At 40.6% G+C, this 124005-nt stretch overlaps 2 protein-coding genes across 2 annotated transcripts; both read left to right on the top strand.

Annotated features, from left to right (window-relative positions):
* Positions 1-7323: 7323 nt before the first annotated feature.
* SYTL2 (synaptotagmin like 2) lies at positions 7324-107284 on the top strand. The gene is given in 20 exon segments (XM_081790340.1): positions 7324-7703; positions 42168-42670; positions 56056-56207; positions 58556-58688; positions 69643-69724; positions 70645-70759; positions 72152-72955; positions 77521-81414; positions 84526-84627; positions 86610-86663; positions 87909-87956; positions 91145-91239; positions 94348-94467; positions 95759-95928; positions 97039-97141; positions 99470-99640; positions 101543-101621; positions 103862-103961; positions 105879-106084; positions 106903-107284. Coding segments are annotated over 19 exon segments (6687 nt in total). The 5' UTR covers positions 7324-7703; positions 42168-42557; the 3' UTR covers positions 107049-107284.
* Positions 107285-111162: 3878 nt separating this feature from the next.
* On the top strand, positions 111163-113499 carry CCDC89 (coiled-coil domain containing 89). Its single transcript, XM_060605458.3, has one exon. It carries the CDS (start codon positions 112223-112225, stop codon positions 113333-113335), a length of 1113 nt encoding a protein of 370 aa, XP_060461441.1. The 5' UTR covers positions 111163-112222; the 3' UTR covers positions 113336-113499.
* Positions 113500-124005: the final 10506 nt, after the last annotated feature.

Genomic DNA, 124005 nt, shown 5'->3' with positions numbered 1-124005 from the left:
GACCTGATCTGAAATCAAGAGTCAGAAGCTCAATTGACTGAGCCACCCAGGTGCCCTGCTTGACAAACCTTCTGACCATACAAGATAATACTTGAAAATGAACTTGTTGCATGATATTCAGGAAATTTTATTGCCTAGAAATAGCAATAATTAAGTTTAAGTATTACAGGAAATATCTGGGGGTGAGACTTAAAAAATGAGGAGTCAGCAACTTAATGCCTCATTTCAGTATCAAGACAGTACTGTAATATAGTAACTGAAGTGTTGTGTCTTAGGAAGTAAAGTTGTAGCTCTGGTTACATTAGGTAAGTCACATCATTTATCATCTTTTGCTTAGAATGCCAAATTCTATCTTTCTTTTCCGTTCCTTTTAGGGATGTTATGAATAATAACAGGAATATGGTGATAAAAAAGAATGCCTACTATCTATTGAGTACATACTATGTGTCAGTCCCTTGCTAGGTCATTGCTCCTCTAATTGGAAGGACAACTCTGAACTACATGATAATTACCCATTTTACTGATGAGGAAATGGAAGCACAAAGAAGTTAAGTACATTGCCCAAGGTCAACAACAGTGAATGGCAAAACAAACATTCGAACTCAGGTTGCTTACCTTGACTTAAAAGCCTGTGCTCTGTCCCCTAGCCAGTACTGAGTCTTTCTGGGGCTTCTCTAGAAGAATCATAGTATATCCACATTTACTGAATCCTTTGTTGAAACATATTTCTTGGCTTGAGGCTCATAACAGATTATTATATTTGAAACTGGGATTGTTCTAGAAAACCTGGAACATTTATGTTACCATAGAAATAGTAATGATGGTATGTGGATCTTGAGAAACTTAACAGAAGACCATAGGGGATGGGAAGGGGAAAAAAAAGTTACAGAGAGGGAGGGAGGCAAACCATAAGAGACCCTTAAATACAGAGAACAAACTGAGGGTTGATAAGAGGTGAGGGAGAGGGGAAAATGGATGATGGGTATTGAGGAGGGCACTTGTTGGGATGAACACTGGGTGTTGTATGGAAGATAATTTGACAATAAATTATACTAAAAAAAAAAGAAATAGTAATTATGGACTTGATATAAGCCTTACAGGAGAAAAATCTGGTTTTCCCAGCACACCACAGCCTAAGGAGTCAGGTACTTACTTGGTATCTAAGAAGCAGGATGACCTGGAATCAGAGTAGCTGAAATATGATCTAGAGAGCTGGCAAGTAATTGTTTCCTTATGCTTAATTTCTGGAAGATCCCAATACTTTTTATTTTGGGGTGTCACTTGAGAAATTAGAAAGAATATATGAAGAATTTGAGTAGAACAAAGTTGGTCTTCATATTGTACATGTTGTAGAGGTTTATTAAAGAATTCTTTGTACCAGTTACCCTACTCACACCACTTAAATATGACACATTTTTACTCTGATGGCATACACACTCAAGCGTTTTTGAAATAACATCATACCACCTTTATGCAAATACAGTCACTGTGTTCTTGCTAGAATCCTGGGGATACTTTGCTATCTGATGGTTAGTAACAGATGGTTGTGAGGTGCAGTCATAGGTGGAAAGTCACAAGTCAGAATTTTGTGAAGCACAGCGGCTGGCAAGGTGATAAGGGGGGGCTATAGTAAGGAAGGTGTTTCTGGATTGTGTCCATGGACAGGTGTGGGTCTGGAAGCCCATGTTCCCTGTAGAGGAATAAACTTGGCTTTGGAGTCTGACAATATTGAGTTTATACCTTGGATCCATTTATTAATTGTGTAATTGAACAAGTAACCAACCTCTGGATCTCAACTTTCTTTTCTGGAAAAAACTGCATTCATCTTCCATCTCACACAAAGTGGCTCTAAGGAATAAATAACATAATGAATATATTAAAGTGCCCAACATTGTGTCTTGCAGAGTCACTGTTCAGTGTCCGTTTCCTTGCCCCTCTCTTCTCTTCCTCCTTTCCTCTTGGATTCCTCTGTTGGTTCTTGAGAGTTCCCATTGTACAAGATTTGCCATTACTCAGCTCTACTCTTATCAAATCACTTAATTTCACTGATGCTTCAGTTTCCACCTATAGAAAACAGGGGTTGATGATCTCTGCCCCACTATTTTATGGGGTTTTTATCTAATCATTAAGTTGATAATTGGATTCTAAGGATTAAAAAAAGGACAAGAAAATGCCCATAATAGGGGCAACCATGGTAAAGAGTACTTACAATTCACTGTAAATGTTCTGGTGGAAATACATACAGCTTATTGTGAGACTGCGGAGCGCACTGCCTGGGAAATTTGAAAGGTGAAAAATGAGGTGGAACCATAGCCCAGTAGGAGTTTGCTAGATTGAGAAGGGAATGGGATAGAGAGAACAGGTTCAAGGATTTTCATGTTCAGTGGCATAGAGGCAGGAAGGGCATGGGATACCAAAGGAGAGATCATGGTGTTGTCATATAGGGTAGATAAGTTGTGGCTGGAGGTGCTAATGTGGTGGGCTGAAGCCCAATGGCGAAACCAGGCTAAAAAGTTGCCCTTTACTGGGGTGCCTGGGTGGCTCAGTCAGTTGAACATCTGACTTTGGCTCAGGTCATGATCTCACAGCTTGCGGTTTCAAGCCCCACACCAAAACTTGCCATTTACCTTGGAGGCTACAAGGAACTAATGGAAGTTTCTCAATATTGTGAGCGAAATAGCTGGGTTTCTCTTTAGGACAAACAGCCTAAATTATGGAAGTTGTTAACGCTGCTCAAGTTATGGAATATGGATTTGTTTGAAGACATACTTCTTAGGACTTACGGGTAACATAAAATAGTATGTTTTGAAACTTTTTTGTAAAAAGTACTTGGAGAGATGGTGCTGCTATCAAACTCAAGACTTCTACGTGAAGGTACATGTGTATAGGAAAATGGAGACTTCATATACTAATTTGTGGACTGGACCACGTGGAGCCATATTGTTCCAAAAAGATGAATATGCCCTGCTTTGGAGCTAAGCATATTTACCATTTTTCAGTAAAGGACAAGGTATGCTTTTGGCAAATCATTGAGGCTTAGATCCAGAAAGATGTTAAGATGTTATACATATATATCTCCAGCACTGAGTTTAAGATCCTGGGAGTAGTTGACACCCAATGTGTGCAGAATTTGGGTGGTGATTTGTTGAATTTCTTGTGCTCGGCATGTGCTGCTGTGGTTAGCAGTCCCTGAATTTCCTCAGAGGAGGATCAGGGAGGCCTGGGCCACAAAACTATCATTTATGGGCAAATTGCAAGAAACTGGGTGACGTTTTTCCTTAAGTAGTCAGAGTCAAACACAAGTACACTCACATGTGTTTTTGTGTTTCTAGGTCTGTGTTTATGTTTTCCTGAGTGCTGTCTGCTTTATCCAGACCAGGGGGAAAACTAGATACATATCCAGAGTTCCTCAGGGAAAGCCTCCAGAGAGATTTGCCTTGGTTACTAGAGGTACCTAGATGTAAAGAAGACACTTGCTTTCTCACGTGAACTGGGTGGTGGCTGGGAACTGAAGGTGTGAGGAGATGTGGTTCCACTTACGAGATTCTGCTGGGGACAACTGAGCACCAGTGTTTGCTTGGCGTGTGAGGAAGTGAAGGTAGAGTGGATGCTTTCTCCTTCTCTGATAGCCTTTCCCCAGGATCACTCTCTGAGTATTCGGGAACTGAAATCAAGTCTTGGGCTGACATGTGGTGTGCAGGGAGGATTATGTACACCTAAAACTCCTAAAGGCTTCTCATCTTGGAGGTTTAGAGTATGAGATCTTTGAACCTGTCTTTCTCTATGTGCTGAGCTCCAGTTCCTTCTCACTGGGTTAATCAAACCTGGGCTGAGTCCTTTGATAGATCTAGCTTTGGTCTCTTGAGACCAAAGGCACAAGGGCTGATGAACTGTGGGTGGGAGTGGTCGGGTCTCTGAAGGGTGTATGTGTGTGTTTCACTATTTTGAGTTACAGTGACCAAGTGTTTTAAGTTTAGTTTAATATTTAAATACACTCTGATTGGTTGATTTTTATTTTTCCTTTTTTTAAAACTGTTATTAAATAGTGAACATATGTTGATAAAAGGGGAAGTTCATTCAATAAACACTTACCGTGTGTTTATTATGTGCCAGAAACTGTTTTGGCTCAGAATTCAGTGGAGAAGGGGTGTCTGGTTGGCTTAGTTGGTTAAGCAGCTGAATCTTGATTTCTGGCTCAGGTCATGATTCCAGACTTGTGGGATCAAGCCCCATGTTGGGGCTTGGAGCATGGAGCCTGCTTAAGATTCTCTCTCCCTCTGCCCCTCCCTTGCTTTCTTTCTCTCTCTCTATCTCTCTCTCAAATTAAAAAAAAAAAAGAATTCAGTGAGAAAAGCAGACCTCTGTGATCACTGTGCAGTATGATGTTAAGAGTAAGATGTGAGCACAGGGGAAGGAAGTCGGGTAGTGAGGGGAAGGGGGATCAAGTGCCAAGGGCTTTCTGGAAGAGGGAGCTCTTGAGAAGAGACTGAGGGATGAATAGGGAAATTGCTCATCACACAATTTCATGTTCAAAGCAGGACTGGCAGGATCTGGGGCCAGAGAGAGGTAGGCAGTGGGCCAATCATGGAGAACTCTGTGTATCCGAGACTGGACTTTTTAAAGATCCTGCCTTGTGTCCTGTTCTGTGTGATGATTGGTCAAGTATTTCCTCTCTGGGCCTCAGTTTCCTTATTAGTAATAATGGAGATGATAATGATTACCTGGCTTTACCTCTTGGAATAATACTGAGACTCAAATAAGAGAATAGTGAAAAATTATTGAACACTTACACAGATTAGCTCACTTAACCCTTACTACAACTTTATTAGGTAGATACTATTATTTTTTTTAAACCTAAACTTGAAATGGTTTATTATTTTTTAAAATATATTTTATTGTCAAATTGGCTAACAAATTGGTGTAAAGTGTGCTCTTGGTTTTTGGGGTAGATTCCCATGGTTCATTGCTTGCATACAACACTCAGTGCTCATCCCGACAAGTGCCCTCCTCAATCCCCATCACCCATTTTCCCCTCTCCCCCACCCCCCCACGCAACCTCAGTTTGTTCTCTGTATTTAAGAGTCTCTTATGGTTTGCCCCTCTCCCTCTCTGTTTGTAACTATTTTTTTCCCCTTCCCTCCCCCCATGGTCTTTTGTTAAATTTACGTTTATCAAGTTCCACATATGAGTGAAAACATATGATGTCTGTCCTCTGGATAACTTATTTCACTCAGCAAAATACCTTCCAGTTCCATCCACATTGCTGCAGATGGCATGATTTCATTCTTTCTCATTGCCAAGTAGTATTCCACTGTGTATATAAGCCACATCTTCTTTATCCATTCTATTATTAAGGCCATTTCACAGATGAGAAAACACAGAGATTAAGTGATGTCTCAGATCATAAAGCTAATAAGTGGTGGAGTTAGGATTTGAACTGAAGTAGTCTGTCTAAAGATAACTTCTCCGTGTGTGTGTATGTATGTGTTTATAGTGCTAACTCTGTGGCAAGCTCAAGAGCCAAGTTCTGTAGGCTGAAGGCAAAGGAATGCATAGCTGTGCACTTGCCATGTATAGTATTTGGCTTTTCCAAAATGCCTGTTACAGTGGGTCTGTGTGTCTGGGGAAAAAATATTGTGCTTGTTGGTGGACACCTGGCTGGTAAGCTTCTAAGAGTGGGAGGATCACTTTCCCTCAAGTGTCCTGCAAATAGTTAATTCTGGAGGGAATCGAACCATTTGCCTCTGACAGGTTCTTCTGTTCACACATCTGTTACTGAAAATGGGGACTCCACTATTTTCAAACCAGTGTTCCATTGGAAGGACCTTCGTTTCCTCCTTCATTCTGCCATTATCCACCATGGCTGGCTGAGGAAGCCGGCTGTTTTGCACAATCATCACTATCCTTTTGGAATGTGAAGAACACCTTTGATTGTCCCTGAGCTTCTCCCCATTTCTGTCCCCTGAAAGAGAAGGAGCAGGCTGCCATTCCTAGCACCTCAGTCAGTGTCATTGTTGTCCAGACACCATGTCTCTACAACCATCTCTCCTTTTGGGAGACCCATTAAAGGATGGGTCCCCTCTTTATACTACTTTCTTTATCTTTTATACTACTCTCCCTAGCCTCTAGAACTTCATCTCACCTTTTTTTCCCCATAGTGACAAGAGGCCTTGGCTCACACAGTTTCCTGTGGATGGTTTTCTGTCCCACCCTGTCTTTGATTGGCAAAGGTCATAAGTGACATATCAGTTACCAAGCCTATTCCCCTTTTCTCTGCACCACTCTGCCTCAACTCCTTGCAGTAGCTAACTAGGTTGACAGCTCCCTCTTTCCTAAAATTCTTTCCCTAGCTTTGTGACACCCTGCTGTTTTGTTTTTCCAACGTGACTGGTCTTTATCTTTTCACTTGACAAGTACAATGTCATCTGCTTTTTTCTCTCTGATTTTTCACTGCATTCTTTCCCTTGCTGAGTTCAGCAATCAGTTGAGTCTCTAAGTTGGTAACTGCCATGTTTATAGTTCCAACCATGGCCTCTCTCCTGAGCACTTGTTCCTCATCTCCATCAGAGTTCTAGACATGTCTACTGAATTTTCTACCATGCTATCAGTTTTTACCTTTAACCTGCCTGCCTTCCTAGGCATTCTTGGTTTGGTGCATGAATCCCCCAATTAACTCTGTTTAAGAACTTTGAGTCTTGTTAGATTCATGCATTTCCTGAGGAACATTGTTACTCCTTCCTTTCCAATGTTCTTCCCAAATGATACTTATATTTCACCTCCTCTGCTACTGCCAGCCTTCTTTGGCTCTTGTGAAGTTGACTGAGAAAGTCCTGGCCATTTGGCTTATGGTCACTCCTCTCCTTCATTCATGCTAAAGTAGCATGCTCTAAAAAGTAAACACACACACACACACACACACACACACACACACGCTTCCCATCACCCACTGCATAAAGGACAATCTCAGTCTGACATTTGAGACTTTCACTGATGTGATACTAGCCTCTGTTTTTAATTCTTATCTTCTATTACCTCCTTCCCTGAACCCTGTCTTCTATTCAAATCATATTCTCCTTTCCTTGTATCAGGCTCTGTGCTTTGTTCATGTAGCTTCCTGTGCCTGGAGTGATAGTTTTATTCCCCTCCTTGAGCTCTTCTTGGCCGGTCACTTACTCTCAAATCCTACCTGTCCTTAAAACTGCAGCTCTGGTGATTCTCACCAGAATCTTCCTGGTTCATCAGAGCAGGAAGTTTGCTCCCCTTTCTCTACCTGGGCCAATTTATACCTATTTTATGGCCAGCATTGCATACCAACTTGTATTATCTCTCTTTATGTACTCTTCTTATCTTCCGTATTGGTCTGAAAGTTCTTAAAGGGCAGGGACTAAGGGTCTTGTTATTTCCTTAATGCCACAGCACAGCAGGCTGACACAGTACAAATGTGCTGAATGAATATATTTTGAAGCACTGAATTATATTCACTGTGTTTTTTAAGAAATTATTTTTAATGTTTGTTTATTTTTGAGAGAGAGAAAGAGAGACAGTGAGTGGAGGAGGGGCAGAGAGAGAAAGAGAATCCAAAGCAGGCTTCATGCCGTCAGAGCAAAGCCTGACATGGGGCTCGAACCCATTAACTGTGAGATCATGACCTGAGCTGAAGTTGGATGCTCAACTGACTGAGCCACCCAGGTGCCCCGACTAAGGTTTGTTTGTTTGTTTTCTTTGTTTTAGAATTTTAATACATCAATTGGCTCTGAAAATTTAGTGGTCAGTGGGCAGGTATTAATTAGATTTTTGGGTATTTGTTCTGTTGTGTACAGGAAAGAATTCATAAAGCAAGGCTGAGACTGCTTATCCCTAGAAAGCCCTGCTTGCAAAGCTGGTCCTTTACTGGTGTCTGGGAACTTGGATTTCAGAAGGATTGGCAGCACTCTAAATTGAGAGCAGCTCACGGTACCTAAATAGTTTGCGCAAATAGCACTGTGTATGCTGAGCACCTGCTTTCCATCCAGGAGTCTGGAATTTGGTTCCATGCTAGGCAGGGGGTGTCTACCCGACCAGTCTCTAATAAAAATCCTGGGCATCGAATCTCTAATGAACTTCCCTGGTTGGTAACATTTCACACATGTTGTCAGAACTTGTGTGTCTTGGGTAACTCTTCGGGAGAGGACTCTTTGAAGCTTATGCTTGGTTTTTCCCAGACTTCATTCCACCTACCTTTTTTCTTTGCTGGTTATGCCTTGTATCCTTTCAGAGTAATAAATCATAGCTGTGAGTATGACCACAGCCTTATGAGTCCTCCTAGTAAAATATCAAAACCTAGGGCTGGTCTTGGGGATCCCCCAACTCTATGAAATGCCACAAATGCAGAGCCAATCCTTTTTTTTTTTTAAACCAAGACTTCAGAGACATGAAAGACTCAGAGAGATTATTGGTTTTTACATAGGAGGAGGAGCCCAATTCTTAAGACTATATGTACAGGGCCTTGTGAATGTATATGGTGCTCTGCAGAATAAAGCTGAAGTCTTCTTGATTGCCAACTATAAAATTTGGGTGAGAAAGAGCTATTGGGGAAGATTTGGTTGGATTTTTTTTTATAGCATCTCATGTACTGTCAAGAGTTCTAAAAATACCAGTTATCAGGGCTAGGCTCTTAGAAAAATTAAGGACAATATTTGCCTGGGATCCATTGTCATTATTCTTCCATATCAAGAGTTGAGTTCCTTGGGCCATTTTTCCTGCCTGAAAATAAAAAGTGGACAGAGCATCCATCATGCTGAGTTTCCATTGTGTCAGACATCAGCTAGGTGTGTGGTATGAATCATTTCCTTTAATCCTCACAAAGACCCTCAAAGGCAGGAATTTTAGGCCATATAATATAGATAAGGAAATGAAACAGAGAAGTTAATATTTTCCCAGAGTCACAGAGCTGAGAAGTGGTAACCCTGGAGTTCAAGCCCAGGTCTTACTCCCAAAGCAGTGCTTTTTGTTTTGTTTACCTCTGTCCTGCCTGAACACATATCAGCTCTTTCACAAGTGACTAAATCTTATCTAAATCTTACCTCCGTAAATGTTAAGTTTTGAGAAGTGTTAGTTAGCTTCCCGACTGGAAGTTTTAGAGAAGATTTCTTTGGTGAGGGTAGCTTTCGTGTGCATGCTCTGTATGTCAGTGCACCTTTCCCAGTCCTGGTGGGTCTCCATGCATGGCAGTTAGTGGCCTTTCTGATTCTTTTCACGTGCCTTCCCCGGGAAAGAGGGGATGGTCTGCTCTGTTGTTTTGCCAATTTCAAAGCAAGTTTGCCTGACTTTTCCCTTCTTAACAGATTTTGGGCCAAAACTTATCTGAGAACAGTTTGCTTTATTAAATCTGAAATAAGTGGAGGGTTGTTGTTGTTGTTGTTGTTGTTGTTGTTCTTCTTCTTCTTCTTCTTCTTCTTCTTCTTCTTCTTCTTCCTCTTTTTTTAATAAAACTATAGGGAGGAAAATAGAAATGGACAGTTGGGGTACTCTCTTGTATTCTTGTTAATTTCATCCTGGGAAATGCTTTCATATAACATTTCTTTCAGATGACCAGCACACTTCAGTAAGGAAACAAGGACTTGGGTTCCAGAGTCTGCCATGGAAAGTACTGACCATGAGCAAATAAATTCAGCACCTGGTACAATGCTCTGCATACACTAGGTACATGGTTGGTTAACATTTGCTGGATGAAAGCAATTGGACATAAGTATCTTAACTCTTTTGTTGCCCAAAGAACACAGTAACTTGGACCCTAATTCCCATTAGTGTGTTCTGGATGAGGAAGAGAATATTCAATTACTTTTAGATCAGGTGCTGAACCTGGGGCCAAGCCATCCATCATCTTTCAGAGAATGAAATGCAAATTGTTTCTTCTTGGATGGGTAAAATTTTATTTGGATTATGGAGAATAGATTGAGTGGTGGTGATAGTAATAACAACTAATACGTAGGGTTTACTGTGCTAGACTAAGTGCTTTACCCATGGAAAATCATCTAATCCTCACATCACATTTTTAAGTAGATGTTTTACCAAAGAAGAAGCTGAAATACAGAAAGGCTAAGTCATTTGCCCAAGATCACATAGTAAGTGGTAATTCTGGAACTTAAATGTGAGTAAGAAACAGGCCACTTAACCTGTCCTTAGGGGTAATATAAGGAAATAGGAACCCAGGCATTTCCTGCATTTTTTAAATTTTGGTAAAATACACATAAAATTTATCATTGTAACCTTTCGTAAGTGTACAGTGGCATCACATTCACAGGGTTGTGCAACCATCACCGTCATCCATTTCCAGACACCAGCTCTCCCCAGGTCACCAGCTAGACCCCAAGACCTGACCTTTACTGCCCACCTGTTTGTACTCACTAACCTTTGTCTTACATCCTCCCCCACCCCCTTGCTCCCAACCCCAAGCTCTTCTTTCCAGCTTACCTTTATCTTAGGCTAATGATCCTGGACACCACCCCTCAGGTGATGGCGACTGTCCTGACAAGACCTCTGCCCAGACCACACAGACCTTTTGAGTTTAACCCCTGACTCCTGAGGCATGACCCCTAGAATGGCAGGCAATTACCTGTACCTCATTATAATACTAAAATCTCTGCCCACAAAGGAGCCTCAGTCTCATTTATATAACATACAATATGTGTATAGACAGGTTTTCCTTAAGGCACATGTACCATCATTTGCCTGCCTCTACATACAATGACAAGGCTTCCCTATCTAAATATTCATCCTAACCCATTCTTTCTCTCTTACTCTCTCTCTCTCTCTCTGAGTCACAGTTAGCTGCAAACCAAGTTTTTTTCTTTGTGTTAATACCTGACCTGGTGTGGTTTCTGTGACTTACCAAGGAGTGAACCCACCTTTGTTCAGTTACATTTTCACTGAAACTCTATATCCAGTAAATAATAATTTCCTATTCTCTCCTATCCCTAGCCCCTGGCAACCACTATTCTGCTTTCTGGCTCTATGATTTGACTAAGTATGTAATGTAAGTGGAATCATAAAGTATTTCTCTTCTTGTGACTGACTTTTTTCACTTAGCATAATATCCTTAAGTTCATCTATGTTGTAACATAGACCAGCATTTTCTTCCTTTTTAAGGTTCAGCAATATTCAGTTGTATGGATATACCACATTCTGCTTGTTCATTCATCCATCAGTGGACACTTGGGTAGTTTTCATGTGTTAGCTATCGTGAATAATGTTATGAGTGTGGGTACAAATATATCTTTGACACCCTCCTTTCAGTTCTTTTGGATATATACTTAGAAATGGGACTACTGGATCATGGGGTAATTCAGTTTTTAATTTTCTGAGGAATGGCTGTACTGTGCTTCTCAGCACCTCTACCCTTTTAGTTTCCCACCAATGGTAAACAAGGATTTCAGTTTCTCTACATCCTTATCAACCAATACTTTGTTATTTCTTGGCGGTTTTTTTGTTTGTTTTTTTTTTTTTTTTGATAGTAGCCAGTTAAATGGATGTGAGGTGGTGTCTTGTAGTTTTAATTTAAACTTTCTCAAGTGATTAGTGATGTTGTGTATCTTTTCATGTGCTTATTGGCCATTTGTATGTCTTCTTTGGAGAAATGTCTTTTCAAGTCCTTTGCCCACTTTGAACTGGAGTTTGTTGTTTTTGAATTTTAGGAGTTATCTACATATCCTGGATATTGATTCCTTCTCAGATATATGATTTTCAATATTTTCTCCCATTCTGTGGGTTGCCTTTTTACTCTGTTGATAGTGTCTTTTGATGTACAAAATTTTTATTTTTATGAAGTCCAGTCTATTTTTTTCTTTTGTTGCCTGTTCTTTCGTGTCATGGCCAAGAGATCATTGCTAAATCCAATGTTATGAAGCTTTTTTCTCTGAATTTTCTTCTAAGAGTTTTTTAGTTTTAGATCTTACATTTAGACCTTTGATTCATTTTGAGTTAATTTTTTATATGGTGTTAGGTAAGGGCCCAACTTTATTCTTTTGCATGTGGATATGTTGTTTTCCTAGGGCCAATTTTTGAAAAGACTGTCCTTTTCCCATGGAATGATCTTGGCACTCTTGTCAAAAATCATTAGAGGGAAACTAGGCCTTTTTAAAGGCATTTTATTTCTTGGTATCTCTTGGTTTTATTTACTGAAAGGAAAGTACAGGTGAAGGGCTCCATTTTCCATGAGTTCCTGGAGCAGTTTCTGGAAATTCTGCTTTTCTTTTACTTCTATGTAAATCTTAAAAAATTGTTTACATTTTTATCAGAAAGAAATGAGAATTCATGTTTGAGTCTTGTACCCCCCCTGCCATAATATAATGATTTTTTCTTTCCTCTAATATCAGGCAAATAGTAGAAATCAAGTCCATGTAATCAGAGAAGACTTCTTAAACTCAAGGTCCCTCAATAGGGAACCAGTTCAAGGAGATACATGATGCCTAGTTGGGAATTTGGATTCTTGTGAGTTTTGGGCTATGACAGTCTATTCTGTGACCTTGAGAAAGTAGGAGGTTTTACTGCTTGTTCTATTGCCCTTTAGAGTTTAAATCTGTACTTTTGAGTCATTGGACCATGGGGATTGAGGAATTGTGAGCCCTTTTCTCTAATGAATTATATGGCATCGTCAATTAAAGATGGCAGAGCATTAAGTTCTCATTTTGACATGCTTCCAGTTGTGCTGGACTTGTTTTTTAGACGACATAGTTATTTTTAATTAAATATTTTGCAGGGTTTATATTTGCATTGAGGGAGCATACTGACTAAAACAATGTGAAAATACAATTGTTGGCTTCCAGCGACAGACTCTCCAGCCTTTTTTTGGTACTAGGATTTTTCATTTATGCAGAACTAAGTAATGTGACAGCTGTGAGGCCTTAACCATGGAAATGCCTATTTATTTGCCTGTTGGAACAATTTCCATGACAGAAAGTGTTGAGAACATTCCCTTTTTAAGGACAAGTTTATAAAACACTAGTTAGGGATAAATCAGTTTACATTTCAGGGATGTTACCAAAATTTGAGGTGGCTGAAACTTTTTTCCATGTCTGTCTATTGGAGATTTTTAATTCAGTCTCAAAAGAAAATGGCTCATCTCCAAAACATAGACATTGATTAATAACAATTCTCACATTACCTCCTTCCTTATAAGTATTTATATTTTATAATGAAGAGGAGAGGTAATAAAACTCTGAAACTAAGAATCTGAGTGGTGGTGGGGATGCAGTTTAGCAACAAACAATTTGCTTTTATGATAACTTTTCTTGTGAAATCATTTTGACTCTTTGGTTTATTGTTTCTAAAAAATATTTAAAGAGGAAAAAAATTCCTCTGGGGACTTTAAGGTACTTAAAGTGACACATTTCAAAGTAGCCCCATTTAAAGATGGTCTGCACTAAATGGACTAGAAAGTTAAGCAGCAGGTTAAGAGAAATGAACAGCCCTGACTTGGAATAGAATACAGAAAGGCAAAGGTCAGCTGGCTGTCAGCTGCCTGCACCGCTCTGTGAGACAGTTGATTCTGAACTATTCCAGAAGAGTGGGTTTGAGGGCTATATTGGTAGTGCCCAGGGTCACCCCTAATTTGAAAACCACTCCCCACTAAAGGCTGGGTTGGTATCATGGTTTCCCTGGTAAGTTATATCTTTTTCAGTGATTCGAAGAGTTCAATCTACAGAACAATAGGCTTTCCCTGAAGCAGACTATATCCCTCATCTGACCTTGTTCATCTGGCTTCCTTTTTGTCTTACTGGGTATACACCTAAATATATCACATAATAGTAATCTGTCCTATAGACAGTTCACTGTTACATACTGTGTGAACAGTCGATCTTAGCTAGACTGTCAGCATGCCAATGTTATTAATCCCCTTCTTTTGCAGCTTTTGTATTCCTATAACAGGTGGTAGAACTCCCAGGGAATGAGGTTGAGAGTTATGGGTCTTTTTCAGTTGCAAGAAGTTGAGAAAGCAAACAGCTATTAGCTGCATGTATTCTCTTCCTTATGAGCTTTAAGTTCCGGCACATGACCCAACATGAGTTAGGTTCAGTATCTTGCTAGCCCCACTTCATTCAGAACTTTGATTTAGGCCAGAGGAGAGGAAATGAAGTGGGCACTCATGAGAGTATTCAAGTATGTATTTGAAGACCTATTGTAGGCGTGGTGGAAAACAGTTGTTTTCTGTGTCCACAGTGGACAGTGCAAAAGGAACAGATGGCAGATTGGATGGTAAAAACATAGATAAAGGGCTGGTCAACCTTTAGAATAGGAAAGATGTGTCAAGGTCATTTATCCTAGTCTTTATTCTACAGATGAGGAAACTGAGGCAGAGGAGCACAGCCAGGTATTGAATCAGTCTTCAGGCTTGCAGTGGGTGTTTCCTGTAACCCTTTACTCCCAATCCTCAGTCATTGCAAAGGTTGGGACTAGGTGCTTATTAAGTGCCCTATGCAGCAAAGCTGGATAGCTCTACCAACAGAACTCCCTCAAACCCACTCTTCTGGAATAGTTCAGAATCAGCTAGCTCACAGAGCAGTGGAGGCAGTTGACAGCCTTTCTGGAGTTTTTTGTTTGTTTGTTTTTGTCTTAATCAAAAGTGTGTGTTTCTGACTTCTTGAAGAGGGGCAAGTGAAGTCCAGAAAGGAGTGGAATATTTTTCTGGAAATCACTGTGAGCCAGAATATTTACTGAGAGTTCTTTGCCTTGGAAGATACACATTTGTTCCCATGTCCCATTTCTTCTTCCACACTATACCTCATCTCTTTATCCTAGTGATTTTTGGGTCCCTTGGTTTTCTCGTCCATGGTGGAATTGTGTTGGGGCAGGAGCTACCAGCACCATAGGGCACACCCCAGTTCGCCTAACTAGCAGACTAGCGAGGATCTTCAAGCTGTTCTTTCTCTCTAACATGTGGGACCCAGGGATCAGAGGAAGTTGCTGGGAGGCTGTCCTGGCAATGCAAGTGAATTTAGAAAGAAAGAGAAAGCACACTATTAGACAGATAATAGTCACTTAATGAAGAATTGTCGGACGAATGAATTACTGTGCTTCCCCCCCTTCTTCCCTTGTAATTATAGAGCTGAAAGAAACTAAAGACACATTCAGTTCAACCTCTTCATTTTATGTGGTCAAGCAAGTGAAGACTACAAATGTTAAATGATTTGTCCAAAGTCCTGTTAGGGGCTATGCTGGGGATAGGCATATGTCATTCTGTGTCTTCATATTACATTGGGTTGAACCGAGTGAAATTGCCATTTCCATGGTTCAAAATATTTGCTTATGGATAGTTTGTGAGGTGCAACCTAAATATGTTTGAAGGAGCAATCCTGTATACTTTCTTAGTTCAATAATAGCAATAATAACCTTGGCCTTCTCTCTAAAACAAGCAAGCATATAATAGGTAGCTTATTGTGGTGATCAAGAATAGTGGTTCTGAATCAGATGATTCTGGTTTGATATCCTTGGTCTTTGTAAGCTCAAGTTTCCTCATCTGCAAAATAGGAAAAATGTCAGGTATATCATTTTTTATTCTAAAGGTTAAATGAGATGATTCTTTGAAGGGCTTAGTATCGTGTCTGGTAGATAATAATTATGTAGGAAGGGTATTATTCATTGTATACATAAATAAAATAATAAAACTTATAAAGCTTTAAAACCTTATAATCCCTCTGAATGGTGCAGTCATCTTTTCTGAAATCTGTGGGATATGTCATACTTCATTGTTTAAGATGGGCATACTTTTATATATATATTTTTATATTCTTTGTATATTATGTTTCTGTTAGTTACAGAGAATATGCTTGGAATGATGTTCTATTTTTAAGATTTTTGTGTTGATAAAATGTGCTATTGTCTCACACAAATCATTATGGTATAAGTAAAGCAAACATGGGTGAATATGCAGAATTAGATATGAGTTCCATAAAGGAAAATCACCTTTTCTGTCACAGTCATGCATGATTCTACTCAGCTTCTACCAGAGACCAGGTGTGTATAGTCAAGGCTCAAAATGCTGTTGACTGACAAACTGAGTTAGTAAATTCTTTTAAAACCTGGACCCTGGAACCATATCCAGTGTTTGTCCATCTCTGCCTCATGTATCAGCAAATATCTCTACTGCCTGGTCATGGAGACACCCATGTGTGAAGTATTTCTCAGAGAACTCCTCATGACCCAGTGACACATCCATAGCAAATATGTTTTCAGACAGCTGCATACTTAGGGGAAGAGTTATCACCCTCAGTGTAAGAATGGACTAAGGCACTCCCAGCCCTGAGAAGGAAGCATTAGACTTACCCTAAAAACAAATACTTCTGTAGCAGAGAAGATAAACATAGGTCCTCCCATAGGGTCCTGCTTCCCTTCAGGACGACCAGCCTACCATTCTTGGGGTCAGTAGACATTGTGGGTGTCTTTCCCTACTGCCTATGCTGCCTTTGGGCAGGACCACTGCAAGGAACTATGGGGGAGGGGAGCCAGCCCAAAACAAGCCTTCTGTCGTGATTTACCAGAAAAGGTACTGGGAATACACTGTCCTAACAGCTACCCATATATACCCTGATCATCTTCCGCTCAAACTGGCCTCTTCCCATTTACTCCATCCTCTATCTCCACTTACTTTGTCCATATTACTTTTGCCATTGTAAATGGAAGCAAAGTCTGATCTTTAGAGGAAAGGTGCTACATGAAGGAAACACTGCTTATTTGTTTAAAAAGGCATAAATTTACTAAGAATTGGCTACCATTTTGAACTATGAAATTAACACCAGTGTCTGGAAGTATCTGTGGAAGGATATAAACATTTCTTGAGCTTCTACATAGGTGGCATTGAGCTGGGGTATTTATGTACACCATGTCTCATTTACAAAGCTGCATGCAAAAATATGTATTATTCTTCATTTTGCTAATGGGAAAACTGAGGTTCAGAGAAATTAACTACCACAAGATCATACAGCAAATGATCAGTGTAGCTGTCTGACTGAATCTCTGTATGTGCTTGCTGCTACTGTAGGCTCAGCTGCAGATGACCTTTAATTTTGCAGTAGGCCTGTAAGGCAGTGGGCACAGCTGTTGCTGACCTCTGAAGTTCTGAAAATTGGAGCAAAAGCATTGTGAATTTCTGGTTTATCCAGCCCTGCTGTGGGCGGTAGAAAATGCATACATTCTTTTATTCACTTATTTATTTACTTTTTAAATTTTTCTTAACGTTTATTTATTTTTGAGAGACAGAGAGAGACAGAGCATGAGGAGGGGAGGGAGACATAGAATCCGAAGCAGGCTCCAGGCTCCCAGCCGTCAGCACAGAGCCCGACACAGGGCTTGAACTCACAAACTGCGAGATCAGGCCCGAGCTGAAGTTGGACACCCAACCGACTGAGCCACCCAGGTGCCCTGATTCACTTATTTGTTTATTAAGACCACTTTTATTCAGGGGTGCTTGGGCGGCTGAGTAGGTTAAGCATCCAACTTTTGATCTCAGCTCAGGTCTTGATCTCAGGGTTGTGAGTTCAAGCTCTGTGTTGGGCTCCATGCTGAGCATGGAGCCTACTTTAAAATAAATAAGTAAATTAATTAATTAATTGAAAACACTTTATTCAGTCTATACTCTAGGCTCAGCATTGTGCTAGGCACTGAGAGAGTATTAAAAAAGTTTAAGAAATGGGCTCTATCTCAGGTGCTTTTACCCTAGGTGAAGAGAGAAGAGTCCTAAAATAGTTGTCCTTAATGTAAGAACAGGAATTTGATTGTATGATTAAATCAATTGGTGCATTGTGAGTTCATTTTCTTTTTTAAGTTTATTTATTTTGAGAGAGAGGGAGGGAGGGAGCATGAGTTGGGGAGGGGCAAAGAGAGAGGGACAGAGAGAATCCTAAGCAGGCTCCATACTGTTAGTGCAGAGACCGATGTGGGTCTTGAACTCAAACTGTGAGATCATTACCTGAGCTGAAATCAAGACTTGATGTTTAACTGACTGAGCCACCCAGGTGCCCTGGTACATTGTGAGTTTAGAAGTGGGAGAGATCTATGTAGGTGGTTAGGAAAGGTTTAATGTGTTAACTACACACACACACACACACACACACACACACACACACACACACAGTCTCAAATTAGTGGTGCTGATGGTGGCAGAGGAGAGATTGATTCAAGGTAATTTTTTAAAATTAAACTTTTTAGGGGCGCCTGGGCGGCTTGGTCGGTTAAGCGTCCGACTTCGGCTCAGGTCATGATCTCATGGTCCGTGAGTTTGAGCCCCGCGTCGGGCTCTGTGCTAACTGCTCAGAACCTGCAGCCTGTTTCAGATTCTGTGTCTCCCCCTCTTTCTGCCCCTCCCCTGTTCATGCTCTGTCTCTCTCTGTCTCAAAAATAAATAAACGTTAAAAAAGAAAAAAAATTAAAAAACAAATTAAACTTTTTAGTTTGAGATAATCGTAGAATCTCATGCTATTATAAGAGATAATATAGAGAGGTCTGTGTACCCTTAACCCAGTTGCCCTCAATGGTAGTAACATCATGTATAACTATAGTACAGTAATCACCACTACGATATTGACGTCAATATCATGTGTGTTCGTGTGCCCGCGTATGTAATTAAATTCTATGCAATTTTATCACAGGTAGCCAACACTATCACCTAGAGACTTCTCAGTTCCATCCCCATAGGGATTGCTCCCATTCTTCTTTTATAACCATATAACCTCCCCTATCCTCATCCCTAACCCCTGGCCACCACTAATCTGTTCGCCATTTCTAATATTTTTAACAATATTTTTTATGTTTTTTATTTATTTTGAGAGAGAGAGAGCATGCAAGAAGGGCAGAGAGAGGAAAAGAGAGACAGAATCCCAAGCAGGCTTCACAGTGCCAATGTGGAGTCTAATGCAGGGCTTGAACTCGCAAATCGTGAGATGGTGACCTAAGCTGAAAACAAGAGTTGGGTGCTTTACCAACTGAGCTGTCCAGGTGCTCCTGTTCTCCATTTCTATAATTTTGCCATTTCAAGAACAGATGGAACAATACAGTGTATAATCTTTGGGGATTGGCTTAATTTCCTTGAGATTCACCCAAGTTGTTGTATGTAGCTGTAATTTGTTCCTTTTAACCACTTAGTGGTATCCCATAATATGGATATACCACAGTTTAACTATTCACCTGTTTAAGGGCATCAGGGTTATTTCTGATTTCTGGCTATTACAAACCAAGCTGATATGAACAGGATTTTTTTCTTGCTATTTATGTAGTTTAGTTGGGTACAATGGTAGGCCTTATTTGGGGCTATTTTATTTCTTCATTTAGCACTTATTCAACAGCTATTTTTTGAGCTAGGCATTGTACTACTTATTTTCTTCTAAGAAATAGATAAATGAAAATTACCTTTGGCTTTTGGACTTCAGTGGCCTACAGCTCTTAGTATATGACCTCTTTGGAGAAAAACTAGAAGTCTGGACCTCATTTAAGCCTCTGATAGACCTCACAAATTAAAATTTAAACATCGTACTCTCTTTAATTCTCCTGAACCAATTCAGACTTTTTGTAACTTTTCATAATGATGAAAAATCTCATTTAAAATCTTAAAAATCATTCTTTTGTATTGTTTTGGAAACAGAAGAATAAAAGAAGTTTTTGCAAAAATAGTTTAAAGATCTGCTTTTCCTTTTATAAAAAGACAAGGGAGTCACCTGGGTGGTTCAGTCAGTTAAGCGTCCAACACTATTTTAAACCATTTTTTAAAAGTTTATTTATTTATTGTGTGTGTGTGTGTGTGTGTGAGAGAGAGAGAGAGAGAGAGAGAGAGAGAGAGAGAGAGAGCGCGTGCGCACAGGGGAGGAGCAGAAAGAGAGAATCCCAAGCAGGCTCCATGCTGACAGTGCAGAGCCCTACTCTGGGCTTGAACTCATGATCTGAACCAAAATCAAGAGTCAGATGCTAAACAGACACCCCCAGCCAAGCACCCCCAGCTTCCAACTCTTGATTTGGGCTCAGGTCATGCCCAGGGTCATGGGATCAAGTCCTGTGTCATGCTCTGTGCTGAGCATGGAGCCTGCTGGAGATTCTCTCTCTCCCTCTGTCCCTCTCCCCTGCTCACACACATTTTTACTCCTAGGAAGATATTCAACATTTGCCAGATAATGCCTAGGGAAGAAATGAAATCCCACTTTTCCTTCTGTTTTCCATCCTCAAAGAAGGTTTTTATTTCTAGTTGCTCTCAAATAGGCTGTGTTGTTTGCTTGAGCTCATACTGAAACTCTATTCTGTCGACTCTTACATTTAGTAAATGTATTTTGTTTTCTTTCATTTTGTTTAGAATTACAAGAAACCTCTATCCTCAGGTGAAACTGAGTCCCACAGAGTAGACCTGCTTGATGTTTTGTCTTCCAGCTTTCAGGGGCACTTGTGCTTTCCACTGTGTCAGGGGACTAGACAGTGACTTCATTGTGGCGTGGGTGTGGGATTTCTCTTGGCCTAAATGGCCCTTTTTTCACCTCCCGCTTCTTCCCAATGTACCTTGACTTCTGACTGATTGGTTCAAATAAGTAGTAACAAGCAAATAAGAAGGTACTACGTTAAATACATGCAAATGTTGCATGTTGCAGCTGGCAGGAGGCTGTGGTGGGAATAACTTGTCATTCCCAGGGCTGATGGAAACTAGTTTATAAATCTAGGGATGGAAACATTGTCTTCCTTACCTGCTCTGTGGGATTGTAAAAATAAATTAAAACTAAGAGTTAAGATGATGTTTTTTTTTTTTTTTTTGGTATAATTCTTTTTTTTTTAAATGAATGTTGAAGTCTGATAATTTTGTAGGCTTCTGATATGCATAAATTTAATAAAATTAACATGCAATAGAGTTAAGTCCCATGATGATATCATTTGTTTCACTTGTAGATAACAATGGCATTTGAAAGCCATTATTTTGGAAGAATAATGTAATTATGGGCCCAGAATTAGAAGTGAAAATCATCGCAGGCTGATTAGTTTTTCTTCCACTTTTTTCCCTCTTCTCTTGTATGTAAGATGAAAAAAGAATTAGCAAGGCAGAGAATATCATATTTTTAGAGAAGATTCTTTCTTCACATTTCTTCATAAGTTGATTTACTTATTCCTTTTTTCAATACTTTCGTGAGGTTCACCACACTCTTTTTCCTCTTAGTGGCTTTGGCCTTCCTAATGGAAGAATAAGGCATAAGGAATCTCAAGTTCAGTGGTTAAGCAGCTCATAAAAGCCCAAGCTCTATTTTCAGACCATTGTGTTGCACCATCTATGCCATTAAACTTTTACAAAAGCTTAAACTCAATTTATCTGAGTCCACCAAATGCTTTTCTTGGGGAAATGTTTCTTTTCTCCTCTGGCTGGGTCAGAGTTCTCCCTGGGCTTAAGAAAGATGAATTTCAGTTACTCTGTGAGGGTTGGTTGTAGGACATTGTCTCAGGCCATACTAAGAAGTTTGCCCAGGGACACATGTCTCTTTTGGCTGAATAGCACCCATCAGGAGGCTGGAAGCTCCTGGGGCCTCATCAACTTGGGCTGTTTGTTCTGAAGAAATCTGTGGGCTGAATCTGCCAGATATTAGAAAATGGGCCAAGCCAGAGAGTCTGGGAGGGTTAGAGAAAAAGAAGTAGGAAGAGCCAGAGACTTAAAAAGCTAACATTGAGGCCATGTGGAGAATGACTCTGTGCTTTGTGACACCACTGTCCAAGAGAGGCAGGGTGGTGTGGAAGTCCAGAGTGTGGACCCTCGAGTTGGATGTCTTTGTAGAGTTCTGCACTGCCACTTATTAATTACTTCATTTCTCCTAAGCCTATTTCCTTAGCTATAAAATGCTTGTCATGTTGTTTTGAGAAATCACTGAGTTAATGATATAAAGCACTTAGAACAGTGCTTAGCATATATAATAAGTGCTATGTAAACCTTTGATATTGCTGTGATTAATAATAAATAATTACTCCAAGTTTGCTGTTTACTGTCAGGAATGAGGGATACTTAATTTGGTTGTAAAATATCACACGATTTAGAGGAGCGTGAGCACTACTGAAGGAGGGACTATGTTAACTTGGTCCAGCAAGGTTGGGATGGAATTATCCAGGCTTTGAGGTGAAATGAAAGTAGCACTCATGAATTACAGGGCCATTCCCTGTAGCCAAATGGACATGGTCCACTGTAACCAAATTTTGCTGTGGCCTGAATTTTTCTCTTTCACCAATATGAATATAAGTGTTTTATTGCTGGCAGGGGTCCTTAAGGAGAACAAAGCTCTTGAAGGTCAAGTGATTTGCCCAACATCACATAGCTAGGGAGAAACTGAACTGGGAGTAAAATTGACCTTGCCTGAGTCCCAGGATGTTTTTTTTCCCCAACACAGGTTTTCCATGATCACAGCCCCTCTCTGCAGTGTGATGCGCCGCCTGGTGAATCTCTCTCACATGGCATGTTTTAGGTGGTTTTTACTAGTCAACCTTTGTTGATTAAAAATTCATGAGTCTTTATCTTCTTCTGAAATCAAAGTTATGGATAAAGTGTTTTACCTAAATATTTTCAGTTTTCTATTATAGCTTGACTATTTAAGATTTACCTCTGCTAGGGCAAAAAAAAAAAAAAAAGGAAAGAATAATGAGATTGCACAAATATTACCTGACCCATCTGTTTTTAATTTTTGAAATGAAAACTTCAAATTCTGTTATCTCAGTTTGTAATTGATATCTTTAGTATACACATATACACAAATATGACATAGTATTTAAGACAGACAGGGTAAAGTTACTCCACTTCTCTGAGCCCAGTTCATCTTCTGTACAGTAAGGAGTGATAGTTGCACCTTCCTTACAGTGTGGGACTGAGGATTTGGTGTGATGGTTCTGGAAGCCTTCCAGCATGGTGAATCTGAATAGAAACAACAGCAATAGCAGTGACTTTGCATCTAATCCTGCTACCTCCTTCCAATAAACAGCTATATCTGAACAAAAACCAGCCTTATTAGGACATCTTTGAGGGGGGAGGGTGCCTGATTTTGCCCATTACTTGGGCACCAGAATTCTGGTTTTGTAGTCAGTTAGCAACCACCCTGCTTAGCTTTCTCTATGTAACAGTAGAGTGAAAAGTTCTCAGGATTTCATAAATTGGTTGCAAATGACTGGGAACTAAGAATTTACATATATTACATATATCCCTGCATGTATATGTGTATACATCTATCTTCTGTACTTTAGACAGATAGAGTGCATGAGTGTCTATCTTGTTCTGCTTCACTTCGTCATTGTTAGGCACTTGCTTAAGGACAAGTCTTCAAATCTCCATCAGTGGATGTCTATGGAAGGCTTTGTTGCCTTCTGATGAGCCCCTCAAGATGCCAGAAAAGCTGGAAATATGCTGGAAAAGGTTCTTCTCTCTAACTTGGTAGCTCATTTTGGCCATTGTATTTATTCTGCAAATAGTACTGGGTTCTGATGTGATGGATGAGAAGGTTTAAATTCCCTGTGGTGGAAAAAGTCACCTACAGCTTTGAGTCTAGCTTCCAAAACCACTTCCTGGGTACTGTCATCAGATAGTCCCTGCTTTCACCTCATCCCTAATGCTTGTCAGTTACTTGGGGCTGGGGGTGAGACAAGATTGATAAATCTCATTATACCCTGTACCCTGTGAATTTCATCTCAGAACCCTTGATGAAATTGGTATTGTTTGAAATGTAACCTGATTAGGAAAAAAAAATGGAACCAGAATTCTGGAGGCTGACTGAAGTCTCACTAGCAAGACCTGGAATTCTGCTAGAATAAACCTTAGGACTCCTGTCACCTGAATTCCCCACCTACAGGTCTGTAGTTTAACTTGAATCTCATCCTTCATTGTGCCAAAGGCCTCCTCCTGTCTCTCAAGCACCTTCAGCCTGATTCCAAAGTCTCCCCAGTTCTGCTTTTTTGGCTTACATCTCCTTCTGCATGATGTACAGAGCCTGGGCCTGCTTTATTAAGCACTTCTGTAATTTTGAGACTCTATCATCACCTTGAAATCTTTCCCAGACATTTTCTTTCTTCCCTTCCCACATAGGAATGGGTCCAGGTTGATCATTAATTACATTCTTGAGCCTTGGGAGCAATGAATGCAGGGAAGGCAGGCTTGCTGTACAACCATGTGATTAGTCACACCCACAGAGAAGAATACTTGACTGAGAAGGCCAGTTAGCTCAGGTAGCTACAGTAAGGATCAAGAGTGCCAAGGTCAGGAATTTTCACCCTAGCTCAGTGGGTACAGATCACATATCCCTAACATCATGTGACCCTCTCCCTGATACCCACTGTGAGTGCCAAAGGAAAAGGCTCAGAGCCACACATTTCTGCTGCTGGGGAAAATACTCAGAGCACACACATGCTGATTACTGATGACGGCTAAAGAATGACCACTTCTTAAATGAAAGACAGTGTGCTTCTGTGTGTGTTTAAGTATAGACATCCTTAGGTTTTTCTGCACTCCACCCTCTAAAGTAGTACTGTGCTGTCTTCTGCATTGAATTCAGTGTGTGTAGGGTGTGAATTGTCTAAATCTTACTTCATGTTCAAAGGTCATCTCAAGTCTCACTTCTTCCCAGTCCTTGTTCTGATCTCTTCACCTCCCCACTTCTCACATAATTGATGCTGAAGTATGCCCCCTTTGTCTGTAGTCATTTTCCCCTTTTGCAAATGTATTCTCTTCCAAGGTCTGTCACTTAGCAGCTATGTGACATTGGACAAACCACTTGACCTTGCTGAACCTCAGTTTTCACATCAATAAAAGGAGGATTATGATGATGCTTACTCCCACCTGCCCTCCCTCACTGCCAAGGTTGTTGTGAAGAGTGTGTATGCCAGAGTATAGTGTAAACTCCCAATATGGTACAAATGGGAGCTGTTGTTATTGCTGTGAGCCAAAATCTTCTTGACAGCACGAACCAGGTCTTAACTACCTAACAGTTGTGTTGGTGGTACCTAGCCTAGTCCCAAGCAGGGGACACTTTCAGTGAGAAAGGAAGGAAAGAGGGAGGGACAGGAAGAAGTGATGGAGGACTTCTGTCAGTTTTTGTATCTTATTTTCCTAATTAACATCCTCTCCCTCAGTATAGCTCTATCTTATTTTTAAATGTTTAGTTTCTTTAAAAAAATTTTTTGTTAATGTTTGTTTATTTTTGAGAGAGATAGAGCATGAGCAGGGGAGGAGCAGAGAGAGAGGGAGACACAGAATCAGAAGCAGGCTGCAGGTTCCAAGCTATCAGCACAGAGCCTGATGTGGGGCTTGAACTCATGAACTGCAAGATCATGACCTGAGCCAAAGTCAGACCCTTAGCCAACTGAGCCACCCAGGTGGCCCGAAAATGTTTAGTTTTTAAAAGGCATTTGCACTGGGCAGCAGAATCACTTTTTTTCCTCCAGTCAGTTTCCTCTGCATCTCCTTCTCCTTCAGCTAGCTTGGTAGTGGTGTTGAAATTCCTTCTGGCTGTTTGCTTTTATGCCCATGAGGAAAAAAATTATACAATTGGAAGATATCTGAGTGATCAGAGAGCACATGCCTCATTTTACAGGTGAGGGCCCTCAGAGAGGTGAGAGACACCAAAGGGTTTCAGTCATTTGTGGCAGAACAGGGACCAGAACCCTTGTCTTTGGCTGCTCCTCCAGGCAGGACACAGGCTGACCTCAGTTAACAAAGTGTATCATCTTTTGTCTTTGGCTAATACTGTAAAGCTCTTTCCCTGATCAGTACAAAACTTTGCGTTGTTCATGAGGCTTTAGGAAAATAGATTTGCTGGTGCTGCCACATCACACTCCCTGCCTGCTCTCTATATGTGCTGCTAAATTGGGATCACATAAAGAATAAAAAGTCCCTTTGTAACTGGTTGCTTTACACAACAAGGTTAACAGCATTGTGTACTGCAAAGCTCAGTGCTTTGTGTGTACCGGGGTTTGAGGGAAACCTCAGCTCTTCTTTGCATCCTTGGGCTCCTTCTCAGGGCCCTTGCCCTTCCTTTCTTCACCTTTACCAGAGCTCTTCCTGTGTGTTGGACATAACTCAAACTTGGCAGACCTGGGTTCAAATCCCTGTGTGGCTTACAGGCAATATGGGTACAGGCAGATCCCTTAACCTCCATGAAATTCACTTTCCTCGTCTGGAAAACACAGGTAAAGTCGCCTACTTTGCTGGTTTCCTTATGCTGTACATATCATGTGTATAAAGATGGAAGGAGGTATTGAAGGAAGATAAAATGTCTATTTCTTCTACTCTTCCATCAAGCCCAACTCCTACCTCTTAATAGTATTAACTTAGTTTTTAAATCTTCTATAATACAGGCACATATGCATGCCTTTTAATGTTATTAGTAGTTAATAAGACATTTTACTTTTCTATACAAGATCACATTCTTTCTTGCTGCTTTTCATCTGATTTTCCAGGGTTTGGCTGAGAATTTTCGGAAAGATTAGTATATAATATATCCCTTTTGGAAATTTTCCTTCCTCTTGGTACAAAAAAAAAAAAAAAAAAAAAAAAAAAAAAAAAAAAAAAACCACCAAAACCAAAACCCACCAAGTTGCACATCATTTCTAAATTTGAATCTCCTTTAAAAAAAATGTGGTTCAGCTGGTTAAAAGAGAGGTTTCTCAGGGAAAATGTAATGTATATTTTTAAGCTCTGCAAAGATTATGTTACAATTCCAAACAGCTGTATATATTTTTTCCTAATAAGGCAAAGGTTTGGTAATAGTTTATTTTCTTGCTTTTTGAATAGAGAAAACAATACTTTAAAAAACCCAGTTTCTGAAAATAAGATAGAGGAGGAGGCAAACCATAAGAAACTCTTAAATATAGAGAACAAACTTAGGGTTTGGAGGGGTGTTGGGTGGGGGGATGGGCTAAATGGGTGATGGGCATTAAGGAGGGCATTTGTTGGGATGAGCACTGGGTGTTCTATGTAAGTGATGAAATACTAAATTCTACTCCTGAAATCATTATTAAATTATATGTTAACTATCTTGGATTTAAATAAAATAAAAATAGAATGTGATACAGTAAAAAGAAAAAAAACACAATTTCTGGTCTTTTGGAATAACACTGTAAAACCATGTGGTACTTTGGTGGAATTTGGTACAGAATCCACAAACATCGAATGGCTGGCACAGGGTTGGATAGTGGGAATATGGAGGAGATGGACATAGAATGTCTATTTTCCAGAGGCACTTAGTCTTATAAGGGAGCTAGATAAATAAACAGACAATTGCTATATCATGCAGAGTTCAGCAAGACCACAGAGGCCAAGATACTAACCCAGCTTCTGAAGAAGGAGCTAGACTCACTTTCCCCCAGAAGCTGACACTGGACTCTGACTTGAAAGATGAGTAGGAGTTTATGAAGCTGGGAAAGAGCATTATTGTCTGAAGACATGGAAGCATCAGAGGTAAATTTAAGGAACATCAAGGCATGGGGTAGGGGAAAATGGAGAGGAAGTAGGGGGCAGATCTGTAGGGGCCCATGTAACACTGAAGGGGCCCAGGTCTTATGCTAGGAGAAGACCTTAGAGATCAGTCTACCATTTGATTTCACAAAATAGGAAACTGATGCCAAGGAAGGGGGAGTGTCTTACTCATGGCCACAGAGGTAGTTAGTGGCTGATAGTGTTCATCTTTAAACAGACTCAGTGGTGCCTGGGGAGTAGGGCAGAGGGAGCCTTCGCAATGAAATTTCAATGTTGACCTTGTGAAGCAGATTCTCATAGGAACGTTTGGCCAAGGATTTATCATGGGGACTGCATGGTTTGGGCTAATGACCCCAGCATGCCTTTTTGCATATTATGTCCTTTAAAGGAAAGGCCATCACTAGCTAGAAATGCTCTTTGGCTATTTTTAGGCTGTGTGGTAGGGGGAATTAGTGGAATTCCTAAGGTCAGCTCCAGCTGTTTTTCTCCAAAAGACCAGCTGAATTTTTCATGAGATTTGCTCATTAGAGCTTTTACCCTTTTGTGAGGCATTGTACTGGGTCTGAGTAGGCTGTCCTGGAAAATAAATAAAGGGACTAGGGTTGGGGAAAACTAAACTGGGATTAGGATAGTTGCTGTCGTTTTTAATGTTAAGTGCTGTCTTAGATGAGGTTGGTCGTCTCACACACATTGTCAATCACAGCTAAGGTCCTTTGGGATTACAGCAAGTACCTTGAAGGATTGTTGGATTTTGAAGATTTAGGGATGTCATATATGTAAAGAGTCTGGCATGATGCCTGGGCAGAGGTGGTGCTAATTACATGATAGTTACACTAAATAGCACCTTTCATTCAGTAATATCACCTCCAAACACTTCATAGATGTCAAGACAGATGTTCCTTAAGATTCCTGTGAGGGGGGGCGCCTGGGTGGCGCAGTCGGTTAAGCGTCCGACTTCAGCCAGGTCACGATCTCACGGTCCGTGAGTTCGAGCCCCGCGTCAGGCTCTGGGCTGATGGCTCAGAGCCTGGAGCCTGTTTCCGATTCTGTGTCTCCCTCTTTCTCTGTCCCTCCCCCGTTCATGCTCTGTCTCTCTCTGTCCCAAAAATAAATAAAAAAACGTTGGAAAAAAAAAAAAAAAAAGATTCCTGTGAGGGGAGCTTGCCTGCGGTTATTTGACATCTACAGTTAAAATGCTACTGTCTGGGCAGGTGAAGTGTCTATATGAAAGCATTCTTCATTTCTTCTAGAATGTACTATGCATCTTTCCTCTTATCTAGTCTCCTGGGTATCTGGTAGAGTTCATGCTGTGTTAGACAGTGAATGGATAAATATGATCGTATAGCATTTTGCAGTTGATAAAATGTCTTTCCATATATGGTATCATTGGCCCCCTGTAGTGATTCAGTGAGGGAGATGGGCAGTGGTTATTCTCAATTTTAGAGACAGGAAACTCAGACTCAGGTAAGTGCTATGTTCATGGTCACCGAGCTATTAAGCAGGTAACTAGATTTCAAATCAGATATTAAATGACTTTAAATCTCATGTTCTTTCCCCTTCATGATGCTGCCAACTAGGCTGAGAAATAAAGGGCCAAGTTTCCCCTCCACAAAAGTGGTTTAAGGAATACCTTTAAAGGAACGTGATTCTGTTACATACCTAACTGAGGAATGAAGGAGAATCTCCAGCTTGAGATACCTAAACATGATGGAGTAAAAGTGAACACTGTCCCACTAGCTCTGGAACAACAGTTGTTTTCTGAGCTAGAATTCAAGGACATTAGAATAACAATATATAACTTATGCTAGTGAAAACAATGCTCATTGAGTATTGTTAGTTGGGGGTGAATAGTGGTTTAGAGGCATTAACTAAAGAGAGTGGGTCTTGCAAAGTTGCCAAAGTTGCTGTCTTAAAAGGCTAACACTGATGACCAGAAAGAGAACCAGTGTACTGGTTTCCTTTAAAATGGAGAAAAAATGAGGCCATCCTTAGTATCTATGGAACAGGAAGACTGCAGAGATGCTCCTAACACTTTGTTGACTTACTCAGTATTTAAGTTTTTTCACTGCTACATGCAAGATACTATGTGGCTACGAAAATGAAGTGGACATACATCCTTCCATTAAAGAGTCTAGAAGTAGGGGGACACCTGGGTGGCTCAGTCGGTTGAATGCCCAACTTCAGCTCAGGTCATGATCTTGCAGTTTGTGAGTTCGAGCCCGACGTTGGGCTCTGTGCTGACAGCTTGGAGCCTGGAGACTGCTTCAGATTCTGTGTCTCCCTCTATCTCTGCTCCTCCCCTTCTGACCTTTCCTTCTGACCCCTGTTCATGCTCTGTCTGTCTCTCTCTTTCAAAAATAAAAACATTAAAACATTTTAAAAAGAATCTAGAAGTAGGAATTTGACATGTGTATAAATTACTATAATGTTGATGTAATTATTGCATACTTATTGTTCTGGGCACCTAAATATGAATTTTAATCTTCCCAATGACCCAGTGAGATAGATATGATGTCCATTTTACAGATGAGAAACCTGAGGTTCAGAGAAATTAAGTACCTTGCACAAGAGGGTCACATTGTACCTAGGTCTATCTGACTCTAGAGCCTATGCTCTTTCCAACTTCAGAGAGAGATGTACACGTAAGTGCCATGAGGGCTCAGTGAAAGAAGTACCTTATCACCAGCTTGTGGAAGGGGTATTTGTGAGGTGGAAGGGAGCTGCAGAAGCAGCTTCATGGAGGAGGTGTCTGTCATTGAGGGTGGGACTTGGATGAGGGGTAAGGTTTGCATGTGTGCAGATAGAAGGGAATGACATTCTGGGTGGAGAGAACAGCAGAAACAGAGGTCTGATGATGATGGTGTCATGGTGCTATTGAGAAGTGCTTTGGCTGGAATTCATGAGGTAGGAAAAGCTCCATGTGAAATTAGGTTGATAGGGAGCTGGGAATGAGAAGGAATGTTGACTTACTCTGCCATCAGGGAAGAGCTGAGGAAAGTTTTTAAATCGAGGTATGGCATGCTTAGAGTGGGGCTCTGGACTATGAATCTAGCTAGATTGTGTATGATAGACGGAAGTGAGGGAGAACCAGGAAGGAGAGGAGCCATGTTCAAGAGACCATGACAGCCTTCTCAGTGAGTGGTAGAGAAGGAGAGAAAGGGTTGATCCAGAGGGAGATTGCGTAGGTTCAGTCACCTGTACCTGGCAGTTGGTTGGCTGGAGGGCCTGGGGAGGAAAGTGTCGCCAGAGTGTTGTTTATGATGATGAACACAGTCAACAGAGTCTCAGGCAACAAACTGGGGATTCAGAGATGAATAAGGACACCATCTGTCCTCACACTATGTGTCAGTTCTCTGTTACCGCTGTAACAAATCACCACAAATTTAGTGGATTGAAACAACACAAATTTATTGTATTATAGTCAATAAGACAGACTGGAGGTCAGAAGTCTGAAATGGGTCTTCCAGGGCAAAAATCAAGGAGTTGGCAGAGTGGAGTTCCTGCTGGAGGCTCTAGGGGAGACTCTGTTTCCTTGCCTTTTCTGGCTCTCAGAGGCTGCTTTTTTGTTTCTTGGCTCATGGCCCCTTCCTCCACTCTCAAAGTATATCACTCCAACCTGTCTTCATTCTCACAGCTGCTCTCTTTCCTTCTGACCATCCTGCTTCCTCCTCACAAGGACCTTGTAATTTCTCTGGGCCTACTTAGATAATTCAGGATAATCTCCCTACCATAAGATCCTTCACTTAAACCATCCATGAAGTCTCTTTTCCATGTACCATATTCATAAGTTCCAGGAAGTAGGATGTGAACATCTTTGGAGGACCATGATTTTGCCAACCACAGAGAGTTAATAAATACATTCATGGAAGATAACTTGTCACAGTTTTTCTGCCCCACTCTTGTGACTTTTCTAGGCTTTTTCACTATGCTGCTGTCTTGATTTTTCCTTCTAATCCCTTTTTTTTCTTTCCTTTATTCAATAAATGAGGCACCTGTTGTGTGCCAGGCACCATGCTAGGTGCTGAGGCCCAAGGATGCCTAAGCGCCTCTTTGCCCACCATCAGAGGAAGCAGAATTAGATGAGGGATGTTGGTGTAGACCCAGAGACCAAGATATCAGACTCCTGACTTTTGATTTTTCAAAGCTGAAGTCCAGGCCTAAGATGAGAAGATTTAGAAGAATTTTTGGTAATTTGAAAATGAGATCCTCCCACCTTCTTTCTCTATTGCCAAACCCCCATACCAAATTTAGAAGATTTTTTTTATCTACTCAAAGTCCAGGGGGGTATGGCTTGTGGAAACCAAGAATTTGACTCCTTAAAATGGGGTGGGAGGTTAGAAGATGGGCGACAGTCTAATGAGGAAAAGAGAAAAACAGCAGCGATAACACTCTGACCTCAAGGTAGCATGGAAAGGTGATTGAGTTGGTCAAATGTGGAGATTTATTGCCAACAGGTATTTATGGATCACTTACTGTGTCCCAGACCACTTAACTTACAGTCTAATGACATCCTCACAGTGACCCTGGAAGGTTCGTCTTGCTGCCCGCATGGTATGGGTCGAACAATATACAGAATCCTCAGGGAGCTTCCAAGGAATGAATAAAGATCAATACCCTTCCAGTCATTTTTTGATGCACAAACCAGTGTTTTCCATTCCATCACAACACCCTAGTAAATGGATGTGGTAGGCATTATTCAACTGTATCAGTTTTTAAATGAGTGTCTCTATAGAGATGGAAAGGAGCAAGGAAGACTTTGCACATAGTGGGACCTTTATGTATCTTTGATGGGATAATTAATGGCCTGAGCAGAGGGATTTGGACAGATTCTGGGACTGGGGTGAGGGAGATGAGGCCCCCAGGGCACAGAATCTATGGACACAAGGTTATATAAGTACTGACACTGGATTTGTGGCACCCTGAGTGAAAATGAGGGTCTTCTTACATTTTGTGCCCTAGGTGCCTCACTGATAAGGAGGCCTCACTGTTGGGGGGCTTCAGGGGCAGAGTGCTGTGCTCACACAACCTTGCCTCCTTGAATTTTGTGCCTTGGGCATCTTGCTTGCCTCACCCTGAGGTCTTAGATTTGAGCAGGGGCCAGAGAGAAAAGAGGACCAGTTAGTTCAAGGGTCTCATCACTGGCTGCACATTACAATCACCTGGGCAGCCAGGGTCTGACCCCGGACAAGTTACATCAGTGTTACGGAGGTTGGAGGAGGAAGAGACCTGGACATGGCTAATATTTTTTTTAAAGCTTTTCAGGTCGATGCTGATGTGCAGCCAGGTTTGGAAACCCCTGAGTAGTATGGTTGGAAAGGGTCCCTCATTCCCAAGGAGGAATGTACATGATTGTACACAAGTGGGGCTTTATGTAGTCTTTTTAAAGTCTGAGTTGGTGATTTGCTACAGTTCAGTTAACTTTAGGATCCTGGTTTAATTCCAGCTGGTTAATAAATCACCTGGTTGCTGCACTCCCTTCCTCTGAATTTGAAACCTAGAAAAGAATTAAATCTAGAACTCACCTGTAATGCCTGCTGTTGTCAATGTGCTGGCTTCAGGGGTGTTCTGAAATGCAGTTCAATCCACGTAGTAGTTCATTTGGAAATTCTTATTTAGGTTGAAGATGCACATGTCCTGGAAGATAAAGAAGGCCTCTTCTGGGCAACCCAGCTCTCACAGTAGGGAGCTGTGTGTCCTTAGGCAATTGTTCTAGGTGACCTTAGTCAGTTGCATCTCAGCTTCCTCATCTGCACAAAAAACTAGTTATGACTATGATTCCGCTATTACTCCCTTTGTTGGACTTGCTTTTGTTACAGCTGGAAAACAATTGATGTACATATGAACATGTTTAACTTTGACTAATCGCTTTGCTCTTTAACCAGTCACCATCTGTTTCTAATCCATCGGGAATCCTTCATAGCTGTGATTCCCAGACCTGGCCAAACATCTGGCATCATGTGGAAACATTTTAGAAAATGCAGATTCCTGGGCCCCAGCCCTGAAAATTTTGATTCAGTAGGTCTTGAGCAAAGTCTGGGAATCTGCTACTCAGCAGCCACATTTAGATACAAGCAATGATGGGGCGCCTGGGTGGCTCAGTTGGTTGAGCGTCTGACTTCGGCTCAGGTCATGATCTCGTGGTGTGTGGGTTTGAGCCCTGTGTCGGGCTCTGTGCTGACAGCTCAGAGCCTGGGGCCTGCTTTGGATTCTGTGTCTCCCTCTCTCTCTGCCCTTCCCCTGCTCATGCTCTGTCTCTCTCTGTCAAAAATAAATAAACATTAAAAAAATTTTAGATATAAGCAATGATGAATTTAATTAAAATGATAGAACTCCCAATTTAGTTGTGACTATAGAGCTTAAAGTTGACAGAGATTGTATTTCTTCCTTAATAAGTGCCCTGGTTAAGAGTTTTAAAGCATCCTGCTCTTCTGCTTTGTAGGAATTCTTGGACTTGTTCAACATCTGTCCTCCTTTCCAGAATATAAACTCTCAGAGGGCAGGGACTGAGTGTACTATAGAACTTTTGGAACATACAGATTCCTCTTCCTAAACTGTTATCTGGCCTGTGGTGGATACTGCCATTACAAAGGGAAAGGAAGTTTCTCTCTGGCATTTTGAACTTAGACAAGGGTCCTGGTGCTTTCCAAGCTGGGTAGTCAACAAAAACCCATGGTCTGTGCAATGTCAAGTGAAACTTGTTCTACTGTGTCTTAAAGCTCCTTGTTGATACATTGTCAATGGCAAATCATCCCTTTTGTTGATTGTCATCCTTTTTTTTTAATATTTCAGTTTTTGGCCCAAGTATAAAATTTAAAATGAATTTCAGCTCCCCATTTCCCCAGCTCCTTTCTTTCTTCACTGTTTTCATCTTTTGGAATCCTGATATGCCAAGAAAATACAGATTAAAAGAGTGGTTCTGGCACATTTATCAAGACTGGAAAATGTGAAAAATTCAGTTTCAAATTTCCCTTCTTTGGCATTTCAGGCCCTGTGTGGTCTGACCCTGGGTACTGTTTCCCCATTCGTACCCTATACTCTGGTTACCAGCCTTCTTTTTGAATCCCTTCATGGTTTCACAGCTCAGTACACTGGCCCAGAATTCCTGTTCCCATCTCTAATTCAGCCTTCAAGGTTCACCTCATGTTATTTGCTTCCTAAATCCCTGGGACCCCCATACTTGGTTTGTGCCTCCTTTATTCATTCTTCACATAGTACTTGCCTGAAGGTTAGTTGTGTGTGATATTGCCTTCCTCACATAGCCCAGGATCTTGTCCTCAATTGGGGCTGGATGAAAATATTTTGTTCCTATGGGTACCATAAGTCCAAACTTGCCTAGGAATGGCACATTATCATTAGGTCTGAACGTGAGATTAAAGGGTAGGGGGGAATGTCACATATAAGAAGTCTTTCCTTCTATCTCCTTCATTCTTTTTTTAAAAAATTTTTTTAAATGTTTATTTATTTTAGAAAGAGGACAGAGCATGAGTGAGGGGTGGGGGCAGAGAGAGAGGGAAACACAGGATCCAAAGCAGGCTCCAGGCTCTGAGCTGTCAGCACAGAGCCCGATGGTGGGCTCAAACTCATGAACCACAAGATTATAACCTGAGCCGAAGTCAGGTGCTTAACCGACTGAGCCACCCAGGCGCCCCTATCTCCTTCATTCTTAATTTGAGGTCACCACATTAGTCATGGGAAATATGAGCTGTCAGTCACATGAGCCTGGGACTGGAGGAGGAGAATGGAGTAGCAAAATGGCTTCTACCTTTGGAATAATCCTCATGAAGGTGAAAGTTTTGTGTCTTGAAGGTGCTTGTTAGTTTTAATTTTTCAGTTGTTCCTCTAAGAAAAAATAAACCTATGATTAGATAACAAACTAACATATTCTTTCTTATTCCATCTTTATCCTTTTTTTGTTCACTTATTTATAGGGTCATGTCATTTATTAATTTTATTTATTCATTCAACTCATATTTTTAAAAAGTGTTCATTTTTGAGAAAGAGAGAAAGCTCACATGTGTGTAAGTAGGGGAGGAGGAGCGAGAGAGAGACAGAGAGAGAATAAATATCCCAAGCAGGCTTCACGCTCAGTATGGAGTCTGGCTTGGGTCTCGATCCCACCACCATGAGATCGTGACCTGAGCTGAAATCAAGAGTCAGACACTCAACCAACTGAGCCACCCAGGTGCCCCTCAAACAGCAACTTAAAAGGAAAACATGTTTCTCCCTGAGTCTCCTTTGTTGAGGGGAAGATGAGCTTCCTTCCTTCTCGACTGTTCCTCACATGATGTTGTCTAAGCTTTTCATGATCTTGCTTTACCTACATGATCCCACTGGATCTCTCTGCCCACCTAGCAAGGCAGGTATTTTCTGCATTGTGCAGATAACATTTTGCTCAAGGAGTTAAATAATTTGTCTATAGTCACTTAACCAGAAGGTGATTTGAACCCAGGCCTGGAAGATTCTAAAGCCACTGTTTTTCATCTTTCTCTATGTCACCACCCCCTTATTTTCAGAGATATCACATAGCTAGTCAGGGACAAAGCTGAAACTAGACCCCAGGTTTCCTGATTCCCAGTCCCATTTGGTTTTACTATGCGTTCCTCCTTCTGTACATTCTGTTTCCTTCTTTGTCCCTATGAGCAATGTGCATTGACCCTCAAAGCAGGACATGTTCCTCTATGCACAACTCATAGGAATAGGAAAATGATTGGGCCCTTTGGATCTGTTTTATGGACAGACATGGAAAGGAGCACAAGCACAGGGTAGAGGGAAAAAGGCACCTGTGTCAACAGGTAGTGTTTATAACATGGCCATGAGCCTCTTAGGATGGTGGAGATCCCAGGAACCAGAAACTTACTAAAAGAACCTACCTTTATGTGTTTAAACTCAATCAGAATGTTTTGTTATAGACTTACATAGAGATGTGTTTATATAAAAAGCAAATTTTGTCCACAGCACTGTCCAGAAACAATGCTACATGAATATTTTCTTGTTTCTGCGTGGTCAGGGCTTTTATCACTCTATTGAAAAGACGCAAATTACTCAACTTAATATGTTGCCTAAATTTGACTTCTTGAGGGGAAAGCATAATTCAATGTCTTATGACTGGTTCAAGGTTACTACTCAAAAAATTTGAGTTGAAGTGTGCCTGAGTGGCTCAGTCGGTTAGGCATCCGACTTTTGCTCAAGTGATGATCTCACAGTTCCTGAGTTCGAGCCTCGTGTCAGGCTCTGTGCCTGCTTGGGATTCTCTCTCCCTTTCTCTCTCTCTCTCTCTCTCTCCCTCCCTCCCTCCCTCCCTCCCTCCCTCCCTCTCTCCCTCCCTCTCTCCCTCTCTACCTCTATCCCTCCCCTGCTTACCTGCTCCCTTTCTCTCTCTCAAAATAAATAAATAAACTTAAAAATATATAAATTGCTGTGTGAAAGGGAGAGTGAGCTGAGGGGGCCAGGGGAAATTGGAGGCAAAGGGTAAAAATTAGGGGCAAGTTCAACTATAGTTCAAACTAAGCCTGAAAAGTGGAGCAACCCCGTAGGGGAATTAGGGCTTTGGGCATGCGTGGTGCCCTGGTGGGGTGGCCTGCAGGTCTGATGACACCAGTTTGGTATGCAGGGGGGAGATTGTTGCAGTGGGTGGGAGGTGATCAAGTGTTCTCTAATTGTCCCACTTCACTTGTTCATTCCTAGGCATCTTCTGAACCATCTGTGGATTATTCCATTTATTCCTTGATGCCACTATGATCTAGGAAGTTTACAAAACATTTGGTTTTATGTATAATGGTTTGTCACTGCTGGGGGTGAGTCCCTTAATTGATCAGGGCTGTCCAGCGCTATTTTTCCTAACCCCACCGTATTGATTCCTACTCTCCTTCTGCCTCCCAAATTTTTCTTTCAAGTCTTCATTCTTGATGTCACAGGACTGTCAGAACAATTTGCTTCTCATCTGAAAACCTCATCATGTGAGAGTCACTACTTACTTGAGGTTTCCTCCCCTTCCTTGGGGTCTGCAGGCTTTGGTGCAACAACAGTCATCTGGGGAAGGAAGAGATGGTGTATGTGTCTGCCTTTGCAGCAGAGTGCGGTTGGAGAACAAATGCCGTTGATAATCAGGCTTTAACCTGGGTTTGGTCAGGCAGAATGATTGGGATTAGGGCTATAAGTCTAACTCTTCTTCTTGCTGTGATTACCAGCAAGAACCAACTGTTTGGGGTCTTGGTTTCCCTCTCTAGCTTAACTTTGGACACTTGACAAGGAGTAGTGGCTTTTGTAGATGTGGCATAACAGGGCTGACACATGAAAAACTTGAATTAAGCCCAGTCTGCATTTAGAGCCTGTAAATTTCCCTTTCATGTTGCTGCTCTTTTTTTTTTTTCTTTTAATGTTTATATATTTATTTATTTTTTTTTGCTGCTGCTCTTACTCTTGCTCACTCCTTATTTGTTCTCAATGGTGTCCTGCATTTTTATGAGAGCTTCACAGTAATCTCCATAAGAAAGGGAAAGTAAGAATAAATATGCCCATCACATAGATGAGAAAACTGAGACCTGGGGAAGTCATGTAATTTATTTAAACCACACAGTCATGTGAAAGACCTAGAGCTTGAAAGCTGTGAATAATATGGACTGGTTTTTCAATATGGCCCTAGAGCCAGCTTCATGTCAAGGAAGAAGGGGGCAACTCAGTCCTCTTCCATTTGTATTCATGTGTTGAGTATGTGAGTGCCTTGTGGATGCAAGGAACAGTGGCAGGTGCTAGGGACACAAAGCACTCAGATGCCCAGGCCTTGCTCATAAACTAGTGGAGGAAAAACATGAGCGGATAGGGATTCCAGATGGTGTGATAGATATCCTGACTCAGGAAGTCAGGTGCTATTGTAGCCCACAAGAGGGATGCCTAACCTGGCCTTGAGAGGTTAGGGAAGGCTTCTGTGCAATAAGTGACATCTAACTTGAGACGCAAATGTATTAGCTCAGGAAAGGTATTCCAGGAGGAAGGAACAGCATATTCAAAGGGGGCAAAAGTTGTGTGGCAATAGCCTAAGGAAGAAAGCTGGTGCTAGTTCATGTGGGGCCCACAGGCCACAGTGGGGAGTTTGAGCATTAGCCCAGGGGCAATGGGAAGTTGTAAAGGGTTTTAAACCTGGCCATATGGCTTAGTCACATGTGACTTAGAAAAGTCACTCGGCAGAATGACGAGGGTGGGTGGGAGGGAGGCCGAAGCTAAGGAAGACTTTATGCCTCACCCTGGGAGCTACTATGTGTGAACACATAGGGAATCCCTGTTGTTGGATTTCATCCCTCCCAATTTGCCCCCATTGCACTGAAGTTGCCCCCATTGCTGACTGCCAGCTGAGGGCCAGTGATTTTTTTTATGCTTAAGCAGAGAATGAGAGTCCACATTCAGACAGAAGAGTTTTGTTCTGCTTCCCAGTTTGAAGAATCTGTGGCTGGGAGAATTAAGGGAGAGTTCAGTATCGGGGCAGCTTAATCTGATAAAGCTGTTGACAGCTACCAGCCCCACCACACACAGGCTTGGTGGCCAACACCTCTCTGAGCCTTACTCTCCTCATCTAAACACACAGATCCCAAACCACCAGCCTCAGATCTTTGTGGGGATCCAATGAGATGATATATGTCAAGTGCCAGGTGTTTACGGGTACCCCGTAAATACTTGCTTCTCCTTCTTTCTGCCTTTCCTCAGTGCTGCTCCATCTCAGAGTGAAAGCCAGAAGTCATACAGTGCTAATGCAAAGCCGAATACAGTCCGATATGTTTCCTTTCTGACCTTCCCCATCCTGTCCTCCTCTTGGCACACTCTGGTGTCCTGGCACCAGCTTCCTTGTTCTCTGAACACTCCAGACACACTCCCACCTCAGGAGCCTCTGCTACCAGCGTGGCTTGTTTCCTCGCCTCTGTCAAGTTTTTGTTCAGATGCCATCTTCTCAGCAAGACCAACCTTAATCACTGTCTTTAAAACTCCAGCTCCCCCCTTCCCTTCTCTGCTATCACCTTGTTACATAATTTAATTATCTAGGCCTTTTTCGTTTTATCGTTGTCTCCTCTAAGTGCCATGTAAGTCCATGGGACACGAAGTTTTTGTCTCTTTTGTTTATTGCTCTATTTAGTGCCAGACACATAATAGGCTCTCAATAAGTGTTTGTTGAATGAATGAATTAAATGCTTGATTAGCTCCCATGGTAGAGACCATCCAGAATACTGGGAATTGAGAAAGCACCTGGCATTGAAGAGTCTTGATTGCCATCCAAGAGCTTTAATGCCGTCTTACCCAGTTAGGAGTCGAAGGTTCCAGCCCTTCACTCCTTTGTCTGTGAAATGAAGACTTTGCTCTTTGTCTCACTAACAGCCCATTCTTAGGAAAAACCTTTAACCCTTAGAAGCTCTTACATAGAAGCACTGGTTAGCTTGTACATGAAGGTGTGGAAACCAGCATTTCCTCCTTTAGCAACGCTGCCAATTACCACTGCTGGACAACCTGAGTTGTTTTTCTCCTTTGTCCTCTTCCTGTCCCCCACTTATTGATTTAAAAACAGTCTCTCATCGAACCATATGGCAGTGTTCATGGTTCTCAGAATGTGGCCTAAATTCATTTCCTTGCTAGCCTGTGAGATCTAAGGAAGTTCCTATGCATGAAAGAAGCTATTCTGCGTGAAAGGATAGCCATCCCATGGCAAACTTGTATTTTTTGGATTAGGTTCATTCATTTACTTATTCACATTCAGAGACTCACAGTCAAATGGGAACGACTGAAGGAAGACACATAGTTACAACAGTGAAAGTGTATATATGGAGAAGAAAGTTTTGTATTAGTTAGGCTCCTGCTACAGAAGTGTTCTAGAACAACGCCACACTTGAGTGGCTTCCAACAACAAATATTTATTTCTTCCCATATCGCCAGGTCAGCTGGGGTGGCCTTACTTCAGGTGGGTCAGGTTCTAGTTTGTCCCAATACCTCCTTTTCTGGGACCCAGACTGAAAGGGCAGTAGCTTACCTGTGGCAGCTCTTCTTGTAGCCCATGGCAGGACTGTAAGAAGCCAAGCCAAACCACATGAGCATCTACAGTCAGGCTTGTATGTCATTTGTAACATTCCATGGACCAAAGTCACAGGTCAAGCCCAACAATAGGAAGGTAGGGATGAATACTCTGCTTACTCTAATGGCAACATGGTTGCATGGCTATTTCAGGGAGGGAGTGAAGAGTTAGGAGCCATAAGTGAGTCTACTTTTAACTCTAGCTATGGAAATTAGGGAAGGCTTCCTGGAACTGGTAACTTTCACCCTGAAGGATGAGTAGTCTCCAAGATGAACAAGTAGGCTCTAACCTGTACAAATGAGTGCAAATTTTAAAAAGAGAGAAGAAAGTAGTGTCTTAATGTTTATTTTTGAGTAGTCACTGTGGGCAATATGAAGAGAGCTACAGGAATTTAAAACAAAGGTCATCAGAGTATGTGTCCATGAAGTCCACACCTCATGGGGAAGTTGGGAAGGAAACATAATACAAAAGAGAAAAGGAAACTATATAATCAAGGACACTCTTATTCAGAGGGATAGAACAAAAGTGTGAACTCAGAAAGGAAGCTAGAATGTATTTTCAGTAGCTATTTTTGGTAGAGGATGCAAGATATGTGCTGTTTTCTGTTCACGTTTCACTTAGTCTTTACAACCTCTGAGGGCTGTCCTATGGGCAAGTCAGCGCAGATGAGAAGAAATCTGAGTCGCCGAGTGAGAGCTCGCTTGCTAAAGTGGCAGAAGGGGCGCTTCTCAGCAGTTCTATTTTGCCAAAGCAAAGAACTTACTCATAAAAAGTACTCAGCCGTGTACACACTGTATTTTATTCTTCAGTGAGACTGCTTTAAAACTTACTGAACACCTGGTTTTCAGTGTCTACCGTATGTATAGCACGGTGTTTGTTAAAGGGCCCCAATCCTGAAGTAGGTGGCTTCTGAAATCCCAGACAGCTATGGAATTCTTCGTGTCACCTTCCCATTGCACATGGGTTTGAATTGCCTCAAAGAAAATAGGATTCTTACCCAGAGTCCTACTTAAAATTCTCATTTTGGATGGGGGGGTGGAGGTTGAAATTCTGCATCTCCCTTTCCCCAGTTTATGTACACACACATCACATGTACTTTCTCCTCAGAAATGAAGAGAGACAAGCTTGGTGAGTTGCTCTAGACTCAGCAAAGTTAGAGGTGGAACTGGGTGAAGAATAACAATTTCCACTCTTGCGCGAAGTATCTTAACCTGATACTAGCTCACTACCTGTCAGTACAGAGCACAGATATATTCTGGTGCAACATTCCTACTCATGAAGATGTGAGCATTTGTGAATTTTTACGTCTAGTTTCTTATCCATAATCACTTGACAGTTGATCACGTCTTCCTGGTCTTATGGACCTTGAGCGTGACTTTTTAGCCTAGCATCCCATGAGTTTGTAGAGAGAGAACCAGCTCCTTTTGGCAACCATTCCTTTGCTCAGTCAGTTGTCAAATGTCGATCGGCATTTTGTGTGCTCTCCATCTTGGCAGTCTGGAATTGAGTTGAAGCATGTTTCATGACCCATTTGCTCAGGAAGCTGGCAGAACTGGTTTCCCTGATCTCAGAGACCATCTCACATGGTCATTTTCTTTCCCCAGGCATGTTTTAAATCTTGTAATAATGAGCAATGCTTGTAGGAACTGCCTCTCACTGTCTGGTGTTTACTGTCTCATGATTCCCCAGGTAGGTGATGCTCGGATCTTGCTGCCTCTCCTCAAGTCGATGATCTGGACGGAAGGAGAATCAGTTGTGTCTAAAACTGGTCCAGAGTGTGAGTGTGAGTAGGAATGCCACCGTAGGAACAAGTGACCTGTCTGGCAAGGAATTCATCATCCTTCTGAGAGCCTCTTCTCCACCTTGTCCCACAGGCCACCACTTCCTCGCTGAAGAGGGTGCGGAGGATTTTGCAATCAGTCACCTAAAACTTTAGCTGAGCCAACACAAGACTTTTGTTGCAGAACTGAACAAGATATTATTTCACTTAATTTTTGCGTCTTTTAATCATTTGAACTACAGTCATAGTTGTTTTGCTTTGAGAATTGTAAGCCGGATTTGTTGCTATTATCTTTGTGTATGCGTCTCAAAATGATTGACTTGAGCTTCCTGACCGAGGAGGAGCAAGAAGCCATCATGAAGGTTCTGCAGCGGGACGCTGCTCTGAAGAGAGTGGAAGAGGAGAGAGTCAGGTAAGAGGCCAGGGGGTCCTCGGGCATGGGGGAAGGAGGCACAGTCTGTCAGAAGATGGGACACCTCTTTTTCTCAGGCATAAGTGGTAGTTCTGACTTGGAGCCTGAACTTACAGGTTCCAATTTTAGGTTTACTTCCAGGATGGGACTTTTTTCCTTCTTAGTGTCTCTTAATTCCTAATTCCTTAGGACTTTTGCCAGAAATAGTCTTAATAAACTAAACCCCTTTAATTTATTAAATATTGAATTTAAAATGAAGTATATACAAACATGTACATACATCTGCATCTGTATATTTGAATGTGTGCATATTTATAGCCACTTTTTAAAAAAAAAAAGGAATCATGGACAAAATTAGAATTTTTTTTAATTCCTAAGATTTTTAAAAGAAAATAAATTGAGAAGTAGCTCACATTTCTGCATACCTTCAGAAATGTTTGAATTGGTTTCAGCAGCAGTTGAAATTGGCTCTCACTGAGCCAGTTTTTCATTTGTGTCTCACAAGAAGGAATGGCAACTTTGACACACTATTCTTGCTGAAAGGAACCCAAATGTTCCACGTAACCATTCCTACTGCTTTCCACTCACCTGCGGGGTAGATGGAGCATGAGACCAGGATGTCAAAGATGTGGGCTTGAGCCCAGCGCGAGCCATCTGTCACCTGTGTAACCTTGGGCTTTGAAGACAGGGAAAGGCTTCCCGAGTGTAAGTTAATAGTATTAACTGCATAATCACTGTCCCAGGAGTTACCCAAAAGGAGCATAAGCCATGTTCTTATTTCCTGGGACACAGGATCATGAATAATGGATTTATTTGAACGATATTTTGACCCTAACTGAATGTGTATGCTTTGTGAACATGCTGAAATTCACTACAAGCACTCCAGAGTATCTGATTATGGCTATTCATAGTAATATCTCACAGACAGACAGTGCTTCACAAATGACTCACAAATGACAGTGATGAACAGATTGCAAAGGGCATTTTTCTGAGCCCAAACATTCTTTTGCAGTTGGCAGTGGGTCACGGTGGGATACAACTATGCCTACTTGATGTGTGAGGAAGTTGGCACGGGTTGGGTGACTTGCTCAAGCTCATACAACCCATAGGTGTCAGGATTGAGAGTCACGTTCTGGTGTTTAGGTACTCATGCACTAACTCCTCCTCCCCTCCCTGAGAAGACAATTGCAGACAGGCCATCCTGGCACCTGGCTGTGGTTAAGAGGGCAGCTGTTTTGCCTTGAGGTAGGAAGGGCACAGAGCTATGATGGTAACAGATACTGGAGTGTGAGAATGGGGTTCTTTACCTGGCATGTGCCTCCCCACAAGTCACCTGTAGTGCTCTGTGCACCTGGAAGGGGCGCTTTTCTCCATTCTCAGCAAGTGAGGTGCTGTGAGCATTTTATGGGGGGGGCGGGCAGGGGATTTACACCAATCTGCCCTCAGAGCCTTTTGGTAGCACTGATCCTTTACGCATTACAGTTTATAAAGCCCCTTCATGAATGGTATCCTATGTTTCTTCACAACAACCCTGAGATTTGGCAAGGTAGGACTGTTAAACCCATTTTGAAAATAAGGAGTGAGGGCAGCACAGAGAAAATATTAGCTGATTCTGTTTTTTTTTTTAAATCCTTATCTATTTTTGAGAGACAGAGAGGGAGAGAGTGAGCGAGCGAGCAGGGGAGGGGCAGAGAGAGAGGGAGACACCAAATCTGAAGCAGGCTCTAGGCTCTGAGCTGTCAGCCCAGAGCCCGATGCAGGGCTTGAACTCACGAACCATGAGATCATGACCTGAGCCAAAGTCAGACACTTAACCGACTGAGCCACCCAGGTACCCCAATATTAGCTGATTCTTTTTAAAATATTTTTTGAAATGTTTGTTTATTTTTGAGACAGAGGCAGTGCATGAGCAGGGGAGGGGTAGAGAGAGAGGGAGACACAGAATCCGAGGCACCAATATTAGCTGATTCTTAAAGCATAGTGGGAATTCCTTTATCCTCTCAGAAGACAAGACAGAGAGACTTGGAAAGAAAGCACTGGAGCAAAGGCTGCACTGGGCCCCTCTTCCTACGTCAGGATATGGGGACTGTGAAAACCAGATCGCTGAACACCTTTGACTCTAAATGTTCTTGGCCCCTGGGATTGCAGGCTGCTGAGTCTTCTGCATAGTTGTGTGTTTCTGTGTGAGTGGAGTGGAGGTGTTTCATAGACATCTGCAGTGGCTGATGGAAAAATCCTCAAAACATGCAAAGTTCTGTCTGGAGCTGGGCTTGGTAAGGGGTATGAGCATATCCTCTGGTACCAGCCAGTCTACAGCTGCAGCAACAATGCAATGAGTCCCTTGGTAGTGGTGAGTTTGCAGATGCCCCTCCCATTCGCCATTTCTGAGGGTGCCCCAGCAGCTGCCACTTTTCTAAACTGATAGGAAGAAGTCTTGGGGTGGCAAAAAATCAAGTGTCAGTCAGGCCGTGTATACCACCACCATTCTGGGGGAGTTTTGAGTTAGACATCAAGCACCTGATGTTTACTTGGCCACAGATAGCTCTAGGACTCTGCTCCTGGGGAGGAGTGATGGTTTACAGCCGGGTGGGGGTGGGGGGCAGGGGGTGGCAGGTGAGCATGAGGCCAATAGTCTGAAGACACTGAAAGAGGCCCAGCCCATGGCCTGGCCTGCTTCATGTAAAGAGAATCATGCTGTGGCCCCTTCTTTGATTTAGAGGTAAAGGGACTTGTGGGTATTGGTCTGAGGCTGTTCTGCTTCTGGGCTGGTGGAACTAGATCTCTGGTCTCTGAAAATGCTATTCCATGGGCTTTTGCTTTTCAGCCCCTTTGCTATTCTCCAGCTGTTTGTCTTTGACTCTTCTGTCAGCCTTCCATATAGCCTGACAGCTCTGAAAAGGGGCTTTTTTGGTCCATATTGGTTACTTTACAGACAAAGAAGGTAAAGCCCAGAGAGGGGAAGTGACTTGCCCAGGGTCACACAGCTAGTCATTGCCAAAGCTATGGTAAGAAAAGCTTTTGGTCCAGTGCTATTCCCTCTATCCCATGTTGGTATTATTGCCCTTTGCAATTTGTTAAGCACTGTCATTTGTTAATCATTTGTTAATTTGTGAAGCACTGTCTATCTATGAATTATTATTTGTAGCCATAATCAGATACTCTGGAGTGCTTGAAGTGAAGTTCAGTATGTTCATAAAGCATCCGTGTTCAATTGGGGTCAAAATTGTTGGCATTATTCTTTCAGAAGAATAGGGAAGAACTCCCCTGCTTAACCTTGGAGTCAAAACTGACATGAGTTTCAATCCTCTCCTTACCACTAACCAACAATAGTTCATTGGACAGGTTATTTAACCTTTTGGAGCCTTAACCCAGAGACTGGGAATGACCATAATACCAAACTCAAGGGATTAGAGTTGGGATTAAGTAAAATAATTCTTAATCTTCTTAGCTCATGAGAAGTGATGGATACATTTCGATTCCCTTATTCCCCACTCTGCTTTTACCTCTAAAATAGGTCAAAATTCTATGCTTGGTAGTCTGACTCTTCAGGAGCAAATTGCTCCTAAAACTCTCAATAATTTAATGCAGTGAAATTTAGTTGAGCATCTATTAAGTATAAGGAACTACTCTGGACAATGATATGAAGAGAATTTTAGGGTCATGAAGACATGGTCCCAGCCCTCAAAGAATTGACTTTTGTCCATTTAATGGATTATCAATTGCAAATTAAAAATCTCAGCTTTGTTTCCCTAACATGATTTTCAGTTTCTGTCCTTCTCCTACTTGGAATGTGGCTTTAGAAACATAAATTATATAATTCTAATAATAACCCCGACAAGACATCATTAGAAAGGCAACGGACTGGAGCACTGTTGCCCAGTAAGACCAGATGATGCCTCAGAATCCTTTTCAGCATGGCTGTGAGATTTTGCGTTCAAACTGAAATCTGTTTGCCTTTCCTAATATATCCAGGGGTTCAAATTGTTTACCTCCAAGCTCATTCAAGACATTGTGGATGATTTCATGGATGAGAAAGATGAGTGTCACACAGGGAAAGTGTTCAGTTCTCAAATCCCTGTACCTGGTAGAGCATGGACTTGAACCCAAGGGAATATCCAGTGTGATGTCTCAGGATGCAGCTGCAAGATAACAGTTCCAGGTGACTGTTGCCACCACAACTGTGTTTCATGCTGCCTCTCTGCCTACAGCCACAAGTGCTGGGCTCAGTCATTACCATGCATGTATACTCAGCATGCTTCCCTAACTACCAGCTAGAGCCATTTCACAGACCAGCAGTGAAGCAGACTTTAGGATGGATTCTTTTTCTCTCCCTACTCCCTTTTCATTTTAAGGAACACCATCACACATACACATATGTAATTTTAGTCTTTTATGGTTTGGAAACGAGACACTTTAAAGGTGGTGTTTCCTGTGCTTTGCGTCATACTGTCAGCAGGAAACCATTGCCCATGTGCGTCTGTACCCCACCAGCACCACACCCCCACCCCTGTGCATACATAACCACATCTACGGTGATGGACGTTCTTGCCATAGATACCATCACAACCGCAACCACATCTTATGATTCTTAGCTGCTCCCCTAAGACCTAGTTTTTTAAGGGAAGGCAGTTGGCATTAAAGAACTGCTTTTCAGGACCTCTGGGGTATTTTCTGTCAGTGCAAAAGGGAAAGGAATCAACATTTGTTAAGGAACTATATTGTACCCTGAGCTTCACTTACATTTTCCCCTTTCATCTACATAGCAGTATAGCTAAACCTGCTTTACAGTGAGGAAATGAGGTAGAAGAGGTTAAGCGCCTGCAAGATTGAAGCCTTGCTCATCAAACTGCAAAGCCTGTGCTTCCTTCCCTCATGCTGTGCTGCCTCAGCAGATTGTGTGGATTTATGATGTGTCCATGACACAAGGGACACATGTTTCCTCTCATTTTCCGCATGGAGCATTTGCAATTTATTTCATTTTTGCATGTGTTAGTTCTCAGATTCTCTATCAAAGGTTGAATTCCCTTGTAGAAAAAGTGAAGTGTGATGACCATCTTAGCAAAATCATGTTTGGCTTTCTCAGGTAGGATGGAGTAGCAGAAACAGTGTTGGCCAGGAGTCTGGATGGCTTCTGGTCCTGGCTCTGTGTGACCTTGGGCAAACCTTCTAACCTCTCTGGCCTCAGACTATTCTCAAATCACATAGTCTAACTGCCTTGTCCAGAATATACTGAGGAGTTAAAAAAAAAAAAGCGCCTGGGAGTGGGCCAGTGGGCCTCTCTGGACAGACTGCTGTTTCTTGTCCAGTTGACTAGATAACATCATGAAGGTCCCTCCTGTGAAGGTAAGCCTTTGCCTAATGATGAATCACTGGAAGCTGGGGTGTGTTGTGTGAATACAAAGGGGAGCAGGGGATCGGCTGAGGGTAATACTGAGGCTGGACTGGAGGGTGTCACTGCTTTTCCAACTTTCCTCTGGAAGTGCTCACACTCTGCAACACAGAAGTTGAGGCTGGTGCTTAGGGCTGTAGATTGAATTTTTTATGCACAATTCCAAGCATCTGGCTAATACATGATAGGGGATTAATGAATTAATGAATGAACAAATGAATAGATATGGCCTTCAGCACGCAGAGGAGGCAAGATGGCTGTCTTTTACAATTCACTAAATTCTTTGTACATCATGGTGAAATTGTAAGTATTAAATGAGATGATAGATGATGCATGTTAAGTGCCAAGCATGGGGCCCAGTACAACATGCATGCTTTATATGTATTAGCCAGAGGAGGGGGGCATAAGGGGCATATTCTGCCTGGAAGGCCAGCAGGACAGTGTGCTTCATGGGCTGAGTGCTTTTCTTCTACCTTCATCTCTGCCCACCAGCCCAGCAGGGTTTAGTGGGCATCTTCTCTATCCTCAGCTCTCTGCTAAGCACAATGTGCATGTGTGGAGAGGATGGTAAGCAATGAAAACTGTGAGCTGAAAAATTTATCTTTTTCTCATTTCAACTCAATGGTATACGAATTAGAGAATCAAATGCCATTTTTGTTGGTACAATTAGAGTTGATGAAAAATGAGACATCAACCCGGCTGATAGAGAAGATTTTAATAGCATTATCTAGATGGTGGAATTTTTGTTTAATGATCCTACATCTTTGTAAAACTTGGGATTTAATGTCACATATATGTATTCATCTATAGGATATTCCAAATGACTAAGATAGAAAAGGAAACTGATTAAACCTAGCAGTGATTATCATGTTAGGAAAGACATAATTGGCACTTAATGAATTTGAAAATTTTCGTACTCTTTTGCCACTTAAGCCACAAACTCACCCCTCGTTCTATAATGTAATGGCTACCAGCCTTTCCAGGGGCCAATGTGTTTGAGTGAGCCTGACTCACACGGTGTGTGTTCATTGCACACTGAAAGTTTAGCATGATTAAGGCTTACAGACAGTCATTCAGGCAGGAGCAGAGTAAGAGTTGCACGAGGATGACTACAGAGTACGTTTCAGCTGAACAACAAAAATAAGTAAGTAAATAACCTGAAGAGGAGTTGAGAGTTGTTATGCTATGAGGGTTTGTGGTCTCTTTCAACAAGATGATGGCTGATGCCATATTTCATCATGCTTTTTCCCATTCCCCCAAGAGTGAGATGTCCTGCCTCATCAGGGGAAGTGAACCATACCTGTCACTGTCGTTGTATTGGGTATGGTTCACTTAAGCCCAGCAGTGACAGGATCTCTCTTATATCTTGCCTGACTCAGACTGGGGTGGCTGCTGAGCATTTATTTGTTCTTTATTCACTCAATTCACAGTTGTTGGGTATCAGCTCTGTGCCAGGCTTGGTGCGAGGTGCTCGCATTACAAAGGTGATTAAGATGTAGTCCTCACCTACAAGGTGTTTGCAGAGTTCACAGAGTAGTGGGTGAGACAGATGTGCAAATAGATCATTGGAACATGATGTGGTCAGTGCTGTGGGAGCCTGGGGGAAGGGCAAGCTGCTCACATGTGTCTTGGCAATCAGGGAAGGCTTCCCCTGTGAGGTGGTGCATGAGCTGGATCTGAAGGATAAGGACCAATGTACTGCAAAGAGAAGTGAGGAAAGATATCCTGAGAGACTTCACATTTATTGGCCTCTTACCAAGATTTAGGCACTGTTAGGTGCTTTCAGGTAAACACCTCATTTAATCATCTTAGAAGTCCTACAGAGTAGATCTTATTTTCCTTCTCTTTACAAAGAGACTGTAGTGTCAAGGGGTTCAGTAACCTGCCCAGGTAACATATAGGAAGGGTTAGAACAAGGATTTGGACCTGTTTGGGAGAGTCTAAACCTTGTAATCTTTCTGCCAGGACTTTCTGCTTGTAATGTTTATGGAGATCAGAAAGAGCAGTTTGGGGAATAATAAGAAATCTAGAGTACTGGCGAGTAGAGTCTGGAGGTAAATGCTGGAAAATGAATCTGAAAAGGTAGTCTGAAGCCAGGTGGTCAGGGGCCTCATTTGGTATTCCTTCACTCCACAGGCACTGAGTAAATACCCACCGTTTTCCAGAGATACCAAATAAGGATATATAGAGTACAAGACCTGCTCCTAGGGGCTCACTTTGTAATCATGGAATGCTAGAAGGACTTCTCTCTTCTGGAATTGAACTCAAACTTGGTCCTTTGGGAGGAGAAGCCAAAAAAGCTCCATCAGTAGCCCATGGAGGATTGTTTGCTTTGTCAAAAGCATCAGACAATTGGAAACCATTAGAAATGTTTGATAAGAACCATGACCTCCCTGGTGATTCAAAACCATAAAGTGATGACTGTTTCTGTCAGGGTTTGGTGATGTTTTATCATAACTGGACATGTTTGGGATGGGGTCACTTCTTCCTAGGTAACTGGGAGAGGAGAGAAACTTCCAGCAGAGAGTTGAACTCTTGGGAGGAAGACACTCCAGGCACCCTTGGAGAGAGGACATGCACTTGCTAGAATCCCTCCTGTTTTCTCCACTCCTGGGCATGCCAGTGTGCAACCCTCACACACAGCCCTGCTGCCACCCCCTTGGTGTGGCCATCATACAACGTTCTCTGGCTAAGACATTTTGATTTGCTACTTAGGAAGGGTGCATATTAGCTTGAATGACAATCATAAACCCTCTTGGATTTATGTAGCACATTACCTCCCAAAAGTTCAAAGTCTGCTTAAGGCTTTAATACTTCTTTATTCTGTTGCTCTACTCTGGAGTTTGTGATTCTCATTTTACCGAGATGGGTGGAGAGATGTAGAGGTTAAAAGACTTGTCAGGTAGAGGGTCAGCTAGAAAGACGGCAGAGTAGGATGACCCTAAGCCCACCTCATCTCACAGATACAACCAGATTACACTCACATCGGTATAAATAACCCACAAAACAACCCAAAGATTGACAGAACAAACTCCACAATTAAATGGTGGAGAAGAGCCCACATTGAAAAAGGTAGGAAGAGTGAAGGCCCAGTTTGGGAGTGAAGTGGATTAGGGCCATCTATGGTGCAGAGGAAGCTGGTGGCACAAAGAAGGGCAGAAAACAGACTTTCCCACAGGGAACCCATAAAATGGAGGATGAATTCCCATAATATTTGCCTTTGAAATTGAGAGGACCTGAATATGTGGTTTCTTACAACCAGTGGGACTTAAGGCCTGTAACTTTAAAAATAGGGGCTTGACTCTGGGATCTTTTCTGACCTCAACACTATGAAACTAGAAATCAACCACAAGAAAAATCTGGAAAGAGCACAGACACTTGGAGGTTAAATAGCATGCTACTAAACAATAAATGAGTCAACCAAGAAATCAAAGAAGAAATAAAAAATTGTATAGAAACAAATGAAAATGAAAACATAATGGTCCAAAATTTTTGAGATTCAGCAAAAGTAGTTCTAAGAGGGAAGTTTACAGCAATATAGGACTACCTCAAGAAGCAAGAAATATCTCAAACAACCTAACCTTACACCTAAAGGGACTAGAAAAAGAAGAACAAATAAAACCCAAACCCAACGAAAGGAAGGAAGTAACAAATATTAGAACAGAAATAAATGGCATAGAAACTAAAAAACAATAGAACAGGTGAAACTATGAGCTAGTTCTTTGAAAAGATTAACAAAATTGGTAAACCTCTAATTAATAAACCTCTAAAAGAGGACCCAAATAAAATCAACACCACAGAAATACAAACAATTGTAACAAAATATTATGAAAACCTATATGCCAACAAATTGGACAACTTAGAAAATATGGATAAATTCCTAGAAATGAATAACGTACCAAAACTAAAGCAGGAAGAAATAGAAAATTTGAACAGACCAATTACCAGCAATGAAATTGAATCCATAATAAAAAAATCCCCTAAAACAAAAATCCAGGACCAGACAGCTTCACAGGAAAATTCTCCTGAACACTTAAAGAAGAGTTAATACCTATTCTTCTCAAACAATTCCAAAAAATAGAAGAGAAAGGGAAACTTCCGAATTCATTCAATGAAGCCGGTATCACCCTGGCCAGATAAGAACACCACAAAAAAAGAGAACTACAGGCCAATATCTCTCATGAATATACATGTAAAAATCTCAAAAAAATATTAGCAAACTGAATCCAACAATACAAAAATTAAAAAAAGAACTACCCTATGACCCAGCAATAGCACTACTAGGAACTTCTCCAAAGGATACAGGAGTGTTGATTCATAGGGGCACGTGTATCCCAATGTTTATAGCAGTGATTTCAACAATAGCCAAATTATGTAAAGAGCCTAAATGTCCATCAACTGATGAACAGATAAAGAAGATGTGGTTTATATATAAAATGGAATACTAGTTGGCAATGAAAAAGAATGAAACCCTGCCATCTGCAGCAATGTGGATGGAAGTGGAGGGTATTATGCTAAGTGAAATAAGGCAGGCAGGGAAAGACAGACAGTTCCACTCATATGTGGAACTTGAAAAACTTAACAGAAGACCATGGGGGAAGGGAAGGGGGGAAAATAGTTACAAACAGAAAGGGAGGGAGGCAAACCATAAGAGACTCTTAAATACAGAGCACAAACTGAGGGTTGATGGCGGGCATGGGGGAGAGAGGAAAATGGGTGATAGGCATTGAGGAGGGCACTTGTTGGGATGAGCACTGGCTGTTGTATGTGAACAATGAATCATGGGAATCTACCCCCCAAACCAAGAGCACACTGTATGCACTGTATGTTAACCAACTTGATGGTAAATTATATTAAAAAAAAATCTTACACCACAATCAAGTGGGATTTATTTCTAGGATGCAGGAGTGGTTCAATATTCACAAAACAATCAACATGATACATTACATCAATCAGAGAAAGGATAAAAACCATATAATGATTTCAATAGATGCAGAAAAAGCATTTGGCGAAGTAGAACACCAATTCATGATAAAAACTTTCTGTAATGTAGGTTTAGAGGGAACATACTGCAACATAATAAAGGCCATATATGAAAAACTCATAGCCAATATACTGAATGGTGAAAAACTGAGAACTTTTGCCTTAAGGTCAGGAACAAGACAAGCCTGTTCGACTCTCAGCACTGTTATTTAACATAGTACTGGAAGTACTAACTACAGCAATTAGACAACATGAAGAAATAAAAGGCATCCAAATTGGCAAGGAAGAAGTAAAACTCTCACTATTTGCAAATGATATGTTACTGTATTTAGAAAACCCTAAATATCCCCCCAAAAAACTGCTAGAACTGATAAATGAATTCAGTAAAGTTGCAGGATGCAAAATCAATGTACAGAAATCCTTCAAATTCCTATACACTAACAATGAAGCAGTAGAAAGTGAAATTAAGAAGAGAATCCCAACTTCATATATTGAAAAAAAAAAAAAAAAGAAGAGAATCCCGTTTACAACTGTACCAAAACCAATAAAATATCTAGGAATAAACTTAACCAAACAGGTGGAAGATCTGTACTCTGTAAAGTGTGAAACACTGATGAAAGAAATTCAAGACAATGCAAAGAAATGGAAAGATGTTCCATGCTCATAGGTTGGAAGAATAAAGATTGTTAAAATGCCTATACTACCCAAAACAATCTACGTATTTAATGCAATACCTACCAGAACACCAACTGCATTTTTTTCACAGAGCTAAAACAAACCTAAAATTTGTATGGAACCACCAAAGACCTCAAATAGCCAAAACAATCTTGAAAAAGAAAAACAAAACTGGAGGTATCACAATTCCAGATTTCAAGTTATATTACAAAGCAGGAGTCATTAAAACAGTATGGTACTGACATAAAAATAGACACATAGATCACTGGAATATTAAAGAAATCCAAAAATAAACCCACAATTATATGGTTAGTTAATCTTCAACATAAGAAGAATGAATATCCAATGAGAAAAAGACTCTTCAGCAAATGGTATTGGGAAACTGGACAACCATGTGAAAAGTAACAAAACCAGACCTCGTTTTTATACCATACATGCAAATAAACTCAAAATGGATTAAAAGGCCTAAATGTGAGACCTGAAATAATAAAAAATCCTAGAACAGAGCATAGGCAGTAATCTCTCTGACATTAGCCCTAGCAACATTTTTCTAGATATGTCTCCTAAGGCAAGAAAATTAAAAGCAAAAATAAACTTTGGGACTACATTAAAATAAAAAGCTCTGCACAGTGAAGGAGACAATGAAACTAAAAAGCAACCTGTGGAATGAGAGAAAATATTTGGTAATGACATGAAGGGTTGATATCCAAAATATATAAAGAACTGATACAACTCAGTACCAAAAACAGATAATTCAACTAAAAAGTGGGCAGAATACATGAACAGACACTTCTCCAAAGATGACATCCAAATGGCCAGGAGACACATGAAAACAATCTCAGCATCACTCATCATTAGGCAAATGCAAATTAAAACTACAATGAGTCATCACCTCACACCTGTCAGAATGGTGAAAATTAAAACACAAGACACATCAAGTATTGGTGAAAATGTGGAGAAAAGGGAACCCTCTTGCACTGATGGTAGGAATGCAAACTGGTGCAGCCACTGTGGAAAACAGTATGGAATTTCCTCAAAAGATTAAAACTGGAACTACCCTACCACCCAGTAATCACATTACTAAGTATTTACCCAAAAAATACAAAAACACTGAATCAAAGGGGTATATGCACCCCTATGTTTATTACAACCTATTTATAACAGCCAAACTATGAAGCAACCCAGGTGTCCACTGATAGGCAAAGGATAAAGAAGAAGTGGTGTGTATTACAATGGAATATATTCAGCCACTAAAAAAAGAAAGAAATCTTGTTTGCAACAACAGGGATAGAGCAAGAGAGTGTAATACTAAAGGAAATAAGTCAGTCATGGGAAGACAACTACCATGTGATCTCACTCATGTGTGGAATTTACAAACAAATGAGCAAAGAAAAAAGAGACCTAGAAATAGATGCTTAACAATAGAGAACAAACTGATGGTCACCAGAGGGGATGAGGGGGGTGGTGGTGGGAGAAATAGGGGATGAGAATTAAAGAATACACTTATCACGATGAACAAAAAAAGACTTGTTAAGTAGAACAGTGTCTTTTTAAGTGAGTAAATTAGGAAGATTTTAGGGCTGCATTTGTTTTGTTCTATAGGCTTTAGCTTTTCAGTGAGCATGGGTGATCATGGAACCCTTGAAAGCAGTAGCTGCACAATTGGCTGTGCCTCTGCCTCTACTCCCTGTCCCCCTCCTACCATAAATTTGATCTTGCCTGCCTCCTGCCTGCTTTTTCAGCATTCATTTCCCTAGCATTAAGACCCAGAGACATCATGCACTTCCCCCACAGAAAGTCTCTGATAAAACTCATTTCACTGAAATGGAAAGGATTGATGAGCTGATAACTACACCACCACTTATTCATTGGGTATTAAGTGCCAGGCATTTGCAAAGGGCAGTTTATATGCATTAGCTAATTTAATCCTCAAAGCAATCCCATGAAGTAGATTAGTATGATTAACCTCTTTTTACAGCTAAAGGGACCAAAGCTTAGAGATGCTTAATATATCATCTTTCCCTGGGGTGTTTGCATTTGAACAGTAGACACAGAAGACCACAGCCCAAAAGTGAATCCATTCTTGAGAAATTCCAGACATCATGTGGAGGTCAGGGATAAAGTCTTTGATTTTTAAAAAGTGTAAGCCTTGTCTTTCTTGACTTTTCATTCAAAGAGGAATATATATTTCTTAGTCATCTAGGAGGTTTGTGGGGTCTTCTAAATTACTGAGAGCTTTATTTGTCTTTCTGTTTACAAATTTCTTTATGCACTGTCACAGTAAACTCATTTATTTACCATGGGCTCTCAGCAAAGTAAAGCTCTTTTCCTTTTGTAGACATTTGCCTGAAAAAATTAAGGATGACCAACAGTTGAAGAATATGAGTGGCCAGTGGTTTTATGAAGCCAAGGCAAAAAGGCACAGAGACAGAATTCATGGTGCAGATATCATCAGAGCATCCATGAGAAAGAAGAAGCTCCAGGTAGCAGGTGAGTTGATTTGGGTAGTACATTTTGAGCCAGCATTTGTGGGGAAGGCATTGTCAAGAGAAGGGAAGGGTGTTAGAATCTTTACTGGAAGCTGCTGAAGGATGTCATTTAGAGGTGTGCTTTGCATAATGTATAGTCCCCCAGCTCAAAATCCTCTTGCCCTGAATTCAGATGGATGAAGGCAGGACTAAGTGACCCAGGGTAATGTAGAAAAACATGGGAAGTCCTTTAGAGACTGTATTGAGTTGTGGTACTATAGACAGTTGGGGGTTATTTTTTTTTAAGTTTATTTTATTTATTTTGAGAGAGAGAGAGAGTATGCACATGCAAGGGAGGGGCAGAGGGAGGGAGGGAGGGAGGGAGGGAGGGAGGGAGGGAGGGAGAGAGAGAGAGAGAGAGAGAGAGAGAGAGAGAATGAATCCCAAGCAGGCTCTGCACTGTCAGCACAGAGCCTCACATGGGGCTTGAACTCACAAACTGTGAGATCATGACCTGAGCTGAAATCAAGAGTCAGAATCTTAACTGATTGAGCCACCCAGGCGCCCCAACAGTTGGGGTTTATAGGGCATTTACCCCTGCATTCCTTTTGGCTTTTAACTCTAAAGATTCAAAACCTTTTCCTTTGGGTAGGGTGACAGAAAGAGACTAGCATCTCTTTCAACAACTTTAACATCTGATACCTCCTTAATCAACCAAGTGTATTACTTAAGAGACTGTAAAGACAGTATTTTGAGGGCTTTAGAATTCTGTTGGGTTTATTAAACATTTATAGTGTGCCTTCTCTTTCACTCTAGACTAGACAGTATAAACTTTTACCCCTGAGAATAGCCCCTGTGTAGATCTAACCTGTACACAATAAGGAAAACAGCTCTCACCTTTTGATCATATAATACATGATAGGCATTTACTCTCTATATTTGTAACTATAGCAGCAATATTGTAAGGTAGGTATTATTATCCCCGTTCTATATATGGGACATGTAAAGTTCAGAGAAGTGAAGTTACTTGTCCAAGGTTGTATCATTGGCAAATGGCGCACTGGGATTTCATTCTTTATGACTCAGAGTCATACTCCTTGCAAATAAAGGCTTATTGTTGAGTATATGCCATGTGTTGCTTGCATCCCTCTTGATTTTCAAAACCATCCCAGCCTTCAGAACTCTTGATAGGTACAGGTTACTATTGTGGATTCTGTTTTGCAATTGAAGAAATTAGACTTATGTGTAGAGAGACTCTGTAGGGAATACCACCCTGGAATGTGACTATTTGGTAATTGGGAACCCTTATATTGATTCATCTTCTTTTTTTTTTTTTTAACGTTTATTTATTTTTGAGACAGAGACAGAGCATGAACGGGGGAGGGGCAGAGAGAGAGGGAGACACAGAATCAGAAGCAGGCTCCAGGCTCTGAGCCATCAGCCCCGAGCCCGACGCAGGGCTCGAACTCATGGACCGCGAGATTGTGACCTGAGCTGAAGTCGGACGCTTAACCGACTGAGCCACCCAGGCGCCCCTGCTTCATCTTCTTAACTCTGATGTATAAGCATTCCTGGCATTTATTGGCTCTGTGGTCTTAGGCAAGTCTCCTGAACTTTTTGATCCTCAATTTCCAAACCTGTGAACTTGGAAAGAAAACTCCTTCCACACAAGGAAATGCATGCAAAAAACTCAGCACTGTGTCTGGCATTTAGTACTTGGTTGATGCTATGAGAGGTGCTGGTGAAGAGATCTGATGTTCAGAGGCAAAAAGAAGTTATTTCCTGAATAGGGAACGCAGAGTTTTTTGGGGGGCCTTGGCATCTGAGCTGGGTATTGAGGAGTATGTAGAATTTGGATGTGTAGAGACTGGGGGAAGGAAGAGGCAGTGGAGAGGAACATTCCAGATGATAAGTGTTTATTTCCCTTTGGGTCCCAGAGCCCAACCTCAAGTCAGGCACTGTTGATGTTTGGTAAATGCTTGGTAATGATGGTGTCTCTGTTCCAATGAGGACTCACTGACCAGAGAATTCCCCTGGCATACATATTTAGTCCTGTCCCCAGTTGAGGTCAGATCCACTTAGAGGTGGTCAGCATTTTGCTGTAGTGGTCTCTGGATTTACCTGCACATTTAAATGTACAATCATGCTCTCAGGAGATTCTGCTTGAGGGAAGCTAACAATATGAGACTCTACTGACTTGACTTGCAGATGTAATTCTGACCCTGGATACTCAGACTCATTAGTGATTGCCTTGGCACTCTGGAAAGGCCTGAGGTTCAAGTTTGAGCTTCAGTGATAAGAGCTACTATAAGAGTTGTAGGTCATGGAGGTGAGGGATAACCTTCCTGTCTTTATTGTTTCCTCTTTCAGCTGAGCAGAGTAAGGACAGAGCAAATGAGGCAAAGGAAAGCTGGGTGAATAATGTCAACAAAGATGCTATCCTTCCCCCAGAGCTAACTGGTGCTCTAGAAGAGCCAGAGGATGTAGCACCAGCAAGCCCAAGGTAAGGTAGAGCTCACAGGGAGAGCCGCTGGATGTGGGATTCATGGCCTGGTGTGCTATGAGTGCAAACACCAGACTCTTCTCACAGGCACTTTGATGGGAGTATGTATGAGAGAATTTGGGGACCTGATGTGGACAAAGCCTGAGCAGTACTCTTTCAACTTCGAGAATTTCTAACAGACATGAATGTTAAATAAAATTAAAATGTTAAGTGGGTGATTTCTTCTAGCACCAACAATAGCTGATTTTTATTTGTGTTAATGATTTCACCTTAGAGTAGAATGAAGAGGTACTTCAAAATAAATATAGCGTTTCAGAGAAGAGGTGAATTATGATCAAATTGTACAACCTGGTTCAATGGAAGAAGCTCAAGTTTCTGGGAAACCAGACATGAATTCAAATCCTAAATATGCCACTTATTAGCCATTTGATGATGGACAAGTCATTTAACCTCTCTGAGTCTCTTTTCTTAACTCTAGATAGGAAAGATAATATATATATATGTATATATATATATATATATATATATATATATATATATATACACACACACACACACACACACACACACACACACACACATATACATACATACACCAGGAAAGACTATAGTGAGAATTAGTGATAACGTAGGTAGAATACCTGGTATATAGGAGGTGCTCAGTAAATGCCTCTTTAGGATGCAGATTGTCCTCAATATTTCAGTCTTGATTTTTTTTATTTTTTTGGTGTTTTCCATACCTGTTACCATCTGGCCAGTCAAAAATGTACATTTGTGCATCCTTCCTAAGAAGTACCTGACTGTGGAGATACATTGCCAGAAACCTTTTGATGATTTGCTTTTAGGTATTTAAGATCTTCCCATTGGTGTTCATCCCTTGGAGGTATAGTTATTACCCTTTGGTGGGAAGGCAGTTGCATTGTATCTGTACCTCCTCAGTGAAGACAATTCAATTCAGAGTCTACAACAGGGCTGAAGTCAACAAATTTGCTTGTAAGATAATCACTGAGTCAGTTTCCAAGTCTGAGGCACCTAGGGAACAGGGATATTTCTAATGTAGTTGACACATGAGGGAGAAGGTCTATAATGTAGGCATCAATAGGCATTTCAGAGCCAAATATGAGTAAAGTTACATGACATGAATAATGGAATACTGATTCTATTAAGGTACCCAGTATCCATCTCCCGGTTGGAGAGGACTCAGTTCCATGGGTTGTAGGCTGGACTGTTTCCCCTCTGGGATGATTTGTAATGTTCTGTATGTAGAAACCATGTTGGCTAGAAGTTAAACAATAAGTAGTCACTAACTGATTTTGTGACCTTGTGTTAGAAGTGACTTAACTTCTTGGGCCTTTGGTTTCTCAACTATAAAAATGGAATGATAATGATTTTCCAGCAGGATTACTGAGAATTTAATTAGCTAGTAAATGTAGAATTCTTAAAATGGTCAATAGCACATAGTGGGCATTTAGTGAATGGAAGTATGGACTCTCACATACATTGAGTGAGAATCGACCCCTACCACTTCCCCTTGGTGACTTCCCATTTTCCAGCAATCCCCCTAATGAGATAAAGGATTTCCTTCCATAGGGAAAGATGAGAACTTAAGTATTAGAAACTCCAGGAGTGAGAACACAGTTATTTAGAATCATCATTAAGGAGCTAAGAGCAGCTCCTAAGAGCCAATCTGATGGGTGATGGGGACATCAGAACACTGACTAACTAGGGGAGGAGGGTTCAAGTACCACAGAAGGGGAAAGGAGATTTGGGGGTGTCAGAAGACCAACTTAGCTTACTGCACAGTTTTATCTGGGTCAGACTTCCTGTCCTTCTCCCAAGAACGCATTTCATCTCAAAGGGCCTGGGGGACAAAGGCGCCGCTGCCCTCATTACCTGGCTTCTTTTCTTCATGATCCCCATGCAGGCTGGTGGGTGTTTCTCCCCTGTTCCTCAATTTGAGGCTATTAATATAGCTTCCCCAAGTCATATCTTCATTATTTTCTGCATTCCTTGTGTGGCCTCAGACGAGTCTTTCTGGTTTCATCTGTAAATCAGAGCAGAGCTGCCTCACCAGGATATTATGAGATTAAATGAAATGAGATGTGGGAACCACTTAGCATTTCACAGGAAGAAAGAAAATTGGCAATTTCCAGTGGCTTTATAATTATGTTATTATAACATAGATGAGGTATGGTTCAGAAGGCAAGAATAAAAATGTCAGAATAAAAATGTATGCCTGCTTTGCTCATGACGTGACATGGGTGGTTATCATCCAGAACTGTGGAAGGAGCTGTTGTTTACTTCTTCCTTCCCATGTCAGAAGCTAGTACTTTACTCAGTATTGGGTTCCTGCGGTGTTTCTCACCTATACTTTAACCTTTGCGAACTGGGTGTGTTAAGTGTATTTTGGGGCCTGTACTTTTAGTGGAATTGAACTTCAATAGCATGACTCAGTACCTGTCAATATTTTCTTAGCCAGGAGTCAGGTGTCCGGGAGTGTTGTGAGGCAACAGTGAGTAGATATTGCAGTTTCTGAAGCAGTTTTTCTAATAGGTTCTGTGGCAAGATTCCTTGTTTGTATGGGCACAGTTCTGTGGGGTCCTTCCTGGGAAGAAATGAAACACTGTGGGTGCCTGGCATGAACTCACGCGCCATCTGGTACCTGCATTCTTCCGGAACTCATCTTTGTTTGCACCTGTCACACAAGGAAGTAGAGAGAGGTTTGATGAATGAAGGAGTAGAGAGTGAGGTTTTCTTTAAAGTGGCAAAGGGAAAACTCCAAATGCTCACAGTTCCAGTGCTGGTTGCTGAATTTTAACTGTGCAGTATTGGCACAAACTGTGGTCAAAGACCAGTGTTTTGGTTTTTTAAAAAATAATCTGTATTTCTTAGTCATCACAGATTGGAATCTTATATAAAAATATAACAAAAATGAAATACAGAAAACAGCAAAGTCATACAAAGTATAAAGCCCCGATACAGTTCTGGGATGTCTTAGCAAATTGCTATAAATGAGTCTAAATGTATACACTCAATTTCTGTACTCCCCTCATTGCGAACCAGTGACATGCAGTTCTCAGACTGACACTGGTTCATGAACCACACCTTGATAGCACATCATGTCCTCCCTATCCCCAAATAATCCACAAGACATGGCTGAACCAAGGTGGGGAGTATACAAATAAAGATGTGAGAAGCTCTTCCCATGGGGGTCAGGACCCTGCCCATAAATGAGGTATAACATCTCTTGACTATAGAGGTAGACCTGTTTTGGGATGAGAAGACCTTCCTTTGTTACTTGGGATGACATGTTCTGTGAAACAATGTTGGGTGCTCCGGGCAACACTGATAGTCTTAGATGTCCCCATTTTGGTGCTGCTTTGGTCTGAAGGAGGCTGCAAGTGGACTGGCCTTGTAGTTTCTCTCTCTAATCTCTTCCTTTAAGACTGCCTGTCTGAAGATTGGTCTCTGTGATAGCTTATATTAACACTGTGGCCTCTCACAGGACCAGCCCAATACACTAAAGAAAATGCTAGTTTCTCAAGTGCATTCCAACCTTCTCATTTCTTTTCCCCTTCTGGTTCCTCTTCTCACGTCCTTCCCCATCCCACATCCCTCAGTTGCCCGATGGCCTCTCCTTTCTCCTTTGAAGGAATCTAGCATGCATTCCACTCTAAGGAATATTGACTTTTTAATAACCCTGCACGGATGGAAATTTTCAGCTTCTTGCCTTTTCTGAATGGTCACCTTATTGAAATAAGAACCTGAGCATGTTTGTGGCATCCCAACACACAGCCCAAGTAGTTCTTATCATGTGGTGTGCAGTGCAGATGAGGGCATTTCAATGAAAGGATTCAGAGGTCTGTCACGTGTCTGTCTCCCACCCTGTATAGACTTTCTGCTGGGAAGACTTCCAGTCCCTAATGGTTTCTAAAGATTAAAGAATTACCTTCAGAATGCAGACTGATGGGGATCAGAGCCTTCAACCAAGGGAAGCAAAGTGTTAGGTGCAGAGAGGACTGTGTTAGTGGCAGTGGGCATCTCAGTGCCCTGGCATCATATCAAAGAGGTGGTAGTATACTCTGACTATATACAAACAAGCCCTAGTAATAGATGTCCTCCGTCAGAGGTCAGTTACTGCTTTTGCTGGAGCAAAATCAGCAGGGGGTACTATGGGCCAGCCTAAACCACAGGCAGAAGAGTTCAGAAAGGCCAGAAGAAAGACAGTGAAATGTGTACAAAAATAGGAAAGAGAAACAGGTATGAATGGTTAGGATGGAACAGTTAATCCATATATTGGCTCGGTTTACTTTCAGGATATTTATTAGAAATAAAATGTTTAAATATCACTGTATGTAGCTGATTGGAAACACTGATTCAATGTCTTGCTAGCACCCAGTAGAATAAGTCATTTTATAGGGTTTCTAATTTATTCTTCATTCAGTCATTTATTTAGTCAGTCAGTAATTATTCCATATTTATTGTATGCAAGATAGTACCTAGGACCTCAGAGATGAACAACATATGGTCCCTGTCCTTAGGGAACTTATTGTTTGCAAAAGGGGCTGTCATGTATAACCATAAATTGTGATGTCACATGATAAGTGTAATTAAAAGCTATGGGAGCACAGAGGAGTAGCCCCGTGTCCAGGGTGAATGCGAGGGGTTGTCAGGGAAGCTTCTAGAGAGAGTTATATGTAAGTCAGTTCTTGAAAGATGAGAAGGATTATGTTAGGTAGACATGGGGAGAATGACAATATAGGCACAGAGAATAACATGAGGGCCTGGCGTGTTGGAGACCTGAAAATGGTCTAGTAGATGTGCTCTGTGAGTGATGGGCAGTTATGCTGTAGGAAGAGACCAGAGCAAGATTGTGAAGAGCCTTACATGTTGGCCAAAAAGCTGGACTTTTCCTTTAAGTCACAAGGAGCCATCAAATGACATTTTGATCAAGTTTGCTTTTTAGAGTGATCATTCTGATAACTGTGGAAGATGGGGTTAGGCAATTCCATTAGAACACTGTAACAGAAGTTTAGGTGAGAGATGGTAAGAACCTAATCAAAGGAGTGGAGAAAAGAGGAAACGTATGACAGTTTTAGAGATGAAATTAGAAGAAATTTCAGGTGTTTGTATGACACAGGGATATCTAATAATCTATAAAAGATATGTGGGTTACTTGATGAGATATTCTCAACTGTGAGTTGTATGTCAGAACTCCCCAAGGAACTTTTAAAAATCCAGATTTTTCCCAGGGCTGAGCGTCACTGCATTTCTTTCTCAGTGTTGAGGACATGGATATTATTCACCACCATGTACCAAGCACCTAACATGTAGTGATAAGTATCTGGGGAATATATGAATTCCAGCACTTTTCTCTTATTGTCCTTCTGCACACTTACCACCACCTGACATTGGGTTACATATTTATTTTTGTGTGTATGTATTGTCCTTCCCCACCCTCCAAATGCATGAGGAAAAGGCCTTTTGGTTTATTGCTATATTTTGTTTGGTTCACTGCCCTATTCCTAACACATACAACAGTGCCCAAAGAGTGTCTTGTGGAATGAATGAAGGAAGGAATGAATGAATGGAGAATAGACGGAGAGTGAGAGACTGACCACTTGAATGAAAACAGTTGATAAGGTAATGAATTATGAGGTAAAGAATAATGGTGAATGAGGGGTTAACGAATGAACAAATGAGTGAATGAATGAATGATTGAATGAAGTAGTTTGGAACTCAGGAATAGAGTAGAAAAGAGGAGAAAGGGAAAAGTTAAGCTACAAATGAAGAACATGATCGATAGCCTACAGACTTCATTGCTTTGCGTTACTGAGAATCTCTCAGCTCAGCAGTATCACCATGAGCTCTGGTGATTATAAAAGATGGACAAGAATGTGAGGAGTATTCTCACATTTGGACAACTATAAGAGGGGGCATTCACAGTAGAGTACCAGAAGGCATGGAGGTAGGAGGGAGCTTGGCTGCTGCAGAGGTTTGTAATGTCTGTTAATCAAAAAAATCCCTAGAGAATATCTCCAAAATGAGTTCAGGGAGAACAAGGTGAAGCTTTCCCTGTGGTATTTCTTTCCATGGCTTCTGCACTTCCCTAGGAAGTGGTGAGAAAACAATGAGTTTTCTTATAAGAGAAGCTGTACGTCCTCACCTCACTTTGGTTTTGGTAGAGTTAAAGCACTGATTACTTGTGAGTCATCATAATGAACAAAAATGCTAATCTTTAAGCTTCACTTCCTATGCTTCAGTGATACTTTTGCCACCGATCTCTGTCTTATCCTCTGTTGAATTGGGACCAAGAAATTAAAACCATGTCTTTAATTCTGAAATAATGTTATTGTTTCTACTAATGTTCTTTTCCCTGGAAGGCTTTTGTTTGTGTCTCAATCTCTTAGTCTCTCCCTCTCTTTCTCCCTCTTCCTCTCCCTGTTTCAATCTCCCAGAAGAATTAGCCACTTACCTCAACCCCTCCCCCAATAATAAGCTCAATGTGAAGCACCTAGCTTTCTCCCAAAAGCAAGGTAGAGATGCCATTCTAAGGACAATGCATTTGATCTTTTGTCCTTGGATATATTGCATATGCAGTGATGTGACCATTTCATTTCTTAGAGGCCTGCCCCCCAGAATCACTTATACTGAGCACTTTAAAACAATCTTTCTTAATCGTATAGGATCTTGGATTTGCCCAAATCACCTGTGGTAGAAATAGTTTCACTGTGACATCAGAGTGTCTTACACTTGGCTGAGAATATTCATGTTAGAGAATTCTGTAGCATGAAGTATGGTGGCATCAGACAAGTAATGTTTTACTTAAAAAAAAATGCTGACTTGAAAGGCTTGGTGTAGCATATTTTCTAATTTACTTCCCTCACTTTATCCCTGAGCCATTTCTTCATTTGTTTATCCATGTGTTTGAGCTTCACTGAGTGTAACATGTGCTGGCACAGTGTTGGGCACTTGGGACGTGACCCAGCATTAGCTTCCAAGAAACTCGCCACCCAAAGGGGGAGAGAGGTGAACAACAGAAACAACATGTGAAAAAAATCACTCGCAGAATTTGCTTCTGATTCGACACTGTTAATATTTAAGCTGCAAAGAACTAGTGTAAGATGTCTGCTGTTATTTTTAACTTTTTTAGAGGGAAAGGCCAGTTAAGGTTCAGAAACTCTTAAAAGTCACTATATGTGCTTGGGAGCACTTTATGGCTAGACACAGAAACAGGTTGAGTGTCCAGCTGGCCACGTGGTATGATTTAAAGCTGCACCTCTTTCCCCAGCATCCCTGCAACAGTATGATACCTTATTATTCTTTTTAGTTAAGTTTTCCAAGACTTGTATTAAAATGCAGATACTTTTAACCCTAATGTCAATATCATAATCTAATACTTTAATAATTCTTTTAAAAAGTAAACACATTTTGTCTAAGTGTTCCTTCTGGCATGGCAGGTAGTTTTTGAAGGGTGCCTGAGGGAAGAATTACAAGCACGGGGTGTGGAATTTGGCTTGCTACAGTTTAAAAATCTAGTCCTGTGGAATGTATTGAGTATCTTTTATATGCAGGACACAGTCTACTGCCATGGGGAGGGATTCCAAGAAACAAAGACACAGTATCTGGCTATAAAGAGTCTATATTCTCTTAGGAAAAATAATGCATCCGTGTGTGTGAATATCTGATCATGTGATAACAAATAGTGCCAGGCAGAGAGCAAATTTCGAATCCAAAGTACCACTGAAATGTGATATAAGGATTTGAGACAAGGAGACCCACTTCCAGCTGGGCTGATACAGGAGCAGTATCACAAGGCGGTGAGATTTGGACTGGGCTTGGAGATGACAGCAAGGATTTGGGCAGAGAGCTGAGCAAACACATGAGGGCAGGGCGGGGGGGATAGACCAAGTGGAGACAACAGTCAAGTGAGTTTTGGGGATAATGAGTAGATGGAACTCTTTGGCATGAAGGGGCAATAGAAGGAAAGAGTGGGAAAGTATATTGGGTACATGGCGGAGCATCTCCAGTTTCTTCCTGACAAGTTCAAACAGACTTCATTCCAATAGGCCTTGGGGAGTCAGGGAAGGAGAACGAGCAAAAGAGTGACATGATCAAAATTGGGTTTGAGATCATCCCAGCTTAGTGGCGGAATGCTGAATGGATTCGTGGAACTTTAGAATCAGGAGGTCAGATGTGAGGCTAATAAAGTTGATAGAAATAAAGGATGTGACTGTAAAGGTAGAAAGGAAGTGACAGATGTGACAGTCACTGGGAAAGAAGGATCACCTGGACTTCAGTCTTCTTGCTATAAACCACCACTTTATTAACGTGAGAAATCAGAGGCAGTGTAGCCTCGCCATTATTCGTGTGATTGTCTGTTGGGTCAGGGTCAGACACACCTGGCTCAAATCCCCAGCTCTTCATTTATTAATTTTGTGACATCAAGGTTATTTAACCTCCCAAGCCTTAGTTTTTCTCATGAGTAAAATGAGGAGAAGCATACATACCTCAAAGGGTTGTTGCAAAAATCAGCTGAGGATAAGATGATTGCCAAATAAAAGGCAGGAATGCAAAACATTGCTGTATTCCTTGAGAGAAGTAAAGCCAGAGCTTAATCTGAGAAGGAGCTGTATTTTTACAGACTTTGAGGCACAAGACTGTTGTTTTCATTTTTTCTAAGCAGTCTAACCCAGTCCCTAACCACGTGTCCCACCCCCTTGTCATTTTCCCTCTCCCAACACACACAGTGGCCCAGTGATACTGTATCTCTGTACTTTAGTGTCTGCCCATGTGCTCTGAATGTGTCATTTCTTCCTCTTTTGTTTTCTGAACTAATAGAAACAAAGGCATTTATTTTAAACTTAAATAATGTGCCTTGTTGTTGTTTGGCAAATAACATGGGTTTTTTAAGAAAAAAATCACGGATACCTATCTGCTGCCTGGCACTGGCTCAGTGATCTTCATTTTTCAGTTTTTCACAAGTTGTGTATCAGGTGCTGTACAAGGCATTGCAGGGGGTTTATAAAGATGGTCAAAGAGGTACTTCATAGTGGACCTGACATACATTGGTTGATAGAGTTTAGAAAGAGAGAGACTAGTTTCATGTCTGGTTTTATGATGTGAAATATGGGCACTCAGAACTGGGGCCTATGAAGCACAGGAACTGGTTTTCCGGGGAGCAGAGAGGGGAGAGAGTTGAGACTCTGCTTATCCTTCAGTCTTGGTGAGTGGGAGAGGAGGGAAGAAGATGGCAGGACAAAATGGGTGATCCATGGAGCCAGTAGCATTTGGTTGAGGTCCTCTGATTATACGACTGCTTTATTTATAAGGAGATGATACAAAACATTCTAAGAAACTGAGCCTAGCCTCTGCTGTAAGGTTCCTTGTGTCATTCATGGGCTTCTTAAAATGACAGTCAAGAGATAGTGCTTTCCAGTCCTGAGCTATTGGCTATTTTTATTGTATGGACACCGTGAGTTCTCTCAGTGACCAGGTACTTGTTTTCATGTTGGCTGATAGATACCTTGATTGAAATTTGTGCCCACTGTTGTAAGAATAGCCTCCTGCAATGTGTTTTTCTATGAGCCTTAATTCTAGCTCCATTATAAATTCCCATTCTTGTTCCTTGCCCTTCCCTTCCCCATCCTTTTCCCCTCTTTGTCACATCCATGTAATCAAGATGTATTTTATATACATCTGCCTCAACTGCCGCAATTCCTTTCTGGAACAATGAAGAGAGTAACAAAAGGAAGAATGGCTTCCTCAAAAGTTCATCCTTTTCCTGGGACTAAGTCTGTGCAAAAAATAACAATTGAAGTGCAGAGGGAAAGAAAGGAAATGAAGCTGTGGGAACAAGTAGCCCATGTTTTGAGTAACCATATTCTTGGGCAGGGCTCTGTGGCTTTGGGGAAAATTGCTCTCTTTCCCCAACATCGAGTTCCTTTGCTACATGGTGAAAAGCCGGTGCCTTCTTAGGTATTTTCCGAGTTCTTGAGTCTGTGATGTCACTAAGAGGACAGGTGGAGTCCACCTGGGCACAGTGGTTTCAGCCAGTAGTGACTTCACCTTTTATGCCTGAGGCAAGGCCACTGGAGCAGGAAGTCTGAACAGATGGTTTTCTTCTTGTCTGTCCGGGGCCACTCTGACTCTCTTTTTCCTTTCTTCCTTAATAGCCATGGGAGTGGTTGTTCAGGAGGGAACCCTGCTAAACTCCCTTTTCTCCATTTACTCTCACCGTGCTCTCACCCTGGGGCTGTCCTGTCCCTTGGGTAGAGAATCTTCTTCACTCTTCTGAGCCAGCCCCAGGCTTCTACCTGCCACCATCTTTTGGCTGCTGTGCTTGCCCTTACCCCTTTTGTATTTGAATAAGAACTCACTGCCCAGCCTGAGTTAGGAGAGTTAGGTTGAGAGCCCTCACCAAGTTGCCTGAATGTACCGGCCTCCCTGCACAGCATCTCTTCGATCGGCTGTCAAGTCACTGGTCTCACCAGAGTTTTTCCTTCAGTTATTTCCTGCCTGAGTTAGAGTGACCACTGCCATTCTGTGAAACCAAGCCCTGAAACTCTTTGGGGCTTTATTTTCAGCAATGACATCCCCTCGCCTTGAGATAAGTTGCTCCCTGTCATCTGCACCTGACCTTAGCTTCTGACTTTGAGATGGGTTCATCTCTACAAATTTACATTGTGAACCTCCTGTGTGTCTGGTACCATGATAAAAATCTCAAGGCTTCTGATGGTTTTGCTTGTCTCATGCCTGTCTTTCGTGTCTGCTCTGCCTCTGCCTTCACTTTGCTGCTTAATGATCTAGGCCCCAACTCTCTCTCCCTTCCCGGCAGTTTGGTTTTACAAACTTCCTCTCCTGTCCTGCCTTAATAGCTTTCAGCTTCAGAGGCATGATTTATGCTTCCTCAAAGGGTGAGGGTTTATTCTCTGAATTATTATTTCTTTTGCAGTTCTAGCGTGGTAAATCCAGCTTCCACCGTGATTGATATGTCCCAGGAAAACACAAGGAAGTCAGCTGTGTCTCCGGCTAAGGTAGATTGAGCTCAGACTCCAAAAGTCTCATTTTTGGCAGGAATGCCATTTTTCTCATTGTATCAAAGTACCATGATATAAAGAGGATTTTGTAGTCCTTTTTTGTATCAAATATAGATAATTTTTACTATTTTATGTAAGAAGTCACTCTTGTGGTGAAAAAGTTGGTGAATACCATGTTTCTACATTGCTGAAGACCCCGATTTCTTGCCCTAGAGAATAAAAAAAAATCCCCTGTTGGGGATTGCTGCTTTTAAGCATACGGAAAGTAGCTTGTTAGTTCCATATCAGTCCATGTTCCTATTCATAGCTTCCTGAATCTCTGTTAGAGTTCTGCTTATGGGAGGGGATTGCCAATTTATGAAGGTCAAGACAATAAGCATATTCAGTCTTATATTAATAAAAAAATTCTATTTACTGTTCCCCTTTCTGTCATTGGAATTGATGATCATAATAGTGATTATGAAGCACTCCAAATACCTTGATAAGTGTCTTTTAAATCTTTATAGGAAAGATAAGTTACAATTGTATTTAGTTCAGCTTTAATCTAGCACAGTGAGAGTCTTTTATGTAGAAAGAGCATTGGGGGAATCTGCCCTGATCAGTCTCAGCTTTACCCTAACCTAGACCAGGCCCAAGTTTTCTCACCTTTGTAAAATGTGAGGTTTAGATTTGAATGCCTGGTTCTGGTCTAACTTTGTAGGACTCTGGGATTGAGTATATTTTATACAGTTTAATTCTGGTCTGGCATATTTGGTAATTCTGTGTCAGCCACATTAACCAGGACAGTAATTTTTCAAACATGCCAGACAGAGTTTACTGGATGAAACTATCAAGTTTTGGAACTAATAAGCATTTGTTAACACTGAGTTGCTGCTATGACGTTTAAAATGAGTTTAATAAACAATATTTTTCCCCAGCAAAGGAAGAACCCATTTAATAGCTCCAAGTTGCCAGAAGATCACTTATCTCAACAAACCAAAAGTGAGCCGTCAAAAAATGGAAAGGCTGGTTTCTTTCAGACTTCAAAAGAAGGTAAATATTATTTTTATGGACTAGATATTTGTATCTTTGTTATCTGTGGACCAACGGAAATTCTCAGAGTTCCTTTAACTAAAAGAACTTTCAAGAGAAAGTGAAAAGTCCTGATGATTTTCTTATTCTACTGTGCCCATTGGTTTCCTGCCTGAGGGAAGGAAGCAGAAATTTTAGAAACTGGAAGTTCACGCATTCCAGTCTTGGAGCTCACACTTGTTGTTTGACCTCCAGGCCTTAGGTTCCCCCTCAGTGAACTGGGGAATTTTTTGACCAGAGGCATTCATTCATTCATTTAACAGCACATGTTGGCTGTGTACCATGTGAGGACATTCTTTGTGTAAAATGAAAAGAGTTTTTGCCTTAAGGAAAAAAGGCCACTTGACAATGTTATGATCCTCTAATCTGTAATTATCAGCCTAGTCCCTCAGGAGGCATTTGATCAGGTTTGTGGCTTAATTGATTTAAGTCTGCCTTTTACAGAATTTTACCGTTCTTCCATACCATTAAGAAGAAATACTAGACAGTTCAGTCTCTTCAAAAGCAAGTATAAGAAGAGCCCTCAGGCATTAAAAATTGGACAAGGGGTAGAAAATTAACATTAAATAGTGGAGTTGGAGTATCAATTATCCTGTTTTAATATTAGTGTACTTCCCCCCTCCATTGGATACACATTATATTACGTAAAATATTTTACAGAAAAAAAGGCACTGGAACGTGCTACCCATTTTTTTTTTTTTTAACTTTTTGGAAAAAACTAATTTTTGTTTTAGAGATTTTCTTTTTTAAAAAAATTGACATCTTCTTTTTAAAACATTGAGTTCCTTTTTCTAGTTTCCATACGTGAATTAAAAAAAAAAATTTTTTTTAATGTTGATTTATTTTTGAGAGTGAGAGGGCGCAAGCAGAGGATGGGTAGAGACAGAGAGGGAGACACAGAATCCGAAGCAGGCTCCAGGCTTTGTCAGCACAGAGCCCAATGTGGGGCCCGAACTCACAAAGCACGAGATCCTGACCTGAGCCGAAGTCGGACACTCAACTAACTGAACCACCCATGCGCCCCAACATATGTGAATTTTTTAAGTGACTTCTGTGTTTTTCCTTAGCCTCCTTAAGGAATTTTAAAAATTTTTTCTAAAAACTTTTTTACTGAGTATAAAAATACCTCAAAGTATGGATGTAAAGCACAGTAATCTTAAATGTACAGTTCAATGAAGTTCATGAATGAATTTTTTAATGCTTTCTAATTAGGTCTGCACTTACACGAATACTTTGTTATCTTTAATATTTTATTTTACTCTTTTTGCTAAATGTACATTAAATTCATGATAGGTGTTTTAAATTAGGGTTATTCTCCATTTGGTATATCACCTAACATGTTTTAATTTTCAGGTGAATTGTCAGAGTCAAAAGAAGAATCGTCGATCCCAGATATTTCAAGCCAAAATTTAGAGAAACCAAAGCAGACATTTCCAGGCCCTGAGAATGGATCTCAGATCAAAGCTCCAATCCCCAAAGCCAGGAAAATGCTCCACAAATCACATGAGTTAAAGCAAGATGATAACCAGCCTTTTCCTAGACAAAGGACAGACTCCCTGGGTGCAAGGGGGGCTCCGAGAGGGATCCTGAAGCGCAACTCCAGTTCTAGCAGCACAGACTCTGAAACGGTTCGTTTTCATCAGAACTTTGAACCCAAAAGCAAAATTGTGTCACCTGGCCTAACCATCCATGAGAGAATTTCTGAGAAGGAGCATTCGTTGGAAGATGACGACTCTTCAAACTCCCTGGAGCCATTAAAACATGTGAGATTCTGTGCAGTGAAGGATGAACTCCCACAGAGCCCTGGGCTAAGCCATGGCCGGGACATAGGAGAATTTAGTGTTTTAGAATCTGACAGATTGAAGACTGGAGCAGAAGATAAAGTGGACGTAGATGAGTTTTGGAATGACCCTAAACCTCCCCAGTATAGAAAGCCTTTGCCTTTACATCAATCAGCCTCAAGCCCAAGTGCATCAAAAAATGAAACATGTCAGCCAATGACTTCTGGTTCTTTTCCAATTAATGGGCACCGTTCTCCCTCACAAGTTTTAACTACAAGACCAGAGTCCATTGAGAATTCACCTACCATCAATGAACACAAAGCCAAACCATCAGAACTGTCAAGGCTTAAATCAGAATTGTCCAAAAGCCCTGCTGGTAAGAGTTGTTACTACCAGGCTATAAAAACCAACCCAATGGGTTTGGAATGACCAAGCCCAGCCCTGTAGAAGCCCCATTTTACCTTTTAGACATTTCAGCTACAATTCAGGCAGGTGCCACTGGGGAATGATTATACTACCTTCTAATGGGTTTGGAGGTAGTATAATCACCAGTAAATAAAGGGATAACTCAAACTAAAACCAGGCACACCTGTGTGACTCAGTTAAGCATTGGACTTCAGCTCAGGTCATGATCTCATGGTGAGTTCGAGCCCCACATTATGCTCTCTGATGTGAGCATGGGTCCCTCTTCTGATCCTCTGTCTGTCTCTGTCTCTGCCCCTCTCCCCTCATGCTTGCTTGCTCTCTCTCTCTCTCAAAAATAAACAAACATTAAAAAAAACCACACACACACTTTCTGGCCATTATGCTTTTCACTAAAAATTGTTAGCTACCAATAATTTAACTAAACAAATTATAATGTTTTGAGTTAAATCAAGGTGTGTATATAGAGTAAGAATTAAATATATGCTAATATCTTTGTACAGGATATATTATTCAGTTATTTTATCAATTACCATTTAATCAAACTTTGATATTTTTTTTTGAAAGAGAGAGAACAGGGAAGGAGCAGAAAGAGAGAAAATCTTAACCAGGTTGCATACTCAATGCAGAGCCTGATGTGGGGCTCAATGCCAAGACCCTGGGATCATGATGTGAGTTGAAATCCTGAGTCAGACGCTTAACTGACTGAACCACCCAGGAGCCCCTGACTTTATTTTTAACCTCAGAAGAACCTTCACTTTGTTAGCTCTGAAGGATGGGAACTTAGAGTTCTAGTACTTACTATGAAAAGCCTCAGACCTTGGCTTGCCTGGGGCCACCAGCCATGTGTTCTTAGATGTTAAAAGCGCAGAAGGAACTTTCTCCTTAAGCTGCTGTGAGCGGAGAGGTGAAGGGAATACTGCTTTTTCCTGCTATCTAGATAACTAGCCCTCTCTTGAAAATCTTATACCTCTCAGGAGATGAGACACTGTTTTCCCAGACCCATGTGATTACTTCATAATTCTTATGTTTTATAAAACAGGAACAATGGAAAAAATCATGTTGTATACTCTTTCCCATCTTCAGTAATTCTTCATCCAGCCCTATGATGGTGTCTTTGTAGTCCAGAAAATTTACAATAGCAGCAGCCATGTGTCTGATGCACTTGCTCTCCTCCTTCCTTATTAGTCAGTACTAAGTTAACTCTGAGTCACTTTTGCTCAGCCCTACAGTTTTATACTTGTTCAGATCAATCCTCTTCTTAAAGAGCAGAGCACTTTCAATCACCCCCCTGCACCCCAGACATTTTAGTTATTTGAACACAAAGGAATATTTTTTTAATTAAAAATTAGCAGGTGATTCTTCAATAAAAACACCTCATGCTAAAGAAAATTACTAAAGTTTCATAAACACTGGCAAATAATTGTATGGTGTTTACTTAAATATTTATTCAAAAGATGAAAAAAATTCTTTAATAATATTTTCATTTACTATAATCCACAGAAAAAAATTGGTAAACCTTTCCTGTTTTTCAAACTGCACCTGCTTTCCCACAAACTACAATTATGTATTAACTATTTGTGTTTTCTGATTTTTAAATCCCAGCTGACCAGGAAATTTGGGAGGAAGGCATCATCAGTTACACCTGTTTTGATTGATGGGCCTCCTGGCCTTATAGCTTATATACAAAGTTCTACTTACTTATTAATGCCTTGCTTACCAAAAAAATATATACAAGTAAATAACGAAGCGTAAAAAGAAAACAGGCTCCCAAAAATGATAAATGCAAAGTATGTGAATTGTAAGGGTTTAACTTTAGCTCTGAGCTTCAGGACAGTCAATATCACATTCATTACTACCTGGAAAATACAAAAGAACTCCTCAGAGGAAATTAAACATTACCTGGCATCAAATATTTAAAATAACTGTTCTTATTTTAAAACTAATATACTTTTGGGGCTCCTGGGTGGCTGTGTCAGTTAAGCATATGACTTCAGCTCAGGTCATAATCTCACAGTTCGTGGGGTTAAGCCCTATGTCAGGCTCTGCACTGACATCTCAGAGCCTGGAGCCTACATAGGCTTCTGTGTCTCCCTTTCTCTCTGCCCCTCTGCCTCTCATGCTCTGTCTCTCTCATTCTCTCTCTCAAAAATATGTAAACATTAAAAAAAAATTTTAATAAAAAATAAAAGTAATATAGTTTTGTTGTAAAACATTTGAAAAGAAGTGCACACAGAATGAAACAAATATTATCTGTGATGTCATCAGCCAGCATTAACCACAGTATTGCTAACATTTTTTTTTAATTTTTTTTTTTTTAACGTTTATTTATTTTTGAGACAGAGAGAGACAGAGCATGAACGGGGGAGGGGCAGAGAGAGAGGGAGACACAGAATCGGAAGCAGGCTCCAGGCTCTGAGCCATCGGCCCAGAGCCCGACGCGGGGCTCGAACTCACGGACCGTGAGATCGTGACCTGAGCTGAAGTCGGACGCTTAACTGACTGAGCCACCCAGGCGCCCCAACCACAGTATTGCTAACATTTAATTGTAGAGCCTTTCAAAAATTTTCAAGCATGACTATAATTTTAAATTATGTTTATACTGCCAGATTTCTTTTTTTCCGTATAGCATATTATAAGCATTTCTCCATCATTAAATAGTCTTCTGTTAAACAAACTAACACAGAATTCTTAAAGATTTCTCAAAAGAACTTCACAATTATTGACATATATTCAATAGTACAATGGGTAGTTACGGAAACCAATATCAACCATGTGCCAATTATTGTGTAACACTTTGTTGTTTTCACACTTAGCCAAAGTTGATGATTAAAATTAAAGATAAAATTTTATTAATTGAGATGTCCTCTAGTGCATTTGAAATGTAGCTGATTTCATAAAAATTCTGCTGATGTAATTTTTAGGAACACGTATTACATAACTTAGCATTTGTAAGGAAGAGGGAGAAATGCTGAAACACTGGAGTCTCTTTTTTTAATGTTTATTTATTTTGAGAGAGAGAGCGAGCCAGCATGTGCATGCATGAGCAGGGGAGGGACAGAAAGAATGGGAGAGAGAGAATCCCAAGCAGGCTTTATGCTATCAGAGCAGAGCCAGAGGCAGGGCTCCACACCAGGCTCAATCCCACAAACCATGAGATCATGAGCTGAGCTGAGATGGAGTCAGATGCTTAACCAGCTGAGCTACCCAGGTGCTCCTGAAACATCCAAGTCTTAACTAAAGGGGAGAAATACCTGAGCTCCCTTACCTAAGTGTACTGTGTGCCCAATAATTAAGGCTCAGACAGGATTCTCTCTGCTTTCTTGATAGCTTAGCATAAACTTAAATATCCTTCTCTAGCTTCCTAGCCATTGGTCAGCCAACATCAGGGAACAAGTTGAGATCACATTCTCCATCTTCAGTTTAGTTTATTTGGCTCATAGAAACTACAAAAATCACAAACTATATCAGGGAAATGGAAGATAACAGAGGAGCCTCTTGAGATCATGGTCCTCAAACTCCAATATGTAGAACAATCAGTGGGATAACTGTTAGTAAAGATTCCTGGGCCCCTCTTCAGAGATTCTGCTTTAATGTAGCAGGAGTAAGGCCCAGGAATGCAAATATCTTCATTGTAACATTCTTATACTCTGGCGGAAGCTCCAGAAAGTTGTTTTCCCAACTCCTGAATATTCTGGTCTATGTTCCTCAAACGTGGGTATAAGCCCCCTCTAATGTTTATGAGTATGCCAGTGGATTGGTGGAGTCACAAAATCAACATGTTGCATCTTCTTAGAGTGTCAGTTTTATACATAGATTTGAGAGTAGAAGAAAATATTTAAAATGTAACATAGGGGCACCTGGGTGGCTCAGTTGGTTAAACGTCCAACTTCGACTCAGGTCATGATCTCATGGTTAGTGGGTTCAAGCCCTGCATTGGGCTCTGGGCTGACAGCTTGGAGCCTGGAGCCTGCTTCGAGTTCTGTGTCTCCTTCTCTCTCTGCCCTTCTTCTTCTCGTGCTTTGTTGTTCTCTCTCTCTCTCTCTCTCTCTCTCTCTCAAAAATAAATGTTGAAAAAAATTTTAATGTAACATAGATCAGAATACTAAATTCACATGAATTTTTACTTTATTTTAATTTAGCTCTACCCCTGACCTGGGGCTTGAACTCATAACCCCACAAGATCAAGAGTCACATGCTCCACCGACCAAGCCAGCCAGGTGCCCCCATATGAATTTTCAGTGTAAATCAGAGACTTCAGAGGAATTTCTCAATTGGGTCTATATCCCATATTTCAGAGGTCTACATTTACCTTCCTTTACTGTCATAGAGCAACTCTAGTATAATATCTTAATTAAGATTGTTTATATTATAGCCCCTGAAAAGTGCGGATATAAACAGCTAGTGGTATGGAAAGTGCAAATACAAAGTGCCTCTTCAAAAGATAATGTGAGTGATTGAATAATAATTCTTTAAGCATTCTCTTTTCTTATTTAGAAAAGCATTTCTGTGTTGCAGATGGACTGTCTTGTGTTGAGCCTGAGCCATCTCAGGTGCCAGGTCACAGTTCTAGAGACCATCAGCAAGGTAAGCCCCCTCTTCTCAAGGCCCTAAAAGCAATGACGTCCTCACACTCTGATCCATTTGCCACTGAGATAAGGAAGACAACTGATGATTCCATATCTAAAGTCCTAGACTGGTTTAATCGAAGTTGTCATTCAGAAGACAATAAGTCATCTCTCCAACATCCCCAAGGAATAGAGCCCAAAGAAGAAATAGACTCAGAATCACAGGTTGCTACTACCTTGGTGACAGATGACACCAGTGTAAAAGAAAATGGTTCAAAGGCTCTATTATCTGCCAAAGTTAAACTGACGCCTATGGAATCTGATTTGACATTCCAGGGAAAGGGAAATATGCTACCTTCTGGAAATTGCCAAAATAATAATGTGAATATCAAACCCAAACCTATTAATTTGTTCCAACAAGGCAAGGAAGGTCTAGGCATATTGCAATCATGTGAAATCTATGACCCAAATCAAGGGAGTAAAACTATGGACTATAGCCAAGGTTCGAAAAACATGGGAGAAGGAAATCGGGTAGTTCCCCCAACCAGTAACTATTCCTACAGTGCTGTCACAGGACCTGATGCAGAAGACCAAGTTCCATGCAACATTAAGGCTGTTGGCACCTTAGGTGAAGAAGAGCCTAAGCTTCATGGTTTTGAAAAAAGTAGAGGAAACTCAGAAGTGAATTTTGACTCTTCAACACTTGTCAAAGAACCAAGTTTGAAAGACAACATGAAGACAGAGAAAAAGAGCAAAGAAGAAGAAACATACATCCTGAAAGCTTCCTTAGAGCCAGAGTATATTGAGTCACCACGTGGGATTGCCAAAGACAAATCTTGGAAGAAGCCTGAAGTCCAATTACAGGATGCTGTTGAGGCTCCCAAGAACCAAGTACAAAGAGAGAAATACAAAAGAGTAAGTGACAGAATATCTTTTTGGGAAGGTGAGAAAGCTGCTGCTAAATTAACTCATAAAGAACCCACATCATCATGCAGTCAAGGGCGACATTCTGCTAAAGCATATCAGCCTGTGAAGTCCATGGACAATTTATCTACAGGCCAGACTGAATATAATCAAGTCATTAGCAAACAAGTGGTCCTAAATGACAATGGCCACATAGCCCATCTCTCCAGCTTTTATTCCTCGAATAAATCTAAAGAGACCAGGCCTCAGAAACCAGGTCCATCCAAAAATTATCCTTCAGTTGACCAATCAGGTGAAATGTCTCCTTTTCAGAATAGGATAAATGAGCCTATAAAAATGTTGCCAGAGGCTGAGAGCTGGCATTATAAAAGGGATCTTACTTTACCATCATGGCAACATCCTTCAAATGTTGCGAATGGAATATATACTCCTTTGGAGAAAGACAGATCCCTAATTGGTGAATCAAATCCCAACTTTAAAGTTATGTCCCTAAAAGAAAGAATGGATGAACCCAATATGGAACAGGTCTATAATCACTCTCAATTTGAGAATTTGAGAAAGTTTTGGGACTTAGGAGCCAATACAAATAGTCAAGACAATGTTGAGAAGAATACTACCATAGTAAGCCAAAAACCTTTGGTGCCTTTTAATAGCCAGAAACACAAAGAACTCAGTGACATTAAATCATCAGGAAAAAATATCCATGAAATAGGGACACTTCCAGGTAAAAAAAAATTACCAGCAAGAGAGGAAATTGAGAAATTAAATTCAAAGGGCACACTCCAGGTGTTACCAGACGAAACCACATTTCCATTGAGACCATCCAGAAAGTCTGCTCATCAGTTGCCAGGAAATGAGTCACCAAAGGAAAATGTGAAAAAGAATACGGAATGGTTTGTTACACCAGTGTTCAAGGAAGAAAAGGATTACTCAGACCAAGAGATACAAGAATCAATAGTAAAAACAAGTGTTTTGTCTAAAGACTACAAAGACACTTTTAATGACAACTTACAGAAGTTACTTTCAGAAGCTTCATCACCAGCCGTGCAAACTTCTGTTGGAAAAGTTCATGAAAAACAAGTGCCTGAACGAGAGATTTCTGGAAATAAAACATGGCCTCATGACACAGATTTTGCTGATACTGAGGGAGAAGACAGAGGACATGAGGAGATCATTAATGAGCATGTAGACAAAACAGTAGCTCCTCCAAAGGTCAAACCGAACACTTTGACTGCTAGTCTAGACAAACTCCTGAGGGAAGCAACTGGGACTTCACCTTCTCCCTTACCAACCATGTTAGAACCTGTTACCACTAGGATCAACTCTGAGCCTGAAGAGAGTAGAGTTTATGAAAAAGGGATAGAATGGAGTCACAACACATCAGACTATCAAAAAGAGATAACAGCTCCTTTTCCAAAAGGGGAAGAAACTTTGGGAAATGCAGCTCTCCTTCAGAAAGCTGAAAGTGGTGAGTGCCAGCTAAACACGGAGGATTTGTGTCAGATGGCTGCAGAAAGTTCTCACTCATTGGGTCGACCTTCTCATCTATACAGAAAGGATTCTTTTGGGGATGTGGCCAACTCTCCCCAAAAGATGCCTTATTCCAGGGATGCTCATCTCGCTCCCCAGGATAAGGCATTACCTTCACAAAGGGAAATTTCAGAGACTATAGAAAAAGTCATTCTTCCACCTAACCCTGCCTTGAAGTATGTAAATGCTACATTACAAAAGCTACTTAGAGAAGCTTGGTTGAGCTATCCAGTTGGGAGGGGAGTAGTGCCTGGAGAAGTAAAAGCAGAATTTCCTGAAGGAGTTGAGGCAGCAGGTAGCCCCCAGAATTCTACACCATGGGCTATAATGGACATTTTAATTCCAGACAGAAAGGATTTTTATCCCTTCACCGTAGTTCCTGATAAAACTCATAAAATTGGATCTTACTTAGCTGCCCGAGTATCTCCATCAGAACAAACCCTTTGTTCATCTGATTGCACTGTTACTCAGTATGGCAAAAAGTTATCCCAGGAAGTGGCAGAAATTGTGAAGGAAACAGTTATTCAACCTAAATCAGAGTTCCTAGAATTCAGTGCTGGCTTAGAAAAACTACTGAAGGAAGCAGTTGAAAGCCCCTCCTCAAAAAATGAAAGTGATACAGGGACTCTTTCTCCATCAAAGCTAACAGGTAGTACTGAGGTGCCCAGGCAAGCTGCTTCTGAATTCCATCCTGAGGAAATCAAAGAAACAGTAAAAAAGTCTGAGGCGCCATCAATAACTGAGAGTGCTTTTGATATGGGTTTTGAGAAACTTTTTAGAGAAGCATCGGAAACTCCTTCTTACCTGCTCCAGTTGTCAGTGAAGGAAGAAACTCCCGAGAAGGAGTGTCCACAGTCAGAGCAGGCCAGTTTCTTGAAGACAGTGCCCCATTTTTACTGGACAGCCTCAGAGGCCTCTGAAAGGAAGCTTAAGAATAATGTTCTCAAATCTCAAGTCAACTAGTGTGATGAAGTGTTGGGCGGACACCAAGCTATGACTGATTTATCAGTAGATCTTTGTGGTTCTGACAGTGGGGTTGAGATCTTTGGAACCCCACAGCTCTTTGCGGAACATAAAATAGGGGTCACTGAAACTATAATAGCCCCAGAGGACAGGGACAGTGAAAGTGAGGTTGCAGGGGTTCAAGAAGGGGCTTCTCAGGAACCTGGCTTTGAAAAGGCTCCTAAAGCAATGAGTGTGTCCACAAATAGGCAACCCATTTCTCTCCTGACAGACAAAGCAAACCCTACAAAAACAAGTAAAGTTGAATTGATTCTGGCATCACCATGTAAGAGAGAAGAGAAAAAGGAAGAAAAAGAAGGTTTCTCTGACTCTGATTTTTCAGATGGAAACATTGGTTCCAATGCAGAAAGCTGGAGAAATACCTCTAGTGAGCATTCTGATTTTTTTAACCTGTTGGTTAATGAATTGATTTGTGGAATGCTGATGTAAAAGATGATACAGTTTTTACAATTGAGATTAATTTGACATTCCAAATGGTGCTAAATTCTTCATATCACTTTAGCTCTACCTAGCCTTTCTTAATGAAAAGCTACATTTCCTTTTATATTCTTCTTTTTTTTCAAGTTTATTTATTTATTTTGAGAAGGGGGGTGCAAAGAGAGAGAGAAGGAGAGGGAGAGAATCCCAAGCTGGCTCAGCACTGTCAGTTCAGAGCCCAGTGCAGGGCTCGAACTCACAAATCATGAGATCATGACCTGAGCCAAAGTTAGATGCTTAACCAACTGAGCCACCCAGCCTCCTTTTTATTCTTTAATCAAATCAGTTACATAGAGACAGTTTTACCCACAGTCAGTGTTTCAGAATCTGACTTTATTCTCATTAATCACAACAGAATTTTTAGGTTTTAAAAGTATTTTTTAAAGAACTTTTTGGGTTTAGAAAGTACTTCTAAAACATCCTAGCTAGTTTTCCTCCTGGACATAATTAGAATTTCATTCTTAATGGGCAATCCACACAGAAGTCTCTAGTAAGATTTGTGGCAAGACAGTGCCACAAATGGACAGACGTTTCCCTTTTAGGATGAATATTTTACCACAGTAGGGGCTAAATACCAGGAACAAAGTGCAAGGTTGGAACTTTCTTTCCATCAGATACATAGTACTGTGGTGTTTTGTTGCCACTCTTTTCCGCTTGTGTTCAGTTATCTGCAGAATCTTTCCCTTCTCTAGAGTATGACTTTGGTCAGATGACTTCACCTGATTCCACCTGAAGGCATTGCCTGGCCTGCTGCATTTCTTTGACTCCAACTTTGGCCAAATGGATGAAGATCTTAATTGATTACCACATTCATCTGAGCGGACTTGGGGGTAGTGGTTTCAGCCAGGCTGTAAGACACGGGGCTTGTCTCTGTTTGCTATTGTGATCAACATGGGCATTTTAGAAGAGAAACCCAGAGACAAATAGGAATGAGAAGTTACCCAATTATAGTGATTAAATGATAAAGGATGCTCTTTGGGAGGGACATTTTAACCAAAGTTGCACAACAGCTAGTGTCAGTCACCCTCCTAGTAGTTTTAAAAATTTGTCATTTTTGAGTCCCCTCAGCATCGATGAGAATGAGTAAGTCTTACTGGGTGGATGACTTGTGAGGTTTGGTTTCCTTTGCAAGTAACTGTAGTCTTCTCTTCTTGAAAACTGACCAAAGTATCCCCTTTAATCCTAATTAATCAACTTGGAGCCCCTTTAACAAAGGTTGTTGGTAAGCAAAGGAAAGTGATATACCAGTCTCTGAAACCAGACATTTGCAAGAGTATAAGTCAGCATGTTAAACATGCTGAAGTAGACTTTTACTAAAGTACCCCATTAGAGACGAGGGTGAAGTGACCCTAAGAGGGTAAATTTGTACTTACTTTGGAGACTATTGCCTAATGTATATAGCTTTGTTTATAGTATATCAGGATAACCAATTAGACAGTAAAAAGCCTATCTAAAAATGAAATAATATTAAATAACCACCCAGAGCTTAGAGAAGATATTTAAAATTCATAAGCCAGTAAGAGGTATAAATTAGTACAGTTGTAATTTTATATCCCCTAACCTAAATTTTTATTTGAAAACAGATGGGGGTAGGGTGGGAGAGGGAGGAACCTGGCTACAGTAGCACCACAATTTGGGTGAGCAACTTAACATGTTTGACATGTGGCAGAGCTCTTAATCAACCAATACCTCAGTATGCTCCTTACCAAAAAAAAAAAAAAAGTTTCCATGATTAAATACATTTGGAAATGCTGGGAAATTATGCACATTATTAGCATATTAAAGTCTATAAGAAGATCTGTAGTAAGAAACCTTTAAATCTGAACACAGAGCATCTCATACCTAATTCATCTTAGAGTCCATTTGTTCTAGAATGCCTGTTAACACTGGGGAGAACTGGGATGCGTTTCAGGAAAGTACTGTGTGGAGAAGTGCTTCTCAAGTTCATTGGCCCGTTAATGAAATCATGCAGTGATTTAGCAAACATTTTTTGTTTTTAAGTAGGCTCTGCATCCAACGTGGGAATTGAACTCACGACCCTGATATCAAGAGTCACATGCTCTCCAACTGAGCCAGCCAGGCGTGCCTGGCAAACATTTTTGAAGTGCTTATTGTCAGCCACTGTTCTAGGCACTAAGGATACAACAGTGATAAATGACAATATTCAGACCAGGGCTAATCCATGATGGAGTTTTCACTGTCAAAATGAAAAAGTTAAGAGACATCTAGAGATATTTTTTTTATAACATTAGATGTATTTAATTTAAAGGACTATTCTTATTTTGAGATTATGCCCTTTTTCTTTTTTTCTTTTGGTCCTAACATGCCTTTTTAAAAAATGAATACAGGTATTAGTACATGATACAGCCACCTCCCCTCCCCCCCCCCCCCCCCCCGACTTTAAATTGACTTAATTACATAAAAAGTTGACTATTTCATGTCATTTCCCAACATTTTGTTGGAAACTTTACTACCTCATGAAACCCAAAAAGCCTACATTCTTCATCTGGGGAATTCGCCCATCTGTGTACCTGATTATACACAGATGTTAAACATCTGAATCCTGCCTTCTATGGTTTTCTGCTAATTATTTTAATGCTCCTAAAACCACTTTGTGGTTGTCTTCAAAAGCTGGAAGTGAAGTGGAAAGATTCAAAGTCTGGCACAGAACAAATCATGTGCCTAAAATAGAGGTGTAGACGACTAAGAGATCACTCTTCTATTTATGTGGTAATCTTGTTTCTTTATGATTTATGCTTGCAAATATTTCTTGACCAGGGAAATGGTTTTTAAAGGACATACCAAGAGTGGAGAAATTTTTCTTTTCTTTTTTCTTTTCTTTTTTCTTTTTTTTTTAGAAGTGCTTCATAGAGTGAATACAAGTATAGAGGCTTTATAACATAATGCCTGCTTTCAACCTATGATATCAATTTCCACTGGTTTTTAAGAGTTTGGGTGTTTTTTGTATTGTGCAGTGTTCATCGATTTTGTCTTGTAACAGGTTCAGAAGAAGAACCCAGTCCTGTCTTGAAAACTTTGGAAAAGAGTGCTACTAGGAAAATGCCTTCCAAAAGTCTAGAAGACATTTCATCAGATTCACCAAGTGAGAAAATTTGCCCCACTGTTCATGCCCCAGTCTGAGCTTAAAAATGCTTATGTGCTCTTCTGTGGCCTCACTGCATGCTTGTTGTGCACTGAAGCCCCTAAAGGGGGCATTAACAGATGAGAATAACCTTTCCAAAGTGAGCAGAGTGGCTGGAACTTTTATAATAGCGCATGAGGTTTGGTTACTAGACACTAGGTTTCCTTGAATTGAAGAATCCAAGTTTGAGTGTTTATTCAAGTACAGTGAGTTTTAAAAGATTGGGGTAGCTAGTGGTTCTAATAGTAATAGCTAAGATTTACTAAGCACTGTGTACCAAGACTTGGCTAAACATTTCACATGCATTATCTCATTTAACTGGCATAAGCAACCCTATGAGGATGAATTGTTATTCCCATTTTAGAGATGAGGAAAATGAAGCTCAGAGAGGTAAAGTAAATTGCTTAGTGTCCTGCAACAGAACTGTGATTCAGAATTAACAGACTAATACCAAGAGTAGTTATGAAGTGACCATGTTATATGTGACAGTGATGGATGTCTGATGAATTTTACATGATATAGAGATGAATGAGTCCCTAGCTTCAGGGACTGTCCTCTTTTATTCCTTCTTTTCACATATTTCTTTTGGATACTGGAACTATAAGCCCAAAGACTATCTGGCCTGCAATACTTTAGGCACACTGTTCCTGCCCAACCCCCCCCCCCCCCAACTGCTCCTTTAATTGGTGAAGGACTTCTTGAGTACTAACATGAAGGATAATATCTATAGGGACTTGTGAGCCACACAAGTGAACTTAGAAATCATGACTTCTAGGGGGTTTGTTTTTAATTGTTTTTAAACTAAGATGCACCCCTGGGAGTGCAGAGGGTCATGAGAAAATTTATTGAATGAAAGTTAACCACTGCCAAACTCATATGATTGAAAGTTGACCATTCTCATGTTTAGAATATGCTTTAGGCACCTGCAATTGAAACTAAAAAGTCTGAATTTAAAAAGGAAAAGGAAAAATCCATTAAATAATTCCTGAAAATCAGAGATTCTCAGGACTCTGAAGACAGTATTCCCAATTTAGGCAGTTCTATCCCCACTGGAGATCTTAGAATCTCGGGGTTAGAAGTGACCTTGAAGGTCACCCATTTTACACTCCTCCCCACCATGCAGGAATTTTCTATAAAGCCTCCTCAACAGGTGGCCAACCCCCTACATCCGCCTGAATGCTCCCACAGAAAGGGAGTCCAGTCCTTTGTTGGACCGCTCTAATTGTTCTTCCTGATGTTGGCGATGGGTCCTGAAAACAAAAACAAAAACAAAAAACTCAGCAACAATTGTCCAGTTTGACAAACCTCTTGCCTGTGAAGCATGGGGATATTTCCATGGTGCAGCTTTAAAGTACTTAGGAATGTGTAGGGTTAAAAAAAAAATCACCATCAGCTGACGGGTATTCCTGCACGCTCCCTTCCAAATACCGATACCCACTCTCACACTAGCCTGCCAAGATTCCACTTAGCAGCTGGTCCCCAGTTACATCTCTTCAGTTGACTTCCCAAGCAAGGCTCCCAGAGGCTTACACAAGTGATGATGCATGCACAGAAATATTTGTTAATGACCATGGGTTTGAGAAGGTGTTAGTCATGGCTAGCATCTTACCCTTTCCAGAAGAATAGAGAGGCTGTTGCAGCCCTGTGTTTTCTTCTGCCTCTGGCCGATTGCTTGCTCTTAGCTAACCCACTAACCCTTGGGAGTCCGTGTGCAGCAGTGTGCTGATGTAAGCTGCATCGGGGCTGAAATGGGAGCTCCCGCTATGGCACTGGTTCAAGTAGCTAATCTAAAGAGAAAGTATTTTGGGGAAGACATCTTGGTTGCACCCCTCACTGCATCTTGACTAATTGCTTCCAACTCCGGGGGCTTCCAGGGGCAGTCTCATTGTTCTCTCTCGCCAAGGGTCAGCCGTGTTAACCATTTGTTAATTTCTCCTGAACAGATCAAGCAAAAGTAGATAATCTGCCAGAAGAATTAGTACGTAGTGCTGAAGATGGTAAATATCTTTACGTATTTGCATGTCTGTCTGGGGCGGTTTGGGCAGTCACCGGGACGCAGCTGTTGGATAAATAGAAGAACGTCATTTGCCACTATGTGATGAATGGTGCCTAAGTTATTATAAAATGGTTCTGACTCGGTGCATTTAATACTAACTATTGGTATTCTCAAGGCTTCTGCTGGTGATACCTTTGTGAGGATCTCATCAGAGACCCTTGGCAAGCGAGGGTTTCTATAAATAGGAAATTGTATTTCTATTGGTATGAGCTGATTTTTGCTACTCTGACTTGCAAAACTCCTTGCGAGGGCAGGAAGCATCGGGTGGGTTCCTGGGTTAAGTTATTCCTGTATTGGATTCGCACATCTCAGCATTTGGATCTCTCTGGCATAGCTGGTAAAGCTTTAACTTCAAAGGAAAGAGTCCCAGAACCAGAGTCAGGATCCTCCTTGGGTAATTTAAATAGCTAAATATAGACTGAGGTAAAATTTAACTGGTTCTGAATATTCAGGAGCAGGAAGATTTTGAACTTTGTCAATGGATTATTACTAGGTTCAGTTATAAAATACATAGGGTAATAGTGCCTTTGGGGGGAAGGGATGGAAATGAGTCTGATCTTTATATTTTATAGCTCAGCATTTATGCAAATATATAGTTTACATTTGTATACTGGAATTGTGTTTTCTAAATTGCCTTTACTATAATACAAAAAATGTGTATTAACTGAGTTTTCCATATAAAATGCAGCATCAGAGCTCCTCAAAGGTCATTCCTTACTTTTATGTCATAGTTTTGTCTTTGGCATTTTATGTTTACAACAACTTCATGGAGGTAGGCGGGGCGGGGATTTTCATGGTCCTTTACTGATAAGAAAAGCTCAGAGAAATTAGGTGCCTTTCTAAGATCCTATAGCTGGTTGGTCAGTGGAGGGAGGTGGCAGCTAGAATCTCGGCTTCATTGCTCCTAGTGCAGTGCTCTTTGCATTTCCCAAGCTATGTGTGGCTCAGTGAATTAGAGAAAAGATGCCAAGCATCTCCTGTGCTGGATGTTGGATTTTTAGTTGAACCGGAGACCCTAAAGCAGCTAATGCAGAGTTACTCTGGGGATCAGATGAAAGCAAGCTAAAAACCCATCAGATGTATTCTTCAGTCTCTGTTGTGAAACTGACATTTAAGCTTTACTTTCATGTCTCTTTAATCCTTCTGTTAAAATGGTATTTATTCTCAATGTTGCTCTTCTGAGTAGATCAAAAAGCAGATCAGGAACCAGATACAAATGAATGCATACAAGGAAGTGAGTAGCAGGATCTTTCTCACAAATGACTAAATGTTGCCACTTTACATGGTGTTAAATATACTGAAATAACTAACACTATTAATAACACAGTATTTATTATTGGTACTAAACTCTTGCAGCTTATAAAACTATTTCATTCTGGCAAGCGTTTTATTAAAAACATTTTACTGCTGTCAGTGTTGAAAGATTAATTCATGGTTCCACTGAGGAAGAGTTATGTACTTAAACAATTTTTATATAGACACACACACACATATGTGTGTGTGTGTGTGTGTGTGTGTGTGTATTTTATATATAAATATATACATGTATGTTATTGCTGAGAATTGTTATACTTTTGTACATCTCTCTGCTCTTTGAGTCTTGGCTTAAAATGAAGTTGGAACCTTGTCTTATCACTTGACTTTTATGTTGCAGTATATGGTCTTGAGTATTAGATCTCTTGTGGCCTTTACACAAGACTGTAGACATGACACAATTTATGAGTTATTTAGACATAAGAAAGAATTGTACTTTTACAAGTATGTGGTATGGTTGTATATGCCTCTCTCCATATCTATGGAAGCAAATTTTATTATGTCCAGGGTTTAAGCTCTGGGGTTCAAAACTGGACTCAGTATATATTCAATATATAAAGCAAGTGAACATCTGAGTTTTAAGAAGTAAGTGTATACTTGTGGTGGCTTATGTCCATCAGCTAATTAATATCCACCACGAATCAAAAGTAATGATGTACTCTTTTCTGTTCAATTTTAAGATTGATGTACTTAAAACTCTGACTACTGTCTCAAGGACAAATAGCACATTCAAAGGGAGTTTGTGGGGCCTTGCAAAGGATGCAGATAATGCGTGTGTGTCTTCTAAGCTTCTCGCTTTCAGTCAGTTTCATAATGCTAGGTGCTGGAGGTATGAAGACAATAATACACATGTCTGCCCTCAGGAGTCTACAAGATTTTTATTGACAGTTTGCCAACAGTCTGGATGTGCTAATAAGTCTTAATGAGAACAGCAGCTAACTGAAGGAGCCATTCGATAGAGAAACAAAGTGCTGATGCTAGAAGGCAGTGACATCTAGTCTGAAATCTGAAACTTTGCTCAAAAGGTCATGCCAGAGAGGAAGGTGTTGAGCTCTGGCACATGACCTGGCAAAAGGACACTCCAGGCTTCAGATCTTAGTGCGTGTTCTCTGTCCAGCTGCTGCAGAGGAAACAAAACTCCTGCCCCTTGGGGGTGTTGGGTAAAGAGATTTCTCCAGTTGCTTTTGAACTTGAAGATACTTAGGTATGGTCATCTTGTTTTATATTGTTACATTTTGTTCAACAGTTAGCGGAGGAGTGAAAACAGTAACATGGACATATATGCCAATGTACCTGTGTCTTCATTCATGACCCAGCTTAGTTAGGTCAAGCCACGAAGGCTAGTCATGTGCTGAATTCTGGATGTATTGATTTCTCTCTTATTTTATATTATCCAAGATGACTTTAATGTCTGGGCTGAGACTATTGCTTTTCTCCAGTGGAGACTGTATTCTTACCAAAAAACAAAATGAAATACATGATCAAAACATAAATAACTAAAGCCTAATAAATGTAAAACTGACTACATTTGAGGAGCAGATGTAGATTTTGCAAATAATGGGAAGCAGTATTACATAAGTTTTGTGTACTCATTGGGCTGTGCTGTGCCCTCACGGGACCTAGTCTTACACCACTTCAGTGTAAGTCACCTGAATATGCACACATACATATTATTGTTTAGTGGGAAGCAATTAAAGAAGGTATCATTTCATGAGTCACCGTAAAATGTGTTTTGATACATTTGTGAGCCAAAGGCTAGATGAGAACTATGTGAATAAGAAAATATTTAATATATATAGTTCAGTTTTCAGTTCTCCTTCATTAGATTTCTTTTAACCAAACATGAATTTAGCTAATGCTTAGGGCTGAATTTGAGCCTTTTGAGTTATATATAGAAATATAATTTGATTTTTATCTATTTTCCTGGTATCTCTTTCACTGCTAAAACCAAGTCAGTATATTTGTAGCACATCGAATAGGTAATTTAAGGATTATCAGACAATATTTACTTTTTTAGCAAATAATTATATATAGAGTATACTATGTGCCAGGCACTATTCTAAGGGCCTTGAAACATGTTAACTCATATAATATGCAAGCTCTGATTCACTGTAAGAAAAGCTTAGACACTAATTCTTTTTTTTTTTTTTTAGTTTATTTTTTGAGAGAGCACACATGAGAGAGAAGGGGCCAGGGAGAGAGAGAGGGAGAGAGAGACAGACAGAGAGAGAGGGAGAGACAGGTAGAATCCCAAGCAGACTCTTCACTGTCAGAATGGAGTCCAATGTGGGGGCTTGAACTCACAAACTTCAAGATCATCACCTGAGCCAAAATTAAGAATTGGATGCTTAACCACCTGAGCCACCCAGGTGCCCCAGACACTAATTCTTAAAGAAGGAAATAGGTTTCTAACTAGAATTACACAAATGAGGAATAAAATTCATCATCTCATTGTGACTTCCACGTATATACTTACTGTATCAAAGGGTATCTAAATTAAGGTGTCTAAATAATAAGTCTAAACAATTTGTTTAAAAAAATAGTTTGGAATCATAGTCTTTCATAATTCTGAGTGAGAAACACTATCAGAGAAGTGATCCTCATAATCACTGAACAAACAAGCCTTCTCTTAGACGCTCAGTAGCCAGGACACTTTTATGATTGAGTTGTGTACGGAGATCCTTGCTGTCCAATGAAATAGTTTTTCAGCCTGCAGCATGTTTTAAAAATACATCTCAAGGAGATGAACCAAGAAATCACACATCGTGTGGTTCAAATCTCTGATGTGAAAAATAAGTTAAAACTGATTCACAATGTCTCTATGTTTTAATAAATATAATTCAACTCCAGCTCCAGATTAATAAAAATGAACAGTTTGTAAATTAATTCTTATTTTCAATTGGTTCATCTCCTTGCTAGTTCTCTCTATATAATTTATGAAAACTGCATGTTGCTTATCTTAGGATCCTGTGCATGTGAACTACTGTGCCTTTAACCTTTTTATAAAAATATCTCATTCATAGACGAAAGAAAAGTGTGTTTTCAACTTATGCTTTATGTTTGTCCAAAATTGTAAGGATAATTTTGAATGGAAATGCTGCTGTTTAGTTTCCACAGTGCCTTCACAACCTGATAATCAGTTTTCCCACCCTGACAAACTCAAAAGGATGAGCAAGTCTGTTCCAGCATTTCTCCAAGATGAGGCAAGTTTGTCTTTTGTAATTTCAGAAAAATGGAACCAAATCGGTGAGTTTGTTCTGCCAAGGTTGGTGTGTTTTTATTCAGCTGTGGCAGAGACCAAAGAGGTCAGTAGGACTGACCCATGAACTTTCCTGTCAATAAAGGCAGTGTTGTTGATCCTGGAACGAGGCATGACATGTCTCATTTGACTCAAACGGCAACTCATTTTGGTGGTGAAGTCAAATTGCGTTGATTTTGGAATATGACTTTTGTTTCAAAGTGGGTACAAAATAAGAAACCCCTACAGAAATACGCTGGTGTGAAATAACCACTCTTTAGTTTACAGTAGAGTTGATTTGTGAAAGCTTAGTCTGGGTAGCATGACTAGCTTGAAAGCATTTGGTAAAGTAATAGAGTGACAATTTTACAGCAGACTTTAAGGATATCTCCTGGGCATAGACAATTTGTGTACATTATCTCATTTATTCCTCCAACAAGCCTAGAAGGCGGGCACCATCATTATCCCCAGACTTTATAGGTCAGGAAACACCATGAGAGGTAAATAACATCACTCATCTAGAAAAGAGTTGAACCAGGACTGGAGCCCATATCCGATTATCATGGTTAGCCATTATGCCTAGTGCCTCAGGTCAGAACAGGACTATTATCTGCTATTCCCTGAATACTTTGTAAATACCAGGCACTTAATATTCATTCTGATATCTAACTGTCACTAACTAAATGTGGTAGGTACATAAAACAGGAAAGTGCCTGAGATGTTAAATAACTTTCCCCAAATCCAACAGCTGCTAAAAAGTAGACCTAGGACTTTAACTTAGGTCCTTTGACTTAATTAAGATTCCATGTTCTGGGTTGGGGGATGGGTTAAAGAGGTGATAGGGATTAAGGAGTGCACATGTCATGATGAGCACTGGGTTGTATGGAATTACTGAATCACTATATTGTACACCTGAAACTAATATAACACTGTAAGTTAACTAGAATTAAAATAGAAACTTAAAAATCCGCCCCCCCCCCAAAAAAAAAAACCATAAAAGATTCTATGTTCTTGCAGCCAGGTAGTTAGGAGCTTGGAGTCAGACACTCCTACTTCTGGCTGTGCTACAAATTTGCTGTGTGACTATGGGCAAGTTTCTTACTTTCCCTATGTCTGGTTTCCTAGTACCTACCTGATTAGGTTGTGAGGAGTCAGTGAGATAATGGAGGGAAAACACAGGGCATCGTGCCTGACACATAGTGAATGCCCAGTAAACATTAACTGTTACTATTTGCAGTTCGGGTCTGATTTTTGATGGTAAAATAAAAAGCTTTATCCTCAAGCATTCTCTTAGTAGATGAAATATGAGGAAAGTTCTAGACAGCATATAAATTACATATCTCTTGCCTGACCTCCTGGCCCTCCCTTTGTCTATTCTTGGGCCTTAGATGAACTGTATCTGCAAATGTTCACCCCTGCATATGCATAACAGCCCACATTATAGTTCCTTTGAAAAGAATCACTCATTCTTTGAAACTAAATCATTAGTTGGAAGCCACTGGTAGGCACCTCATGGAGTTCCTGTGGTTTTATACCTTTGTAAACAGGCTTTGGTCTTGGTTGGTCATATGAATAAGCTATATAATAACTGAAGAGGCAAGTGATACCAGTTCTGGTTTTTCATTCTCCTCCTTCACTTTTAATGTGCTGCCTCATAGCTCCACACAAAGGAGAGTCCAAGTCATTTGAGTTTGTGCATCAGAGATGCCAAATTAAGCTGTATAATTTTGTCTTTCAAAGCACATGGGTCGGACTAAATGTTAAAGGAAGTGGACATGAAACCAGGCCGTGTGCCTTTGTCCATTAGCCCTTTGAGGCTTAGTTTAACATCAGTCACATTTGTTGAGTACATGCTATGTGAAAATTGGTGTTCCAGGTCAATAAGACAGGATCCCATCCTTCATGAATTCACTAGTGACCTGATATACTAGGTAGACCATAGTGCATGCGATAATAGAGGGAGATGGACCGTAAGCATGTGGGGGGAGGGTGTGACAACGGAGACATTTAAAAGGTATGGTGTTTTGTTGTTTTTTTTTAAATCCTTGAGGGAGGATTTTTTTCTTATCCATATAAGTCATAAATTTTGTTTTTCTTTAACTCCTTAACTCTGCATTTGAATTGGCATCTGTTATATTGATACATAATTGCATGGCCCCAGAATATGTTGGCATGAACTAACTACTCCATACAGATGTTTCCCTAACTCCACTGAACTGCTCCATAAACTCTCTAACCCCAAAAGGAACACATTCTGAATCATGAATTTTTAAAAGTACTGTCTGATAAACTTTAGCTCTGAATATAATAAAATTTATTATTGCCACTTTTTTTTTTCTTGACCCAGGTAAATATTTCCTGGGACATATTTAAAATAATACTTTAAAAAATTGTTAAAATCTAATGTGGGTAGAATTTAATACATGTTAATAAATGTAATTTAATATATACTTCCCTATAGCAATAAAAAGATAAGCACAATAGCACTATGAAAATACATAAGAGGTGGTTTAGAATTCTTAAATATGTATATATATAAGTTCTAGTTGAAACAGATCAAACTAGCATTTATTTTTCTAGTTTAATAGTGTCTCAAGTAAAAGATTTGAATTTTAGGGAAGACAGGCTATGTTAATAATGAGGAATTACACACGACATTTTATGTTTTGATAGTAAGTCTTAGACCTTTTATTGTGTGGGTAAAGTTAACTTCTCATATCTATCAATAAAGTTCCCCAAGTAACCTAAATACATATACTAAGACAGTAACAAGAAAGCTCACAGTAATGCTGCCTTCTGTAGCACTATGGGCCCACCTTGTAGGTGAAAAAAAAAAAAAAATCACTTTGTTATTTTGGTAGCAAAGCACTGCCCTCCTCCTTAGGTGAGGTCCAAGATAGACCACCCATTTCATCCTGAATCCCATTCCCTGGTGATTAGCACAAGTGTCTTTTGACCTTCAGAAATGTTGACAGATCCCTGGGATACCGAGATAGCATATTTTTCTAAATTGAGATTCTGATCTTCATCATCCTGAATTTAAATTTTGTGTATATTATATGATGTTTTGTAGAGTGATGACAGAGAAACAGATACAGCATCAGAAAGCAGTTACCAGCTCAGCAGACACAAGAAGAGCCCAAGCTCTTTAACCAATCTTAGCAGCTCCTCTGGCATGACGTCCCTGTCTTCTGTATGTAAACAAAGGCTCCGTGTTAATATCTCTCTGCTTCTGTGAACCTTGCTCTGCCGTGCTCCTTCTTACTATAAAATGGCTCCCATTGTATTCCCAGATTCCAAGGGCACTAGCTTTTTCTCTAACCCACAATTAGCTTCTGGCTAGCTAAATCTTTGTTTTTCTTTTTTTAAGCATAAAAAGAGTTCACATCCATTATAAATGAATATGTTTTTTGGGATGTAAGTACTTTAGAAATAAGCCTAAATTACCAACAAGATGAACCGCTGCATTTTTCTCTGCAACAAATGGGGTAACTATTGTTAAGTTCTGCTTATATTAGATATGTTTTATACTCTCTTTGCAGGTTTAGAATTGTATCTCTATTTTAGCAAACCTGATGAATAAAGGTACTGATTCACATAAAAGAATAGGATTTCTTTGCTTTACAGAAGGATTTAGAACAGGGTTTTAAAAGGAAGTCTACTTAAGTGTATTCAGGTTGGCTTTAGAAAATTTGACTTTACCTAGAACTTCTTTTATAAAGTGAGATCAGTCATCGTGCATGTAGTATGTGTGTAGAAATATATATATGTAAATATATCCACATACACTTACCAAATAGTTCTCTGATATACATAAACATGCACATATCTCAACAGGTATGCTAATCAAATGACAAAGCTGTACTTAAATTCTTACTAGCCTCCCATTTCTCAAACTTTAAAAAAAAAATCTGTTTACATTGAATTTCTGCTGATAACAATCAAATGTATGGCCTTGGGAAGGCTTTCAACTGCCTTCATCAATCATCCATTCTCTACCCTTCCTGACCTCTAAAGGCGTATGGCCCAGTAAGCATTTTCCTAGATTTAGTGGATGAGTAACATAGTAAAATTCCTTTTTAGTGCCTTGGAAATTTGATAGAGCAATGTGTCACTGTGATTTGTGTGCCTGGGGTTTCTCACATCCTCTTTCTTTAATGTCTTAAATACTAAGCATGCCTAAAAATGGAACTTTGAATGCCCCCCACCATAAAAATCCCCCTGCTTTGAAATGAGCCATTATCTAAATAACTTTGCATTTCACTTTTCATCTGTATCTTTTAGAGGCATTTTTTTTTTTACACACTAGTTGTGCCATATATTACGTCAGGTTGTCTGTGTTGGCCTGTCTTTATGCCATATTTTATTAATTGCCTTAAGTGCAAACTAGAGAAATAATGGCAAGCAAAGATTATATTCATGATCCTTGTATTGGATTTGTGAAAGAGATAGAAACAAACACTGTGTGTTTCGGATGCTTTCAGGTGAGCGGCAGTGTGATGAGCGTTTACAGTGGAGACTTTGGCAATCTGGAAGTGAAAGGAAATATTCAGTTTGCAATCGACTATGTGGACTCATTGAAGGAGTTGCATGTCTTTGTGGCCCAGTGTAAAGACTTAGCAGCAGCAGATGTTAAAAAACAGCGCTCAGACCCGTAAGTACAATTTGAAGTAACTGTTTTCTCTTAGTTATTCGTAATCTTGCAGAAACTGGCCAAGAAAGAAATTGAAGGGAGGATATGTGTGTGACTGCATCAAAAAGAAATGTTTGACAAGAAAAGTTTGGGGGAAGTGCTGTTTTATTTACTTTATAAATTCATGTGCCAAAGTTATTAAACTATAAAAATGTCAGAGAAGCACAAAATATTTCAAGTTGGAAGGGACCTTTGAGGCCATCTTGTCCCATTCATTCTTTTAACAGATAAGGAAATTAAGGCCAGAAAAGATAAGTGACCTATTTACATAAATTCAGAGAGTCAGCAGCAAAACTGGGAATAAGGGCTTAAACCCTAATCTGTTCCCATGACTCTCAAACTTCTCTAAAGTTAGGGACATGTAGGGGCATACTTCAGAATGTTCAGTGGTGCAGGAACAGTTAAGATTCTAGACTGAGGTAGATTCTAAATTTAACTTCTATTTTACAGAAGAACTTTAGGGGGAATTACCAGCTCGTCTTTTAAATCAGAGGCTTAATTGATACTTCAGTTTATTTGCAAAAATTGAGTACATTCCTCACTTATCCTTATGCAGAAGTCAGATTCTTAATTATTTTGCTGGCATAAGCCTAATCCTTCATGCTTTTATTATAAAAACAATTGGGTCCAGTATACTTTTTTCCCCCATTGAATGTGGCTTGATTAGTTTGGTGCTAAGAGTAATTTTTGTTTTCAAAAGGCAGTAACAAAACTTTTTTAAAAAAATTCTGTAAGCACCAGTCTTTTCTTAATTGGAAACAAGCCAGTAAAATTAAGCACTACATTAGAGATCTGTCCCCCACCACCCTCCATATCAGATAAGGCCAAAGAAAAAAGGAGTTCAGGAAATATCCTTTAAAAAATTTTAAAACAATTATAAAATGATCAATTCTGCTGCAATGTGTTTAAACATTTAAGTATAAAAGACATTAGTGAGAACATTCATTTACTTATCACTTTTCTGAGTGTCATGAATTATTTCTGTCAATTACCAATGCATTTTTCCAAGTAGAGATAGAAACATGACTTTTATTTTCTCTGACCTTCTTGTCTTTCCGCTTCTCTTTTTAGATATGTAAAGGCCTATCTGTTACCAGACAAGGGCAAAATGGGCAAGAAGAAAACACTTGTAGTGAAGAAGACCTTGAATCCTGTGTATAATGAGATACTGCGGGTATCTATGAACTCTCTGTCTAGGAAAATCCTAAATGATGATGTGTCACTGTGATTATGTGTAAATAGCCATGTTGTCTAAATTTTTTTTAATGTGTGTTTATTTTTGAGAGAGAGGGACAAAGAGACAGAGTGTGAGTGGGGGAGGGGCAGAGAGAGCAGGAGACACAGAATCCGAAGCAGGCTCCAGGCTCTCAGCTGTCAGCACAGGGCCCAACTCGGGGCTCCAACTCACTGAGATCATGACCTGAACCAAAGTCCAGCACTTAACCAACTGAGCCACCCAGGTGCCCCTAAATAGCCACATCTTCTTGGGTAGTATCTCTACAAGTAAAGTCAGTCACGGGGAGAGAAAAAGGGAAGGAATAAACATTTTCTGACAAACTGCCTTGCATGAGACCATACACCTTGAATGTTGTTTGCGTTTTGTCATGCATTCTCTACATAGGCCACCAGGAGGATACTGCCTGCACCTCACAGATGAAGCAGGTGAAGCTTAGAGAAACAAAGGAAATTGCTCAAAGATACACAGCTGACAGAATTGAGCATCGTAAAAATGATTTACCAAGAGCATAATTCTGATCATGTTATTTCTCTGCTTAAAATCTTTTAGGATTCCCATTACCCTTAGCGGCAAGTCTATCCTTCTTAACATGTCACCAGTCCCTCCACAACCCAGGCTCCAGCCTCCTCTTTTCAATTTCAGAGTCTTTGTTCAGGTCACCCTGATTCCTTTCTGTTCTTTGGAGGAACTGACTACATTTTCTCACACTGCTGGACTTCCTGTTCCATCTGGCCAGAGTGCTCTTTCCCACATTCTATCCCTAACTACCTCCTACAGCCTTAAATGCCTCTTCCTATGAGAGGCTGTCCTTAACCCATCAGGCCACCTTGCGTTCTGCTGCCTCAGTCACCTTGTTCTATATTAGGCTTTGTTAACACTCAGCACTTGAACTACTAGCCTCATTGTCTGCTTTCCCATTAAACTGTGAGTTCCAGGAGGGCAAGGTCCAACTCTGTGCCATTTATCAACTGTGTGCGTTTGGGCAAATGACTGAACCTGTCTGTGCTTCATATCTGCCAAAGGGAGACAATAAGAGTACCTACCTACTTCAGTAGGTGTGAACATTAAAAGAATTAATATATGCAAAGTGATTAGTATGTATTAAACACATGTTGACTCAATATAGTGTCTGGATAAGTACTCAAAAAATGTTTATTGGAAGGATAGATGAATAGACAGATGAATAGAAAGTATACCTGCCTCAAATACCCATATTTCCCCCTACCCCAGACTGTATAATGTTGTCTTAGTCATGATAATTTGAAACTGGAAACAGAAGAAGTGTCATTCATTCCCTTTTTCTGAAAGGCTGTCCAACTATTTGATTATCCTCTGAGGAAAGAAGCAGAATTAGATTAATTTTCAGTCATCCATGGGTCAATTTTTTATAGATTTTCTGTAACCAGTTTTTAATTACAGTCTGACTGTGATATACCTCCATACCCTAGCTGTTTCTAGGTCAACTACTTCAACCCTATACTCAGGAAAAGCCACCTAATTTAAATAGTAAATTCAGAGAAAGACCAGCCTGCTACAACCAAAATGGACATTCAAGTAGTACATCATAAAACCAAATAGAGATTATTTTTAGGTCAGAAGTACTATTATCCCTCCCATGATTATATACAATCTAGGATTGATTGCATCTTAGATGAAAAACTGTTAGGATGCCAGATATTTTCCACTTAACCATATGAATCAGGAAAAAGGAATTTAATTGAAAAGTACCTTGTCATTGCAGGATATCTATAGTGGGAGATGTTGTGTGTAAATAGGGGCAAGTGGTATATAGGAATTTTCTGTACTTTCTGTTCAGTTTTGCTAGAAATCTACGACTGCTCTAAAAAATAGAGTCTATTAGAAAAAAAATACCTTGTCCTTAGGTAGAAAACAGACCACAGGATTAAACTTCATTAGCATTTTGAGACTGAACTGGACTTATGTTATATCTAGTTTGAACAAAAAAACAGCCAGTAAAAAATGAATAATTGGCTTTCGTTTTTAGAAAGCTATTACTGGCTATGATATTTGAACTGTGGTTTGCTTTTCCAGAAGCAGAAAGAAAATCAGCTTTTGTGAAAGATGGATTTAGCGCTTTGAAACAAGACACTTAGAATAAGATGACTTTGCAATATCTTTGAGACTTGAAACCTAGCAGATGAGAAAACCTGATCTGTACAGATGACTTTTCTCTTTATCTCTGTGTCATAACTTTGGCATAAAATAGTATTATTCACCACTTTAATTTCCTTCTTTGATCTGCAGTATAAAGTCGAAAAGCAAATCTTAAAAACACAAAAGCTGAACCTGTCCGTTTGGCATCGAGATACATTTAAGCGCAATAGTTTTCTAGGGGAAGTAGAACTTGACTTGGAAACTTGGGACTGGGACAACAAACAGAATAAACAACTGAAGTGGTACCCTCTGAAGCGAAAGGTAAGTTCTGACGTTTTTGGTTTGTTGGTTGGTTTGGTGCCTGGCATGTAGGAGAAAGCTACTATAAACTGCATTTTAATTAATAACGGTTATCCCTTGTTTGGGATCATTATGTCTTTTCACTCTGTCCAATATGTCTCTTATGCCCTTTAAATGTATTTTCTGTTCTTTTTTTTTTTCTCCTCTCCAGAATTCAGGCTGGCTAGTTTTTGCTAACTTGTCTTTCCATTCTATAATTTTCTTATCTGCTATGTCTAAAACACCCATCTTACAGGTTCTCAGTCATTATATTTTTCAGATTTATATTTTCATTTGATTTTTCATAGACCATTTCTCTCCTAAAATTCTCTATCTTAACATTATCCTCATGAACATATTAATCAAAGTTATTTAAAATATATATCTGAAAACCCAATATCCTAAACATTTGTATGTCTCTTTTATCTAATTTTTTATCTTAGTTTGGTCATGTGGTCCTTTGTCCTGGTATGCCTGTTCATTTATTATTGTAAGCTAGGCATTGTATATGAGAGTTCTAGGGATACTTTGAGAGGATTTACTTTTGTTTCTGACACACAGAGTGGGGACAGAGCACTTTAATCTGAGAACAAACTGACTAGAAGCTGGGTTTCAGTTTTCATGTGGTCTCATGTAGTTTTTGTTTGCTCAAATTCCTAGGCTATGGCCCTTCAGGGATTCCAAGTGAAAGCCTAGGGAAGTAGTTATCAGATTTTAGCATGCATCCCATTCACGTGAAGTACTTATAATACAGATTTCTGGGCCCTATTCTCAGGGTTTCTGATTTAGTAACATCTGGGCCCAAGTTTCTAGCCATGGCTGGTTGCTGATACAGCGTCTTGCCTGGGGACCATACTTTGACAACCACTGATCTAGAGTATGTCTAAGGCTATTCCTTTCTATTATGCTCTAGTTTGGCACTACTTAAAAATCAGCTGATGCCTCAAAGTGAAAAGCAATGAATGTCAGACTCAAAGATGTTCTCCATTTGAGTCGTGATAATAATTCATTAATTCCTTCAAATAAATTTGTTTAATCCAGTTTTTTTTTATTGCTTCCAGTGTGAGGGTTGGTATGATCTCAGCTGGAAGTGATGAATATCAATAGTAGAAATCATTGTTTAGCATCTCCATATTAAACCACTTATGCTTAAGAAATGGTTCCCAAATATTGCATCAAAATCACCTGGAACACTGATTTCTAGTCTTACCCAAGACTCACTGGGTGTGAATTCCTTAGAAGATGTCAAAAGCTTTTCATTTTAAACTAACCTTTAGGTTTCTGATGCATAGCTATGTTTTGGCAATAAGGCTCTAAAGGACCAGAATTTGAAAGTGAAACCAGCTCTCTTATACTTGAAAATAATAGATACACATTTTAAAATTATTGTCCAGTCTTTGTTATTCTTAAAGACATCAAACCATGTGATCTGAAATGATCAGGTTAATGCAGCTTTGGAAATGTAATGTTTGGCTTTTCTTCCCCCAGACTTTCCCCACACTCTTCTTACTCAAAGAAAGAGTAACTCAAATAAATAGTTTTATGTCTGACTGGGTGACCAACAAAATTTATGTGCTTTTATAAAAACCAAAGCATCCCAGAACATTTCTTCTCTCTCCAAGAAAGCCATTCTGATTTCTTTACTATCTCTGAGACTAAAGGCCTTGAGATATTTTCTGGGTACCAAGCAAGTCTTTCCAAGATACACAGTATGGCTTTCCCAGATATAAAAGCAAGAGTTTAGCTTTGATGGAAATGTTAATTCAGGGCACTCATGGGTGATACATACTCACAGAAACGGGCATTTGTTGTCCTATAACACAATATCAACAGAGTAAAATAGTTTGTGTCTCACACTTACTGACAGTGTCCTTCATTTTCCAGACAGCACCAGTTGCCCTTGAAGCAGAAAACAGAGGTGAAATGAAGTTAGCTCTCCAGTATGTTCCAGATCCAATTCCTGGTATGTAATGATTTTCCATACAGATTTATGTCCTTTCCCGATCCCTTCCCTCTCCAAGGATTTCTTTGAACTCTGTGATATTTTCAAAGGTGAAACCCTAGGCAAAATTACTAACTTAGTAATTATATGGACCAGATGAGTCAATTTATAGTTGATAATTCTTTATTGTGGTAAAAACACATAATATAAAATTTATCATCTTAACCATTTTGCAGTGTACCTTTTGTAGGATTAAGCATATTCACATTGTTATAAAGCAGATCTCTAGACCTTTTTTCATCTTGCATATCTGAAACTCTGTACCCTTTAAACTTCAGCCTCACCATGTCCTTCTCCCAGCCCCTGATAACCACCATTCTACCTTCTGGTTCCATGGAAAAAAAAATGTTCAGTTTCCAAAATTCTCTAGTTTACAATCCTTGTTTGAATTATCACCTCACTCTCCAAAAGTTTTTTTTTTTTTTTTTTTTTTTTTTTTTTTTATTGTTCCCAGTGTGAGGGTTGGTATGATCTCAGCTGGAAGTGATGAATATCAGTAGTAGAAATCATTGTTTAGCATCTCCGTAATAAACCACTTATGCTTAAGAAATGGTTCCCAAATATTGCATCAAAATCACCTAGAGCACTGATTTCTAGTCTTACCCAAGACTTACTGGGTGTATCTGCACAGTGTGGATGGCCTTTCCCGTATTCAGAATGGAGCCTGGGTGTTCCTCACAGGCAAGAATTAGACAAATTCGTATGGAGCCCTTAGGAAGTAAGAGTGTATTGGTTCCCCATTCTTAAGGTCTCAGCAGGACTGAAAGCTTTTTCCTCAAGATTCCTAATTGCATCCTTGATGTTAGGGCCTCAGGTCTCCAGCCCAGTTAAGGAGCAAGAGACTAGCAAGAAATGAATGCCTGCCATTTATTTCCTAAGCAAGTTCCCCAAGTTTTTCTCCTTAAGAATCTGTATAAATGTTATGACTGAAATCAGAGGTTGCAACTCAACTGCTTTCAGTAACCAGGCTGTGAAACCAGTGGCATGAAAGAAATCTTGGATGGTAAGGGCAGTGATTGAACTAGAAAAAACATTCTAATTCGGTTAAAAAAAAAAAAAAAAAGAATTGGAGGGCAAGTAAAAGATATCTTTAGGTCCATATGGCTGCCAAACCACCATTTTGTTACTTCTGGATCTTCCTAAAAGGCAGATTTTTAAAATATATAATTTCTATCCTATCATTTATGGTCCACATGCATAGAAATTCTGCCAGTCTGTTTTCCACCACTATCATTTCTTGGTGGGAGCGGGGGGCAAAGGAGAGGATGTTTTGTGATGGGCTCCACCTTGTCTGATTTTTTGTTCATGTAGTTTCTCTTCTCTGGAGTGGCTGCCTCTCTCAACCTATCCAAGTCTTAGATGAAGCCCCATCTTCTCCATAAAGCTTTTCCTGGCTATATGCATTCACCCTCGTTGAGCACATCATCACCTAGAACATTATAGTTATAACTTGGCATTTCATTCTGTGTTACATTTTTATAGTTTTTATTTGAATTACTCTTTTTAAATGTAAACATTTCCCGAGGACATAGATTTCTTATGTTCCTTGCATCCAATGATATTACTAGCATAGGGCTGAGCATATAATAAATGCTCATTAAATTCCTGTTGGTTAATTAGGTTAACCCATTCAGAAAAATATGGTAGTGGTCCTCTGTCCATGTGCACCCAGCCTAGCCAAAAGCTAAAGAGTAAGCCAACTTCTCAGAATTCCTTGGCCATAACCCTAGTTTTTATGTGTGTACGCAATATTGTCACAAAGTGTGTAACCACATTTAACAAGAAAAGTGGCTGTACTTAGCCAGTACCTGTTTTGGTTACTTTATACTCATTATGTTTCAAATGCCTCCCATTAACAATATTTGAAAGGAATATGCATTTCACTGAGGTGTTTTGAATATAACTGTAAATGGATGATTTACATACCTGATCTCTATAATTTATCTTGAAACAAGCCAAACCCAGAAATAATGATGTAGTACTCTGCACTTGGAATCAATATGAATTATTTGCATAGAGTTATCTGAGCTCAGTGCAGGCAGACTAGGGAAGATTTAGTTAAGAATGTATAAATTTAGCCAATTAGGATCATATCATCAAGCTCTAGCTAGCATCACTGTTCCAGACTGCATCTTTGGATGCAGTATTGCCAAGAGAGGAATGGCAGTGAAATTTTCTTTTCTGCCCTTTTTCAATTATAGGTAAAAAGCTTCCTACAACTGGAGAAGTGCACATCTGGGTGAAGGAATGTCTCGATCTACCTCTGCTAAGGGGCAACCATCTAAATTCTTTTGTTAAATGGTAACAGCATTGATAACTCTGCCTCTCTCATCTCTGCCATAGCCCAGCCTTTGCTGGTTGGTTTCAAGTCTCCATACCTGTGATGCTGAAACTCATCATTCATGGTTTGAATGAAATAACTTAGGACAATGGCAACACATTCTGGAAGGACCTGTGATATGAACCCCTAATTTGAATTTTTAAGTGGCAAACTTTTTTCTCTGTTATATATATAAATGCCTGGCATCAAGTCAGCAGTGTCTAAACAACTATTAGTGTGCTCTCTTAGCCCCCCTGACTGATTTTATCTACACCTATTCTTTCAGAAGACCAGTTGTAGCTGTTTAAGTTTATATGACATTATTTGTGACTTTCTCTCTATATATTATTCATAGATGTCAGCTGGTAAGATTTTTCAGCTCAGGGCAGTCTCTCATTCTGAGACAACTTTCAGACCTTCTTGTATTTATAAGAGGTATGGTAGGTTAAAAACAGAAAAGAGATAGGGGCGCCTGGGTGGCTCAGTCAGTTAAGCGGCCGACTTCGGCTCAGGTCATGATCTCACAGTCTGTGGGTTCGAGCCCCGCGTCGGGCTCTGTGCTGACAGCTCAGAGCCTGGAGCCTGCTTCCGATTCTGTGTCTCCCTCTCTCTGACCCTCCCCCGTTCATGCTCTGTCTCTCTCTGTCTCAAAAATAAATAAATGTTAAAAAAAAAATTAAAAAAAAAAACCAGAAAAGAGATAATCAGGACTAGATCATATTTCCAAATTATAAAGGAATCCTCAAGCAATTGCTACCATGTTAAGCACTTACTAATTGAAAGCACTGAACTAAGTTGTTTCCTTCATATGTAATTATAACATTAACCTTACGAATTAGGTATCACCATTCTCATTTTAAAGATGAAGCAAGTGAGAGATTAAGTGACTTTTCCTACAATACACAACCAATAAATGGCAGAGTCAGGATTCAAAGCAAGTCTGGTCCACTGTAATGAAGAGTAATGAAGAGTACCTCCAGCAGGATGCTGCCACCACTGCCACCACCACCATGACCACCCCCACCATGACCACCACAACCACCATCACCACCCCCATCATCATCGCCATCACCACCATAACAACCACCACCATCCCCACCACCACCATGACCACTACCACCATCCCCATAACATTCTCCAACACCACTGCCACTACCATCACCACCATGACCACCCCCACCATGACCACCACAACCACCATCACCATCCCCATCATCATCGCCATCACCACCATGACCACCACCACCACTACCACCACCATGACAACCACCACCATCCCCACCACCACCATGACCACTACCACCATCCCCATAATATTCTCCAACACCACCACCACTACGATCACCACCATGACCACCCCCACCATGACCACCACAACCACCATCACCATCCCCATCATCATCGCCATCACCACCATGACCACCACCACTACCACCACCATGACAACCACCACCATCCTCACCACCACCATGACCACTACCACCATCCCCATAATATTCTCCAACACCACCGCCACTACCATCACCACCATGACCACCCCCACCATGACCACCACAACCACCATCACCATCCCCATCATCATCACCATCACCACCCCCATCATCATCGCCATGACCACCATGACCACCACCACCACTACCACCACCACGACAACCACCACCATCACCATCACCACCACCACCACTACTACCATCACCACCACCACCATGACCACCACCATCATCCCCACCACCATCATCCCCACCGCCACCATCACCATCGCCACCACCACTGCCTCTCTACACTCTTTTTCTTCTTCTATATCCTTCTGCCAGTCTTCACTAGCTGTGTTGAAGTACACTTAAGGTGTAAATGTTCACCATCTTAGTAAAATGCTTTCACAATGATTTCTTTTGTAGTATCATCCTTCCAGATACAAGTAGGAAAAGTCGCCAAAAGACAAGAGCTGTAGGGAAAACCACCAACCCTGTCTTCAACCACACCATGGTGTATGATGGTTTCAGGCCTGAAGATCTGACAGAAGCCTGTGTAGAGCTTACTGTCTGGGACCATTACAAATTAACCAACCAGTTTTTGGGTGGTCTTCGGATTGGCTTTGGAACAGGTAATGTCTGTTACATTTTTAATTCTCTATGAGCCAAGTGCTTCTGGAGACAGTAGAGGTTTGTCTGCTTGTTGCTTTGCTTCTTCCTTATGAAAACAGATATTCTATTTCTGTTAAGTGTAATGAAATGAATGAATGAAGGAATGTCAGGCTGTATGCCAAGGGCTCTAGATATGAAGACTAACAGGATGTAGTGTCTGTCCACACAGAGCTTAAGTTACAGTATGTGGGGGTATACAGAAAATCCTTCATCACTACTCTTCCCTGAAAAATATTTATATCCTTTTATGACAAAAAGGATGCTTTAAATAATGATAGCAATTAACATTTGTGGAGCAGTAGTCACTGTACTGAGTGCTTTGATTATATTATTTCATTTAATCCTCACAGAAATTCTATGAGTCGTTACTATGTTATCTCCAGAGGAACTGATGTTCTAAGAAATGAAGTAACAGCTAATAAGCATCAGAGCCAAGATTCAAAGTCGAGTCTCTTAGACACAAAACCCCAAACCACACTTCCTTAGAGATTATCTAGTGTCACCTCCATCCCAGTGCCAGGACTCTTCCCTACTACCCCACTATGTCCCTGACAGATTATCAGCTAGCTCAGGTGACTAAACAGCTCTTTCTTCGATTGAGCCCCAGATTTGCCCTCCTGATGATATTAAAACGCTTCCTAGCTGTATTCCACTGGTGATTATAATGAGGGAATGACCTTCCTTGCCGCCTCCAATGAACAATTCCTTTCTAAATGCAAAGCTTCCTTTCTCTGCCCCCCCGCCCCCTCCCCCCCCCCCCCCCCCCCCGCCCTACCAGGTAAAAGCTATGGCACTGAAGTGGATTGGATGGACTCTACTTCAGAGGAAGTTGCTCTCTGGGAAAAGATGGTGAATTCCCCCAACACTTGGATTGAAGCAACCTTGCCTCTCAGAATGCTATTAATTGCCAAGATTTCAAAATGAACTCAACATCGACTGGCTCCTCCACTAAAAACCACTAAACAGGTGGAATCTGATCTTGAAAATCTGACTGTGTGGACAGAGTTCTCACCTGCTACCTATTTCCACTAACGGATGCCACACAGCATGTTCAAGTCAACCTGCATGTGCTTCTTTGGTTACAAGGCCCAAGAGATTTAAATGATAATAAACAGTCTAACTTATTTGTGCCCTCAACATCAAAGAAGATATTTGAGAAAGCTAGCAAAGTCAAATGGTACTGAGGCTTCAGAGAAAACGCTATCAAAAAATATTAAATATGGGGTGGTGTTAACGAGCAACATTTTCTAGTTTGCTGTTGTGTGTTTCACACCACAATTTTGTGCGACGGTTTGGAGGGCCTGCTTCTCGGTGGTTGAAAACCCTTGCAGGAACTGAAAATGTATAGTTTTTGTAAAAGAGGGACAGAAGTGGGGGGGGGGGGGGAGGAATATCAGTGATGATAAAGAATTTGACCATAAGAAAACGATATACTCTATAAACTCTATTATGATATGGAATTCCGTGTTAGGGAATTGAGACTGAATTTATTGCATGTATTTCTTTCTGCCTTTGAAACTGCTTTCCACCCTGCCCCCAATGTCAAAGTCTCAGATGTGCTTTGGTGCCACCTCCTGGCTCATAGGTGGAATTCAGTTTTTGGCTTAATTTTCTCCCAAGCTCTCAACCCTGTATTTTGTCATAGACTATGTGAAAAAACCAAAAACCTTGCATATATAAGATTCTGGTTTTCCTGTAACTCTACTATATGAAATTAGCATGAGAGTGGTCACAGGCATGTTTTGCAACAAAGTTTTAATTAGAATGTAAATTGTTAAACTTTGCTTCCTATGTATAATTTTCATACAGTATTTTGTAAAAACCCTTAGAAGAAATTACGATATGATTTAATTGTGTTGTCAAGTTAAATAGACTTCTTATTTTAAATGAGATACTTCATGTTAGAAGTCCTAAAATCTTAAATTCCCAGCAAGGCTAAAGAATTGGTAAGCTAATGTTTCTCGAGTCTTTACTGTAACTCTGGACATCATTTCCTCTGAGTGAGATGCTTTGACCACGTTGTTGAAAGTGGAAGTTTTTCTTTTAAAGAAGTAGTTGAAAAGCATTGAAGATATGTTAATATTTATTTTTGAAAAGTTTTCCACAGAGACATTTTTTGGGTCATTTTAGGATATAAAGCATGACTCCTCCTTAAGACCCAGCTTGCTTGCCTTTCTCAAAACAAGCACTGTAGGTTAGGCGGGGTCTGGATGGTCAGGAGTGTGAAACCTTACTACAGGTGTCTAGGAAACATCACTGAAAATGACTAGTGTGCTTGTCTCCTCTGAACAGATGTTAGAACCTCTATCCACTTGAAACACGTGAGAAACTTCTGCCCAGTAAGAGCGGCTAACTTAGAACCCCCTTCCTGTGGTCTCTCAAGGTCTTTTAGCGAGATGTGTAGTCTAGCTCTATTTCCTGATCCTGCTCTGACCACAAGGAGGGGCACGAGCTGAGTGGAGGCGCAGCTCCCAGGTCGAAAGTACAGATCCTGTTCCAGCTCCTGCCGCTTCACGGGGCCAGCTCTTTCTCAGCCCTTCTTTCAGTTGCCTGCTCAGCCACCTCCCAGCAGCCAGCCAGCTCTGAAACACTGTGATTGGTCCTAGTGTCTCCCCATCTAGGACTGGGACTGCCTGCCTCCTCCTATTCTCAGATCCCTGACCTGCAAAACACCAGAGTGGTCAGTAGAAGCACCTTTGGTATCCAAATGATCAGGGTTTGAATTCTGGCTCTACCACTCAGGGTGACATGGGGTAACTTGTTCAACCTCTCTGTGCCTTCGTTTCTTTGTTCCCTGCAAACTATAAAATGTATATACTAATGCCTACCTTTCAAGAATATTGTTAGAATTAAATGGGAGAAGATGTACAAGTGCCTAGTACTGTGCAGGTTATATAGAAGAACTCTGGAGATAGTAGATTCAAAAAAAACCAGACATTAAAAGACTTACAGGCAAGTGGAGGGGACTCATTGGTCACCACTAGGGAGAGCATCAGCCCAGTTTTAGGCTTTGAACTTCTGGGGAGGAAATATATTGGATAATTTCAGGATCAAAGGTAGGTGGGGGAAAAAATGGTAGAGCAAGGAAAACAACCATGGCAGAGAGGAGCCCAGGGTCATTATTACTAAATGGAAGTTCTCTCAGAAAAGAGATGGTATCTAATTTATTAATGTATACTTAGCCTCTAGCACCACACTATACCTAGTAGCTGTTTGTTCAGTAAATAGGTAAATGAATATTGATTAGGGTCTTGTGAGATTCTCAGACTTGACAAGTTATCTATGGACTTCGTTTTTTAAAATAATTTTAACATAGAAATGTAACCAATTTTTAATGTGGAAAATCTACTTAATCAACAAATGTCACCAAGCATTCACTATGTGTAAGGGGCATAGAAAGGTGGAGGGGGGTAGGGGAAGCATCCATAAGCTTATCCCTCAAGAAACAACTGCTGTTAACACTGAGTATTTTTCTGTCGTGTTTTCTTTTCTTAGGAAATATATTCTGTGAATTCACTTTACTACATCAGACAACCATATGTGGTAATCAGCAAATACATTCAATATATCTGTGACCCTTTTTTTTATATGAAGATGACTGTTCTAATTTTCTAGTCACTTGTTTCAACTTTGTAAGTTCCATTTCAGTGTATGAGCTTAAAATTTAAGGAAAAGAAGAGGAATGAGGGGGAAATACAAATAAGTTTAGTTCACTTTTTTTGATATTTATTTTTGAGAGAGACAGAGCACACGTGAGCACCAAGTGTGGGAGGGGCCCAGAGAGAGGGACAGAAGATCTGAAGCAGGCTCTGCACTTGAGCAGTGAGCCTGATGTGGGGCTCAAACTCATGAGCCATGAGATCATGAGCTGAGCCGAAGTCAGACACTCAACTGACTGAGTCACCCAGGCGCCCCTAATTCATATTTGTGAAGTCTTTGGAATCCACTTTCATAAAACCTCAATATCCTACAATTTAAGTAGTTATTAAAATTTCAGTTCAGGAAATTTCCTAGTCTTCCAACATTGCTTTCCCTTTACAGACATGAAACCCTGATCTCTCAGACCAAAGATCAGATTATTTCTCATCTGTTTTCCTTCTGGTGAAATCTGAAGCATTTGAAAATCCATCCAACATCTACAATGACACTCAGGCTTTTTCCTGATCATCATGACTTGAGAGATGAAGTCCGAACACCAGAAACAGTGGTCATAGCAATAGTCACTAGGATCATTCTGAATTTTAAGATTTTTATCTTTTTTTCTTCACTTATATTTCTAGCATAAAAATTTCCATGCCATTAAATTACCTACAAGCATGATAATGTTTAATAGCTGCATAATCTCCTAAGAAAATATAATTTCTTAACATTTTCTCTTTTTTGGACATTGAGGTTTCCAACTTTTAGTTGTTATAAACCACACTGCAGTGAAAAATTTTATCTTTTGGATTATTTCCTAAGCAAAACTCTCCCCCAAAAGGGCAATCATTAGTTTAAAAAGCATAAAAATGTTTTTAGTCCTCAATATGTGCTGTCAACTGATTTTCACCAATAGTGTGAGAGTACCTATTTCACTATACCCTCACCAGTCCTGGGTAGTCTTAAAATAGGGGGAAACTTGTGACTAAATTGATGGATGAAATGGTATCTAACTTTAACTTATTGGATCACTGAGGGGGTTCAATCCTTGCCCATTTTCCCCCCTTCATCTGTGAATTTGTTTCTCTTTTTAGATGTTAATGCTTTATTTATTTGTTCAGGCTCTATAAAAATATAAATTTATCATCTGTCATCTTTATGGTGGATATTTTTCCTGGTTTTTGAAATTTGCCTTCAACATCTATTCACCACACATTTATCTAAGCCTCCCCAAGGTGCCAGGCACTTGTCAAGTATCAATGATGGAACAGTCACAGCCCCTGCCCTTAATGATCTCAGGGCTTAATAGGGGGAGGCAGGCAGGTGAGCCATGAGTGCAATAAGGCTTTCACAGTTTCCATTAGAATTGTGAACAGTCTCCAGTGGATGCACCACACAAACAAACAAGGCCAGAGAGCTGGTTGGTTAGGGGAACATCAGTAGTTGGGATGGACTAGGAAGTAAAATGTCAAGCAGGTCCTAAGGAACAGGGGCTGGAGAGACCTCAGAGCTCACAATTTAAAAAGTTATAAGTAACTTGAGATGTTCAGCAAAGTCAAATTAAGCTTTTCCTTACTCCTCTTTTACATAATGAATAAACTAAGACAGTCCTTTCTGCAGGTTTTATTCTTATTTTAAGGTTTTATTCTTACCTGTGTTTCCTTTGTTTCCATTTTGAACACTTTAATTTACTTGTTATATTTAACTGTTTAATCTGGAATTGACTTTGGTATATGATAGCAAGCCTCATCTGGATCTTTCAGTTTTAATGTTCAGCACATCTATATTGTTCATTAAGCTTCTTTCTATAACCTTATTTTGCCATTGAGTAGAAACAGGGAAAGCTGAATATCTAATAAGATGTATTCCCAGCCGGGGACAATAGGAAGGGAAACTAAAGAAATTTCACTGGGGTTAGCTGTGTTAAACATTATAGGTTCAACTCACAGCCACTCAGGATCCTGGCTCCCAGAGCACCACTGCTACTTTGTATTTATAGATGACACATTTCTAAGGAGCAAACGTGTTTCCACAGAGTAATTTATTCTCATGACAAGTGAAGGGGGGAGATGGAGGAAAAATATGTCACAGGCAGCTTGATTTATTTACTCCTCCCAGAAATTAGGTGGAGTCGCGGTTTGTTTGTTTGTTTTGCACCCTGATGCTGGCTGAAAACCCAGTGGGCCTGGCATCTCTTCTCTGTACATTATAGGCCAGATGCTGGGCTGGGAGCAGAGAGCTGTGATTTGTTAGAAAGGCAAGCACAGATTGGTTCTCCAGTCCCTCAGATCTCCCTGTTCCTTCACGGCATTCTGAGGACCTGTCCACCAATCACGGGGCTGCTTACTGGAAAAAGCAACTGCTGGAGAGCGCTGGGAGTCCCTAGCAACACTCCGAGGCTTTTGAATCTGAGGGCGAAAGGCTGTGTAGTCAGCTGATAGTGGAGAAGAGCAGCACCTATGCCTCAGGAAGAAAAGGCTGTCAGGATGGACACTCCACATACTGAAGAACCCTTCGATAAGAAAGACAAAAAACCAGAAAAGCAGGAAGAGGAGATGGAGTTTAAGGAACTGGGCGGTCTGAGGGAGGCCTTGGCGAATCTCCGGGGACTGTCCGAGGAGGAGAAGAGCGAGAAGGCGATGCTTTGCTCCCGCATCCAAGAGCAGTCCCAGCTCATCTGCATCCTGAAGCGGAGGTCAGATGAGGCCCTGGAGCGCTGCCAGATCCTGGAGCTGCTCAACACAGAGCTGGAGGAGAAGAGGATGCTGGAGGCTGAGAAGCTGAAGGCCGTGAGCGAGCATGCCCAGAAGCTGGAGGAACGCTTTATGACCCTGGCAGCCAACCACGAGTTGATGATCCGCTTCAAGGATGAACACAAGAGTCAGAACGTCAAGCTCAGGGAGGAGAATGAGAAACTGAGGCTGGAGAATGACAGCCTCTTCAGCCAGGCTCTGAAGGACCAGGAGGCCAAAGTGCGCCAGCTCACTGCCCGGAGCGAGGCCCTCTCCAAGGAGCTGGAGACCCTGAAACAGAGGTGTACTCGGGATGCCCGCCAGGCACAAGCCAGAGAGAAAGAGCTGCTGGAGCTGCAGAGCCGGCAGGCCTGTGCCCACGCCAAGGAGACAGAGCAGCTGCACAGCCAGCTGCAGAGCCTCCAGCAGCAGCACCAGCAGATCGCGGAGCAGATGGCCGCGGCGGAGCAAGCTCACGGCAGCCTGAAGCAGGAGCTGCAGGCCAGACTGCAGACGGTCACTCGCGAGAAAGATGAGCTGCTGCAGCTGTCCATGGAAAGGGGCAGGGCGCTTCAGAGCAAGCAAGCGGAGATCCGCCAGCTTGAGGAGAAGCTGGAGACAGCAGATGTGGCCAGAAGGCATGCACTACAGAGGTTTGAACAGGAGGCCGTGGCCGTGGACAGTAACTTGAGAGTACGAGAACTTCAGCGCAGGATCGATGGGATCCAGAAGGCCTATGATGAACTCAGGCTGCAGTCTGAAGCCTTCAAAAAGCACAGCCTGGGCCTTTTAAGCAAGGAGAGAGAACTCAACGCCAAACTCCGCCATCTCTTCCCATAGGAAGCTTCTGTTTCCTCTTTCCTCTAGTTTAGAAATGAAATATTTGTGCCTTAGCATTATGTGTATTATACTTTTAAGCACAATAGGAAGAAGAAAAGCTGCTTTACTATGATCTTGTGGTTATTACTATTGTAACGCTAACACTGATTTTCAGTCCTACCACCTAGAATACACAAGATTTACCTGACTTCTTTCTGTGCCTTTGAAATCCTCCAAAGTTTGCTATCATTATCTCTACCTTCCTCATAACCTATTCATTCTCAACCTCAGATATCTTCGTATATCCTAAGATTTTAAATTAGCAGCTCCTATGGGCTTAAGGGAATCTGAAATGCAATGAAATGTACTATGGTGAAAGTAATTTAGTATAGTTCCCCCTTGGAGATAGGTAGGCTTGTAGTCTCCCATAGTTTAAGTTATAAACTGTAACAGTTAATAGCATGATAATAGCATAGAGAGCTCGCAGAAAAAAGTGTCATATTTTGCAACTGGCCAAACAGTTGCTTGCTTCATCTGCTTTACAGCAGTATCCTTTTGATTTTATTTTACTTGCACTAGTTTGGAAAACAAAGATTGAAATCAGTAAGTTCTTTACCAAAGCAGGCAAACTTTATTACAGTCATTCTATATGAGCAATAAGATTCAAATAAGTGAAATCAACCAGTTTGTATTTTTCCTGGAAGCTGAGATCACATTCCATTTTCTTGGGTTTTTCCCTTAATGAAAACAGGATATAGAGGTACAAGGTTGCAAATATCAGTAGTTTCCTTTAATATTACATAATGTGCTAACAGACAAAAGGCCCCAATTTAGGTAACATTCAGAGCAAACTGGGTACAATACATAAAGCAATGCAAAGTGATTGTTTTGTTTCTATTAGCATATTTCCTTGCAATTAACTTTTCCTTTAAAAAAAAAAAACATCTAGGGGCACTTGGGTAGCTCGGTTGAGTGTCTTACTCATGATTTCAGCTCAGGTCATGGTCTCCTGGTCTTGGGATCAAGCCCTGCATTGGGCTCCATGCTAGGTGTGAAGCCTGTTTAGGCTTCTCTCTCTCCCTCTCCCTCTCCCTCTCCCTCTCCCTCTCCCTCTCCCTCTCCCTCTCCCTCTCCCCCTCCCCAGCTCTCTCTCGCGCTCTCTCTCAAAAAAAAAAAAAAAAAAAACACAAAAAACAACCAAACATCTAAACAAAATATATATATGTATACTTAACAGCATGTTTTAGGAATACCTAAATATGTAGATGCATACAAACATAATAGTTATTATATATATTTATAGAAAACTCTTAAAGAGGTAGTTATAAAAATATACTTAGTGCTTATATCCCTGTTTTTAGTTGATATAGAAACATTATTATGAATATCCCTCAAAATAGATTGTAATATGTCGACCTCAAAGGGCCGTGGACCTGGGAGGGGGCGGAGGAACTGAGAAAAAGAGAGGACAGTATAGCAAGGCACAGGAGACCCCAAGCCAACAGCCCAAGGCACTGAGGTTTATTGTAGATCTTCTTATATACGTTTTCAGGAAAAACAGATCAGCAATGATTAACAACAGAAGCTTAGCAAAGCATGTCAACAATGTACATCTGATTCATCTATCATATGTACTGCGTACTTGCGAATGAGAGCAGACTTGCAGATATGTATGTTCCGATAAAAATCTTTACCATAGAAGCAAAGACAAAGAAGGGAGTGAATGCACTGTGTTATATACATCTGGCTTTCTTTAAGCAAAACATCCCTATCTGCATACTAAAGAACAGACCACATTTTCCAAGGGCAATTCACTCAAGTCCTTTCAGGTTATTTTTAACCTTATGATCTCCAGTTTTCTCAGAGATCTTGGACCCTGAATGAATATGGGCCTATGGTCATTATGGTGTTCTGTTTCCCACAGTAATATAGTATTTTTCTTACCTCACAGGGGCCAAGAGTCCCAAGAGTTACCTAATAATTTGGATTTATTAAAAAGTATTACTTGCTATCTTAAAAAAATTATTTTTTGAGAGAGAGCATGCGAGCAGGAGAGGGACAGAGAGAGAGGGAGAGAGAGAATCACAAGCAGGCTCCACACTGTCAGTTCAGAGCCTGATGCAGGGCTCAGATCTCACAAACCATGAGATCATGACCTGAGGCATGACCTGAGAATTAGATGCTTAACTAACTGAGCCATCCAGACGCCCCTTGGAATCTTTTTAATAAGCAATTTTCCAGTGTTACTTTACCTCAGGCAGTTTTTTAAACCTATTTTCTCATAGTCCTACTAAGATTGTGATATTAAATACAAATTCCAAGAAACCACATTGATGGCCTGAAAGGACTATTTACTTCTTACATATTACCAAGGATCAGAATATAGGAGCTAGTTTAATCATGGTTGTCACTGTTGAGCTCATACTATTTGTCATTGTGCTGAAGCCCTTTGGATGGCTGGCTTTATTTAATCCATAGGGCCTTTTGAGAAGGTAATTATGTTTATTTCTATTTCAAAAAAGAAAAAAACTGGGATTCAGTAATTTTCTCAAGGCAACTTGGTCCCTGTGGAAGCTGGGATTTTGATGACATACCCCATTGAACCCCATTGAACAATTTCTTGACTGTCCACTGAGTGCCAAATTCAGAGGTTAGGCACTTAGAATAAGCATGAAGAAATATCTTTTCTGCATTGGCAGAGCTCTCACACAGTCTAGTCTAGGCACATAAAGCAATTATATACACAAAACAAAGTAGTTATATATAGTGTGATGTATTTTCACAGGGGGTGTTATGAGATCACAGTGGGTAAAACACACACACACACACACACACACACAGAGTAGCTAACTCTGCCTGGGGTTAAAGGTCAGGAAGGTAGAGAGGATTAATTGGCAGGGATAACCAACACAAGAGTTGACATGTAAGCTGGTTCTTAAATAACTAGTAGAATTTCATCTGTGGAGAAAAAGATTTGAGACAGCATGTAGAAAACCACAGAGGTTTTTAAAAAATGTGCAGGATATTTGGGGACATCATAAATAGTTGGGAAGAGGTTCAGAGAAGCATGTCTACGGATAAAACTGGAAGAGTAGGTTGTGGACAGAATACTGGGAGCCTAGAAAGCCAGGCAGACACCTTATATTGGGGGGGGGGGGAGAAAAGGGAGGAGGGGGCAAGCCTAGAAACATAGCCACAGAAGAGCCTTCCTCTTCCAGCCAGGTTTGGGTGGTTGTGGTTTGCAAGGGGCCTGGTGCGCATGTGCACCAGCACCCCTTCCTTTCTCCCACCAACACCCCCAATGTCTTTCAGTGAGTCCAAGGTCGGTCCACTTGGCTCAGCAGGCTCTGGGGTGGTGGTGTAGCTCATCCAAAGTTTTATGCTCAATGCTTGTGGAGAAGGCAGCTTCTGTGCAGAGGCAAGGTGGGTCTTGAAAACGAGGGAATCCTGGTGCTCCCATACTGAAGTGTGGTCTGTTGGAGGACTTAGCAGAGGGGACTCCCTTTGTGGTAGGGAAGGGTGTGTCTGGAAGAGTGCAGGGGTGGGTAAGGTAGGGGGACAGGGGCGTGTGTCCCCTAAAACATGGGCACAAAAGAAGGGCCTCAGGTGCCAGGGTCTGAGGACATTACTTTTCAAAGTCATGCTAAGGCATTTGTATTAGGTTGTATGATATGAAATCGGCACTTTGTGAGTCATCAATTATTAGATATTGACCGGTGACGTTGACTCTAATACCCTTTTGAAAGATATTAAAAGGATAGTGGGTAATGAGAAGAGAAAGTCAAAGATGGATGCCTTGGAAAACTGATGGAAGAGTCTGATGTGGAAACCAAAGGTAAAAGAAATGTGGAAAAAATTAAAATTCCTTACAACTTACAGCCTATTGACAAGTACTTGGGACAGGCAGAATGAGCTTCCTGGAGGAACTGAACTGCCTCAATCTTAATACTTGGCTAAGGGCAAAAGGCAACCTTAGTTTGACATTATAGCCTGACCTCCAGGATCCTGCATATTTTCTGTATAAAAATCCCTTTGGAAACTTCCTTTATCTCTACACTACCACCACCAACCCTTCCCCCAAGATATATGTTAGCAATCCTCCTCTGAACATATGGCTCATTGATACACATCTGAAGGGTCTCATGATTAAGATTTTACTAGACAGTAGTAAATGACCTTATCCTAACAGTGGCTAGCCCCCTCAAGGTCCTGGAAACCTTGGCTTGCAAATTCCTTAGAGACTTACACTATCCTAACCCTCTCCCTACTTAAGAGTATATAGTCAGTCACTTCTCACAATCCCAGTGTAGCTCTTTCTGACCACAAGTCCTGTCCCTGTGCTTTACTAAACCACCTTTTTTGCACTGAAGATGTCTCAAGAATTCTTTCTTGACCATTCACTCCCGAACCCCAACATTTCACATCGATATGGAGCCCACAATACAGAATAGGAAAGAGGAATGTGAACTTATCATGTATCAAGTGGTTTTCATTTCAGCCACATACCAACTCATTCACTATTTTACAGATGAAAAAAGTGAGACTCAGGGAGGGTGACTTTCCCAAAGCCAAAGAGTTTTGCTGCGGGGGAGGGGGGGTGGTGCTGGAGCAGGAGAGAGGTTTGAACATAAGCCCCATCTGGCAGGGCCAGCTTCATGGCATGTCACTTGTATGGACTTCCACACTTGGTTTAACACTCTGCTGTTCCTGCCTTGAGATGCTTGATCATTGTGTGACAAGGGGCTCCACATTCTCCTTTTGTGCTGGGCTCTTCAAATTATGTAGCTGGGCTTGTTTTCTCGCTCAAAACCCCATGTTTTCTCCCACTATACAAACTACCTTCTAACCAGCCACAGAGAAGCATTGTTTTTTCCCCTCTGTGCTCCACACCACTTTGCATTCCACTCTCTCAGTGCTTATCTTGTGTGTAATCTGTGACCCACAGCCAGATCCGGGGATGAGCAACCAGATTAGTCATTGTGGTATGCTGATCTAGAAAATGATGCTTATCACTGGAACAAATTAAAAAAGTGAAGTGGCCACCTCCAAACTATGCCCATGAGGGTAAATTTTAAAAAACAAAATAGCTCAACTCCTTTCCAAGGCAGACCTACATCTCTAGTAAACTTTTCTGCAACATCCACAAGCAGTAACCCTAAAATGAAAGCAGAATAGAAATTCTAAAACCAAATAATGTATGAGTGATGCCCCATCGATAGTGTGATCTTTTGTGTTACCTATATTGAAAGCCCCTCAGTGTGCCTTTAAGAACTTGTCTAGTTAAAAACCAAACCAAACAAACATAAAAGAGAGCTAGAAAAGGAGACAGATTACAGAAAAGGTGAACTGACTGGGCTGATATTTTCACAAATACAGACTCTACTTCAATTAGTGAACATTAATTCAGGATAATTTGTTTTCAGTAAAGTATTAATAGAAGCTCTGTTTCTTCCTGGGGAACCTGGGTGGCTTAGTCAAGCGTACGACTTCAGCTCAGGTCATGATCTCACAGTCCATGAGTTCAAGCCCCGTGTCAGACTCTCGGCTGACAGCTTGGAGCCTGGAGCCTGCTTCGGATTCTGTGTCTCCCCCTGCCTCTGCCCCTCCCTTGCTCATGCTCTGTCTCCCTCTGACTCTCAATAATAATAAACGTTAAAAAAAATTTTTTTTTTTAAATCTGTTTCTTCCCAGCTCCACTATATTAAACAGTTATTTAAAGAACGGTGTTTGAAGGAGTACCTGCCCAGGTGCTTGCTGTTCTATCCAGCCCTTGTTGACCCAGATACCTATGGATGGAGGGCGATGGGTGTTGGATAGGCCATCAACAATGCCTGCTGTACCACATCTACTTAGATTGACAGAGCCTTATCTGCAGGGAGTCTCTTTTTATCTTGGCCTCCTAAAAAAAAGTTGGAATTTAGGGGAAATGGCCAAGAATAGGCTTTTCTAATCATTTGTCCATCTTCCTGAGGACAAGCTGGATGTTATTTTCCAAAGGCTAAAAACATCTAATTAAATTTAAAGGCCTAGGGCTGTACAGATGAATCTCCCTACCTGATGTTGTTCTCTCCAAACCTTCTGTTTATCTCACTTGAAAAAACTTTCAAATTTTTTCTGTCCAAATTTTCCCTTGGACAGATCTCCCTGGTCATTCGTTACTTATTCAACTGACCACAGCAGCCCCCTACCTCAATCAATCACACTCCTCAGTTCTACAAAGGGATTAGTCTTAGCTATTTGCCAGACTGTGCCTATTTAATGCTCTAATCCACTCTTATTTGTACTAGTCTAAAATAATCTTCCCTTTCATGTTTGAGATTGTTCATTACAGCAGTGTTTGTAAGAGCAAAAGATTGGAAACAGCCTACATACCATAAATAAGGCACTGGTTAGACTGTGGGCCCTTCATTTTTTGGAATACATTGCAAGTGTAAAAAAAAGGGGGGGGGAATTAAGCTCTTTATGTACTGATATGAAAATATCAGGTTACATGTAGGGAAAAAACAAACAGGGTGCAGAATACTATCTGTAGTATACTCTCTTCTGTAGAAACAGGGAGGTGAAGAGGGGAGTAAAAATGCAAACGTATTTACTCCCATCTGCTTAAATAAATATTGGAAATCAGAAATACTAATAAAAAATGGTTATTAGTGGTATGGAGGGTTGTGGGGACCAGAATCGTTAGGGATAGGACTGAGAAAGAAACTCCATGTACACTATTTTATATCATTGGAATTTTAAACCATCTGAGTGTATTACCTATTCAAAAAGGCAATAAAATTAAAACAAAGCATCTTGCACATAACTGTTTAACTTCTTAGTAAGCTCTATTTCTGTGTAGGTGACTCAAAAGCCTGCAGATTTTTCTTTCTCCAAGAATTAAGTAGACAAGACATATTTTATATAGAGCCAAATATGGCCTGACAGATCTAGGTCAGGCCATTCGGCTGAAAGCTGCTGCTTTCACAAATGTTCAACAACATACGGCTAATGACAATTTCTTTTTCTATTCTGAATGCCTCCTAAAGCTTACTATTTCTCTCCTGAATTTAAAGATTTGAATGTATTAACTTTTCTCATGGATTTTCATATGTCTGTGTGAGACGTGAATTTTTTTTGAGAGAGCAAGCCTGAGAGCAAGTGGGGGAGGGGCAGAGAGCGAGGGAGAAGGAGAATCCCAAGCAGGCTCTCATCTGCCAGCTCGATCCCACGAACCGCGAGATCATGACCTAAGCCCAAATCAAGAGTTGGATGCTTAGCCGACTGCGCCATTCAGGAGCCCTGAGATATGAATTTTAGATTTTAGAAAGCCTATTTTCTCATATTAAATTTTTTAGGCTTTGGATGTTGGTGTTGGTTTTGCCCTAACAGACAAACAAAAGATGGTAGAGGTAGAGCAGGCCAAGCCGTTCTGACCTTTCCAGTTGAGTAAGTTATTCATCTAATGCACCCTATTAATTTAACAAATATTTGAGAGCCTTTTGTTGGCCAGGTACTGTGCTAAGTACAGAGACACAATGTGAGCAAGACAGGGACCTTATCCTCACGGAATTTGCCTCCTAGTGGGTGAGGAAAATGCTCTAGGATAGGATGACATTGGAGTGCACAGCAGAGCTTTGCAACATAATACCGAGGGGGTTAAGGACAGGTTTTCCTAGAAGTGGCATTTAAACTAAAGCCTGTTGAATGTGTAAGAATTGCCCAAGAGAAGAGAAGAGGAAAACATGAGAATCCAGTAGCTTGGCAGCCTTCATAATACCTCATATTCCTGGTAAGAAAGTGCCTTTCCCAGTACCCACACCATCCAGGGCTGCAGAATAAGCAGTCATAGTAGGTTCTAGTAAGAGACCCTGTGGCCAGATTAACCCCATTACTCACATCCGTGTTTACCTCCGTCACTGTCAGAGGTCTGAGCCTTGATAATCTGGCTCAGTCCTCCCCCCACAACCATCCCCACTCAAATCCTTCTACTAGGTCCTTTGGAAACCTAGATCTATGATCAGCAAAATACCAAGGTATTAGTGCAGTGAGTGAAGTACCAAGGTATTAGTGCAGTACGAGTGCACTGGCATCAGACTGCCTGGATTCAAGTGCAGTCACTTACTGGGGGACCTCAGATTAGGTCTTAACTGGATGCAGAGGAAACCAGAGAGCTAAAACTTCCAGTGTGTGAGAGATATGAAGAGAAGATGGCCTGAACTTCACATTGGTGTAATCATATAGAGAAAAGAATTATCCAAATCTAGAAAACTGCTTCTTAAATGAATATCCTTAATAGACAATATTCCAAGGAGAAATTGAACCACAACAAAATCTTAGTACATTTCATTTATTAGTTTTATGGCTGGTTGTAATATTGGTGTTATTCTAAAACTATTATATTTTAAAACTATTTTTAACTATATCACATATATATGACATATGTATATATGTTTTGTGTATGAGACAGAGAATGAGAGAGACACTAAAGGAAAGATAATTATGTTAGTGTGGGGACAAAGTTAGGGACAAGACTTTCAATGTATAAACTAAGATATTAAAAAGTAAAGCAGTTAATGTTAAATTCAAATTGAAAATATCAGTCTAAATCTATGACAGTTTTTCTTTAAAAAACATACACATGTTCTTCGGGTGCCTGGATGCCTCAATCAGTTAAGTGTCTGAATTTGGCTCAGGTCATGATCCTGTGGTTTGTGGGTTCGAGCCCTGCATCTGGTTCTGTGCTGACAGCTCAGAACCTGGAGCCTGGTTTGGATTTTGTGTCTCCCTCTCTCTCTGCCCTTCCCCTGCTTGTGCTCTCTCTCTCTCTCTCTCTCTCTCACAAAAAAAAAAAAAAAAAAAAAAAAAAAAGACAACATATGCCCTAGCTCTGTCAACTGAGAAGCCTAAATTCAATGACAATTTGGTAGTAACGAATATCCCTCAGGCCCAATCTGTGGCCTCCAAAAACTATTTTCCACTAAAATGCAGAAGGAATTGTTGGAGAAATGGCTAATTCCAGAACTAGAGTTGGAAATGTATACAATGAACTTGAGGCAGTTAGTTGTGTCAGAAAGCAAATAAAGTGTCAAAGACTAACACAGCTCTCTTTAAAAAGACAGGAGAGCCAGGCTGGAGAGGTTCCCAGTGGCTAAAGATGAGTAATTTGAGAACAAAAATAACTGCAATTGAGTGAAACACACTGAACATTTTAAAATCTATGAGTTCATTATGATACACCAAAAAAGGCAAACAATAACAATAATGAAAACAACAACAAAACTCAGTGGTCATTAACTGAAAAGTGGCTATTAAAAGGAATTAATTGGTTGTTTATCCTGCTTTTCCAATTTTCTGTATTTCAGGGTAAAAAAAATGGCCCATATGTGACAAACTAACAGAATTGAGAATTAAATTAAATTAAATTAATTGAGAACTAAAGGAATAAGAGAATTTTAAAAATCATTATTTTATAACTCCTAGTGAAATAATTTTTTCAAACACTGATCATCATTAGATGAAACTATTAGGAGAAAGGTTAATGGAGAATTTTACAATGGAACAGGAATGAGAGTGTCACCATTTGAAAACATCCATCCATCTTAGCTTCACTAAAAACAGGAAAGCTAAACATTGTGTGCTTCCCATATGATGCATTATGAAGAGTAGCGTCTTCTAGGAAGTATTCTGGCCATAAATGTTGAACCTTAAATGAACTAAGCCCTGAAAACCAATTTCCCACTTGCAGGATGTATGGGTCTAATGGGAAAAGTAAAATGGCACCACAAGAAAGCAGACAAATCTAGAATATTCACTTGCAGTCAGAAATGCTTTCTTGGGAGGAGGACAAAGGAACGGAAATACAGCGAGCACACTAGGAATTGCACGTAATCCCTGCAAATACACAGTGCTTGTAAACAAATCCTACAGTGCCTAAACACTGCCAGTCCGGAGTCTTCAGTTTACACTCAGCCATAATATCCTTTCATGGTCTTACTACTCTTTACAGATTATACTTCGCGGGTAAATAGGCAAACTAGATTAAAATGAGCATTCTGGCCTCTGTAGCACTGTTATCCTTCTGCTGTATCCGCTCAGCAATACCCCAACCCTGACTCACCTGCATTCCCTGCCACCTCTGCTCCAATCCTCCTCTATAGAAAATCCAACAAACGTTATGTATTGGTGCTGAAGCACCACAAAGCCACGGTCTTTGTAGAGGATTTAAGAGACTGGTAATCGTCATCTACTTCAGTCCCTCTTTTAATGTGCTTTTTCCTAAATTACAAAAAGTGGAGAAACTGAAACAAACAAAAAAAAAAAAATACAAAGCAAACTATATTTGCCAGATTTCTCTGCAGTATTTTTTGGAAGATGCAAATAAGGCAGGGGCCCTTTCCCTTCTTTGGCTATTGTTGCTGCCAAGCATATTCTCAGAAACACGGGCTTTTTCTGCAACAGCATTCCTATATGCATTCACTAGTTTTATGGGATATGGTAGCCAGCCCCCAAGATAGCACTAATGATTCTTGTCTCCTAGTATTCACATTTTTGTGTAGTCCCCTTTCACAGTGAATAAGGTCTGACCGTGTGACCAGTAGAATACTACAGAAGTGATTGTGTGTAACTTCTGAGGCTAGGTCATAAAAGACATTGCTGCTGCTTCCTTGGTGTCTTGGATCATTCACTCTGGGGGAAGCCAGCTACCATGT

The sequence above is a fragment of the Panthera onca genome, chromosome D1 (genome assembly GCF_046562875.1).
Source record: "Panthera onca isolate mPanOnc1 chromosome D1, mPanOnc1 haplotype 2, whole genome shotgun sequence".
NCBI classification, from domain to species: Eukaryota; Metazoa; Chordata; class Mammalia; order Carnivora; family Felidae; genus Panthera; species Panthera onca.
The sequence above is the reverse complement of the archived record's forward strand: the minus strand, read 5'-3'. Positions and strand labels throughout refer to the sequence as shown.

Bases quoted from the DNA above. Each gene is read 5' to 3' on its own strand.
- CCDC89 (XM_060605458.3), top strand. From the start codon at position 112,223: ATGCCTCAGGAAGAAAAGGCTGTCAGGATGGACACTCCACATACTGAA.